The 144,179-nt window shown below is 47.0% G+C and overlaps 2 protein-coding genes across 6 annotated transcripts; one reads left to right on the top strand and one right to left on the bottom strand.

Annotated features, from left to right (window-relative positions):
• Nucleotides 1-5,653: 5,653 nt before the first annotated feature.
• On the top strand, nt 5,654-13,712 carry LOC142583334 (uncharacterized). Of its 4 annotated transcripts, XM_075693757.1 has the most exons (4): nt 5,662-5,797; nt 6,269-6,346; nt 8,949-9,194; nt 9,970-13,712. In XM_075693757.1, the coding sequence occupies exons 2-4, from the start codon at nt 6,335-6,337 to the stop codon at nt 11,389-11,391; spliced, it is 1,680 nt and encodes a 559-aa protein (XP_075549872.1). In that variant the 5' UTR covers nt 5,662-5,797; nt 6,269-6,334; the 3' UTR covers nt 11,392-13,712. The 4 variants fall into 4 exon arrangements, with proteins under 4 accessions (XP_075549873.1, XP_075549871.1, XP_075549870.1 ...); XM_075693758.1 differs by lacking the exon at nt 6,269-6,346 and having other exon boundaries at nt 5,654-5,797; nt 8,949-9,107; nt 9,982-13,712; XM_075693756.1 differs by lacking the exon at nt 6,269-6,346 and having other exon boundaries at nt 5,654-5,797; nt 9,982-13,712.
• A 55,203-nt stretch (nt 13,713-68,915) lies between these two features.
• Nucleotides 68,916-132,511, bottom strand: LOC142583333 (uncharacterized). Of its 2 annotated transcripts, none has more exons than XM_075693752.1 (8): nt 132,446-132,511; nt 131,480-131,515; nt 125,447-125,743; nt 124,521-124,854; nt 108,099-108,430; nt 103,862-104,278; nt 87,144-87,596; nt 68,916-75,530 (listed from the first exon to the last, which is right to left on the bottom strand). In XM_075693752.1, the coding sequence occupies exons 2-8, from the start codon at nt 131,489-131,491 to the stop codon at nt 75,243-75,245; spliced, it is 2,133 nt and encodes a 710-aa protein (XP_075549867.1). In that variant the 5' UTR covers nt 131,492-131,515; nt 132,446-132,511; the 3' UTR covers nt 68,916-75,242. The 2 variants fall into 2 exon arrangements, with proteins under 2 accessions (XP_075549867.1, XP_075549868.1); XM_075693753.1 differs by lacking the exon at nt 132,446-132,511 and adding an exon at nt 132,090-132,419.
• Between the last annotated feature and the right edge of the window lie 11,668 nt (nt 132,512-144,179).

The following is a 144,179-nucleotide window of genomic DNA, read 5'->3' as shown; positions in this document are numbered from 1 at the left end:
CTGCTGACGTATGTAAAGCCTCTAATTCCGATTCTTGCTGTGCACATTCCTACGGGGTCGACTAAGTGTCCCCCCGCTGTACGTATTGGAGATCCGGTCCAATGGGTCAATACCTTTTTCAATTTTCTGGCGAGTACACTGCTAATAACTGAATAGTCCGCACCAGTGTCTATCAACGCAGTCACTTCGAAGTGGTCGATTATGACGCGCAACTCGAAAGTATCGGTGTCATCACTGCACTTGTCCGTCGTTTCGTCACTGCCGTCGTCTTGTCGGATTGGCGATGGAGGGCCTTCGGTGTTCCGGGCGTCAGCGGCCTTGCCTCCACAGGTCGCTGGCTCTAGTTTTGCTGTCGCGGACTTTGGGAGCGACGCCTCGGTGAAATGGAAGCGGGACGCGGACTGGGCGACCTATAACGCACAGGCGCTGCTGATCGAGGTTCATGTTGCTGGGGATTCCGAACAGTTTGGCGCGTAGATAAAAATGCCTCAATCTCATAAGGGCGTTCACCATTTCGAGGGCAAGGCGCATTCACAGAGAAGCCACGCAGTCCTACTCGGCGATATTGGCATTCCCGGTATAGGTGACCACCCTCTACACAGTGGTAGCAGAGGGGACGCCGGTCTGCAGTGCGCCATACATCGCTTTTACGTGGGCTTCCTTCTGGCATGGGCTGCACATTGCGAGGAAGTACCTGGGGTATTGTGGCCGTTCGTCCAAAGTCGGCGCGTCCTAGGTCCTGACGTAAAGCTTGGGCGTACGATATCCGCGGCTGACGCTCTGGCTGTGCGTGGGGCCGTACCTGAGGCTCTGGCTCACGAATCACTTGCCGGACTTCACGTATGACATCAGCAAGTGAGGACACCGTAGGAGGGCTTTGGGCCAGCTGCAGTTTCTGCAGCTCTTCCCTTACGACGGACCTCACCATTTCGCGTAGGATGTCCATGTTGTTGGGGGGGGGGGGGGGCTCCTGACCCAACGTCAAATGATGCGACGCATACATCTCTGTTGTACTGCCGTGCACGCTGCTGCAGCGTCTTCTCCATCGTCGCCACCTCTGATCGAAATTCGGCTACAGAGCGGGGCGGATTACGAACCAGGCCGGCAAAGAGTTCCTGTTTCACACCGCGCATTAGGTGCCGCAATTTCTTGTCCTCAGCCATGTTTGGGTCGGCTCGGCGGAAGAGGTGGGTCATATCCTCAATGTACATGGTCACACTTTCGTTGTTCCGCTGGTTCCTCGCCTGAAGAGCGGCTTCTGCCCTCTCTCTGCGGTCCGTGCTCGGGTACGTAGCAAGCAGCTCTCGTCGGAAGTCTTTCCACGATGATAACGACGCTTCGTGGTTTTGAAACCACGTGCGTGCAGATTCTTCCAGCGCGAAGTACACATACCGGAGTTCCTTCGTCTCGTCCCAACCGTTACACCTGGCGACGCGCTCGAAGTTTTCGAGCCAGTCCTCGGCATCCTCGAATGTGTCTCCGTGGAAGGATTCTGGCGTCCGGGGTGAGTCAACGACGACGTGAGAAGGGGTTATTTGAGTAGCCATCGCACTGGTACCTCGGCTGGCTGCCCTTGGTGAATCGGCGAGAGGGCCAAACTCGGGGGCCTCACCTCGTAGGCGGCGACTCGTGCGTTGGTGCACAGGCGGTAATTCCGTTGGCTCCAAACTCGGGGACCCGGGCTACCTTCCCTGGCGTGTGTGGGGCTTGGAATCATACCGAGCACCTCCACCAGTTATGTAACCAACAGTTACAACAGCCGTTTCTACGAAAACTGATTTATGCTGGGCGAACCTGTGCCCGTCAACAAAAACCGACTGAGCACTCAACCACAACAACAAAAGCGTCCCTCGAGAGCTTCGCTCCTTCGAACGTCGTTCTCCTCTTTGTCGCCTCCTGTCGCGTACCAATCGTCCGATTCTCGCGCACGAGCTGCCGGCCTGTCAGCACCGGCCGAGCGTTGCCTTGCGGTGCTTTGCTTCACGCTCGCGGTGTAGCGGCTACGCAGTTGGGATATGTCGGTCGTATTTTAGAGCGCAGCTCTTTGGCGTCCGTTCCTGGGTTTCGCGTCGTCGTCGGCGTTGTCGTCGGCCTCGTAACCAGCTCCGCCCCCCTTTCATCCCCCCAGCGCTAGCAGCGACCGACTGATACCGCTGGATGCCGCTGACGCCGCTAGAGAGTCAAGGTAACGTGACTGCATAGAACACCGTCGCCGCCATGCAGAAAGAGGAGGAAAGGGTCCCCCCCCCCTGTTCTTGTCTGGCGGATAGGGTGCTCTTCAGTTGCCGACGCGCCGGTTATTTCACGTAGGCCCCGGCACGTCGACGAATACGTGACCACCTTCCCACGGCTAGACCTGGTTCTTAGCGCTGCGGAAGCGAGGGTATCATATTGTTTGTGTCGGCATCGGCGGCGTTGTCCCTGAAACCAACTCCGCAGCTGGGGTTGACTCACTATCGGCGTCATCGGCATCAGTCAGTCGCTGCTATCTCTTCCCTCCTTCCTTTATCGTGTTGTCCGCTTGCTGCGCGCGCTTCTGCCCCCATCGTTTGCCGCTGGGTGTACACGCCGCCCCCCTCCGGCCCCCTCTTCCTGCGAGTCTCCGGTTGTCAAAGCGCCGGCTCGAACTTAATTCCTTTCTTCGCTCCTCCTCCAATGCAACCCCTGTGCGGTGGCAATCAGAGAGCCAGATCGGTGGCGGCGGATCTGTATATGTGCACCGCCCGAGCCGAAATTGCCGCTGCCGTTCGCCCTGTGCGGTGGCAATCAGAGAGCCAGATCGGTGGCGGCGGATCTGTATATGTGCACCGCCCGAGCCGAAATTGCCGCTGCCGTTCGCCACTGCGAAATTATCTGCCAGTTCTTTCTGAGCCATGAGCGAGACGACCGATGGAAGTCCTCCGTCTGCTGCTGCTGCTGCTGCTGCTGCTGCTGCTAAACGAGCTGCCAGAGCAGAGGCCCAGCGCCGTCGCCGTCAGAATCCAGAGGTGCGTGCCGCCAAAGCAGAAGCTTACCTAGTGGAGTCTTTGTTAAATGAATACGTGTGAAAAATAAAAAAAAAATTCTGTGATAGCGCATACATGTGTTGCTCGATTTCTTTGCCTCAATCTATCGAAAAGGTGAAACAGCTTATTCGCTGCGCTCAAATTTCGCATTAGGAAGTAACGTAATCGTCGGTAATTTTTTCTTCTCTCAATGCTGGCGGCAATATATATATATATATATATATATATATATAGCTCAGAAAGCGTGACTTTACATATGCCACCAAATCGAGCAGCTGCTTCACCATCCTCTCACTGTAGGCGACGTTCCTGCTTTTGAGCTACTCCTGTATTTTTTCCTTCTTCCAGACCGTCGTCGGAAATGTCTCTTCTCGCTGGGTATGGTACGGTATATTGCCCAAGCAATTACCGCTACCAGGTGATAACATATATATATATATATATATATATATATATATATATATATATATATATATATATATATATATATATCGTAGACAACGCCGCTGAAAGGGCGGTTGTATTGTGCTCCGGATCCCGCCGACACTGAGAGTTTTTTCTTATTGAGCTCGTGTGGGCGAAGGTAAAAAATGGAATGCTGCGGACAACTTCAAGCTGTCCACGGTCTCTGAAGTCTCAAGGGAAAAAATCAACCACCTAACGGCGGAAGACTGGAGGAAGAACATTGATGGACTGGAGCAAATTTAGTTCAGACTTCACACGTGTGGAAGTGACTACATCCAACCCATGGTCATCGAACTGGGTGAAGATGACACTGAAGAAGGCGATTCCGACTGCGAGCTGTCCGGCATTGAGCCACTCGACGAAGCATAACGGGTTCTTGTTAAAGAAAGAACAGCCCTTATTAGGGCTACCAAAACTTTGGCGGTGGGTTCGCAGAAGCCAACTATTCATTTCATGACCCCTCAAGTAAATAAGCAGTTCATTTGATGGCAGTTTTTTTAATGAAAGCTCAATTTTGAAAACGCAGCGTCCCGCACAGATCATACTCAATTTAAGTAATGGCATGGTTATATGCTGGCAAATCGAATGAAAACACAATTATTAACCCTGAATAACTATGTGGGACCCAAGATGCTCATTCGGGCAGCCGCTCTCTAGCTTGACAGGCCCTATGGTGAAAAAGCAGTAGTCAACGCGAAATTGACAGTCACTGTTAGCAGCCTGCACGCCAAAGCACATTCATGCGATTGCGGTGTTTATTTTGGTTATCTGGCTCGGGCAAGTAATGTGAATAACAGAACAATGATAAAACATCAATAGCTTAGTGAGGCCCAAATGCTGTCAAGTTGGGGGTGCGGCCCTTACCCGGATTTATACGGCAAGAATTTTCCTTCGTGTAATTGTGTCATACTTCGCTATCCCTAATACTGCTCCGCCTTTCTGGTGAAACTGCAGCTCTTCTTTTTTCTTTCCTGTGTGTCCGAGTATATATAAGTCCTGCGGCGGGCATGACTGCTATTGAACCTGATTTCGAGCAAATCCGGCTTAGCGCCATTTCGATTACTGTGCGAATTGTATATATATTTAAGACTTATGCATGCAAGTGGCGATGTTTCCAACCCTACTAAATGTTGTACATCATTAGAAGAGTTTTTTTTTTTCCTTTTTTTCACGAGTCGTTAGCACTGCCTACTGGAAAGATAAGCAATACTGAGAGACATATCATTCCCGTGCATTTCCCACGCCGTTGATAAAGTACTCTGTCGAAGGAGTCACTGAAGTCAGCAGGGTTTCTTTTTCAGGTTCAAAAAATCACGCAAAGCAATTCGAAGCGAAGGGACCATACAGCAACATATTATTTCTCTAGGCATAGGCTATCCATACACCATTAGAAATGATTTTTAGTTGGCTACCTCTTTTCTTCAAAAAATATAATACACTTTGTCCTGTGTATATATTTAAATATATTGTGTTGTGCATGATGCTTACAGTGAAAATTTTTAAAAGATGTGTAAGGTAAATAATACGGATGAGGTAGCCGCCGGTTAACGCGCTTGTCCTCCTATTGTCGGGATTTGCAGAAATAAAGCGAAAGTATGAATTAAAAGATGTGCACGTCCGCACCGACAATGATGCAGTAAGCTTTTAGCCACAATAAAATTTTAAGTGAAAAGGTAGAGGCAACTCAAAAGAAAGCTCAAATGATGTGGGTAACATAACTCTGAGAAAGACACCTTAAAACGGGGAAGGGTGTAGCCCCCCTCCCGAATAAATCTTGGACTACGGGGGGCGGGGCTCCAGCGCTTCACCCCCCCCCCCCCCCCCCCGTAGTCGGCGCCTATGTGAACGATGCTTACAGCATTGCATTTCGCCTTACAAAACCAACTTCCCGGCGACGCGCCTAACGGTAAATTGAAATTTAACCGCGAAACACCAAGGACAAAACAGTAGAAGGGCCAGTACAAGTGCTTGTGGTGTATATTCTACTACTGTGCCCTTGTTTCGCGCCGCCTTTGATTTATTATGGAACCGTACCTACTCAGCCAAGTGGCAACCTCATCTCATGGTTTTGTATTTACCGCGTTTTACTAGTTCGCCTAAGGGCCGCCTGGCGCCGCACCGGGCGCGTCAACCGCCGCGCCAACAAGTGGTGGCGGAACGCAGTCGTATTAGAAAGAATAAAATAATAATGAAATAAAGGATGCACATGAGCAGGGGGAAGGCCTGTCAGCTCTCGCATATCGGCCTCGCTTTTATGTCGGGCGTCCTGGACATGTGACACGAGAAGCATCGACATGCTACATCTCGTCTGCCGTGTCTTTGACATTGTGAGTGCTATCGAAGTTTGCACACATGTGCGATAGGCGTGATATTCCGCCGAAAGTAACTGCCTGTTCCGAACTGTCAGTGGCCGCTCTCTGCATGCGTTCTAGCACCAGAACGTAAACGGCGCTACGCTGGGAGATACCGCATCGAATATGCGCCATACCCATATTGACGCTATTTCAACGGAACAGTGTAGAAAATACAGCTCACAGAGGTGTTGATCGGACTTGCAATGCAATGCTCGTAACCAGCGTTTGTGACGGTCGGCGTGATCACGATAAATCGCAGTTTATAAAATGTGTGCTGGCGTCGTCGATTTCTACTGCGTTGTCGCATTGTCTATTACTTCCTCCATTTAAGGGGATGACTTGCTTGCCGCCGGCTGCTTAATCGAATAATTCACTTCGGCGCTTTTCGACTGGGAGCTCATTTGAGATCTTGTCGTACGAACAGGCCTTGTGCTTTTATTTCAGCCATAGTGCACCTCGATTACCTTTCAAGGAAAACCTTGTCAGCCAGCGCCTACGCTCTCGGACATCATGCCCACAAAGGTGCGTTGATGAATGTTGTTGAATGTAGAACGACGTTCCGCGCGCCGCGTTCGAGTATCGAGACTTGCAGTAGTCGCTGCACGTCGGCTAGATGTTGCAGGCCGTAAGAAAATATTCGTATGTGCTATGTGCTACACATGAATTACCGCGTGAATTACCACCTGAACTACCCGTTTCGCTGAGATAGCTGCTTTATGCAGCATGCGAATGGTCGCATGTGTTCAGTTAGATGTTCGTTTCAACTCTCCCTGTCGCGGTTGGCCGAGAAAGTTTGTTGAATACCTGATTCACAATACATTGTTGACATTGTGCATGTCATAGACAAATTACCGGTTCAATAGTTTTCCAAATAATTTTACAAGCTGAATGCTAGTAACATTATTTGGAAAATTAAGGGAAAATATGCATAAGCTATGAAATTGAGCATCTGAGGAATGTTTCTATAGTCAAGGCTGTTCTGTATGCTGCACCTCCCTGACTGCCTAGCTACCTCCAAGATAGCTCACAAGACCAACTACAAACTTGTGAACATAGCATCTTTATGCAGCTTACGAATGGTCACATTTGTAAGTTAGGTGTCGCTTTCAACTTTGCCTGTCTCGTTAGCTGGGTGGATGCCTGATTTCCCCTTTATTAACACCTAATTATTTTGTAATAAAATAATTTGATATATCTAGTGCTGCCTCTGTGTACTTTATGCTAACATGGTATGTGCAAATATTGGAGAACTCTGGATAAACCAATCGAATTTAATTCTGTTTCACTTGCTGCTCAAATTGAACAGCTAATATTGGAAACACTGAATATTTGTCAAATAGTTTTAGAATAATTAGCACCAATATGAAAGCATTAGAAAAGCAAAAACATGAGGGATTGATTGTTCTCATTTCCATCCTTGGACTACCTGAATAGAAAGCATAGCCCGTGATTTTATACCACTGTGGGTCCAATTTTTATTTTAGTGCGATGTTCATGCCGACTGCTTGTGTCACACCGATGCTCATGTCGTATCATAATATGATTAGGGGCTTGGTTTATCTGTCGCATTTTATCGCAAGGCATTCTGTTGACCACACTCTCGGCTGTGCTCTGGCACTCTCGCCTTGCTCTAAGAGCTGCAATTTTTAAAACATTTTGTTAATATTTGCTTTTATTTAAGAGATGGTGACAAAATGGTGCGTTGAATACTATAGTCTCTGCCATATAAGAGCTTATTTTTCAGTGCACAGCCACACAGCACCTCACATACTCTGTACACTCACTGCTGTATCGGAAGTTATTTCAAAGCATAGCTTTCTGATCCGCTTTCATTGTTGATTGTAATTGTATTTCAAGCAAAAATGTTGCAGAACTCTTGCACTAAATCGAAACCAGTTGTCTTACAGACAAGCGTTTGACTGATATATATGTTTGATTTAGCATCATCACTATTTGATTCCTATTGATTTGCTTTCAAACTTACCAATCTTGCAACCCTAGGTAATGGTCCCATTCTTGTAATTAATCTTTGGCCTCAGAGGCATCGCCTGGTTTTTACAGGTCAGAGATGACTGCCTAAAAGAGTAAAGTTGTTGCACTTGTGGTTTATTTAACTGCAGGGTCATAGCTCTGTTGGCAGGTGCTGAAAACATAAGCAACGAGCAGTGAGTAAACAAAATTAGAAATAGAATTTAGGTTTATTATTGTGTATTGTGATGTAATGCCTAAGAATTTGCCAGTAGCATTTTGTGAGCTCACTGACGGGTAGAGTACACAGGGTGTTCTGATAATATTCTGATGCCTCCGAGACGAGCTCTATTTACTTCATGAATGTCATTCTCACAATGTTCAGGCAATCATTGGCATACTGTGGGGGCACTCTTGTGCTCCTTTACTCACTGTAAATATAGCTGTGTTTCCTGAATAACCTACAAATATTAATTTGATGTATTAGTTACGTGCATAACTTCATTGCCTGCAGGCATTATTTATTTTTTTACTATACCCTCAGAGCCGTACACATTAGGGAGGAGAGTGGTTACAGCAAACACAAATGCATAATTGAAAATGCAAGCTAGAAAAATCAAGTACAGAGGCTTATGATTATACAGTTTCAGCTAGGGCTTCACAATGTAGTCAGGAAGTGGCTACAAAAATGCACAATGTATACACAAGTGGAGTTAGTTACAAATGTAGAGTGCATAGACATCTGATTGCACAGTATTAGCAGTAGCTGCTTGAATGAAAAGTGGTTCCTTTGAATGTATTAGCAAAAAGGACTGAACCAAAAAGGAATAAGCCTTAGTTTGACATAACCAAAGGCCAACCATGGATCAGTGATTGATTCAAGGAAATGTGTTAAAATTCAGCAGTACATTCATTGTGCAGTGTGGAATGATACTATGGCTTGGGAAAAGTAGTTAAACCTGTAAAATATGAAGCACACTGAATTATTGTGAACAAGTTTTAATGAGCTAACTACTCCTTCCTCAGTGGAATCCCATTAACTGCTTGTATTTAATTTTGGACATGCTAGTGTCTTATAGCAAAGCAGTTCTTTAGGATGAAAGAGAGGTTAAAGCTTTGTCACTACTGATTTGTGTGTCACTTTGTTTTAATTCAGGGTGATCATCCATGCAATGGAAAGGAGGACAAATGTAAATCGAACACTGTGAAGTCTGAACAAATGCCCAGTTCTACAAGCCCTAAACACTGCAAAACGGCCTCGGCACCATTATTGTGCCCTGTCTGCAACAAAGCTTTCGGTCGAAAATATCACCTGGTGAGGCACCTGCAAAATGCAGTTTGTTCTGTAGAACAGAAGCTTTCTTTACCATGTCCTACATGTGGCAAAGTATTTTCCTCGAAGGTAAGCATTTTTTTCTGCATTGGTAATAAATATTGATTATAAGTGAGGGCTGGTCCTAAGACTGTGTAAAAATATCTTGTGCATAAACAGGCAAACATGCAACAAAAATTACACAGCACAAGCACTACTATCAACTGAAGATTTATTTCAGGAAACATTGGGTTGTATGTATAAAAAGTTGTGCATGCATTAACATGCGAAGAATACCTATACAGCAATAAAACCAACACATCTGGTACGTTTGTCAAAACAGGGCTAGATCACAAACTGATACAGGATGTGAAATGGGTGGCAATTATCCCGCTCTAAAATCTAAGCTTGCTTACATGCATTCACTTAGTGCGAATTCGTGTAAGCGTAGGCATCTACTAACGTTTTTCAGTATATAACCCATGTTTTCTTGAATGAACCTTCAGTTCATAGCAGCAGTTGTGCTCTCTTTTCTTCCCTGCATTTGCCTATTCATGTGCTCAATCTTTCTTCATGAATCAATCTCAGTTCACTCTTCCTACTAATACAGTATGCAGTGGATGTTTCAACAAAAAGATAAGCCTGAGTCAGAATTCGTAAATTTTAAGGTGCATCTTGAAAAACACTGCCACAGTGCGGTACTAGAACATTGCAAAGAAGAAATGTTCTAATAGTCCAAGAACAAATGTCTACTGCTAGTTCTTTACGACTTTGTTTTGTTTACCACAGAAGTTTACCTTCTTTTCATAGCTCGTACATTTTCATGAGAGTGCCACTTTTCTAGACTAATAGTGTTGACATGTAGACTCACTTTCAGGCGAAACTCGACTACCACATTACTGTCCATGGCACAACATCAGAAAGTTGCAAAACGTCTCCCCTCAAGCAGTTTGAGTGCCACCAGTGTGGTCGTTTCCTGTGGTCACAGTCTCAGCTGAAGATTCACCAACGAACCCACACCGGGGAGCGACCGTTCACCTGCACCGAGTGTTCCAAGGCGTTTGTCTCCCTGGGTGCTCTGAACAAGCACAAGCTTTCTCACTCGGAGGAAAAGCCCTTCGTATGCCCCCACTGCCCGGCCAGATTTTCCTTAAAAGGAACGCTCAACAGGCACATTCCCACGCACACAGGCATTCGTGCTCACAAGTGTCCCCACTGCCCCAAGGATTTCATCCAGGCTGTGGCACTCCAAGCCCACCTTGTTACTCACACAGGCAGCAACGGTTTTCCCTGCCGCATATGCGGCCACATGTTCTCCCGCAAGGCCCGCATGAAAGAGCACGTGCTGTGCGTTCACGAGGGCCTGCGCAAGTTTAAATGCGACTTATGCGCCAAGTTGTTCTCTCGCAAAGATGATCTCACCACTCACCAGGAGCACAGGCATGGCCTTATCAGCAAGCCTCTAGGCGGTCTTAACCCGGCATGGAGCAGCTTAACACTCATGACGATGGACTCTGGCAGTTTGTCACCTCCCGGGGCTTTCGTTCAAGATGCATTCTTAAAAGACTCTGTGATAACTCATCAGTCAGCGCCAGATATATCACCTGGCTCCTATAGTGCGGCTGCTCATGTGGAGACAAAAAAGCTTAAGCATGATGTTGTAGGTGACAAACCTACCACGCATGATCCATTCCACCAAACTCACACTAATGACGGCCATCTACACGGTAAAACATCATATGTTAAGCCATCAGGTATGAATAAAAATTGTGAGAATAGTAATCCTGTTGCTCTTCTAGATAAAATTTTCCATAACGATGGTCTAAGAGAAGCCCTCCACTCTCAAGAGCAATGCAATAATGCTTGCACTGTAGGCAACCGAAGCATGGATATGAAACATTCATGTACATCTAACGTTTCTGCAAGTTCTAATCGAAACAATGTTTACCTTAAAAGTGAGCACTCATTACAGGAGTCGGAGGAAAATTGCGATACCCTTAAAAACCGCATAGAGGAGTTTCTCTGCTTCCTCATTGAAAAACCAATACTCAAGAGGCTTGGGTGGCCCAGTGCACATTTAAGTGACTTGTTGGAGGCTGTGATCCGTCACTGTGGCTGCAGCCCATCCGAGTCTGAGTTTGACTCTCTTGCCGATAAGCTTAGAGAAAACTGCAAGGTACTGTTTACCAAAGTACTTGAAGACGATGTTGCTGGGAAGCTTCTTGATGACGATGAGTCTGTAGATGTTGTACTTGATAAGGTCCTAGAGCTAGCCAGGCTGAGCTAATGTGTATGTCTGACAATGCTTTGTAATGTGGTTGATATCTTTTTTGACACCCCAAAAAACATAGAAGACTAGGATAGTGGCAACAAATGGTGAAATTAAGGAGCCCTTTGATTATGGTTGCTTTTCTTTCATTAAACAATTAGGAACCTTACAGGGGAGAGTGTTTGCCACAAAAGAGCATAAATAATCACTAGGAGGCAAGTTTCCTTCTTTTGAGTGTTAATTTTGATGTCACTTTCTCATTGTGCATAGTATGCAACAGGCAAGACCACTGTGGCCGTGTTGATAGTTCGAATTGCAGTTAATCTGTTATCGATACTACGTTGCTAATAGAGGAGTTGTATGAATGTCAAGGATATGATTACTGAATGTAATTGGTGTGGAAGATATGTACAAAGCTTGATGGGAATATGTCAGAAGAGCATTGAAAAGATAGTCAATTCAGGATTTATTTGTTTGTTGCAGTTCAGTTTTCTGAACCTGTTTTTGGCGTGGAAATCGTTTTTGGTGCTGACCTTTTTTTTATGATTTTCTACGTGTTTGTGGTAGACATACAGGCGTGCACTTCCACATTTAGTGAATGGAGCTTTAAGCAACAACAGTATTGTGGGGTTTCAGTTTAGTAGCATTCCCTTCACATTCCTTGTCTACTTCTAATTGTGTGAAAGATTGAGTACCCTGAGACCTGATATTGGGTCACTGAAGTGCACAGATCCTTTGTGAAGATCACTGCTTATAGCATGCCTATAGCATTTCAATGCTGTGGCTCAGTTAATGCAGTACTTATAATTATTTGAATCTAGATACGGGCATCTGTAACTTACTTTGATACGTAGATCATGTATAAGCTGGGGCTCTGGGAGTGTATTTGGCAGTGCGGGGGGCAAGAGCTGGGATTCGTTCTGCCTACACGAACTTTTTTGTCACTGCGAAACAAGGGCCTAATTTACTATAGTAGAGGGTAGCCAACCCTTAGGACTATGGGGGCGATGCCCCCTTGCAGTAAAACCTGTCTGCCCCTCCCCCCACCTATCCTGACCCTGTTTCTGGAGCCCTTGTGTTCAGATCCTCACCAGAACATTAACTGGATCTCGACTTGGTATATTGCTCAAAAAATGTCCTGTCCTGTGCTCTTACCAGGAGTTCATTCCAAGTGCATCTCAAACACTTTGACGTGTGCATAGCTACCATTCTAACGCAGGCTATTTACAAGGCTGTGTTATGCTCATTCCTTTTTTTTTTCATTCTGTGAACATCTGTCATGCAAAAGAAGTCCAGGTCATGAACATGCATTGCCTTTGTCTGAAATTCCAGTAGTCGTTCTGCCATGTGCAAAGTGTCATAACTTAAAAACTTTCAGGGAAATGTCAGTGCTGTAACTTCGTCAATCGTAGAACCCTTCTTTTGAAGTGTATGAAGGGGCATCGAACACATGTATGTGTAAATGGCCTATCTGTGCAAGAATCTTGCTGATGTTTCTGGTAGGTTTTTATTTTTCAGTGGTTTATTTCATGTACTATGTTCTAATTCATGTAATCCAATGGCCAATAATATTTCACCTGAAAACTAATTCTCATGCCAGCTTTATCAAGTGTTTAGCTAGCAATATGAGAATTTAATGTTTCTTGAATGTGAACTACCTCACTTGTGTGCGTCTAATAGGCCGGGTGTGGTAACATGGTTTACATGTGGCCAGAATTAGTCAAGATGTAAAAGGAGGTGTGAAGAGCTATCTTTAACTAGGTTCATTCGCTGTAATTCAGTGAAAGCATTCCTATCACTATTGAAAGTTTGTGAAAAGCAGATGAGCTAAAATTTTGAAGAAAAAAAGAAATAACTTCTTTGTTGGCATTTGTGTGCAGTGGAATCCAGGAGACATAACCAGATAATATGAATAGTAGGGGAAACTACTCAATTTTTCTTGTGTTGATGGTTACTTAAAACATAATTGATGAATGAAAATTGCACCATCATGATGAAAGTTATACCATCATGGTATTGCACTCAGGCATCCTCTATGTTTACTTGGCATTATTTGTGCCATTTATTGTGAGAAAAATAGTATGTCTGTCAAAAAGCTGTGAAGCATTGAGTGTGCCATTATAGCCCCTTTGTAATTTGCATGTGCATTATGTATTCAGAGATGCAAATTCAATGCATTTAATATGAAGGCTTGTTGTTTGACCCGGTAAGACCCGGTAATAATTGTGGCATTACTTTATTGAGAGTATGTTGAGATGAGCTTTGTGCATAATTTCTGTGATATGGATGATCAAATTGTAATTCTCGAAATAAACCATTTTCTCCCATTGACCTAAAAATTTGTCTTTTCCTTTTAATTGTTTATGACAGCAACCTAAATGCTTGAATTCGATTATGCTATTCTAGCAGGTTTAGGCTGCTAAGCAGAAGATATCCATTGGGATTCTACCATGCAGTATTAGTAATAGGCCATGGTAAACCAATGACGAGTCTAGCACGAGCAAGCAAAGCAATCAGCAGCGGCCACAATCAGTTTTGTTACTGGCCAGGGGTGTTTTGGTTGTGAAGGAGGATTACACCTTCAAGTACGACACTCGACTGCATTATAGGGCTGCTTGTTGGGGACACTTGTGTTGCACAACGTGACACAGTCTGAAGCAATATAATTGTTTATTTGTATGACACAGTGACCAGCGTCACCTTTGGTGGTCACCTAATTTTCAGATGTGATTTTTATTGCGAAGCAATACTACTTTAGGTCGCACTTCAGCCCGTTCCGTGGCGAGGCGGTGGTAGGCACGATTGACCTTTAGCGTGACCTCGCTGCGTGACGTCACACCAGCTGTGTAAAAACGGGGCCCCATCTCACGCCGTCGCGAGGCGAGGCGGTAGCCACCAACGGCGGCCTAACTCCCGCTCCTCTCACCAGGGGCGCTACGGTCGGTGTGACGTCACAGCAGCTGTGTAAAAACGGGGCCCCATTAGGGTGGCTAGAATGGGGAGGTGTGAAGACCGGCCTCCGGAAGCTGGCCCCAAAACGCGTTCCTGCCACGTGACGGCGCTGCCGGCCGGGGCGCCGTTTCGGGCGCCGTAGTTTCTCGGGGCGTCTGCATACCTCCGGGCGGGAAAATGATTTGGTAGCGCTTAGCTTTTGCGTTTGAATGCGTTAAAATCTGACCAGACTTTTTTCTCTACATTTAGATGCTGAGAGAATTTAATGATGTTTCGCTGCTCTCATTCCACATGGAAACAGCGAGCACCGACTACGCAGCCGACACAGCAACGCTTTTTGCGACCACCTCTTGCCGAGATTAGCGCGCGTATGCCTTACCGAAAATGTAGTTCATAGGAATTGCCGCGCAAGGCCAGCGCATTGGAATAACCTTGAATGTGTCGCCCGCACATAAGTCACATATTTGGGATTGTAACATTACTTTAAATGGAAGAAGTTCATGCAATATATCAGCATTGTTGTGAAGAAATTCTAGACAGTACAAAGCGCTTGCGACTTAATACGTGTTTATTGGAAATAACAATTATTGCATAACATCACATTTTTACAAAACGCAGGGCTTAACCTTCTTGGCTTTGTTGTGGATGACACACTGATTTAAGCTTTTGAGGAAATGTGAATGCGTACGTGTTATACAATAAAACCTAGGCACTGATCCTGTTAGATCAGCGGAATGCCTCCTGCAGCCAATCTGTGGCACATTGGCTGCTAGAAGCAAGAAATTCTTGACAACTTTTGCGTGCAGTCGCGTAGTGCTAAATGCACGAGTGAACCTGTCGTCGAGTGTCTGAATGAGTTTGTATAGACATGCTGAGGGATACAGAAGCCCCCTCCCCCCCCCCCCCCCCGGGACGCGGTCCCGTATGACAACAGCAGAAGTCGGTCGAGAATACAAAGCTTGGACCATCTGCCGAAAACCCACACTAAAACCAGCCTCTTCCAGAACACGGAAAAGGAACCTATGGCTAATGATGTCGAAAGCCTTCTCCTGATCGAAGGAGCTAAGAATACCGGGAAGTTTCCTGGTATTTCCCTCCAGGAGAAGGTCCCTCACTGCTAAACCGTGAAGCTGAGTAGAGCGCCCCTGGACACTACATGCCTAGTATGGACCCAAAACAGTGCTGAGCACGGGTGTGAGTCGCGTACACGGGCACTTTGCTATGAGCTTATAATCGCAGTTCAAAAGCGTGATTGGACGCCACGCTCTCAGATCGGAGCTCTTCGACTCGTCCTTACAAAAGAGAGAGATTAGCCCCTCTCGTTGAGGCGCTGACAAAGTCCCTTCACCGAGTAGCCTGTTCACCAGTGATGTGAACGGCTTCACTAACAGTGTCCAAAATTTAACATAAAATTCGACTGTCACACCATCGGATCCTGGACTGCGATTACGCTTCGTAGGCTTCAAGGCCGAAAATAGCTCGTCCTCATCTATGACTGAGTCGCACACTTGTGGCGGCTCAGCTGGTGAAGCAAACGGACAGCTGGAGAGGCAACTGGAGAGGCACACAAGGTCATGTAAAACTGCCTCGCCAGTGCAAGAACTCCATCTAGTGAGTCGACTATGCTACCATCACTTGGATCTATTAGGGAAAAGAGAGTTGTGTCCTTCCTTGAATGATGCTTACGTAGGACGTTTCCGCTGCACCACGCTTCCATTTCCCACAGCTCTGCTCAGGCTGTGTCCCTCAAGCCGTCCCAGCGTCACTGCAGGAGAATCCGAAGTTTCTTTCGGAGTGAAGCCAGAGCCGAAGCAACACCAGGCCCGCCGGACATTGGCCTCGAGAGCAGGAGGATCGCGTCGGAGACGATTTTAATCTCCCCACGCTCCTCGTGCGCTCGAAGCTTGCCCCAAGACCTGAAGCACTCACGCACTCTGACCTTCACGTCATCCCATTCTGTGCCACTTATATTCGCTGCGTTGTGAAGCGATCGAAATTTAGGAAACGCGAGAAAAATACAGCTGCACTATACCTACCACGAGAGTTGCTTTGCACTGCACCGTGGCCTACAAGACTGACAAGCTAACGACGCCCCCGCGCTAGCCACCCTAGCCGCGCCCCCGACGGAAGCGCCAAATTTTACCCAAGTGGGAGGAACGCGTAGCGGGCCCTCCCTAGGCAATGGCGGCGGCGCCGCGGTCTTCACACCTCCCAGTTCTAGCCACCCTAGCCCCATCTCACGCCGTCGCGAGGCGAGGCGGTAGTAAAGTGTACTAGACCGTTGGCTTTAGCGGTAGCCACCAACGGCGGCCTAACTCCCGCTCCTCTCACCAGGGGCGCTACGGTCACTATTGCTTCGCAATCACCAGGTTTAACCAAGCTAAGCCACCGACGTTTTTTTTTATATATGTTTTGCTTTGCCTGGGTGCACAGACGTATTGTTAAAATTAATGGGCACTTTGCACCAGCCAGGCTTGCACTGCGACTCATCACTTCAGTGTGGCTGTTTCCATCTGCTGAGGCTGTGCAGAATGATAATCCACTCTTGGCGACACATTCTCGTTTTATCACTCATATGAGCTGACGGAGCTAGGGATTTAGCTGCTGCTTAAAGGTTGCACTAAAGAATGCAGTCCGATCGTTATTCATGGAGCTGTGAGAAACATGGGTATGTATAACAAGAATGCTCAAACTTTCACATTCGAGCACAACCATGCAGGGCAGGCTCAGTTCGTAGTCTTCTAGGATGTAGAAAGTACTTGCGTGAGGCAAATGTCAAGGCAAGGCTCACGAACGTGGGAGTGTGTGACAGAGATGCCCATTAAGATGCAAATGATCTGAGGCATATCCTAGGTAGACTGACCATGTTAATTCAAACTTACGTGTACATTCAAAATATGTGAAGGCGCCACCATTTGCCTTCCTTGAAGTGGAGTAGAGCACCTAGAACACTCTATAGTGCATGACCAGGGTCAGCTTTAAAGGGAGAAATGGGGAACGAACCCCTAATATTTCCTCCTGTCTCCCTGCCTCAGCATAAATGTCCCAGTGCCGCCCCTACGCACGATGGCCTCGCGTCGGAATGCACCTGGCAAAATGCGGTGCACATAATAGTTTTCTGCAGTAATTTTTAAAGGGAACAGGTCGATCCACCACCATGGGAATGATGGTTAGTGCGTGTTTTTGTGCAGTAGCATAGCCAGAGGGGAGCACACCGGCCATGTACCCCAGCCCCCTCCAAAATAAAAATTTCTGACCATGCCACTGGATTTGTCTGATCGTGCTTGTGGCCTTGTTATGCTCATCTTGCTTAATCGGCCTAAATTTCAAAGCAATATTTGTGCATCTCTGAATGCAGAGGGCAATTACGTAATCGGAACTAATTGCAGCGGTTCTCCCTGACCAGGTGGCAAAGTCTCGACGTGCTGGCTCACCCACGAGGAAAAAAGTCCGGCGTTCTTTTTTAAAAACCATAATATTTTAAAATGGTGTCAATAGTTATAGATAGCCAATAGACGAGGTACCGAAACGGAAACGGGTAGCTGCTTCGTGTGAAAGCTGCGATGAGTCGATGACGTCAGATCCTACAATACCGTAGTGTAAACATGTACTACACGTGGTGCTCGCCAATAAAGCGAAGCTGACGATGTCTTCTGACGACATAGGGAGCTTTTCCAGCTCTTTCGAACTAGACAGCGGCGATTTCAGCGACGATATGAGCGCTGAAGGATCGCCGTTCGCGTTTCATCCGCCGCCGCCGCACGAGGCAGCAGATGATGTGCTCCGAGCTCAAAGCATGGTACTGCGGCAAGACGAAGAGAAGCACCAGTTATCCCGCCTGTCAAAACGATGATTGTCGGCCGTTGCTCGTAGAAAATGCGCCAGCTTCGTCGTTTTTGGGCGAGTTGGCGGTGTAGCCTCTCACGTCACAAACACAGGGTGGCCACTAAAACGTCATGCATTCGTGGGTATGAGTAGGGTACACGCGACCAATCTTTAAAATCTATTTTCAGTGAAACTAAATGACTTGCAGTCATATCGTTTGGCACAGATAATCAGAGTGCAATAGAAAACATACACTCCAACCTCGTTATAACGAAGTTGAAGGAAAGCCGAAATTACTTTGTTATATCCATTAGTTCGCTATAGCGACTATTGGCCTTTAGTGTGTACCCAACGGGGTGCACAGTTGTCAACAAGGAAATAAGACGGCTCAGTGGCTACCGCTACGCGTCCACGCATGCGCTGAAATATGAATAAGACAAAGGAATCTTCCGCGTGTGCAACACGCGACTATATCACCTGACGCGACAGCCTTTAGATATCAGCCTTCTGTTCCATTGTGATGGCATGGTGATGGTCTTTCGCGTCCTCTTTCCACTTTGCTCGTCGCGATCAAGTAGCACGTGGCGCACAACGTTGCGATGAGCCGGTGTTTGGATCGCACCGCTGGTACGATCTGTTGGGAACTCGGCGCTGACGCCCGTGGTTGTACCTGGGTCGCAAGCCCCAAGGGTAGCGTTGGCCTGGCGGCCTGGGGTACAACTGGAAGCATCCGAAGGTCCCGGCAAAGCATGAGTCGACTGGTAACAACGAAACAACTTGTTTATTTTAACATCGCAAAGAGTTGGCGGTCAGGTTTGACCGAAGTAGAGAGACGGGAGAGCACTTCACTCAACAGAAGAAATCGGAGCCCTCCTTTTGGCGTCCGGGGGCAGCTGTTTTTATACTCTCGCAGTTGAGGGCAAGAAGGAACCCCTCAAAAGACGAGCACGTGAATGTACAATGGGCTAATGGTGACGCACACTGTCGTAGCGCTGCCGTAGCACCATGTCGAGCACAATCTCGTAGCACCCTGTCGTAGCGCTGCCGGTCGGGCACAATGACTGTAATGAGAGGATGATCCCTGCTTTCGCATCGCCTGGTTCGGGCACAATGACTGGAATGAGAGGGTGATCCTTTGCGGTCGCATCGCCGCAGTCGCGCCTGGAAACACCTGCCGATGAGCGTTGCGGCGACGACGATCGGGCCAAAATGTCTGCCGCCCCGCCGCAGTCGCGCCGGCAAAACCACGTGTCGCAGGCGAAACGCAACAGACCGCCCCGCCGGGGGAAGGAGATCCCGATGGACAGGGGACTGCATCCGCTGTCCGGAGGGATGTCGCTCGATGATGCTCATAACCGAAGTCGGGCGTCCCTCGACGTTTCTTGAGCGCAGCGCACAGAGAAGGCCTCGTTCTCTCGTTCAGGTTCGCACGGGACACTGCAAAGTGACTTCGGGAGAGTTCACATTTTTGTTCTCGTTCCCGGCAAGCGTTAGAACTACGCTGAAACTCAACCGCTCAGTCAGCAAGCACGGCACAACCCTCACTAAGCCCTGCCAGGCTCTTTCCCCTTTTTATACCACTGCCTAGTTCCTTACAGTAGTCTAGCATCACTCAGAACGCGTCCACAAATTGAAAAATTGCACTAGAAAGCATATCATCACTTTGAAACACTAAACAAAAGCAATATGTTAAAAAAAATCCTGCCTCAGGAAGAAAAACATCAGTAACAAACAATTTTGAGGCTGATTCCTACGTTAGGGGCTTCGACTTAAGCCATCGGCGTTACCGTTGAGACTCCCCTTTTTGTAACGCACCTCAAAGGAATATTGTTGTAAAGCGAGGCTCCAGCGCAGGAGGCGGCCATTTTTGGGAGAGATGGTCTGCAGCCATTGGAGAGGGCAGTGATCCGTCTCAATGATAAACCGCGAGCCGGCTAGATAGCATGACAATTTCTGAACGGCCCACACGAGACACGCACACTCTTTCTCGGTGGCGCTATACGCCTGCTCACGACTGGACAGCTTACGACTAGCATACAGGACGGGGTGTTCTACTTCTCCATTTTCCCGTTGGCACAGTACAACGCCCATGCCTCGCTCACTAGCATCGCACTGAACAACGAACCCTTTTGTATAGTCTGGCGATCGTAGCACAGGCTGGTTTGTTCGGGCACTCTTTAGGGCGCTAAAAGCTCTTTCCTTTGTCTCGTCCCAGACGACTGTTTGAGGCTCTGTTTTTCTTAGAGCATCCGTCAGGGGAGCCGCGATATCAGAGTACCTAGGGATGTACCTCTGATAGTAGCCGGCGACACCCAAGAACGACCGAATATCGGTCTTGGTGCGCGGTTGCGGAAAGTCTCGCACAGCGGCCACTTTTATTTCAGAGGGGCGGCGACGACCCTGACCAATCACGTGACCGAGGTAGACAACCTCGGCCTGTGCTAACTGGCACTTAGGAGCCTTGACTGTCAAGCCCGCTTCGCGCAGGCGGGTTAGCACTGCCCGCAAGTGTGCCATATGCTCAGACCAGGATGCGGAGAATATCGCTACGTCGTCTAGATACGGTAAAGCGAATTCTTGCTGTCCCCGCAACACTTTATCCATGAGACTTGAAAAACAGTATGGCGCGTTCTTCAAACCAAAACTCAACACTTTAGGACGGAATGTTCCCATTGGTGAAATGAACGCCGCATACCTACTAGCCTCTTCTGTAAGTGGAACCTGCCAATAACCCCTGACAAGATCTAGGGTGGAAATAAACTGAGCGCTACTAACTTTCTCAAGGCGCTCCTCGATGTTAGGGATCGGATAAATTTGATCCTTAGTGATGGAATTAAGCCTGCGGTAGTCGACGCAAGGACGAGGTTCCTTGCCCGGTACCTCAACTAAAATCAAAGGGGAGGTATAATCACTCTCACCTGCCTCAATAACACCGAGCTGTAGCATTTTCTTTACCTCAGCCTCCATAATATCGCTCTGGCGGGGTGACACCCGATAGGCCTTGGATCGTACTGGCTCTGTGGAGGTAAGTTCTATATCATGAGTAAGTACAGAAGTCCTACCAGGCCTCTCAGAGAACAGACCTTGAAACTCTTGTAATAGCTGGTGTAGTTCGGTTTTCTGCTCGGGCGACAGCGGTGCTTTACTGATAAGGTCACTAATGACTTGACCGGTGTCTTCCCTGTTCGTCACTGAGCCTAGTCCCGGAAGCTCGACCGGAAGCTCTTCAGGAACGTTTACCATCATGCACACCACTGCTTCCCTTTGTCTATAAGGTTTGAGCAGATTACAGTGGTAAACTTGCTGTGCTTTCCGCTTTCCTGGCAGACTTACCACGTAGTTAACGTCCGACAGTTTCTGAACAATTCGTGCTGGGCCCTCCCACTGCACGTTGTTGCGTTTCGCCTGCGACACGTGGTTTTGCCGGCGCGACTGCGGCGGGGCGGCAGACATTTTGGCCCGATCGTCGTCGCCGCAACGCTCATCGGCAGGTGTTTCCAGGCGCGACTGCGGCGATGCGACCGCAAAGGATCACCCTCGCATTCCAGTCATTGTGCCAGAACCAGGCGCTGCGAAAGCAGGGATCATCCTCTCATTACAGTCATTGTGCCCGACCGGCAGCGCTACAACAGGGTGCTACGAGATCGTGCTCGACATGGTGCTACGGCATCGCTACAATAGGGTGCTACGAGATCGTGCTCGACATGGTGCTACGGCATCGCTACAACAGGGTGCTACGAGATCGTGCTCGACATGGTGCTACGGCAGCGCTCCGACAGTGTGCGTCACCATTAGCCCATTGTACATTCACGTGCTCGTCTTTTGAGGGGTTCCTTCTTGCCCTCAACTGCGAGAGTATAAAAACAGCTGCCCCCGGACGCCAAAAGGAGGGCTCCGATTTCTTCTGTTGAGTGAAGTGCTCTCCCGTCTCTCTACTTCGGTCAAACCTGACCGCCAACTCTTTGCGATGTTAAAATAAACAAGTTGTTTCGTTGTTACCAGTCGACTCATGCTTTGCCGGGACCTTCGGATGCTTCCAGTTGTACCCCAGGCCGCCAGGCCAACGCTACCCTTGGGGCTTGCGACCCAGGTACAACCACGGGCGTCAGCGCCGAGTTCCCAACAGATCGTACCAGCGGTGCGATCCAAACAACTGTCTGCCAGCGGTGAGATCGCGACAACGGAGGCCAGCAGCGAAGAGATGCAGTTGACTGTATGCTGAGCAGCTCAACGACGATCCGGGAGCAGTGCAACGAGCCCTGTGTGACGACTGGTTGCCTGCAGCGGAACGACTGCGCGGAACTCTTGACTGCGAGGTTTGGTGAGTGCGGGACTTTCTTCTTCTGAGCTTTGCCAGGCTTTTGTTAGTGTCAGAAACAGAGCTGGTAATTGTGGTTGTCGTTGCTGCCGGGTTAGTTTGCGGCAAGACAATAATAGGCAGTAGAGAAAGCAGCATTCAGAGCAGCCATGGATTTGAAGTCGTTGCGCAAACCGAAATTGCTGGAGCTTGCAAGAGAGTTGGGTCTGGATGTCTCGGACAAACTCAGAAAACCAGAACTGCTAAAGGCTATTCTTGAGTTAGAGGCTGAGGATGACGAGCTGTCGGAATGCCTTGAGACCATTGAGGAGAGGGAGACTGCAAAAAGACAGGAGAGCGAACTTAAAGAACAAAAAGAGCGAGAGCAACAAGAGAAAAATGGCTGTGGCTTAGCTAAGGTTAAGCCCAGGATGCGAAGCATACTAGCCCTTATTTTAGTTGTTGAACCACTGTTTAGCCTGGTGAACTGCTGTTGCTTGGCTATATTTGGTTCGGCTAGACGAAGAAACAACTCATGCGTTACTCTGCTTCGCCTTCAAGAGTGGAACGCGACAGCGTTGCCGTCGACCCGCCAAGGGGTGTAAGACAATGGGCTACGGCGCAGCGACTACGCGCTCCGCATTGGACGCGGTGAGCGTCGAGCAACGCAGCGTTCGGCGTGGCAACGAAATGGGCGCCTGAGCAAGCGACGCACGCCTGAGCCTTAGAAACAGCTCGTTTCTAAGGCAACACCGCATTCACTAGAGGCGCTTTTGTACCGCTTTGAAGCATCGTACTCGTGGCTCAGTGGTAGCGTCTCCGTCTCACACTCCGGAGACCCTGGTTCGATTCCCACCCAGCCCATCTTGCAAGAGTTGAGCCAAAGCCACCTAGAAACAAGCGCAGCTGCTTATATACCGCCGCGACGCCGCGAGCGACGGCGCGAGTTGGAGCCCCGTTTTTCCTCTGTCGTGACGTCACGGTGTCACGTGGTCAGCCTTGAAGGCGACGCCGCGAGCGACGGCGCGAGCTGGAGCCCCGTTTCTCCTCTGTCGTGACGTCACGGTGTCACGTGGTATTGAAGGCGACACCGCCGCGCCTGAGGAGCTGGGTTGAGCTCTAGTAATATGCTTCGCATAAAAAAGAAGAGCGCGACCGTCAACACGCGTTGGAAATGAAGCGTCTCGAGATTGAGATGGAACGCGCTCGTAATGGAAGTCAGGCACACGGTGCAGGAGAACGAGTATTGTTCAAAATGACTGACCTGATGCGGCCGTTTAAGCTTGGAGAGGACATTGGTTTGTTCCTGGTTAACTTTGAGCGAACGTGCGAGAAGCAGGGGTTCTCTCGGGAAACGTGGCCACAGCGCTTGCTCACTTTGTTACCCGGCGAGGCGGCCGACGTAGTCGCTCGCTTGGATAGAGAGGAAGCAGAGGATTTCGACAAAGTAAAATCGAGTCTGCTAAAAAAGTACCGGCTGTCTGCGGAGGCGTTCCGTCGGAAGTTTCGGGAAAATGAGAAAGGCAGAAGTGAGTCATATACAGAGTTTGCGTATAGGCTTATGTCGAACATGCAGGAGTGGCTCAAAGAAGAGAAAGCGTTTGGTGACCACGATAAAGTTCTGCAGTGTTTCGGGCTAGAACAGTTTTATAGTCGGTTACCGGAGAACGTGCGATACTGGGTCTTGGATAGGCCAGACGTTTGTACGGTGGCTAAAGCCGCTGAGCTAGCCGAAGAGTTTGTGACGCGTCGGGCTCGCGGAGCTAAGGACGGTCAAAAGGGTGAATTTGGCTCGAAGTTTGAGAGGCCGAAGTTCACACCCATGAGAGCAAAGGGGAACACGCGTAGTGCGGATGCGAGTGGAAGCAGTGCGACCGAACCTAAGGAGACGGCGGCAGCCGAAGCCGAACGCAGAAAGCGGTTCGAGATGAGGCGAGCGCGCTTGTGTTATACGTGCCAGAAGCCGGGTCACTTTTCGGCGCAGTGTCCGGAAACAACACCAAAAGTTGTGTTTTTTTCAATAGGCAGCACTGACGAGAACATGAAGCTTCTCGAGCCTTACATGCGAGACCTCCTCGTGAACGGGAAAGAGTGCCGAGTGCTTCGCGATTCCGCAGCTACGATGGATGTAGTTCACCCGTCTTACGTAGAACCCCATATGTTCACGGGCGAGTGCGCATGGATCAAGCAAGCCGTGGAAACTCATAGCGTGTGTCTGCCGGTAGCAAAAGTGCTTATTGAAGGACCTTTCGGAGCGCTTGAGACGGAGGCGGCAGTGTCATCTATGCTGCCCCCCCAGTACCCGTACCTATTTTCAAACAGGTCCGATCACCTCCTGCGCGAGAAGGGGCTTTTGTTTGGTGAAGCTAGTGTTCAGGCCTTAACCAGATCGAAGGTTCGGGAGCTCGCTGCAAAGGCGGTAGTTGCGGGGCCGACGTTATCAAACAACGAAAAAGGGTCAGAGGCGCAGCAAGCTGATATTCCGAGCACGCCCGAACTGAATAAACTTGAGTCTGTAACGTTAAAGGCGCCAGATACTGGAGAGGAAACGCCCGACGCGGGAAAGTTAGAAGAGCTATCTACTGATTTGCTCATCGCGCCTACGTCAGACGGACTTGATAGGTTGCTAAAAGTCAGCCGGACGGCTTTGATAGCCGAGCAAAAAAAGGATGGCAGCCTGGAAAACGTGCGCTGCAATGTCAAAGAAGGTATCGCCAGGAAAACTGCGCGTTTTGTGGAAAGAGGTGGAGTCCTGTACCGGAAGTATCTAGACCGCAGAGGAGTGGAGTTCGATCAGCTGATCGTTCCTCAATGCTATCGTCAGGATCTGTTGCGCTTGTCGCATGGGGGTTCGTGGTCCGGACACCTAGGAGTTAAGAAAACTAAGGACCGTCTCTTGCAAGAGTACTATTGGCCAGGGTGTTTTCGGGACGCAGACCATTTCGTGAGGACATGTGACACTTGTCAGCGGGTGGGCAAACCAGGGGACAAATCGAGGGCGCCGTTGAAATTGGTACCTATCATTACGGAGCCTTTTAGACGGCTCGTTATTGATACTGTGGGACCTCTGCCGGTAACAGCCACGGGGTACAGACACATTTTGACTGTGATCTGCCCAGCGACAAAGTTCCCTGAAGCAGTGCCGCTTAAAGAACTCAGCTCAGTTGAGATAGTTAATGCACTACTGTCCATATTTGCGCGAGTTGGTTTCCCTGCGGAAATCCAATCAGATCAGGGCACAGTGTTTACTAGCGCTTTGACGACAACTTTTCTCGAAAGGTGTGGGGTAAAGCTGTTACACAGCTCAGTGTACCACCCACAGTCGAATGCCGTTGAGAAGCTCCACTCCGTCATGAAGCGCGTGTTGAGAGCGTTGTGTTTTGAACATCGAACTGACTGGGAGCTGTGTCTGCCTGGGGTGATGTTTGCTTTAAGGACCGCGCCGAATGCAGCTACGGGGTTTTCGCCAGCTGAACTGGTGTACGGTCGCTCGCTTCGATCTCCGCTTCGCATGCTTCGAGAATCGTGGGAAGGTAGGGGCGACGACCCAGTCGTGGTGGAGTACGTACTTAAGCTCCTCGAACGCTTAAGAAGGGCACAGGAGTTGTCAGGTGAAGCAATGACAAAGGCCCAGCAGAGGGCCAAGGTTTATTATGATCGGACAGCCAGGGCCCGTCGTTTTGAGGTGGGCGATGAGGTCATGATATTGCGCACATCGCTAAACAACAAACTAGACGTGCAGTGGGAGGGCCCAGCACGAATTGTTCAGAAACTGTCGGACGTTAACTACGTGGTAAGTCTGCCAGGAAAGCGGAAAGCACAGCAAGTTTACCACTGTAATCTGCTCAAACCTTATAGACAAAGGGAAGCAGTGGTGTGCATGATGGTAAACGTTCCTGAAGAGCTTCCGGTCGAGCTTCCGGGACTAGGCTCAGTGACGAACAGGGAAGACACCGGTCAAGTCATTAGTGACCTTATCAGTAAAGCACCGCTGTCGCCCGAGCAGAAAACCGAACTACACCAGCTATTACAAGAGTTTCAAGGTCTGTTCTCTGAGAGGCCTGGTAGGACTTCTGTACTTACTCATGATATAGAACTTACCTCCCCAGAGCCAGTACGATCCAAGGCGTACCGGGTGTCACCCCGCCAGAGCGATATTATGGAGGCTGAGGTAAAGAAAATGCTACAGCTCGGTGTTATTGAGGCAGGTGAGAGTGATTATACCTCCCCTTTGATTTTAGTTGAGGTACCGGGCAAGGAACCTCGTCCTTGCGTCGACTACCGCAGGCTTAATTCCATCACTAAGGATCAAATTTATCCGATCCCTAACATCGAGGAGCGCCTTGAGAAAGTTAGTAGCGCTCAGTTTATTTCCACCCTAGATCTTGTCAGGGGTTATTGGCAGGTTCCACTTACAGAAGAGGCTAGTAGGTATGCGGCGTTCATTTCACCAATGGGAACATTCCGTCCTAAAGTGTTGAGTTTTGGTTTGAAGAACGCGCCATACTGTTTTTCAAGTCTCATGGATAAAGTGTTGCGGGGACAGCAAGAATTCGCTTTACCGTATCTAGACGACGTAGCGATATTCTCCGCATCCTGGTCTGAGCATATGGCACACTTGCGGGCAGTGCTAACCCGCCTGCGCGAAGCAGGCTTGACAGTAAAGGCTCCTAAGTGCCAGTTAGCACAGGCCGAGGTTGTCTACCTCGGTCACGTGATTGGTCAGGGTCGTCGCCGCCCCTCTGAAATAAAAGTGGCCGCTGTGCGAGACTTTCCGCAACTGCGCTCCAAGACCGATATTCGGTCGTTCTTGGGTGTCGCCGGCTACTATCAGAGGTACATCCCTAGGTACTCTGATATCGCGGCTCCCCTGACGGATGCTCTAAGAAAGACAGAGCCTCAAACAGTCGTCTGGGACGAGACAAAGGAAAGAGCTTTTAGCGCCCTAAAGAGTGCCCTAACAAGCCAGCCTGTGCTACGATCGCCAGACTATACAAAAGGGTTCATTGTTCAGTGCGATGCTAGTGAGCGAGGCATGGGCGTTGTACTGTGCCAACGGGAAAATGGAGAAGTAGAACACCCCGTCCTGTATGCTAGTCGTAAGCTGTCCAGTCGTGAGCAGGCGTATAGCGCCACCGAGAAAGAGTGTGCGTGTCTCGTGTGGGCCGTTCAGAAATTGTCATGCTATCTAGCCGGCTCGAGGTTTATCATTGAGACGGATCACTGCCCTCTCCAATGGCTGCAGACCATCTCTCCCAAAAATGGCCGCCTCCTGCGCTGGAGCCTCGCTTTACAACAATATTCCTTTGAGGTGCGTTACAAAAAGGGGAGTCTCAACGGTAACGCCGATGGCTTAAGTCGAAGCCCCTAACGTAGGAATCAGCCTCAAAATTGTTTGTTACTGATGTTTTTCTTCCTGAGACAGGATTTTTTTTAACATATTGCTTTTGTTTAGTGTTTCAAAGTGATGATATGCTTTCTAGTGCAATTTTTCAATTTGTGGACGCGTTCTGAGTGATGCTAGACTACTGTAAGGAACTAGGCAGTGGTATAAAAAGGGGAAAGAGCCTGGCAGGGCTTAGTGAGGGTTGTGCCGTGCTTGCTGACTGAGCGGTTGAGTTTCAGCGTAGTTCTAACGCTTGCCGGGAACGAGAACAAAAATGTGAACTCTCCCGAAGTCACTTTGCAGTGTCCCGTGCGAACCTGAACGAGAGAACGAGGCCTTCTCTGTGCGCTGCGCTCAAGAAACGTCGAGGGACGCCCGACTTCGGTTATGAGCATCATCGAGCGACATCCCTCCGGACAGCGGATGCAGTCCCCTATCCATCGGGATCTCCTTCCCCCGGCGGGGCGGTCTGTTGCGTTTCGCCTGCGACACGTGGTTTTGCCGGCGCGACTGCGGCGGGGCGGCAGACATTTTGGCCCGATCGTCGTCGCCGCAACGCTCATCGGCAGGTGTTTCCAGGCGCGACTGCGGCGATGCGACCGCAAAGGATCACCCTCGCATTCCAGTCATTGTGCCAGAACCAGGCGCTGCGAAAGCAGGGATCATCCTCTCATTACAGTCATTGTGCCCGACCGACAGCGCTACAACAGGGTGCTACGAGATCGTGCTCGACATGGTGCTACGGCATCGCTACAACAGGGTGCTACGAGATCGTGCTCGACATGGTGCTACGGCATCGCTACAACAGGGTGCTACGAGATCGTGCTCGACATGGTGCTACGGCAGCGCTCCGACAGTGTGCGTCACCATTAGCCCATTGTACATTCACGTGCTCGTCTTTTGAGGGGTTCCTTCTTGCCCTCAACTGCGAGAGTATAAAAACAGCTGCCCCCGGACGCCAAAAGGAGGGCTCCGATTTCTTCTGTTGAGTGAAGTGCTCTCCCGTCTCTCTACTTCGGTCAAACCTGACCGCCAACTCTTTGCGATGTTAAAATAAACAAGTTGTTTTGTTGTTACCAGTCGACTCATGCTTTGCCGGGACCTTCGGATGCTTCCAGTTGTACCCCAGGCCGCCAGGCCAACGCTACCCTTGGGGCTTGCGACCCAGGTACAACCACGGGCGTCAGCGCCGAGTTCCCAACAGATCGTACCAGCGGTGCGATCCAAACAACGTCTAGTTTGTTGTTTAGCGATGTGCGCAATATCATGACCTCATCGCCAACCTCAAAACGACGGGCCCTGGCTGTCCGATCATAATAAACCTTGGCCCTCTGCTGGGCCTTTGTCATTGCTTCACCTGACAACTCCTGTGCCCTTCTTAAGCGTTCGAGGAGCTTAAGCACGTACTCCACCACGACTGGGTCGTCGCCCCTACCTTCCCACGATTCTCGAAGCATGCGAAGCGGAGATCGAAGCGAGCGACCGTACACCAGTTCAGCTGGCGAAAACCCCGTAGCCGCATGCGGCGCGGTCCTTAAAGCAAACATCACCCCAGGCAGACACAGCTCCCAGTCAGTTCGATGTTCAAAACACAACGCTCTCAACACGCGCTTCATGACGGAGTGGAGCTTCTCAACGGAATTCGACTGTGGGTGGTACACTGAGCTGTGTAACAGCTTTACCCCACACCTTTCGAGAAAAGTTGTCGTCAAAGCGCTAGTAAACACTGTGCCCTGATCTGATTGGATTTCCGCAGGGAAACCAACTCGCGCAAATATGGACAGTAGTGCATTAACTATCTCAACTGAGCTGAGTTCTTTAAGCGGCACTGCTTCAGGGAACTTTGTCGCTGGGCAGATCACAGTCAAAATGTGTCTGTACCCCGTGGCTGTTACCGGCAGAGGTCCCACAGTATCAATAACGAGCCGTCTAAAAGGCTCCGTAATGATAGGTACCAATTTCAACGGCGCCCTCGATTTGTCCCCTGGTTTGCCCACCCGCTGACAAGTGTCACATGTCCTCACGAAATGGTCTGCGTCCCGAAAACACCCTGGCCAATAGTACTCTTGCAAGAGACGGTCCTTAGTTTTCTTAACTCCAAGGTGTCCGGACCATGAACCCCCGTGTGACAAGCGCAACAGATCCTGACGATAGCATTGAGGCACGATCAGCTGATCGAACTCCACTCCTCTGCGGTCTAGATACTTCCGGTACAGGACTCCACCTCTTTCCACAAAACGCGCAGTTTTCCTGGCGATACCTTCTTTGACATTGCAGCGCACGTTTTCCAGGCTGCCATCCTTTTTTTGCTCGGCTATCAAAGCCGTCCGGCTGACTTTTAGCAACCTATCAAGTCCGTCTGACGTAGGCGCGATGAGCAAATCAGTAGATAGCTCTTCTAACTTTCCCGCGTCGGGCGTTTCCTCTCCAGTATCTGGCGCCTTTAACGTTACAGACTCAAGTTTATTCAGTTCGGGCGTGCTCGGAATATCAGCTTGCTGCGCCTCTGACCCTTTTTCGTTGTTTGATAACGTCGGCCCCGCAACTACCGCCTTTGCAGCGAGCTCCCGAACCTTCGATCTGGTTAAGGCCTGAACACTAGCTTCACCAAACAAAAGCCCCTTCTCGCGCAGGAGGTGATCGGACCTGTTTGAAAATAGGTACGGGTACTGGGGGGGCAGCATAGATGACACTGCCGCCTCCGTCTCAAGCGCTCCGAAAGGTCCTTCAATAAGCACTTTTGCTACCGGCAGACACACGCTATGAGCTTCCACGGCTTGCTTGATCCATGCGCACTCGCCCGTGAACATATGGGGTTCTACGTAAGACGGGTGAACTACATCCATCGTAGCTGCGGAATCGCGAAGCACTCGGCACTCTTTCCCGTTCACGAGGAGGTCTCGCATGTAAGGCTCGAGAAGCTTCATGTTCTCGTCAGTGCTGCCTATTGAAAAAAACACAACTTTTGGTGTTGTTTCCGGACACTGCGCCGAAAAGTGACCCGGCTTCTGGCACGTATAACACAAGCGCGCTCGCCTCATCTCGAACCGCTTTCTGCGTTTGGCTGCCGCCGTCTCTTTACGTTTGGTCGGACTGCTTTCGCTCGCATCCGCACTACGCGTGTTCCCCTTTGCTCTCATGGGTGTGAACTTCGGCCTCTCAAACTTCGAGCCAAATTCACCCTTTTGACCGTCCTTAGCTCCGCGAGCCCGACGCGTCACAAACTCCTCGGCTAGCTCAGCGGCTTTAGCCACCGTACAAACGTCTGGCCTATCCAAGACCCAGTATCGCACGTTCTCCGGTAACCGACTATAAAACTGTTCTAGCCCGAAACACTGCAGAACTTTATCGTGGTCACCAAACGCTTTCTCTTCTTTGAGCCACTCCTGCATGTTCGACATAAGCCTATACGCAAACTCTGTATATGACTCACTTCTGCCTTTCTCATTTTCCCGAAACTTCCGACGGAACGCCTCCGCAGACAGCCGGTACTTTTTTAGCAGACTCGATTTTACTTTGTCGAAATCCTCTGCTTCCTCTCTATCCAAGCGAGCGACTACGTCGGCCGCCTCGCCGGGTAACAAAGTGAGCAAGCGCTGTGGCCACGTTTCCCGAGAGAACCCCTGCTTCTCGCACGTTCGCTCAAAGTTAACCAGGAACAAACCAATGTCCTCTCCAAGCTTAAACGGCCGCATCAGGTCAGTCATTTTGAACAATACTCGTTCTCCTGCACCGTGTGCCTGACTTCCATTACGAGCGCGTTCCATCTCTACCTCGAGACGCTTCATTTCCAAAGCGTGTTCGCGCTCTTCTTTTTTCTCTTGTTGCTCTCGCTCTTTCTGTTCTTTACGTTCACGCTCTTCTTTTTCTTTCTGTTCTTTAAGTTCACGCTCTTCTTTTTCTTTCTGTTCTTTAAGTTCACGCTCTTCTTTTTCTTTCTGTTCTTTAAGTTCGCTCTCCTGTCTCTCTTTTTGCTCTTTAAGTTCGCGCTCCTGTTTCTCTTTTTGCTCTTTAAGTTCGCGCTCCTGTCTTTTTGACCTCTCCTCAATAGTCTCAAGGCATTCCGACAGCTCGTCATCCTCAGCCTCTAACTCAAGAATAGCCTTTAGCAGTTCAGGTTTTCTTAGTTTGTCTGAGACATCCAGACCCAACTCTCTTGCAAGCTCCAACAATTTCGGTTTGCGCAACGACTTCAAATCCATGGCTGCTCTGAATGCTGCTTTCTCTACTGCTTACTATTGTCTTGCCGCAAACTAACCCGGCAGCAACGACAACCACAATTACCAGCTCTGTTTCTGACACTAACAAAAAGCCTGGCAAAGCTCAGAAGAAGAAAGTCCCGCACTCACCAAACCTCGCAGCCAAGAGTCCAGCGCAGTCGTTCCGCTGCAGGCAACCAGTCATCACACAGGGCTCGTTGCACTGCTCCCGGATCGTCGATGAGCTGCTCAGCATACAGTCAACTGCATCTCTTCGCTGCTGGCCTCCGTTGTCGCGATCTCACCGCTGGCAGACAGTTGTTTGGATCGCACCGCTGGTACGATCTGTTGGGAACTCGGCGCTGACGCCCGTGGTTGTACCTGGGTCGCAAGCCCCAAGGGTAGCGTTGGCCTGGCGGCCTGGGGTACAACTGGAAGCATCCGAAGGTCCCGGCAAAGCATGAGTCGACTGGTAACAACGAAACAACTTGTTTATTTTAACATCGCAAAGAGTTGGCGGTCAGGTTTGACCGAAGTAGAGAGACGGGAGAGCACTTCACTCAACAGAAGAAATCGGAGCCCTCCTTTTGGCGTCCGGGGGCAGCTGTTTTTATACTCTCGCAGTTGAGGGCAAGAAGGAACCCCTCAAAAGACGAGCACGTGAATGTACAATGGGCTAATGGTGGCGCACACTGTCGTAGCGCTGCCGTAGCACCATGTCGAGCACAATCTCGTAGCACCCTGTCGTAGCGCTGCCGGTCGGGCACAATGACTGTAATGAGAGGATGATCCCTGCTTTCGCATCGCCTGGTTCGGGCACAATGACTGGAATGAGAGGGTGATCCTTTGCGGTCGCATCGCCGCAGTCGCGCCTGGAAACACCTGCCGATGAGCGTTGCGGCGACGACGATCGGGCCAAAATGTCTGCCGCCCCGCCGCAGTCGCGCCGGCAAAACCACGTGTCGCAGGCGAAACGCAACACCGGCAAGCGCACGTCGCCGCGCCGGCTTGGCTCGCCGACTCGCGGCCTCTGAGATTGCGCCGATGCCAGTGCGATCTCGGAGGCCACGACTAGCTGCAAGCCCGCGCTGCAATGGGTGGGAGAAGGGAATACACTAACCTTTCGGCATGACCGCGCGTAGCATGGTGCGACTCGCGCAGGCTTGCTCGTGAACCCCGAGATTGCGCTGATGAGATCTCAGACGCTACGTCCAGCTGCGCCTGTGTGCGTGTCGTGCCGCGCATTGGACGTGAATGCACTGATGCCTGACGCCGTCGCGCGACTTTCGCACTGGCGCGCAGCCAGGCACGCGCAAGAGGGAGAGAGATCAGTGGAAAAGTGCGATAGTGAGCCTCTGCTTGTGCGCAGGCTCGCATCTACGCGTGGCTGTGAGAAACGGCAACACCGGCTGGGCCTTTTCGATTATCCGTCCCTGATGGTCCCGGACTGTCCGAGACGCTGCGTACGCAACGCTCATTGGCTGGAAACACCACCATGGACAGCCCGGGACAGTCACAACGGATAATCGAAGAGGCCCAGTGTTGCTTGACGACGTATTCGACGCAGGACGCGGGAGTTTTGAATCGCCGCGATGAACGAGTGCCGAACCCAGCTAAAAGCGATGTACTCGATGCGCAACGGTCAGGTATATATATTTTTTTGCTTTGGAGATGAATCTAGTTCGTTATATCCATCGGCATGACAATTTCACTTCGTTTAAACGAGGTTTTACTACATGGACCTCTATTAGGATTTCAAGGGAAATTTCGCTTCGTTAAATCTATTATTTCGTTGCCACCCATTTCGTTATAACGTGGTTCTAGGGTATAATTAAAATTTGATGGTCAGTGGACACCGAAAAATCGCCGGTGTTGACCTCTAAGTGTCTTCTATTCCGCTTGTCGACGCATGCGTCCGTTGTGCAATGGTTTCAGTAAGGCCTTATGGGCTAGAGATTCTGTGTTGAAAACATGCTGTCGCGCAATTTTGTTAATGTGTATTACTTAGCTCTTTGCTGGAAGTTATGAGTTTGCAAAGTCCCGAAGTCGCTTAGAGCCAGAAGGTCGAAGTTAAGGCAAATCCGTGGCTGAACCGCCCCGCTTGCACGCAGCTCCTGTAGGATGGACGGATCGATTGATGTTATGAGCGTCCCCTTTGGAACGGGGCGGTGGGTTGCGCCACCAAGCTGTTCCTATTATGCTGCCTAATGTCCTACCTAGGTTAAAAAGGGAAAAAAAAACACTATGAATTCCCACAACCAAATTTTCTGACCCCCTATTGCGAACTTTGCTTTTGTACGTCTCCGATTTATGTCGTTTCCCTACTTCCACCAATCTTCCAATCGCCTCTTAAGAATCTCTATTGCGGACATGTTTACTGTCCCCCTGCTCTCGCAGAACCAAAGGGCTTCGAGGAGTCTAGTGGTGCCTAAATCGACCGCTGAGCAGACGTCTTCACATTCTAATAAAACATGCTTTATCGTTTCCGTATAGCCTTAACGCAGCAGGCACATGCTTCTTCCTTCTTATATCTCGCTTTATAGGTACGTGTTCTAAGGCTTCCCGATCTCGCTTCGAAAAGTAATGAGCTTCCCTTTGAGGTATCGTAAATTGTTTCTTTTATGATTTCGTTTTTTTTTTCCTCTTGAGTAGTTACTCATGGCAGGTTTCTTTTCCGTTGCCGCCACCCATGAGATTATTTCAGCCTCTCTGTCTTTCCGCTTGACGTTCTTTGTTGCTGTGTTGCCCACCCTACAGGCCGCATACTTGCTGGTAAGCTTCCTAGTTCTATTCCTCCACTGTGAATCAATGTTTTTCCTGTACAGATACCTGAACACTCTCCCAGCCCATTCACTTTCTTCCACATTCCTCAGTCGTTCTTCATAATCAGTTTTACTGTGAGCTCCCCTCACTTCAAAACTAGTCCAGCCCACATCACCGTGCACAGTTTCATTTGTAATCTTCCCGTGAGTGCCTAATGCGAGGCGTCCCAGTGACCTTTGGTTCCAATCGAGTCCTGATTGTACCCCTGATATAAAGCAAACAACCGCATTTCCAAAAGTAAGTCCTGGAACCATTACACCTTTCCACATACCCCGGAGCACCTCGTACCTATTGTATCCCCATAGCGCTCTGTGGTTCATTATGGCTGCATTTCTCTTCCCCTTCACTGTTATTGTTTTTTCCTGTGTTTCCATATATCTATTGCCTTCGTTTATCCATATACCAATGTACTTATATTCTCTTACCCGAGGTACTTCCTCGCCCTGTATTGCCACTGTCTGTTCACTGTTTTTATTGACTACCATAACACCTAATTTTCTAAAACTAAATTTCAAACCTAAATTATTGCTTTCTTGTCCACAGATATTAGCCAACGTTGCAAATCACTTTGCTTGTCAGCTAGCAACACAATGTCTTCCGCGTAAAGTAAACTTGGAAGCTGCTGCTCTACTACTGTACCCGCCTGTTTGTATGAGAGATTAAACACGATATTACTTCCTTCTAGCGCCCTCTCAGTGCTCACCATGTACATCATAAACAGCAGTGGGGATAAAGGGCACCCCTGCCTCAGTCCCTTCTTGATATCAACTTTCTCTTCGCTCCTCATCGCTTCACATTCAACGAAAACGGTATTTTCCAGGCAAATCTCTTAATAGCTGTAGACAATCGTCACCTAAGCCTTCCCCTTCCAGAATATCCCATAACATGATGCGGTCTACGCTGTCGTACGCTCCTGTAAAGTCTAAGAAGGCCACATATAACGGTCTGCTTTCTACTTTTGATATTTCAATACACTAAGAACAAATAAGTTATCATCCAAACGCCTACCTATTATGAAGTCCTTTTGAAGTTCTCCTAAAATGCCATTATTCTCTGCCCGTGCTTGCAGCATTAATTTGAGTGCACCTGCATTACTAGCCTGTGTATTACCGATGAAATGGTCAACGGTCTATCCGAGTGAATTCTGTCTTTCTCCCCCTTACCTTTATAAATTAAATTCATTCTACTTTGTCGCCAACTGTCTGGTATTCGTCTGTCTTTTGAAGTTTCTTCCACCGTGTTGACCAGACCTTCCTCACTTCTTGGTCCTAGCTCATTATTCAGCCTAACGGGAACCTCGTCTACTAGCCCCGTGGCTGTGCACTTAGGAATTTTCTCTTCGGGTTTCTTCCAGTTGAAATTTACCAGAACCAGTTCCTTTTCCACCTAGTTCTCTTTCATGCTCTTTTTTTCTTCAAATACAACCTGGTCATTGCCTTGGAAAGATTCGGCTGTTATTTTTCGGATGTAATTTATTGCCGCTTCCTCTTCTAGTTTGTTTCCATCTTCGTTTAGGATATGTTGTATTGTTGTTGACTTCCTGCCTAATAATTTTATGTGGTTCCAAAATACTCCAGGTGCGGCCTTCTCTTTCTCGCGTATTTCTGACAACCAAGGTCCACTTTCACCTTTTATCTTTGCTTGCACCAGTATTTGGACCATAGATTTTTCTCCCGGTATATTTCCCATTTACTGGCTATTTCATCCTGCGACAACTGCGCCTTCTTTGCCTGCCTGTACTCTCGGGATGCTTTCTGTCGTTAAGCGATCGCTTCTCGTATCTCCCTATTCCACCAGCTTTACGGTTTCTTTTTTCCTTTTCAACGAACATGTTGTTTCTCTTTCCGTAGTCGTTATTAGACTTAGAAGCTCACTATATTCCCACTCTTGACCATTTGCCAAGTTCTTCCTCGACTCTAGTAACTATATTTGTTATTTGTTCAGCGTTCAAATTTGGACTGACCATTTTGCACTCCTTTCTCTCTTTACCAACTACATATCCCATATTCAAAATGATGGTTTTATGGTCACTCCCTTTGCTGTTGTACCCTTCCTCATCAATGACAATTTCTCTCAACTTATCGTGAATTCCTTCTGTCATCAGACAGTAATCAATGGTTGATTGCCGGTTTCCCAATTCCCACATGATCAGCCCTTCACACTTAGGCTCTGTATTCACGATAACGAGGTTATGTTGCTCACAAAGGTCTAGCATTGACTTCCCGTTGTTATCGGTATAGCCATCTAAATCCTGTATGTGTGCATTCATGTCACGTAATAGGATAATTTCAGCATCATTCCCGAAACCCTTAATATCAGCACTTATGTATTCCACTAACTCTTTATTCTTCTATGTGCCATTATTTCCGGCCCACAGGTACGTAACGCCCAGCCAAGTTTTTTTGCCACTCATTGTACCTGATAACCAAAGATGCTCTTGTCATTTTGAATTTACTCTTTTCCGTTTGGTTCCCTGATGGATGAGCATTCCGACTCCCCCTCCCTTTCTTTCCGATTTAGTTCTGTTGCACCCTTCCCAAACATAATTCTCAATCACTGGCGGCTCTTCCGAGACTCTAGGTGCGTTTCTGTAACCGCATACATCCCTATTTGTTCTCTATTTAACTGCTCCTCAATATCTGCCCACTTTTTCTTTCTTCTGCCGCCCTGCATATTTATGTAGCGTATTGCATGGCGAGTTCTCTTTCTGGCTTTCCTCCTTTTTCTGTTATTGACGGCGACGCTCTTCTGAGGTTCCCCTAGGGGACTCTCTTTACTACCTACTCTGGCCTTCTGAGCGCCCGCGGGCCCCCTAAAAAGCAACAGCGCGACCACCAAGTCGCCAGCCCACTTCTCGTGCCAGCCTGTAATTGAAGTGGATCCCGCCTCCTTTAAAACCACTACACCTTCTCACTTCCCTGTTTACTTCGACAACCTCGAAGCCTTTCTCTCGGCTCATTTTCCATATCGCCTCATTAGCAGCCACTACGGCTCTTTGTACGTGACTGTCGCATACAGGCACCTCCGGCACCGTGCACACCACGATATGCACCTGAGGGGACAGCTCGCGCAATCCGTCCACCCCCTTCGCCAAGCGCTGGGCTAGTCCTGTCCCTTTCCTGTTTAGGACGTCATTTAGCCCACCTGCTACTATGACAAGGTTGCGCACGTGGGCATTTTCCGCGAGTTTTGCTTTTGCTCGCTCCATGACAGAACCGAGTGTCCGACCTGGAAATGTCCCTACCGCCACTCTTTTATCGCCTTTCACCCTCTCGACAATTGCTTCTGAGCACCTACCCAGGTTTGAGTCGCCGGAGATAATCACTATTTCACTCTCTCCTACCTCCCCCTGCTTCCCTTTTTTTCCGCGTGATTCGGTCTCAAGGGGCATTGAGCCATACGCTTCTGCTTTTTCCGCGGCCTCGAGGTAGGTGCCACTCCTTCCAGCTAACATCTCACCACGTTGCACGCATTCCACGTACTTTGCTGGCACTCGCTCTCCTGTCACGTCGGAGCACTGCGTTCCATTGTACGACCATTCTCGTTCACAATGGCGGCCCTGTTCAGCTTTTCTTCGGCTGCTTCAAGTCTTTTTTTCCACTGCCTTCCGGGCATCGCGCTCCATATTTAGCTCATCAGACACTAGCGCCACAGTTCCCTCTAGTGACTATTGTACGAAACTCTATGGTGCACATGCTCGGAACTCGTGGAAAACAACATGCTCGATCACGATTGGATTGGTGCGGGCCCTTTATTTCCCCGCACTTGGCTGCACCCCCCATTTGCTATCTAGCGTGACCAGTGGACGCCGTGACCGTAAAATAAAGATGTCTGTATGTGCATTGTTCTCCGCCACCTCGGTAAGAACGCGAGCTGATGGAAAAACTCTAAGGCGCAGTAAGCGAGGTCCCGTAATGCAGGGTCCCTTCTCGCATTTCTTTTTTTTTTTCGTTCACGTCTTCCTGTAATCGGCACGGGAATCGTCAGTACCGGATAAGGCCACTCTCCTGTACATTGTCAAATTCCGTAATCTTTCTGTTTCGATTTCTTTCATGGAGATCGCGACTGCCTTCTGAGCCAGTCGCCGTTCACAAGCGACGTTGACAGTGACCGGAATACGGTGGCCTAGAACGAGGGTCTCGAAACTTTTTTTGGCCAGGGGCTGGATTGGCGACCAGCTGCGGTGTTGAGGACCGGACAATAAATAATTGAATATTGGTGAAAATAAATTGGTAAACATAAATGTACTGTGCGTAGGACTATAAATATTAGTGCCCAATTAGCCGGCATGCCTTCTTCAAATAACTTATTATTTTAATTAGCTGCGTTGACCTTCTGAAAAGGAGCATATAACTTTTTTTTTAGAATTACGATTTCGCTTTTACCACCAAGTCTCCGGGGGCACGTTGATTTGAAATAGCATTAAAACATCCGCGGTGGCATACACAAGCATGCTCACATTTCCCGGTGACACACATTTTTCTTGCTTTTTCGCAGCAATCCTGTGTGCACTACGCAGATATCTATCGGACGTTGAGGTTGTTTGGAAAGCTATATGTTATTAATGTTATATTCTGAATGCATGACTTTTGTTAACAGAATGTTCTTATTTTTTGCAGTGCTGTATTTATTTAGTTACTTACTATTTTGCAAGCACTTGATACTTTTCCAATGTGTTTAAAATTTTGCTGTAAATAGTTTTCAAGTTTTCTGTCTTATTAGTTGTATTTTGTTTTATTAGTAAACTGCTACTTCTGCAGCTGTAGTGAAATAGAGGCCTTAGTCAGGAGAATTACGCCCTCCTTTTGCCTTACCTTGCGGGCAAACTTTGTATTTGTTTTGCCCAAATAAATAAATAAATATAAATAAAAGCGCCACCGTTCTTAGAAAGGGCCCTTTGTTCTGCTGGTGTGTCGGTATCCCAACTCCGGTATTTATACGAATTAGTGGTGACTTTTGTGCATAGTCTCTGCGTTTCAGTAGTGTTGAATAGTAGGCCAGTTGGCGTAGCATTTCCGAGAATAAAATGACCCAATACAAAGCAAAGAGGGCGCTCGTGTCGTTTCGTCTTGCTCTCAGTCCTGTGTAAGGCGCTACTATATCCTCGACAATGTTTACGTTTTAAGAGCTGCCAGAAAAGACGACTCGTGAACGTTAGAGTATAGGCTTACTTTTAATAAAAATGAGCCTTAGAAATGTGATGCGACTACGCTTATGAAAAGCCTTCCCGTCGTTTTCTCTGTACTCTGTGAACCGTACGCTGCCTTAATCACTATATATTGCGGTATGCTATTTATGAACACTGTGGTTAGTGCCGTGTTGGATACCTTATTACATGAAAAAAGGTGTTATTTCAAAATATGTTTCCAGGTGCGCACAAACATTAGGATGGCACCCTAAGGCAAAGAAAAGGATTTTACGCGGTTCAACCGATTAGCTTGGTTTAAAACTTAACTGCGACTGAGCCACTCAAAGTTACTCGATATATATATATATATATATATATATATATATATATATATATATATATATATATTCTGTTTTTGTTGTTTGCCTTGATCGACGATAATTAGCGGTGATGTTGACGGCGAATGTTTAGTTTCTTCAGCGTTTGGTCGAACGCGAGAGTGATGAGTTGATGTCAAACGTTACCTTGCGTGCACCACTGCTGTTTGTCTGTGTACATAGTACACAGAACACGCAGGTACATGGGTTTGCTTGAGGCGTTGTGGTGCGCCATACTTCACAACCCCTGAGACGGTCGAGCATGTTCATTGCCTCACGCGGCACATCGCATCGTGGCAGAAGTGTTAGACTTTAATTGAATTATGGGGCTGTACATGCCAAAAACCACAACCGGATTATGAGGCATGGCGTATAGTGGCGTACTCCGGATTAATTTTGACTTTAACGTGTCCCTTAATATAAGTGTTTAGAAGAACTTTTTGCTGGGTGAGCTGTTGAATGGCTATGTTCTAGGAAGAGTTGCGCCTAAGAAAGAACAAAGGAAAAAACGAGGTAGACGAAAAGAGCGCTCTTTTCGTCTACCTCGTTTTTTCCTTTGTTCTTTCTTAGGCGCAACTCTTCCTAAAACAAAATCTAAGTGCACGAGCGTTTTTTTCAACATGGACAACACATCAAGCATAATTAAATACCTTCTAGAGAGCGTGCGAATCGGACAGTATTTGCAGAGTAGAGGATATGAATGGAAATGGCACACACGGCTATGACAGTGTGTGATAGCACCGAAATAAAGCACGAATCACAATATGCGCGTCGTCGGAAAGAAAGTTTACGTAATTACGAAGGCTTTAAATTTTATACTATGTACCATGGCGGCCGCCGACTACAACACACTGTCAGAATGGCGCCAATCTGAACGGATGCAAATAAAAAAAATATGTCGATAAAAATTCTTAGCAAGAAATTTCGGGAGGGAAGAAAATATTCGCATTGTTGCATCAGAAGAATCACGTATTTGCGATAATAACTTATGCGCAAATGGAAAAACGTGACGACAACGTCATGCATGCCGCACAGGGCAATAAGCACAATGTATTATTTTTGAAGGCGTGAGAATTTCCTCCCGTTGCCAAGACGTAGGAAGGGGGCTAATGTGAATGACTGACCTGATGCTGTGTAAGCGGTGGACCTCTGCAATAAGCAGAGATCTCGGGCGTTCGTCAGATGAATAATCCGTGTATCTTGCCTTTTTTTCATTCTGTAGAACCTTTGTGTACAAGAACGGGCAGTGCCAAGTAACTACAAGTACCCGCGACAATATCGTTTTAAGAGGAAGCTTTAGCTCGGGGGCGTCTTTCTAAATAAAAACGAAGAGATCGTCCTTCTCGGCAACCACTGCACTAAATTTGATGAAGTTTGGTGCATTTAAAATAGTAAGTTAAAATCTAGTTTCTACAGGAAGCGAAATTTCGATTTAGGGAGCCAATGTATTTTTTAAAATAAAAATTGTTGAAAAAATTTCCCATGACGTGACTATCACGCTTACAACTCTCCAATTATAAGGAATAAAAAATCATATCACAATTATTTTACAAGACCTTTGTAGACACTGTAACAAAGTCACGTAAGGTATAAATTAACATATCAAGTTTGTCTGCTTTAGAAGCTCTAACAGATGCAGCTTACAGAAGTGGTATATATACATGCATATATCTGTTTTGGTGCAGAATTATGGATTTGAAAACTTCGTGTTACTGTTTGTTTTTTAACATACCGATTCTAGGCAATTTACCTCATGAATTGCAGGCCCTCAATCAAAATTTTGTTTCCTACAATCACTAGAATTTAACGTTATCTCTCAAATGTAACAACAAATTGGTTCAGAGTTCCTTTAAAAAACGCGCTTCTGCGTTTTACATGCATTTGAATAGGCGGAACTAGAGTTAGCCCCGAGTTAAAGCCTCCTCTTAAGTTCAGGAACAGTTCAGAGCCAAGTAATTTAGAGAACGTGATTAGAGTTTCTTCTTTGTACTTGTATTTGAAGACGATGTTTGCCTGCAATTCAGTGACTTCCAACTTAAAAGAACCTGGCATTTCATCTACATCGCAGCTAAATGGACTTTGGAACATTTGTAGTTCCTTCTTCCTGGCATCGAGGCCAGAGAATAGCTCGCAAAATTGTCACAAGAATACTTTGCAGATGGCGGAGGATTCTTGTCGCAAAGAGAGAAGGAAATACCGTGTCCGCCCTAGTCCTTGAAGAGCAGCAGACGAGCTCACACTTTCATTTTCTTTTTCCACTGCTTCTCGAAAAACTTCACTTTTGCCCTGAAGTCCCTTTTTTCATGTATCGATCATGAATGAAGTAGGTGTGCCTCTCCTTGCTGATTCACGCTGAGCTTATTCATGTGGTCAGTTCAGCGGACGCAAAAGGCAAATTTTGAGAGCTACTCACAGTACAGTAGGTTGGAGCGATCCTTCAGTGCAAAGAACGATTTATTTGTTCCCTAAGGCGAAGAAACGATACGAAGCTCATCCATCAAACCTTCATGCGATACGTGTACGTGTATGAAAGAATAGCTTAGGCTGGGGCTAACTAGTTGTACATATTGTTAGCTTACGCTTGTCCAGTGTCTCTCTGTGCGTCCTTGCGTCTCGTTTCACAGCGAGCCGCGATCATAAAATATGTATTCGAACTCAGATTCTATCACCTTTAGAAATGTACGGATCTGGTAGTGATTGAGCCGATGCGACTTCGCAACATTAGCAGCTGAAACAACAGGTTTCAGAACAAAGGGCATGGCCGCGTATTTCCCGCAGAGGCCCTCTTAGACAATCACGTAGTGCAGAAACGTTGACTCTGGGCAGCGTTTATTATATGCGCTACGAATCTGTTTTTTTAACTCAATTGTGACAGATTTTAGTTTGCCCCACCACAGACTGTACACGTACACGGTCTTTTCCGATCCTTTAAGGACGCCTTCCTGTGCATTGTATTGTACCATGCATGTGTTCAATGGACAGAAGCTTGCCGCTTGATGTGCGCTGAAGAAAGGAGCTTTACATTTCGTACGGCTATTTACATGCTGTAGTTGCCCGGGGGAAGAGCTGGCGAATGCTTCCTGGACTCCGCACGCCTGCGTGAATTCGATGGAGGCTTCGGCGCGCGTTCTGACGTGGCGGCTTGGGCCCGCCCGCAATCCTCGCGCAATGGTCGTATACAAGGTATATACTTATCCGTCGATGCTGCATATAATGAAGTGGCATCGTGGCGTAATTTAGTAACTGCACGGAAGCCGCCTCACTGGAACAAGCGCATTAGTTAGCGCTAGGTCTTGTGGAGAAGCTCCGCTCGCAGGTGGGAGCCTTTGCTGAAAATAACGTCGTCGCCATGTGAACCGCCATCGACCGCAGGCCAATCAGGGGCCCCCCGCGGGCCGCATTAATTGTGGAGACCCCTGGCCTAAAATACTCTTCACAGGAATAACAGCTCTTATTTATTGGCGCAACGTGAACCTTCGCAAGTATGGTGGCTCGCCGTTAACAATATATATGCGGCTCGAGGCAGTTTGCATGCATGTATTCGCGGGCTTCTTTCACGCTTCTTCGCAGGTCATCCTTCTTCACAGAGTGGAAGGGCGCTGAGTTTTTTTACGTTTCATATAATTGTACATCAATTTACAAGTCCGAATAAATAAAAATGAACGTTTCTGTGTAATTATAAAGCTAAAACAGCTCTTTACGTACTGTTTTATTAGGAAATTAATCATTGTGACACATGCAACGGCGCTAGCCAGGCACGTCTTTAAGTTTCAAACATCACTTACAGCGCGTACATAGGCAGGGATCAAAAGAACGACAAAAAGAAGCGCTGTAAGTGATGTTTGAAAAAAATAGAACACCAACTATCCCGCACCCAAACCCTGCGTACTTAAGGTGTCAAGCGGAAGAGACTGCCATTGCTTTGGGCATCATGAATCCCTCCGTGCAAACTATCATAAGCGACTCCAAAAGGGCAATAGTCAACTTTTCGAGAGGCAGCATAGGCGTATGTGCAGCGCGAGTCCTACGGGACTTTAATAATGAAAACACTGTTGAACTCGTATGGGTCCCTGCCCATTCGGGGAATCAAGGGAATGAGGAGGCGCACTGGGTAGCCCGAGGTCTAATCAACCGGGAGATGTGCCCCTCAGACTCGGATCCCATGGATGAGGCACCGACGACATACCAGGAAATAACAAACTATTACAAGCAAAAAAGGCGAATTTACCCGCCTCCAAACGCAAGCCTCACGCGAGCGCAAGCCTCGATCCTGCGTCGAATCCAAACTAAATCGTTCCCCAACCCACATTGGCTATCCATAATTACCAACGGGCAATGGAACCCAATATGTCAAAATTGCACAAATCAAACATTGGCTACCCAAAATCACATTCTTTGGGGGTGCGAGGGCTTACCCCCTCCCAGGTCGCTCCTGCCAGCTCCCTCACAACAGACGTGGGAAGAGCTGCTCAGAACGCCGGAAGAAAAAGTACAAAAAGCCCTCGTTGCCTGGGCCGAAAGGGTCGCTCCTCGTGAGGGGCCATTCTAGGACTCGGGCCTGCCAGGTCATAACTGAGCAGAGTGTCAATAAAGTTGTTACCACCACCACCTAAGGTGTCCTGGCTCTCCGCGAACGATGCCAATTCGAAGTCACCATATGCCAGCCTTCCCATTCATACAACTAGGGTGCCTGAATGGTTTCTCCCTTGCCGCCGCCGGAGGAAGCATTCAGTAACCCTCCATACAAGAGCGGAGCAGCGCCAGATTTTCCAGTGAGAAACGATATGCATGGCGCTAAAGCGGCAGCAGGTGTTCCCTTTTGGCCCGCTCTGCTCCCTCGAGGCGCGCTCGTGAAACAACTGACGCATCGCATCGCAAGCTTTCTAGCGCACCGTCGCATCCATGTGAACGGGGCTAATGCGCCAGGAAAACGCGTCACATTAATGAGCCATACAGGGGTGGATTGAGACGAGCAAGTCGACATTCGCATTGCATGTAAGCGCGTTCGCATCGTATTAGGAATTCTGGGAATTGATATTTGCTACGGATCTGCTGCACTCGCCGAGCTGATGCGCGGCTCTGCTTTCGATGTGCGACACCGTGTGCCGCCGCCATCGCACCAGGGCTGATGCGCTACATGGAAACTTTGGCGCTTCACTCGTGATGCGCTACTATCGCATTCTGTTGCATTCATGTAAACGCGGTTAATGGAACTTTAGCAGGAGCCGTTTCGCTGCTTCAGACTAAAGACGCCGGTTTTTTTTTTTTTCGCTCTATGGGCCATTTGACGCTTTCGCATCAAAAGAACTACCGAACAACTCCCGGAACGCGCCCAGGTAAGAAACGTTTCATTGGCCATGCTAAGCCCTCCTAAGCATATTGAATTGTTTCAATATATATTCAGTGCAAGACACCAAGTCACCCGCGACTAGCGTTCACGTGCAGCGCGGCGACAGAGCCAGCACTCAAATATTGCAGCGTTTGTCGGAGGTCATCGAACTGCCCGACGGGCAGCGGAACGCCTCGGGAAATGCGCCCTGGTATCGAAGCGCCGCGTTCCACGAGACACCGGACTCTGGCGGTGCCTCGTCCCTCGAAGTCTCTTTCTCGCAGGACTGGAGCGTGAGGTAGACGAAAAACATTTGCGAGGCGCTGATGTTCTGCCGCGGACCCAGGTGAAAGCTCGTGGCTCTTCCTCGAGGTGTCAGCGTCCTCACGAAATGGCCGTACGCGAAGCGCAGTGCCATGGCTTCGCGCATCCGCCTCGGCCCGTGGTCCCTGCCGAAGCAGCGCTGCGCCTCGGCGATCTTTGCCACGGTCGCCTGGGTGAGCCAATGCTCCTCCGGGTCTGTCGAATTGGCTTCCGCGAAGAGCATGTCAAGCAGGCAGTGGCTGATGCGGACGCCGGCGCGTGACAGTTGGAAGTTGTAGACATTGTTATCGAACAGGAGAGTCAGGTTAAAGAGAAGCGCGGGGATATAGATGCTTCTGGGCCCGCGCTCGTACCAGCAGTTTGTGGTGAAGATGGAGCGGGCCCAGCGTTCGTCGGTGCGGCGTGTCAACGACGATACGAAGCTGTACTCGTGGACTGCGGCGTACGACTGCAGGGGCCTCTCGCTGGAAATGGGAGGGATCCTCTGCGCGTATTCGCCGACGAGAGTCCTGTTGAAGATCCAAGCCGGGGCCAGGGTCTCGAAGCGAGTCGCGGAGACGATCTTTCGAATGGCCCCTCTCGCAGCACCGTCGAGGTACGGAGTGGTGCTCACGCTGCTCAGAAATTCCGCCACGATGTCCTTCACGAGTCCCGCGAACTGCTCCACGGGGCCCTGCGCCGTGAACTTTTCGAGGGAGACCCGATGAAAGAGCGGCGGCATCGCCTTCTCGGCGACGCGCAAGCACAGCTTCCAGCGCAGGTCGGCTTGCCGCCACTTTCCGTATATCAGGGTAGCATGGGCGTCGGCAAGGTCGGACTGCGGGATGAATGGAGCCACTTGGACCATTAGCCGGACGCCGAGGAAGTTCATCACTGTGTGAAGATCAGTCTCCTGCACGAGTGCCACGAGCTTCGCCAGGAATTCGGGCGACCGGCTCAAGACCTCGCAGCCGGGCGCACTGCAGGCAACCCCGGAGACGCCGTCGAACAGCTCGGCCAGGAACACCTGGAGTGCCGAGGCATTGACGAGCGCTTCGATTCTGGCGTCGCTGTTGCTGAACTGCAAGGAAAGCTTCTCGACTTCGCTCGCGAATTTGATGACATTCAGCGTGTGCACAGGCGGAATGAACTCTTTGCGCAGCGCCTTGAAGGCTGCAAAGACGACCGACGTGTAGAGGCGGATGGCGTCGTTGATGTCAACGCCGTCGATCGCGGTGAACAGCTCTGGCGTTCCGACGGAGATCACATCCTTCGTCGTGACGCTTGGGTGGCAAGCTACGGCCACACCGATCAGCGTGGCCGCGCCAGTTTTCCTCAGAAGCCTGGCTGCGATCTTCCAGACGGAAACGCTGCTTCGGACGGGCGGCGTCAGCGGGAAGCCGTCGAGGTACAATTCGGACATGAATTCTAGAAGGTCGTCCCAACCGGAGTCCTCAATAAGCTTGGCGTTGACGCATTTGTTATAGAGATCTTGCAGAGGCCCGATGGCAGCGTGAGAGCCGAGCGGCTCGTCTTCGAAGAGCGAGCGTATCTGGCCCTCCAAGCTGCTGGCATAGTCATCGTCTGCGGAAACGCGAAGGTCTGTGGCGGGAAACTGATTCCTCCAGCGGCTGCAGACGAACATGTAGAAGTTCTCGCACGGGTCGAAATTCCAGTTGAGCAGTTCGTTCAAGTAGACAGTATCTCGTAGGCAGTTCAGCGAACTGCATGTTTCCGGCATCTTCTCGTCAAATGCCCGCGGCTTCGTTTTCGGTGCCAAGTACAACAGTGCCACCATAAACGCGGCAGCGACCAATATTAGTGAGAGGGGATATAGACAGAGTTCTTGACGAATCGCCAGGGGCGAGCCACCGCCAACCTGGCGAACGTGAGGTGTGCTGTCTTGTCGCGTAACGTTCACGATGTCTGCCACGGCACTTTGTTCGAGAGGCACTTGAGTATCGCCAACTGCTTCGTCGTTCCGGTATTTGGGGCTTTCGCAAAAGGTATTATCTGACTGCATCATCTCTGCGTCCTTCTCCACCAACTCGACAAGCTCTGCGCTGAGTTGGTTCACTAACGTAAGCAAACTGGTAGAGCGCGCCCACTTTTCAGGGTCGTGTGGCTCTGGTGCAATACATACTGAAGATTTGGCGTCGGACTGTGGTCGGGACATTAGGTGAGAATCCATGCTGCCGGCGTCGCCGATGGAGGTCGAACATTCCGAAGCTGAGTGCTTCGAAGGTGCAAATTTAGCTAAGTCTGCGCTGATGTTAACTGGCTCCGCGGGCGCCCTGGACGTCTCAGCAGCCCGTTGGTCATCTTTCGTCTCGTCACCACTGCTTAAAGGAGGTCGAGGATCATGGCAGCCATCTGGACTGTTACGACTAGCAGAAGTCCTTCGAGAACGGTTGTCTGCCGGTTTTTCGAGGACGGAGTGGTGCTTATCGGGCTCGTGATGGCTGTCGCCGCTATTCTCAGACGACGGGGAAAACTCCGATTTTGACTCGCTGCTGCGGATGCTGCGAGGTTCCCGCGCCGTCACCTTTGACGGCCTCCGAGAGCAACCTTGTCCCTTAGCGACGGTGCAGTGGCCAGATTTCACTGTGCCTTCGGCGTTTTCGCTGTCCTCCTTGGACGACTCCTCGTGATCGCCGCCGCTCCTCTGAGACGAGTGGTGCCGCGCCGGCTTTGACTCGTCGTTACGGATGACGCGAGGTTTCCGCGCCGACGTCTTCCGCGCATTGCGCGATGCGTCCTGTGCGTCGGCTAACGTGCCGTGACCAGATTTCTCTCTGTGTTTGACAGCGTCACGGTCGCCTTTGGGCGGCTTCTCATCAGACGAGCTAGCATGGCCTTGGGTAGTTTTTGGCATTGAACTTGGAAAACTTGTCTGGGAGCGGTCCTCTTGCATTCCACGTGCTCCTGCGATCTTAGTTCCCGTTGCCGCGGACGACTTCGATGTGCGACGCGATGTAGCTCGAGCTTTAGCAGAGGTACTCTTACGGGGCTTCGCTCGGCGTTCAGAGTCTGCGCTTTCGCTGTCATCGCTGGGCGATTCTTCGTTGATCGAACGTCTCGTACCCTTTGTTGTCGAAGACCTCAAAGAAGCAGCACGGGAACGAGCTTCTCTGACGCCTTTGTGGGCCACCGAGCGGCGCGGCGAACGAGCGTTGTCTTCCGGATTGTCGCTGTCGTCGTTTGAAGAGTCCGTGTGGTTAGCCGATGAACGGGAAGACTTGTGGCGATAGTGCTTGGATTTGATGGTCTGCGTCGGTTTACCTGGGCCAGCATCACTTCCACCGAAGCTTGCATTGGTACTTTTATTGGACGATTCGACGTGGCGCCGTGGGAGACTACGAGGTGACTCTTCCTTGTCGGAATCCGATGGCTCGGCGTCTGAAGGTTCCCACATCTGTGCCTCGAGCGCCACTGGATTGAAAGCCTCTGCGCTGTAATACGTTGGCCACAGCGGAGGGTGAAACATGTGGCGGTAGTCCTTGTGACATCTATCTATCTCACCTTTTTCATGAGGGCACTCCATCTGGTAAGGCTGCCACCCTGGATAATTCGCAAACGAAGGTACTGCATCGGCTCGAGCGCCTGCAATTCTTTCGTTACCGGCTTGTTTCGACTTGGAATGTCCAGTGTGGGAGGCAGTTCCGGTCTTCGTGTTAAGCGCCCGCTCGGTCGAACGCTTCAGCTCCGGTTTCTTCTGGTTCTCGGCAGCAACCCTGCGCGCAGGTTGCATCCTGGCGCGCCTGAGGAGTTCGTCCTCGTAGAAGGTCACCTCCGGCGACTTGCCCCGTCTGAGTTTTCCGGCGAGCGTTGGCTGCATCGGCGGTGTCGGAATGGGTTCCCGGCGCGGTCCTGCAGCCGCCGACGCCGCGGCGGTCTCTCGGCGGAACTCGGTGCGAGGATCCATGGCCAGCGTGCGTGTTGCTCAAAAGGGGTTTGCCCGGTGGGCTTGACGTGCACTGGACGGTACAGCTGCACCGACGCTGGGTTGCGGCAGCAGGGCCCGTGGAGCGCGCGGGGAACGGCACCAGCGAATTGTGACCTCGCGCATTTACGGCAGCAGAGTAGAGGAAGACGAAGATGGACCTCAACAGCCGGACGCGCATGCTCTCTGCATTTTTTTAATCACTCACCGATACTGTTCACCCACACTGTTCAAACGATCAATTTGGCTGTGATATCGTTCTTTTAAAATCCTCGTAGTTGGTAGGAGCCGTTTGTCTTCAAGAACAAGAGCGTGCCCATTGAGGATCGTTGTTCAAGCGTATTCATTTTGACAGAGATATCCGCTCCACTATACTATTGTCATCGCTGGTTGACGGGTTGGTGTGGTTGGCGGTGAAAATGTATGTTTGAATTATACAAGATATAAACCAAGAGTAATTTTTTTAAAAAATCTGCTAGAGGGAGCTCTGTCGTTACAGATCTAAAAAGGAAGAAGAAGCATGTGGTTGCTGTGGCAAAGCTAGCGCAACGACGGAGCACGTTCTTTCAGAATGTGAAGATGTCTGCTCAGCGGTCGATTTAGGCACCTCTGGCCTCATTGAAGCCCTTGGGTTCAGCGAGAGCAGGGGGAAAGTAAACATATGTCCGTAGTAGAGATCAGTAATAGGCGACTGCAAGATTGGTGGCAAAGTAGGGAAACGACAAACAACGGAGGCGTACAAAAAAACAAAGTTTCACATAGGGGTTCCGAAAGTTTGATTATGGGAATACTTGGGGTACTTTCTTTTATTCTTTAACATAGGTAGGGCGTTAGGCAATAACAAGAGCTTGGTGACGCTACCCACCGCCTAGTTCCAAAGGGGACGCTCACGGCATCGATCCATCTATCCAACCATCCACCCTACTGGAGCCATAAGCACGGCTGTTTAGCCAACGCTCGAATAAAGGGTATGGAGGAATGAAATTAGAGGTATATAGTTCGGTTTGGCATGGTTTGGAGCCTATGGGTATGGCCCAACCCACTACGGGGTTTCGACCATGAATCGGGCGGTAAAAGGATAAAAAAAAGGGAGAAAACCTAAATGGAATTTTGTAAATTAAGAATGAGATATTAATGAATACTAATCGTTAATACCGATTGTAAGGCTGTAATATATTGAAGTTATTTTTTGTTTTTATGGAGAAGAAAAGAAGCACTGTCAAAATTAACATAACAATCTCTGCTTCTTTTCCAAAATTAAGCATGGCATCACATACGTTTACGTTGCAGTGTGCTATAGTGGCCACGCCCCAGGAGATAGTAGAGAGCTATAGCTGAGCAGGTTTCCGACCCCGCGGGCGAGCGGAGACGGGCAGTGGGGCACCACACGAAAAGCGATCCCTCGCTCCGCCGAGCGGAGCGCTTTGCTGCGCCACCAGTCGAACACGGTGGGAGTTAGCGTGAAAAGACCAGTAGGCTCACTTCAAATTGTCGCCAAACGGTCTCGTTGCCGAAACCTCTCGCCGGATGGAGAGGTCAGCTTCAGTGGTGAAACACCTCCGAGGCTTTCTCGCCTGCGGGCGAGCCAGCGCCGCGTTTGAACACGACGCCGACGACACATGTTCGTTGGTCGCGATGTTTGTTTCGCAAGAAGGAAGGAAGGAAATCAACTTTATCCAAGGTCCTGCAGGCCACGAGAGCTTTGGGGCTCTCATGGAGTGGGCGTCTCCCGCGACGGAACCGGGAGGCTGCGTTTCCTGGCGGCGTCGTGGACCTGCTGGACGGCCCAGAGTTGGGGAGCGAGTTCTTCGCTCCGGATTGCTTCTTCAAACTTGCGCTTGTCCGGTTCGAAGTTTACGTGAGCTTGCGATCACGGCCAGAGTAAATGATAGACGTTAAGGGACGTACTGCAATTGGTGCAACAAGACTTGTCGTAGAGCTCAGGCATGTCGTGGTGTAGCGGACCAGCGTTTCGCAAGAACGCTGGTCCGCTGTGCACGCTCCGAAGATACCAGCGAGCGACCCGCTGCGTCGAAACACTGGCCGCACCAGCGTTCCGCGCATGCGCAGTGGCGTCTCCGCCAGCCCGTTGGGCCCCCTGACCCGTAAACTCCCTCAGCTATAACTGTCTAGTATCACAAGAAGCGTAATGACCAATCCAAGTTGGAGAAAGGAACCTTCCAGAAGTCGTTTTTCTTGCACGTCGAACCTACGACAGTCTGTAAAGAAACGGTCCATAGTTTCCGGTTCATTGTAATTTATGACATTTAGTGGAAGGATCCAAACCAGACCTGGGGGAATACAAATCAAGGATTGGTATTCGGCAATGCGTTTTCGTAAATCAAACTTCAAATTTTCTTCTTAAACACCATCTGCTGTGCCAAGGGATTCTAAGATGCTGAAAATCGTTGTTATGCAATAGGCATGATTTGGCAAACTCCTCTTGACCGCATTTTCTTAAAAACCTCGCTCCGGTGATGCGATGTGCACCGAAGGTCGTAGGATCCTCAGTACCGGCGCCTTTAAGAGATGCCGCCGCTAGTCCGTCTGCTGACTCGTTGAATGTTACTCCCATGTGCCCTGGGGCCTAATTTCCACACTTAATCGATGAGGCTTAAACCGAGCGAACATTGATTGTTCACGTCCACGCCAGCTAAAACGTTTTCTCTCGCACTATTATAAAGCAGTTTCATGCTGGGGGATAGATGAGTAAAATTCTCGCAGAACGGTGGATGAATTTTGCATTGACATGGATTTGTCTAAACTTTGTCTTTGTGCCTTCAAGTTGAAGCGACCTTGTGATATTTTTTTGCAGTGTCGTTGAGCGGAAATTACTTTGATGCATCGTGACTTGTGCAACCACGCATGTTCTTTGCGCCTTCTGCCGTCGTGACGTCACTATACCAGATGGCTAAAACTGTCACTGCTTGATTAAACAATGTTCGCTCTTGTACGCTTGTGTCAGAACTTGTCAATTTTGCCATATATGATCAATTCGCAAATTCATCAATTGATCACACTGATTTCCTTCCTTTGTAGACATCAGTGATTGATCATATATCAAAACACTGCGTTATAAATGCAACTATTCTCGACAGTTGTGCGCGTGCGCAGAGTACGTCTTTATTGCCTTTTGTGCACAGAAAAATAGGATTAATTCAAAATTAAGGCAAATAGCGGCAGGAGAAGCTTGTAATATGAAGCCGCAAGAATGGCTGAAATCGCAAGCACGACCACAACACAGGTCCACGCACTACACCCGTCATTACAAGATGGTACAACCGCGGTCCTTGCATAACTGGAAGACTGAAGCGCCAGGGTTCCCTCTAGTAATTCTGCTATTCTTTTTCAACAGCGCGGAGCACAAAGACGAGACGCAGTGCACTTACACAGCGCTGTTATGCGCACTCGATTCGCCCTTCGCGCTGTTGAAAAAGAATGTTACACCAACTTGCCCAAGCTTCTACAGTGTCTATAATTCTAGTAGAAACTCCATGCCTCGATGCATGCACAACATGCCCGTCACTTTCACTGGCAGAGGAAAATAATAACAATAATTTGTAATGCGCGACGAGTAAAAACATAAACGTATATGGTTACGGATGTAGAATGGATCTATTTGCAGTGAAAAGGGTAGAAAAGACATGGGATTGTCCGGAACAGCCGATTACCAAAACTTTGTGCCGCTTCTTCTTCCTCTTCTACGCTCCTCCGTGGCGGCGTTGCATTTTCCTCCGGGGCAGACGAAGCTCACCGAGCGAGTCAGAGTGCGCGTTGTTGGTACGGTTTCAATCGTGCGACGTGCGCAACTTGCGTCTCGCGTGAACGGCGGTTATCAGCCGCCACTTTAGCGATGACATAGGTAACTTCACTCAAGCATGCGAACGACGAACGGGCCCGAATACTTGGAACGAAGCTTTCGGCAAAGTCGCATTTTCCGAACCGGTGTCCACAGCCACACGAAGACACCGGTGACGAACCTGACGGGCGAGTGCTGTGCGTCGCAGCGAACGCTAGCGTGAACATGGGACGATAGGCTTCTGAAGTCTACGTGCTCCTTCGGCACGACGGGATATCTGCGCGACAGAAGCATCTTCGTTAGTTGAAAAAGGAAGTATGGTGACGAGAAAACTTTGAGGATGGCGAGCGTAGAGGAGAAAGAAAGGTGCGTATCCTGTGACTTCGATCATATGTTTGGCTGTGTTGAAGGCATATGCGATGAACAGTAATGGGGTATCCCAGTTCTTATGACCCGCTGAGACATACATTGAAGGCTTGTTGACGAGGGTATACGACTGGCGCGCTCGGTTAGACCGTTGGTTTGAGGATGGTAGGGCGTGGAATGGCGATGTTGATTTCCACAAAGGCGTAGCAACTCCTCCACGACGTCAGCGGTGAACTGCCGTACGCGATCAGTTATCACCACACGAGGAGCTCCGTGGTGGAGAATAAACGAATGTATGTAGAAGAAACCCCGAAATATCGGATGCTGTAGCTTTTTTGTTTCAGTATAACGTGTTAAATAATCCACGCACGCGCTAATCTATCGGCAGCCGGAGGAAGACTTGGGGAAGGGACAGAGTAAATCCATACCCAAAAGGTGAAGTCGGCGGTCTAACTGGTTGCGGAGTTTCTGCAGGAGCCGTAATCGGTTGTTTGTGGCGTTGCTAGGCATCGCAGCTTAGTTGTTTTCCACGATTGAGCCCAATAGAAACGTCGTCGGAGGCGGTGCAGCGTTCGAGCGAATCTAAGGTGGCCGGACCTAAGGTCTGCACATCATATTGACCGCAAATAAAGACGGGGACAGCGGAAGAGAACACAAAAACAACACGGGCAGTAACTTTCAACTGGTTTATTCACGGCAGCTCGTGGGCATATATAGACAAATAGAACATGCGCAGAACGCAGCAAACAAGAACACTCATCAGCCTAACGGGGCAACCAGTTCATTTGATCAAAAAAAATCTATTTCCGATTGAAACAACCTAAGTGCCACTAACACAAACTTGGCCTTTCTTTTTATGTGATATGCCTCCATCAGTTTGCGTGCAGCATGGTCCTGGCTTCTCCTCAGAATTTTTATCTCCTTAAAAAGTGGTGCACAGGGTCAGGCATTGCAGTGCGCGGGCAAGTGCGCCAATTCATCTTTCGTTAACTTTTGTTCGTGTTCCCTGGCTCAATCAGTCGGGCACCGTCCTGTCTGCCCTATGTAGGACTTGCCACACGCCAGGGGGATTTCTTACACAACTCATACATTGCATTTTGCATACGGATCGGTATGGTTCTTGCCACAGCCTTGCCTTCCTTTAGGATCACGGGAGGTGCGAGGGCAGAGCCGCGCCAGCTTAAAAGGGGCTGAAAAGACAAGGGGGACTCCAAACCTGCCTGCCACCTTCCTTAGGTTGTGAGTGACTCTGTGAATATGCGGTAGCACTTCAGGTCTTACTGCCATAGTAGTCGTCCTCACCCTTGCTTTGCTCCTAGATCCTTTTACCTTCTGCAGGAGGGTTTCCACCACTGTCGCTACCGCCGAGTCAGGGAACCCGGCCGTCTTAAGACGGGAAATCTGAATGTCAAAGGCTAGCTGCATCTTGTGCACACACGACTTGCGGAGAGCCGATTCTAACCAGAGCATCGCTATTCCTCGTGTAACAATCTTTGACTGGGAGGAGTCATATGCTGACTGGGAGGAGTCATATGCGATGCTCTGTTTGCATATGCCCACACCATTTGCATCAGTATGCAGTTCTGTGAATTCCTCCGGATCGAAATGGCGGAGAAGTGGCCCAGAGGTGAGCAAAAAATTCAGTTGCTCGAAAGCAGACTCGTACTGAGCGGGCCATATGTATGGAGTGTCCTTGCCAAGCAGGTCAGTCAGTGGACAAGCTAGCTGAGCGAAATATATGATAAACCTGCGAAAATAAGAGGAAAGCCCCAGGAAACTACTTTGGTGCTCCACTGTCTTCGGCTGCCTAATGTTGCGAACAGCTGAAATCTTTCGCGGTCCGGCCGTATACCGCCCTTTTCGACGAGATGTCCAGGCTTGACGCTCACCGAAATGACACTTAGAGTTCCCAATGGGGCCAGCCGGTTGGATAACAACGTCGAGGCGCTGGTTGCGCTTGTGGAAAGTTAGGCCGAAAATGATCGCATCTTCTAAATAACACATGCAAATCTCCCATTTGAGACCGCGGAAGATGGAGTCCATAAATGGTTCGAAGGTTCCTGGGGCACTACATAAGCCAAACGGCATGGCGTTAAACTCATAGAGTTTATGAGAACAAAGAAAAACTGCGCAAAAAAGAACAAGACAGAAAAGGAACCGCACGACACAGGCGCAGACTAACAACTGGTTTAATGCTCCAACGCCACTTTCCCATCAACAACAGAACGCATGCGCACCAACCGCAAAGACCAATGCCGCTATCATGTAGTCAAGCCTAGAAACGCCAACTCCTTGCGGTACAAATGTATGGAAGCCTCACTAACACATTTATCCGGCCCTAATCTCGCGATTTCTAAAGCTTCAATTACTTCACGCTCTTTCTTATCACTTGCGCGTCCGACAATCTTAGTCCTGCCGAAAAGTGGAGCACAAACTTTGCCGTCATGCCTGCAGGTCTTGCAATGCTTAGGAAGATGCTGTCCTCTAGAACCATCTATTGAATTGGCATGTTCTAATAATCTAATATTAATGCAGCGGCCTGTTTGTCCAACGTACACGTTGCCACAACTCAGCGGAATCTCATAGATGACATTCGCTCTACAAGGCACAAACTTGTTCCTGTGGTTAGTGCTGCACTCGATTTTCTTTTTCCTATCAGGTCTAGCTAAATTGCACAGACTGTACAGCTTACAAGGTGCTGAAAAGAGAACCTGTATGCCGAATTTACCAGCGACCCTCTTCTATGATAGCGGCATTGGTCTTTGCGGTTGGTGCGCATGCGTTCTGTTGTTGGTGGGAAAGTGGCGTTGGAGCATTAAACCAGTTGTTAGTCTGCGCCTGTGTAGTGTGGTTCTTTCTCTGTCTTGTTCTTTTTTGCGCAGTTTTTCTTTGTTCTCATAATGTCATACCAACTAGCCCTTCACCGTACGCTTCTAGACTTCATCTCTTCTACTTGGGGCTCTTTTCTGTGTTCCCTTTCCTACGAAGATCAGAGCGCTGCGTGCACTAGCCTCATCGCTGCAAAAACTTGCGAGGCGAGGTGGTTAGGATTCTGCTTGCGCAAGAATATGTGCCCGCCGGAGGTGTTGGGAATCTTCGGGATCCTTGGCTGTTCCGAGGGGCACTGGAAAAGAATTGCAAGGATTCTGAGAAGTGAATGCTGGAGACACGTCCGCCTGTCGCAAGACTGGCTACGGTGTCTGTGCTTCAGCTTGAAGGGAACGGGCCCTGCAGGCTTCCGGGCTCTCAAGGGTTACCAGGCCCTGGCCCAGTCATGTGCCGAGTTCTTTTGGAACACGCTGCGGCGTAGTTTACCCAAGGCCCCCAGAAAGCAGGTTGGTGTTGTTCCGGTGTTATACCTTGGAGGGGTGGTCGTTCCACAAGAAGTTGAGAGTATCTTCAGCAGGGAACCGAAGTTCAGCCTGGAAGTCCCTCTGTGCAAGCACGAGGCTTTGGCGACGGCGCATAGGATTGCTGACAAAGTTCAAGGCGAAGAGAAAGAACGTTGTCATTTAGAATGCGTTGATGCGATCCGCAATACTTTCAAAGGCACGAAGAAAGGAAATTCCATGGTGAGATTGGTGGCAAGCTTTTTTAGGAACTCTGATCTCGCTTTGATGACGGCCGATAAGGAAGGAGGCTTTGTGGTTTTACCCCACAAGCTTTTTAGTGATAAGGCCATGTCCGCTGTCTTAAAGAACTTTAGGATTGTAGATCTGAAACCGTCTAAAGTGAAGGCAAAGGTGGTTGCACTATTAAGGGATCTGAAACTCGATCGGCTAAAAAGTGAAGAGGCGAAAAACAAGCTCACTGTGCTCTCAGTGTTCTTCAGTGCCAAGAGCCACAAAATGGAGTGCCCTTTCAGAGCCATCGTTACGGAAACTGGTTCCTGGCAAGCTGCGGTCAGTCAGTACCTTCTGCGCCATCTGGGAAGTCTGGCACCTGACGATCCGTACAAGGTCAGCAGCTCAGACTTTATGGCGCAAGTACTAGGGGATAACCTTTCTGCTGTTAACTCGGGCTTCTCGGTTGACATTGAAGAGCTGTTCTATTCCCTTCCCCACGAAGACCTGTTCTGCGCAGTCCGGAACTGTATTGCACGATCTGGTGCTGTGTCTTTCCAGAATGCGTGTGGTATTTCTGTGGAAGGTTTTCTAGAGTTGCTTAAGGCATATCTTTCTTCAGCCATTGTGAGTTTTCAGGATAAATTTTATGTGCAAAAACGCGGCATTTGTATCGGGTCGTGTGTAGCCCCTGTTTTGTCTGAGATTCTTTTAGCTGAACTTGACCGCTCGCTAGTGCGGGAACTTTCTGACGACCGTGTGTTCGTGTGTTCCGATACGTCGATGATTTTTTAATTCTTTTAAATTTAGACCACAACGATAACTTGACACAGGTGGCATCGGAGGTTTTAGCATCCTTTAAGTCTGCTTTTGCCAGTTTTAATTTTACTATTGAACTTCCCGAAAACGCTTGCTTGCAATTCTTAGACTTAAAATTATTTTTTAACGATCCTGACCACCTCTGCTGGGCGTACATGCCTAGGCCGACAAAAGCACTTCTACCCTTCAACTCGAGCCATTCGAAGCTGGTCAAGAGGGGGATTGCGTCAACGTGCCTCAGGGTTTCGTTAGTGAAGTCCTGTCCACACAAGGTTCAGTCTAGTTTTGATGCCCAGGCTGATCGCCTTCGGTCGGCCGGTTTTCTTTTGGCCCTTCTTCGGGCGGTTGCCGAGTCCCTGTTGAAGTCCTTCCGACCAAGTTCAAAGCCTCGCTGGGCGGATCCACAGGAGAGGAGGAAGTATGAAGTTATGCACTATGTCCACAGGGCCTCGCACGGCCTGAAGAGGGTCGTGGGTAAATTCGGCATACAGGCTCTCTTTTCGGCACCTTGTAAGCTGTCCAGTCTGTGCAATTTAGCTAGACCTGATAGAAAAAAGAAAATTGAGTGCAGCACTAACCACAGGAACAAGTTTGTGCCTTGTAGAGCGAATGTCATCTCTGAGATTCCGCTGAGTTGTGGCAACGTGTACGTTGGACAAACAGGCCGCTGCATTAATATTAGATTATTAGAACATGCCAATTCACTAGATGATTCTAGAGGACAGCATCTTCATAAGCATTGCGAGACCTGCAGGCATGACGGCAAAGTTTGTACTCCACTTTTCGGCAGGACTAAGATTGTCGGACGCGCAAGTGATAAGAAAGAGCGTGAAGTAATCGAAGCTTTAGAAATCGCGAGATTAGGGCCGGATAAATGTGTTAGTGAGGCTTCCATACATTTGTACCGCAAGGAGGTGGCGTTTCTAGGCTTGACTACATGATAGCGGCATTGGTCTCTGCGGTTGGTGCGCATGCGTTCTGTTGTTGGTGGGGAAGTGGCGTTGGAGCATTAAACCAGTTGTTAGTCTGCGCCTGTGTCGTGTGGTTCTTTCTCTGTCTTGTACTTTTGTGCGCAGTTTTTCTTTGTTCTCATAATGTCATACCAACTAGCCCTTCACCGTACGCTTCTAGACTTCATAGAGTTTGTCAGGCGTAACAAAAGCGGTCTTTTCCCTGTCAGACGGGTGCATCGGTATCTGCCAGCACCCGGACCAAAGGTCAACCGACGAAAAGTACGAGACGGAGTGAAGGCAGTCAACAGCATCGTCAATGCGTGGTAAGGGATACACGTCTTTCTTTGTGACGGCATTCAGGCGGCGGTAGTCGACAAAAAATCCCCACCGTGAGTTGTCTTTCTTTTCACTAGCATAACAGGAGCTGCCCAAGGACTGTAAGACTCCTGAATAACGCTTTTCTGCAGCATGTGCGATGCTCTCACCAAGTGAGCTACCACGGTGCCGTTTTCCCATCCACTGTCTTGGGCATTTAAATTTATCTACTAGAAATAAGCTACTAGAACGTGCGATGCAGTTACCAATTTAAGAGCCTCGCATGGGTAATGTGAAGACGTGGGTTTATATCCCGGCCACCTGCGGCCACTTGTTTCTTCGTCCACTTTCATTTCCATTTATTTATAATTTCTTTAATTTAATGAACTAAAAGTTTTCCCTTATATTGTCTCTGGCTTCTTATATGATTAATGAAAATCGGGCCTCTCGGTTAACCCTCTTTCTTCTCGTTCATTACATAAGGAGGGTCTCGAATCCGGCGACACTGATGCCTTGAGGTATAGGATGTGTGGGTTTATTGACCAGTCAATTGCCTTCATCCAAAAAGATCACGTGCTCGTGACGCCTGCTACATAAAGGGTGTTCCACATCCACCGCCAAGGTTTGCGAGTGGTGGCGCTGGCCAAAACTCCCAGGGTTAATTCTAGTAAGAAAACATCAATACCCAAAAAGTGAATCGGAAACGGCGCCGCGGTATCTCAATTGGTCATTCCCGCCTGCGGCAAGTAGTTTTTTCATCCACTTGGATTTCCATTAATTTATCATTCCTTTAATTCAATTAGCAAGTACAAGTAATTTTCCCTATGTTATCCCTGTTGTCTGTTTGTTGGCTTCTTACGATATATATGTATAAAATTGAAACGTTGATACACTTCTTAAAAAAGAACTTTTTATTGTGTTCCCGTCCCGACTTGGGCGTCGCCTACGGTTTCTGCCGGAGGAGTTCCCCGCGTGGGATCTCCAACGGCTTGAATCTCCTCAGGACTTCAATAAAGTTCTTGACTGACTGATTGTGTAGACGTTTAGGCCAGAAGCCCACCTTTCTCAAGATTGAAAACAAAGTGCTCAGAGTCTGTTTTTACAGTTACAGAGTTGTTTTGAGTATTGAGAATGGTTGGTCGGTCGGCCTAAGACCGAAACGTGGACGCAATAAATAGTTTTTTTAATAAGTGCATCAACTTTAGAATTACAACCTTGAGACAACCATAGATACGTCTAACTGCCCCGACGAAGAGAGTTCCACTCTTGAAAATGTTGGCATAATGAATTTCAACTTTTCGTTTACGGCAACGACTCCATTTATTCCATTTATTTATAATTTCTTTAATTTAATGAACTAAAAGTTTTCTCCTATAATGTACCTAACTTCTTATATGATTAATGAAAATCGGGCCCCTCGGTTAACCCTCTTTATTCTCGTTCATTACATAAGGAGGGTCTCGAATGCGGCGACACTGATGCCTTGAGGTATAGGATGTGTGGGTTTATTGACCAGTTAATTGCCTTCATCCAAAAAGATCACGTACTCGTGACGCCTGCTACATAAAGGGTGTTCCACATCCACCGCCAAGGTCGGCGTGGCCGCCATGAACGCCACGCCGGGCACGCCGTAACGGCGGCCTGAAGAAAGAGGCACAGAGACGCAGACGAAGACCGAGGCAGAGAGAGAGAGAGTTTATTGTAGTGCGCACGCCTTAAATAGGCTGGGCATCGATACGCAAGCGCCCCCTGAGCAGTCTCGAAGGTCACGTGTTTGGCCGACTTTTCAAGACAAAGCGAAAGGAACGACTTCACGGAGAGTTGGCTCGCTAAGGCTGGCTGCATGACGTAGTGCTCCCTTTTTATTGAAGACTTAGCTGACTTCGCATGGGTTTGGCGTATGTAGGATATGGGGATCTTGTAACCACTTCTAGAAAAAAAAGGTCTTTTCGCACCTCCAGAGCGTCGTAGCGAGTCGCAAGAGGTTTTGAAATGTAGCTCTCAACGAGACAAGAAACGAAAATTCATTGCAGAGTAGGTAAAATGGACGGTGCGAGCCTAATTAGCGCCAATACGTAAAAATAACCGCATTGCAATTTACCCTTGTAAAGGGTGCACCACCGAATATAAAGACATGTTGAGGCAAACCCGCCGTACGACACATTTTTGGAAATTGAGCGAGTTAGTTTGGAATAAGCAGGGCTCACGCGAGACAATGATGTCTGGAAAGAGGCTTCGGCGGCACCCACAAGAAGCGAGAATTACTCGCAAAATATGTAAAGCTAATGTATGGGCGTAATTTCTTCTGCATCAGTAAATTACTTTCCTACGACGTGAAGAACACCGCTCTTACCACGATAAGACGCTTGGTAAGCGAGAAAAAGCACAAGAACGAAAGACGGGTGGCGACGCTTCCTTGATGTTCCCGCACCTGGTCGCTGTGACGTCATGGATTTTGAGGCATTTGCTAGGGCCTTCTTAAATATATGTCGGTACAGGTTAACTACATTGTGTTCTAAAGGACCCAAATATTAAACATGGCAAGTTTCGGAAACCTTTACTCAGCCAACCCGGCCCAAATGCGAAAACATAGTTTGGATAGTGTGACGTCATGGTTTCGGCACGAAATTCAAATACTGATACTTCGACCTTCATTTTCTCGTCTAATATTCAAGCTATTATTTTGAAATGACTGCCTGCAGGGTTCTCAAACAATGCTTTATTTGTCTAAACTGATTTATAGTTTTGCTTTGGTCTCCCTTTACCGATGATCTCGAGAGACGCGAAGCGCGTTCGGTCGCAGACAAGACGAAGCGAAATGGGACGTCTCTCCAGCGCTACACTCAATGCCCTCTGTGGCGAGGCAATGGCAGCGTTCTGCCTTCCGGTCTGCCAAGAGCGTTGCATACTCACGCGCACGCTACAATCACACTCTAGCCTACCTGCTGTGTGTGCGCCCTGGTCTGAGCAGTTGGCGTCAAGCTAACGTTCCCTATTTCACTGCGCCGACTAAAACGCCGACCGTTTCGCTTCCGGCTCACCTCGTGCGTCATCAGGATTCAGCGACACTGGTAATTACGGCACTGGTGTCGCTCATCACGCTCGTGTCGCGACAAGCATGGCAGCTGGCGGAGCGCCGTTCCTTCGGGCAAGCAGCAGCAGCTTCGCCGTGACAACACGTCGCACCCGCGTGCGGCTTAGATGTTAAAACACCGTCCGAAAAGTTCGAGTGATGCACTAAATAATGCCGCCGCTGTCGGGGCTTCGCCCGAACTGTCAAATTTTGACGGGAAGAATGCTTGGCGAATTTCAACAATGGTTCAACTAACGGGTTTCTTTGTCTCCAACGACTATCTGCCGACCGCTTTCGTGGGCCGTTCCAGAAGATAGTGCAGTCAAAAATGTGTGGGCCGATCCCGAAGGTGGGGCAGCCCAAAATGATGGACGCGTTCCCGCGCGTATGCGCCTCTGAATGTGTGCGCTCCCTTCTGGGGCCAATTTGCGCGTCAACTTTCACGCCAACTTAAGTATGTGCCACCGAACATATTATTACAGCCAAGCTGCCTGTGGCTTGATCTTGAACAAAAAAAGAACGAATCGTGTGGCCCGATCCTGGCGACAGTGCAGAAAGGGTCCAAGCTCAGTGGCACGTATCCTTGTGGGCTCGGGGACCTGAACGCGCCCTTCATTTTATTATGACGATGCGTGTCGAAACGTCAGCGTATATATATAACGTAACAAAAAGTTAAATATAAAATAAAGAATGAGAAAGACGAAACAAACAACGAAGTTATGTGTTTGTGCCCTTATTCAACGAATGCAGCACAAACACCATATAGAGCTGAATATATCTATTGAGCAATACAGCTTCGCTGGTCTTCCACCTTCACCTAGTGGAGGGGTTCTCAATTTATTCCAAAAGTGTGGGACATTTGTGCTTCAATGCATAAAATATCCGTATGCTAAAGAAAGTATGTGGAACAACAGTGCATTCTTACCGCTTATCTCCAAACTGGTGTTATTCTGTAAATCAATTTCAAGCGGATATGCCTTGCGAGCTCAGCCGCTGCATTTCGTAAATTGCCACACGTGCCGTAAAGTAAATATAATTTGCGATTTTTTTTTAGATAATTCAAACTGTGTTTCGATTTCGCGTGGATGAAACGTCCGCCTCTCTGTATAACCTAGTTCAAGGACTACAATTGTGTAACAGGCGACCCCTAAATATCCTGCAAAACTTGACCGTGACCACACTCGGCCGTGGATGCGCATCGCTGTCTCCGCGGTTGAGCGCGCATGCGGCTCGCGCGCCTTGCGTTCAAGGTCATTCAAGGTCAAGGTTCGAAGCCGAGATGGCTGTTGTGATGTGCGCTGTCTCACCGCGCGCTTAGTGTTGAAGTGAGCGACAACACGAGGCGCTCACTGCTCGCATCCGTCGCGCCTTGTTATCACGGGAGCATTGCGAAAACGAGTACTCGAAATCATCGAGCGAGACCTGTTCACATTTGTCTGTGCACGAGTGACAGCATGCCTGTTTAGTTATTAAGCGAAAGATTGTTATATACGGCCGATAAAACTGCGAACCTTACTTCGTGTCGATAACCGAATACTTTGATATTCCGTTTAGAGTAAAGCCGGGATTGGTATTCTGCACACGCATTTACCAATCATGTCCCTTCCTGCCATGGCCCCCCTGGGCTCGTTGCATCTCTTGGTACGTTTGGATGTAATTGGATGTAAAAAGCGATCGTGCGAGGTTCGTGCCGGCCTCGCGCGCAGAACGAATCCGGGAACAAAAGGCGTTACAAGCGCGCTCGAATTGGCGAAAACCAATTTGCTCACGCATCTGAAGAGCCGCGGGTCATCGTGCACTTATTTCCGGCTATTCTCCTGCTTGCACCACACTTTACTACCTCGCATGACAAAGATATTCACACCTCAAGTGGAGGCGCGCCGGGAGCGCGAAAGATGTCTGCACAGTTCCGTTCGATCTGATGTACCCGCATGGCATCGTTTTGCACCACAATGACAGGGCCACGAATGCTTGCTTCAACAGTGACATGTTCACGTGCCTGTACCCAAACTTGAGACGTACAAGTGATGGAGGGCACCTAAAAAGAAAAAAGAGAACATGCCCTGCCTGTACACTGCAGGCGCTCAACCTTGGACAAAATTTGGGGACAATCGGGGTCTCACCACGAGTGCCGTTCATGCAGACACGGCACGTGACTTCATCAGCGGGATGTTCTTGTACTGTGGAAATGTGCGGATTCTCCCCCAACTGCACCCACCCCACTAAAGCGCTTACGGTATTCCTTCGAGGCCTCAGCGAGACCTTTGCAAATAAATTTTGTGTTAGTATGTTTGGCTTTTATCTCACTCCCTCTCCATTAGCCTTCACCATCTCACTTGGAGCAGCACGCCAGGCTTTCTGCTAGGCTAACCTCTTCAGGTGTCCACTAAGCTTTCTCTCTCTCTTCATGTAATGACTAGTTACCTAGCCCGTGCGAAAAAAAAAAGGTCTTCATTTAATTTCAAGCGTTACCTGGCAAGTGCATTGGATAAAGGCTGAACGATCGATTGTATATTTCTTGATATTAAGAAAGCTTTTGATGCTGTGAAGCGTGATTTCTTAATAGAAATACTGTCATGGTATGGTATTCAAACTACAGTAATGAATTGGATAAAAAATTATCTGCAGCTTAGACATTCGAGGGCTGTTATGAGAGGAGAGAAATTGGGTGAGGCTGACGTGACGTCAGGACTACCACAAGGGTCAGTGCTTGGCCCACTGCTCTTTCCGATTTATATGAATGGCATTCTTGATAATATTAACTCTTCCGTGAGCATGTTTGCAGATGATTGTGTATTGTACAGGGTTATTAATAATCTCAATGATTGTGCAACATTGCAAGGCAACATTGACAGGATCACACAGTAGTGTTCAGCATGGCCCCCCCTCCCCCCATATGAACCTTAACGCAAAAAAAAGACAGTGCACATGTGTTTCTCTAAAGAACAATTTAAGTCTAATTATAATATTAATGGTATACAACTGTTGACTGTCATAATTTAAATATCTGGAAGTGTATTTCACCGCTGATTTATCTTGGACACAGCACATTGATCACATTACTGCTAAAGCATCTCGGGTTCTAGGTTTTACGAGAAGAAATGCAAGACAATTTCCAATCAAAGCGAAGGCTCTACTCTTATCTTTCCAGTGTCTGATCAATACTTGAATATGCCAGCGCAGTTTGGGAACCTTGAACGTGGACGAACATAGACAAACTGGAAAGAGAACAGAGTAAGGCTGTGCGCTTTGCATTTTCAAATTACGCACGGAATTTTAGTGTGACAAAGGCTAAAAAGAAAATTGGGTGGGACATGCTGAAAAAATGTTTCATTCATAGATTAAAACTGTTCTATGCTTTTTATTCAAGAACAGGTATCGATAACATGAACTATTTACATATTCCCGACTACATGTCTATGAGAGTTTAGCACAAACTTTATGTAAAACTAATGTGTTTAGGGAGTCCTTTTCCCCAAGACAACTCGAGACAGGAATCGGTTACTTAGTGATATTGTGAAAATAACTTCAAATGATATGTTCATATAGTTGCTTCATGATTTAATATTATAGACATGAACATGTTTTGTTTTATCCTATGTTGCCTGTATTATGTATCTTTTTCTTCTTTTGTGGGCTTACCCCCCCCACTGTAATGACTATTGAATGCACCATGGGTACTCTGGTAAATAAACAAATAAATAAGCAACTAAACGCTAGCGTGTTCGGTGTTAAGCATGTCTGGAAAAAAAAAAAGAAAAAGTACAATTTCAATCTGTTAGCAGTGCGGCAGGTGCAACTGGGATAGTGTGCTGAGTGGCATTCAAGCACCCACAATCGCACTGAAGTCTGCATGGTAGTCCATGTGAATCTGCTCACAATGGCTTAAGGTTATGAATTACGATTGGGAAGAAATATTGCGGCAGTGCATACAATTTTGTTTACTTTCATGCTACGCAATGTGTAATCTCATGAAATGTGTGTGTTTATCCACCGAAAAGGTCACAACTTTATTGTCTGAAACTTTTATGTTAAAGGGACACTAAAGGCAAATACTGAGTCGACGTGGACTGTTTAAATACCATTGCAGAAACCTCACAACGCTTGTTTCATGCAAAGACTAAGTTTACGAGAAATTTGCATCTGAAGGGTCCGAATACTTTTTTTGAAATTCAAATCTCCCGCCACAAAACCCGAGTAGTGGTGATGTTGCATACGCCATCACCACCCTTTGCTGCCGTCGGTGAGTAAAACGGTACCAGTAAGACAGCGGTACCAAGCCAAGATTTGCCACTGCAACTATTTTTGGTTAAGTGGCGTAGAATCTTCGGGCATCCCACGACATCACATGGAAGTTGAATTCTCTGCTACTCAAAGTTCGTGCGAGTTTTTCGAGCCAGCAAAACCAGCGCAGCACTACGCAATAATGAAACTACTGGAACATGAAAGCTTGGGCGGTGCAGAGCTGAGCAAAAACGAAACCTTTCGACCGCCCAAATCGTTGCCAAGGGAAGTTTCAACAAGCTTTTTTTTTCTGAAAATGAGATAGAACTAGGCAAGTAGCATTTCGTTTCGTCTTGTAATACAAAGAAGGATGTTCTTTGCAAGGAGTAGTTGAGTACTAGCGACAAAATTTAACTGAGGAGTGCGTTCGTCATTGGACAAGTACTCCAATGTGCCGGGGGAGTCTCTAATCATGTCCTGCATTTACCTCAATTTCTTGATTATTAGGGCTCTGTTCATGACAATATTGACGGCTCACAGATTCCTGAGCACCAATCTATCACTTTAGCTTGACTTAACATTAGCCTTTAGTGTCCCTTTAATGTATGCATCTTGCGTCCTGTAATCTAAACCTCTCAAATGATGACAGGACACCACTTTGTTGACTGATGTCTAAGTCGGTGAAGAGCTGCCATTACGATAGGGTTGCCGAGCATGAGCCGAGCCATACTGCTAACAATTGTGCTGCACAAGGCCACGGTGTCCGAGAGGTAACGACATTGACCACTGCACGATATTGTAATTTTACGAATATCTCCAGTTCAGTCAACTACTCCAAGTCACACCTTCACCTCTCTTTTGTCTCACCCATGAAAAAGATCTACAATATCATTCAAGTGGTCCTTACCATGCTCCAACTCAGTGGGATACGAATGCGGAGCCGTGTTGAGATTGGAGCAAGAACGAGCCTGTCCCAGCCGAGTGTTTAACCGCTCCCAGAGCACTCAGAGGAGCCAAGTATAAAATCTCAGTTTCACTCCCAGCTCTAAGGTTAAAACGTTTCCAAGCATTGAGCTGGAGCATTGCGTTTTGAATGAACCAGATGAATGTCTTCTGAGCGCTTGATTTTGACCAGCCAAATGTAAACTGCACTGCGAGAGGGCTCTAGATTGCTCGAAGGCAACCAGTCACATGTGCTCTTAAAGTGCACTTTGAAGTTGCACTACAGTGTAAAAAATGCCCCCTCATCAGGTCCCATAGGAAATTTCGGTTACACAATGTGAGTTGTAAAGTGCTGTCGAGGGAGCGTCCTAGTGGAATACACATTCAAAGTGGTTCACTATTAGAGAAGATAGAAATTAAAATGTTGCGCTACCATCCTGTCAAGAGGCCAGCTTCGCTGCCATGAGCACTCTCTCCCTTTCCCTCGATTAGCGTCCACAAGTCACCAGGGCAAGCAACATTCGTTCCCAGCCTGCTCCCACACCCGAGCCGAGGAGTCACGAGACTTGCCTCCATTTTCTTTTCCTGCTATGTGGTGCATTTCCAGCAGTGCTTTTGTGTGTTCTGCACAAGATTATTTACCGTTGTCATGTGCCATAACTGATAACGTTACAGGTGTTCAACGTGACACTGTCACCAGGCTGGGAAGCAAGGCTCTCTCAAGGTAGTACAGGATGCCATTTCAATTTTTTTGCTGTTTTCACAATGTGTATTGGAGTGACCAATCGCAGAAAAATGTTGGTACGCAATCTACCCACCACACTTGTCTATCTGCAACGCTCAAACAGGGTGAGGGATCCATCAAGCTCAATTTCGGTTCCCTCGGTCACTACTGCTTTGTGCAGTAAAATACAAAATCAAGAAAAGATACTTGCAGCCCTTTTATGTGTCAGTTAAACCAAGGGGCCACACCAGGACAGGTACAGTAATTTGCTCTTCATATATTTCCATACAGCAAAAAATGAATGATGTGCACAGAAAAAAAAATTGCTCCTGTTTGCAATTAATGTAAAACTGGTACAAGGGTAGGAAAAAAAGAGGAAAAAGCAATGTGAGAAGCACACACAATGACAGGACCGATAAAGACAATGAAATATGAAAAAGCTTGTGCAAGCATTACTGCTTGGAAATCAGTATTAAAACAGACACACGAAATCCATCGTATCTTGTAGTAAGGCACAAAATGACTTCTTGACACCATTTCTGATCAACTATATACATCATAACTTTTCATCGGACAATGCAGAACTGCTCGCAACGCTCGGTGAACAAGTCCACAAGAAAGTGAGAGAGAGAGAAAAAAGTGCAGAATTAAATCATGAAAATGCAAAGGAAAATGATGGTTTGATTCTCTCCTCTGTTATGACATGAATCTAGCTGTGTGCACGAGCAGACAAGGGCACTGTGGAACAATTTGCAAGGCACTTGTTCTAAGGTCTTGGTAGAACGAAGAACGCGTAGCCAACTAACCCTCTAGGAAATATCATAGACGCTCTAAGATCTATTCTGAGTGCATTAGCACCATTCAGATGACGGCTTAGGGCAGAAGGTTACTATTGTTGCTGTCTAAAACATTCAAAGGGCACTGAAAGGGCTAATGGTGGAATGTAAAATTTGCCGGCGCTTCGCTGTTGTTGGGGAGTGCAACAACACACAGATGACAACTGACCACCCCAAGCTGCTCATGACTAACAGTTTATGAGGAAGCCCCAAGCATCAAGCCAAACTACAAATTTCACCATTCAAGTATGGCAGAATCTTGGTAAATGAAAACTACTTACACAGAATTGCTGGTTAAACGGAGCGACATGCTCTTAATTGGTTGGCTTCATATTTAAACAATTTAAAAACACTTTCCATAAACGGAACCAAAATGTATACAACTCTCTATAAACGGAACCACAGAACCAGTATCTAAATGACTTTTGTTCCAAGGAGAACCAGGATGTGAAATGTTTTTGCAACGTCTGTCTTCTGAGAAGAAAGTGAAATTTTGCATAAAATTTTGAATGCCATACACCTTGTCATTTTCCTATTTTTTTTTTAGCTAGCTGCTACATTCGCTTCTAATACTCAACATTTCTGACAACAGCATAAAGAGGGCACATGACAAAAGGCTTCACATCTATCTCGGTAAACGGAACTCATGTTTATCAGAACACATCTCTTCGGTACCTGGAGGTGCCGTTTAACAAGTTTCTACTGGATTCAATGGGAAACCCAGAAAGTATGTGAACCCTTAAATGGTCTCAATAATCAACTTTGTCGCATATGATTGAGGAACTTAAGCTCCAGTGACTGATTAGAGCTAAACTGTTATTTGCACCATTGATTATTTAATGGATGAAGACCTGAAATGCCGAGTCCACAACTGTGTGGCCTCACAACAATGCATATAGCAATTTTCCATACCGTACCTGCTACAGCATCAACGTCGGGCAGCTAACACATTCTGCATGGCTTTAGACTTCACTGTATCCCATAATTCGAAGTTTTCCTGAAAATGCTTATTGACAGACACAAGTGCATGCACACAGTAGTGTAAAATGATGTCATCTGCTCTAAGCACCATCAGCTGCTGTTGACAGAGCTGTGGTACCAGCATGTATTGCGGTTACAGAACTTTAAGAACCTGCCGTTTCATTCAAAACTAATATTTCCCAAATTTTTGTGGCATACTGCATACGTTTATAGTCACTGGAATTAGACTTCATTTCCCAATGAAAGTATTTATTTCATTTCTTTCACAATTCAGTGTGAAAGTCATAGTTAGACCTGAGCCGAAGCTTCCTCTTACACTGCAGACAGAAAATAAGGCACGGTCTGACTTCTTAATGCTTTTGTGTGATGCTTTATATAAGGCTATGTGTGGCAACACTGGACAAATGCATAGGCTGGTGCATCCCCTGAAGAGACCCACTGATATTCCGTTACGTAAAGACTGATGGACAGTGTCAGTTGGAGCCATCTAGGGGTTGACTGTACAAGATGGGCAAAAGCCATCATAACATTTTTTTTAGCTAAAAATACCGATGCGCATCTCGTGCTGCCCGACAACAATGTAGTGTATATAAAATCTTTAACAATGATCAACACAACTAACTGCTAATCACAAGTCTGTCGCATCAGATGAAAGGTGCTGTCGACTGCCTTTCAGAAGCTGATAAAAACACGAGACAGTAATGGGAAAAATGAAAAACAACTAAAGATTAGCAATATGGATACAACAGAAACCTGCTGCTCAAATGGTACAAAGCAAGTATGTACTTTTCCTCGCCCTGAAATCAATATTCATATTGTTAATCTGCTCAAGAAAACTCTCGTATGAACAGCGCTCCCAGTCTGCAGCGGTTAGTTTCAGCAGAGGATGTTAACTGTGAAGCACCACTCCATACTTATCAGTGATTAGATGATAATCACATGTCATTTCAACACTGTAAAACAAAGTATGTTACAGAAGTCTCAACAATTAGGATATGAGCCAAAACCTACAGCACCTGTTTTAGAGCTTAACCTGCTAGGAGCTGCTGACAACTTAATTACCTCATACTCTGTTTGCTGTCAGCAATTGCAGAACACAGGCTGCGAAAGTTTGCCCACCATTCCGAGCCAAATCGTCTTACAGTATTGTCCTCTTAAAGGGCCTCTCACCAGGTGTGGCCATATTGAGCTGACAAGGGCGTAGCATACATTGTGCGACAACAATCGTGTCTGCACAGTATTACATTGCTACATCTGAAATTCTGAAGTTTAAATCCAAATGCTGTTTCCCTCTTCACTCGCGGCTGCCACGCTCCAAGCCGGACAGTGACGTAATCGTGCCCCTGCACCTACATAATCGTGTCTGCAGTGTGATGTCGCTTGTGGCGGCATGTGACTTCGAGAATTATTGAAGACAACATCTATTATCTGTGCAATCTGTTGCTTGAATTGACGAATGGAAGTTTAGAGAAATAATAAAAGATGCAAACGAAATGTCTGAGTCTTTTTTGTTTTACTTCGCACAGAAGCGAGAGAGATGTACTTCTGCTTCGTCTGCTTGTTCCCATGGTCGTGTGGTTACGCACGCAGGTACTGAAACTATGCTATTTTCTACCGTGTTCCTGTGCTTGATCATGCTCTGCGATCTGCTTGTTCTGCCTCAGTATTCGTGTTGCACTGAATTATACTGCTAGTCACGTGTCCTTGTGCACAGCGCACAAAATCGTGCGCTGCGCGAACAAGACAACAGCTCGCGCGAGGCGCATTCAGCAGAAACGCGTAGGTCAGGAAAAGCGAGGAGAAAAAAATAAAGGCGGGGCCTGAATACGGGTCCGGTATGGGACAACGCAAGGAAGGAATGCAGCGAAGGCTAGACGGGGCGAGTGGAGAGAGTGTCTTGCTTGGCAGTGGAGCCTGCCTGCTGAAATCATGGTTTCGCGGCACTGAAATATTTCTATCTTGGCTATTAATGAGCCGATGTGAAAAATTTTTTTCGGCAGAACGCTCCCTAGAGGACACGTAATAACTTCCAGCATAATATAACCAAAATTTGATATGGCGCCTGGTGAGGGGCTCTTTAAGCAGACCACCTAGTCAAAATTGCTCAACTAAACACAGCTGGTATCTGACATGAAGGCCTGTGCATTACATTTTTACACACACACACAACTTTCTAATGTCACACCAGCCACACTTTTTTAGATATTCCAGAAATATTAGTTTTCATGGCTCATTTCTTAAACTACAAGTGGATCATACCGTATGACAGGTATGAGATGCAAAGGCAATAATGGCTGCATGCTGCACCAATCATAAGAGTGCGATAAAACAGTGAAAGCCTCACGAATCTTTAAATACAATCTAACAAGTAACTTTAATCTTGAACTTCCCATATGAGTAAACACTGCCGCTTGTGTGCAAGACTTCATTAGTGTTCAAGTGCTCACAGCAACTTAAATTTCGCGCGAGAACCTGCAGGTGAATATTTCATCAACAGATGTATGTGGTAGGCGTAGCACTGGCAACTTTTCCGCTTCAAAGTTGAAAAAAGAATGTTGAAGCTACTTAGGTCAAATAATGGCCTGTGCAGGTTTCTATGTTCTTGTTGCACTAACCTCCAATATGAAGAGCAGACCTTGTGTAAAGCTAAATCAGTAAATTAGTGACGCTATTGTAAGACTCCATTAAACAACTACACTTTGAACCAGAAATTGGTAGCATACATAATACAAAAATTTTGCTTGTTTTATGTTAAGTGTTTACGCACTAGTAGTAGTTGACAATTGGTTCACTTAGGTTCACTTGTTCGCTGCTCTGAGTCATGGCTGTGCAATGCTCAGCTTCCAGTCTTCAAGCAGTGCTTTGCCCAAGAAATAAGCAGGCCTGCTTTTCCTTGAGCACGTGACATTTGGCTAGACTGAAAGCGAAGAGTAAGCGATATGCTTGCAGTCATCAAGGACAAAAGCTGTCTATAACATTACCAGCAATCTTAAATCTCCAAATTTTTGTTAGCTTCCACTACTAGCTGTGACCCTACCCCAGTTTCAATGTTAGCCATTACCAAAAGGAAAAGATGCCGTTAATCTCTCGACTTCAAGGAAAGACAAGTGCTATGCACTGCAACCCCCCCCCTTCCTGCATTTAAGAAGGAATGCTAAAATGCACTCTACTACAATTGTGGCATGGAAACAATGAATGACTTCCTTTTACAACTTTCACTACCCCGTATGTAAAAAAAAAAAGTCTGAATGAGGAAAAAGATGACAAACACTAAGCACCGTAACAGTAAGGCACAAGTTTGGGCATCTTAATTTCACTAACATGGGCACATCTAGCACTTTCTTCTTGGAGTAATATTCTATGTCTCAATGGCTGGCACATCACATTATCTGCCAAGTAGGGCTTTCCCTACACTGCCGACAAAGAAACCATCACATAGAGCCCTCATACTATGTGGGCTGATGTTCTCACACTTAATGTTGTGCAAAAGTTGCCTTACAACAAAACTGCTACAAACACTTAAAACGCACAAAGAGTGCATCATGTAACTTGCGCTCCTCTTGCAAAGTGGCCAGAAAACCGACAGACTTGGAGATGCCTTGCTTTCGCCAGTAACCCTCTCCTACAACTTCTGCTACAGGAGTGGGAATGTGCCACAAGAGTCAAAAACATCAAATGGGAGAGAATGCAGTTAAGGTTTTTTTGTACGATTTGGGCTACCAGGCCGGTGTAGATTGTGCGTGCCCATGATTGTGACAATCTTCATGTTGGTAGACTGGATTCTCCCTCCCCCTGGAATACACAAACGCACCTACAGGACTCACGACAAAACCCAGCACATTTCCAACTGCCTGCTGCTCTGTTCATGCCCAGCTAAGCATGGGCATTGTGCAATGCAGTGAAAAAGAATGATACAGAGTGAAGACAAAGAATACATGGTGTGCAAAGCACAGGAGAGGTTAAGTGAGGGTGCAAAGAAGCAAATGTGCTTTGTGGCACCGTAGTGTGTGCTATGAGCTTTCTGTTCAACTTGACATCAACGTTTACCTTCTGCTGACGGCTTTCTTGTGACTTCATGACCTTATGGGCACTCACCAAGTTAGTTATGCCAGCAGCCAGAAACTGCCACTTTCCAGTTCAGGAAAAAAAAAAAAAAAAGACTAATGCCAGGCCCAACCTGTTTCCAAGCATTGCTCCTGTTCTTTATCTGTCTTTTTCTTTTTTCTTGCTTCAAAAACTATTGTCATTTACTGAGCCAACAAACAGGCATAATATGTGTTTACGACTAGAGCGAATGCAGTCCGCAGCACTGACAACACTGGTCATGCGTATTTATGTGAAAGCAGGAAAAGCTGTTCTGTTTAGCTACAAGTGCACAGTCCCTTGAAAATCTTCGGAACCATGAAATGTGTTTGCAACAATGCGTAACAAGACCGCTGACATTATGCTTTTCCAAGTTCCAAGGGCTTTCACTACCAAGGGCGTACTTAACTGACTGCTAATGTCTGCAGTAGGAGTTAGCTAAATAGTTAAAGTTGCACAGCACTAACATATTGTGGTCCCTTTTGTTATGACAGCACGTAGAAATCAAACAAGCTCAGCCCGCACAACCCATGTGAGTGCCATCCTATTACAATTAGAAAACAATCTGTTTGCTTCTCTGCACCCTCAGTTAGTCGAAACGAGATGGGGGGAAAGACGACAATGAGAAGCTAGGACTTTGCGAGACGCAACACGTGTAGAATGACCTCGTCGACAGTCTGGTTATTGAGCAGAGTCTTGACAGCATTGTCGTCGATGACCACTGTGAAGAGCAGCTTGGAGTTCTCACGCAGCCGGTCCATGTAGTTGTAGTCGTCGGGACTAGCCGGGCTGTGGCCGCAGCGACGGATGACCGCTTCGAGCAGTTCGTCCACGGGCTTGTCCGGGTATCCAAAGCCCTTCAACGTTGGCTCGTCAACTAGCAGGCCCAGCAGCTCGCGGATGCTCTCGCAAAGAGCCTGCGGAAAAAATAAATAAAACAAGAGCATAAGCAGGGCTACACATGGTAAATGAGCAGAAAGGATGGGAGAACTCTCGGTTCCTTGGCAGTTTTGACGACTTGAGATAGTATACGAGGGTTTGCTGGCTAACGTTTTCAGGGCCAATCTCGTACACAAAAGCCCAAGATAGTGGCTGGAGTGATAGCGCCGTGGTAGCTTAACAGGTAGACTACCACACGTGTAATGAAGTAACGTGGGTTTTGTCGAATAAATGATCTTTTTGTAGACTTTCGTTTTCCTTTGCTCTATTATTTACAGATTTCAAATAAACCTAAACATTATCTTCCCCTATGCTCTCTAGATTTATTGTCATTTTGTTTGAACATTGTAAACGAGTGACAGAGAGTGCTTTATTCAAACGCAGAGAGCTTTGCCAGTTTAGCAGTATTAGCTTCGACCGCTTGGACTGTTTGCATTTATTGTCGAGAAAGTATGTCTCGCTTCATTGATACACGAAAATTGCAACCGTATTCCGCTGGCTGTTGAAGATAGAGGAACAGCGCTAAAGGAACCTTAAGTAGACAATTCACGAACACTGGCCTCTTTCCTATATCTCAAAATCTGAATTTGTGCAAGGTAAGTGTGTGCCAAGCTGTTCCCTCTGTATGATGTCGAAGAACGGCAATCAAAATTTAAAAAAGAAAGGGGAGTATTCATCTACAAGTTACTCTGCAAGGGCGGAGGAAAAGACAGCCGATAAGACGGAAATAAAGAAAACAACAAAAAAATAACCTCATTGCCCTTCCACTCTGTGAAGAAGGATGACCAGCGAAGCTGCATATGCAGGCCCCTTAATGACGAACTGCACCTCCGCCGTGGGTCGACCCGGCATTGCACTATCTTCGGGATCGGCCCACGTATGGGGAGTGCTTAATGCCTGTTTCACCTCTGCCGCATGTCGACCCGGCATTGCACTATCTGCGGGATCGGCCCACGTATGGGGAGTGCTTAATGCCTGTTTCACCTCTGCCGCATGTCGACCCGGCATTGCACTATCTGCGGGATCGGCCCACGTATGGGGAGTGCTTAATGCCTGTTTCACCTCTGCCGCATGTCGACCCGGCATTGCACTATCTGCGGGATCGGCCCACGTATGGGGAGTGCTTAATGCCTGTTTCACCTCTGCCGCATGTCGACCCGGCATTGCACTATCTGCGGGATCGGCCCACGTATGGGGAGTGCTTAATGCCTGTTTCACCTCTGCCGCATGTCGACCCGGCATTGCACTATCTGCGGGATCGGCCCACGTATGGGGAGTGCTTAATGCCTGTTTCACCTCTGCCGCATGTCGACCCGGCATTGCACTATCTTCGGGATCGGCCCACGTATGGGGAGTGCTTAATGCCTGTTTCACCTCTGCCGCATGTCGACCCGGCATTGCACTATCTGCGGGATCGGCCCACGTATGGGGAGTGCTTAATGCCTGTTTCACCTCTGCCGCATGTCGACCCGGCATTGCACTATCTGCGGGATCGGCCCACGTATGGGGAGTGCTTAATGCCTGTTTCACCTCTGCCGCATGTCGACCCGGCATTGCACTATCTGCGGGATCGGCCCACGTATGGGGAGTGCTTAATGCCTGTTTCACCTCTGCCGCATGTCGACCCGGCATTGCACTATCTGCGGGATCGGCCCACGTATGGGGAGTGCTTAATGCCTGTTTCACCTCTGCCGCATGTCGACCCGGCATTGCACTATCTGCGGGATCGGCCCACGTATGGGGAGTGCTTAATGCCTGTTTCACCTCTGCTGCATGTCGACCCGGCATTGCACTATCTTCGGGATCGGCCCACGTATGGGGAGTGCTTAATGCCTGTTTCACCTCTGCCGCATGTCGACCCGGCATTGCACTATCTGCGGGATCGGCCCACGTATGGGGAGTGCTTAATGCCTGTTTCACCTCTGCCGCATGTCGACCCGGCATTGCACCATCTTCGGGATCGGCCCACGTATGGGGAGTGCTTAATGCCTGTGTCACCTCCGCTGCGCTTCAACCCGGCATTGTACTATCTTTGGGATCGGTCCACGTATGGGGAGTGCTTAATGCCTGTTTCACCTCCGCCGCCTGTCGACCCGGCATTGCACTATATTTGGGATTGGCCTGTGTATGGGGAGTGCTTAATGCCTGTGTCACCTCCGCCGTGGGCCGGCCTGGCATTGCACTACCTTCGGGATCGGCCCACGTATGGGGAGTTTTTTGCTCAACGAAAAAATTTCCTTGGAGGGTAGAGGTATATAGCTTCGCTGTTAAAAAGTGGGAGCCAGCCGACAGCATAATATTTTTAATATCACTTTTGGCATTTGGAGTGATGAACTTTTGCCATCACTTTTGTCACCTTCAGTTTGTCTTGACATCGTGGTTTCACTACACACTTCTGTAGAATGTAGGAGTCCAAATTAGAGCTAGTTTTGAAATGGAGCCAAATGAATCAAAGTAGGCACACAAGAAATTGAGGGCTGAATGTTATATTAATGGAGAGTGCCGAGGACCTGATCTGCGCTTGTCTGGCCGCCTGAGGGTCAAAGGGCCCTGACAAGAGCGTTGACATATTCCTCTGGTACTGTCAACATCCAATTTTTCAGACTCCCTAAGGGCTGCAAAAGCCTCAGAAAAAAATGGATACATGCGTTTCACTGCCCCCAAGAGCTCAAACAGCTGCAGGCATGTCCAAAATAGCTCTGAAGGTCTGCCGGTACACTTCGTACGGGTGCCCGTACGGTGACAGGAGACGGCGGGTGCACACGCACATAATTAAGAAGAATCTCTAGCTCGGGGGCTCCTATCTAAATACATGGGAAAGGAGAAATCGTTTTTCTCGGCAACCAGCGCACCAAATTTGATGACGTTTGTAGCATTTAAATGCATGAGTTAAAATCTAGTGACTGTTAGTTGCGAATATTTTATTTGGGCTGTCAAACTTTTAATAAATATTGGAGAAAATCACAAATTTTCAGAAAACGAAACTATGAAGGTCACTCGGTAACTTGACAATGAAAAACAATATTGCACTTCAGTAAATTGCACCTAATAGTACATCTAAAGTAGACAAAATATGTTATACATGACTTTCAGATAAACCACTAATACGCGAGTACAACCTTTGCAAAGCCCTTATAGTAAGAAATTCACCCAAGATATAAATTGACATATCAAATTTGTCCGCTTTGAATGCTCTAATGGCCACAGTTTACAGACCTGCGATATTTGTTCCTGGTGCAGAGCTATGGATTTGGTATACTTCGTTCTTGTACATTTTTTTTTAAAACTTACCAATTTGTGAAAATTCCATTTAAAGAAAGTTTAGGCCCTAAATCGAAATGCCACTTCCAACAGCCACTAGAATTTAAATTTCTCATTCAAGATCAACAAATGTCATTAAAATAGGCCCAGTGGTTATGTCCGAAAAGTGTTTCTGCGTTTTACATGTATCTGAATAGGTGGCATCGGAGTTGGGCCTGAGCTAAAGCTTCCTCTTAAGGAGTACATACTGTGTCCCACCCTTTGCATGTATCACTGCGCAACACTGCTATACTGGAGCGAAGCTGACGTTCGGGTATTGGCATTATGGAACGCATCGTGCTTTCCAAGCTTTGAAGCCATTGGCGAGGATTACAAAGGCGGAGTCAGCTCCATTGCTGACAGTGGCGAATTCTTTCAATGAAAAACACGGCACAAAACAGGAAGACGCTTTGCAGCGAGCGTCGAAGCAGTTAGGCCTAGCATTGCCATGCTGGTGGCTACGGTTACCAACAGATCTGTGCGCGAGAGCGCCTGTTCGAGGAGGCAAGATAATAAATATGGCGGCGGTGGTGGCGGCTTTGGTCCCGGCAAGAAAGTACAGAAAATTGGACGGCGAAGGGTCTTTGCACCTGAAACGTAAGACATTCTTATACATTGGTTCTATGGGGTAAGTGGCAGTATTGCGAAGGCATCCAAATTATTGGGCGTCTGAAAAAATTGGTTGTTGACTGTACATGGCCTTTCCTTCACTGCAAGTTCTACAGTGTAGCAGAATGTGTTTGACCGCTCCTACGGAATCGCAGTTGCTGCAACGGAGACTCATGGTTTAATCGAGGCATTGATGTTTGGGCGATATAACATTGCATATTACGAAGCTCAACTAAAATGAACTATATGAAGTTTGATTGCAAGTCAGTTTCAATTCAACATACCACACGTGGAGGAGCTTGGGAAATGTCATGAGTGAAATAAAAGCATACAATGAAAAAGTGTTCCTTATTTAACTTTGCAGAATACTGTTAGGTTACGGCAGATCAGTTCTGCAGAGGTCAGCAAAATTCATAACAGGAAGAAATTGTCGTCCACCCGACTGTGGCATGAAGCTACGAAGGAAACTTGTACAGGTTTCGCAGAAACCATCACTAAATTGCGTGCTGCACGTGTCAACTAAATGTAGCCAAGAAGAAAATAACAGAGGGCTTTCCATGAACTAACATTTATTACCTTAGTCTTCGAACAAGGTGCTAATGCATAAGTTGTGAAAATGTTGAGAAATGAATGATAACAACGTATATAACAGTTCGTTCCTTTTTTCCAACAAAGGAGGGGAAAAAGAAAATGTGACAACTCGTCCCCGCACCAGTGATGTAAGTGGTCACAGAGGTAAACATTGTCATCAATGCATTGTGTATATTAGGATCGTGCAAACCTAGACAACGGTCTTGCCAGGGTCTTTCAACGGTTTGGAAAGCAAACTGTTACAAGATCACGCTACTTCACGTGTGATAGGGACCGAGGATGCGCGCCAAAAAACTGCTGATGCGGCGAGAATAACATGCAGCTGCTCGTTCCCAGTGGCCCTATTTGACGAGGTTTGCATAAATTTTGATACAATCTTCGGTGCGCAGAAGAGTTGTCATGGTCACAGCATTTTTTTAAATTTTAATTTCCATAAAACTTTATTTCACGGGCTTTCTTTCTTGTTACAAAAATGTCTTCAGAAATTTAAACTAAACTCTGGGACAAAACCACGATACGATTATGAGGCACGCCATAGTGGGGGACTCCGGTTTAATTTTGACCATCCCAGGTCCTTTAACGTGCACCCAATGCAAGGTACATAGGTGTTTTTGCATTTTGCCTCCATCGAAATGCCCCTGCCACCAGGACTTGATCCCACAAACTCGGGCTTAGCTGTGCAACACCAAAGCCACTACGCACCACCACAGCGGGTTCTTTACAAATCGTAGGTTGTTCCAGATGCTAGTGTCGGTTGTTTGTAAACGTCATCCACGACTTTTTCATTGGCATCGTATCGATTAGGTGAATTTATAAATTTAGCTACTTAAACGTACTTGTACACAATGAACCCGAAATATTCACATTAGTCACCATAAACGCCCACCAAGGTAGAGTGAACACCGTTCACGTAGTGACCTCGGGTAACTTTTAATTCTTGATGACCTACAGTTAAGATAGCAGAATACAGTAGAACAAATGTAAAGTGCCATACTGGCACGCTTGTTCGCATTTCACACTGCTTGCCAAGAAAAAGCTCCAACATATTTTTCAAAACAATAAAAGGATGAAAACGTTTACTGGCTTTCCGTTGTGCATCAGCGTTTAATATTTTGAATAAGCTCAATTTTTTTCAGGCTTATTCACGGTTCCGCCACAGGCACCATAAAGCCAGTGTAAAACGGCAATTGAGCTTTTGTTTGCAATACAAAAGTGCATAAAAGCTTTTGGACTCAATCTGCACAAGTCACATTGTAAACATCATTGCTGCGAACGTAATTTCGGAGGTTTGCAGTTTCTCTGAACGTTTAATTGTGACCACAATTTGGCCGCTAAGGTTGACTAAATATGAAACTTTACATCTTTGGCTTGGTTTCTGTAGCGGCAAGAGCCTGATATTGTGTGCTAGGGCTGGGCAGAAAATAGTGTAGCCTGGGCGCAAATTGAGTGACGATAGCGGCTGCCATTGGATATTTGTGACCATGAAGTTTCATGAAAGCAAATAGGTTGTTTGTCGGCCCCGTGCCATACTATAAACTCGGTAAGCGGATGTGGTGCATGTGTGAAATAGATTTGCAATGTCACACCGTTCGCCCATTACTCGACGCAGGTGTAGAAATAGGGCGCAAGATCGAGTGCAAAAATGTGCAACGAAACTGATGAGCTACATACACGCTGAACAGACTGTACGACCCATATTCATTCACTGTGGCTTTCCTTCCCGACTGCCCCCATGAAATGAGCGTCAGCTGAACTCACGTTTAGCTGGTCCGCATATATGCAAACACGTAACACTTTTATAAAATATTTGTAATGCACTGTATAGCATAAAACAGCTTTAATTTCCTTGTAGCCTAGTTACAATTATGAAACCAAACACACTCCAAAAATGCAAATGCTGGAACGAATTGCTTAGGCTTGGATTGCAGGGCTAAGTGCTAACCAGTGTATGCGTATGGCTGTGTGGTTGCCACTGGACATGCACATCCTGCTAAATTTGGCAACTTCATTCGAAATCAGTGTTTTGCTGTTGGTTGGTGCAGCTCAATGATTTGGTGGGATTGGCATAGCACTTCCATCCCTATCCACTGCCATCCTGCACTGCACAATCGTCGAGGGATTTTTCCTGACTCCAAAAATTCAGACTTGATCCATATTCGGGACTTCATAAATACACTGTCAGGGTTCCCATAGAGCTAATGCATCTTTACAACCAATTTTTTTTTTTAGAAATTTAGGCCGCAAAGTTTGATTTGCCTGACTAAATTGCTTGTTTTGAGCCATGCTACTTGATCTTGGGAGCAGCCACCTTGATTTCATGGCTGGCTTGGCCAGGCTTGACTTCCGGTGGCCCGCTCTATAGCCTGCTAGATTGGAAGGAACTCGCTTTCAATAGAAAGCATGCGACACTGCCTGGTATCATAGGCCGTGCCCACTTCCTTGTGGCTGACAAAACGCTTTTTTGTGGTCAGCACTATTGTCATACAGTCGACTCCCGATAATTCGAAGCCGCTTAATAGGAATTTTCGGTTAATTAGAAGTGAAGTGCTGGTCCCGTCAGTTTTGCATGTAATCCTATGGAAGAAATCGCTCGATAATTCGAAGTTCTCATCCAGTAATATTGTTTAATTGGAAGTTAATTTTCAGCCGGGATCCTCGAGGTGACCGTCATTCTTTGGTAGAATGTGCAGTTTTTCAAGTGCTGCAACAGCTCCGTGCTCCGCGTTGGTGTCATCGCCACCGCAGCCGCCCGCAACGCCATCCATCTTGGAGCGGCGCGATTATTCATTGCTACGGCTGCCGTGGCCTCCGCTATCAACTCCGGCGGGAGGCGAAGCGGCTCCCAACGGAAGCCACGCGCGGCTGCCGCACGTGGCCGGAGCTGATCGTGGAGGCCACGCAGGTGCCATAGGTGCACGCAGCGCTGCATACTGGCAGTGGCGAGATTGTGTGAGATTAGTCTTGCAGCGTGCGCAGCATATGTCGAGGCGTGTGTTCGTCGAGCGCCTTTGTGCAGGTAGCTCGTTGGCTGGATTGTACCACGGGTGATCCTATGCTTCCGAATTGACTGTACCTAGTTGCACAGTTTATAGCCATGGCAAACCGTGGCTCTTATCGCACGCTCGACCTGGCAACGAAAGTCGAGGTTTTGATGGAAGTTGAGAAGGGAGGTGCCGCCAAACAAGACATAGCGCGGAAGTACGGGATCAAGCTGAACACGCTCTCAAACTACATCAAGAACAAGCGCACAATAATGGATGCATTTGAGAATGACAAGTTCGAGATTTCTCGGAAGCAAATGCACACCGGCGTTTACCCAGAGTTGGAGAAGGCTCTGCTGGTTTGGATTAGGGAGGCCAGGAGCAAATAAATTCGTCTCAGCGGAGACATCGTTGCGATGAAAGCCTGGACGCTTGCAGCAACGTTGGGGATTGATGACTTCGTTTCGTCAGATGGATGGCTGACGCGCTTTAAAGATCGCCATGACCTGGTCTTCAAGAGCGTGTGTGGTGAAAAGGCGTCCGTTAACCAGGAAACATGCGCCACGTAGAAGGACGGAAAGCTGCGTGAATATCTCGCCGAATGCAGACCGGAAGACATCTTCAATGCAGATGAGACTGCACTCTTCTATCGGCTTCTACCAGAGAAGACCCTGACATTCAAGGACGATGACTGTGCTGGGGGCAAATGCAGCAAGGAGAGAGTGTCGGTGCTGATCGCGGCAAACATGACTGGCACGGAACGATGTCGCTTACTTGTGATCGGGAAAGCCGCGAAACCGAGATGTTTTAAAGGCGTGAAGACGCTGCCTGTGGACTATGAGGCGAACAAGAAAGCATGGATGACAGCCGAAATCTTCAAGAGCTGGATAAGCAAATTGGACCGCAAGTTTGCTTCTTCGAACCGCAAGGTGTTGTTCCTGGTCGATCACTGCAGTGCTCACGTGAATGTGCCAGCCTTGAGTGCAATACGCCTCGCATTTTTGCCTGCAAACACAACAGCTGTTTTGCAGCCTTTGGACCAAGGCATCATCAAAAATGTTAAAGTCCTGTACAGGCGGCACCTCCTCGAGCGCATGATTTTGTGTATGGATAACTCTGCAAAATACGAGGTGAGCCTGCTCAGTGCCATCCACATGTTAGCGCGAGCATGGGATCGTGTGAAGCAAGAAACAATCGCAAACTGCTTCAGGGCTTGCGGTTTTGTGGCAGCTTCTTCGGAGGATGCCTCTGAAATTTCAGCGGAGGAAGCGTCAACAAGCGAGCTTGACGGCACTGATTTTGGCGATGCTCTCGGGGACGTCAATTTTGAAGATTACGTAGCCGTAGACAAGGCGGTCGAAACGTGCGGTGCGCTGACGGATAGCGATATTGTAGAGATTATTCGGCCCCAGGAATCGACCCAGGAAAGCGACGATGACGTTGAAGGCGAGCCACACCCTAAGGCTGCCGATGTAGCTGCGGGCCTTGCTCTCGCGGAGCGCTTCTTTGCCGCTGAAGCTAACGCGGAAGAAGCGTTCCGCCACGTCTACAGCCTGCAAAACTTGCTTTCAGCAGCGCGATTCGGCAAGAAGAAGCAGAGCAAGATGACCGACTATTTTTCTTAGAGAAAATATTCAATTTCGCCACAAATAAAGTGCTGTTTTTGTGTTTTGTGCTTAAATGGAAGTTTGTTTAATTCGAAGTTTTTTGCGGTCCCCGTGAACTTCGTATTAATGGGAGTCGACTGTACTCGCTTAAAGGGATGCTAAAGGGAAATACTAAGTCAAACTAAAATGATATATCAGTGCTCAAGAATCTCCAAGGCGTCAATATTATCGCGAACAGGACCTTAATAATCGAGAAATCGAGGCAAATGCAGGACACGATTAGAGACTCCCCCGGGACATTTAAGCACTTGTTCGATGATGGAAGCACTGCTCAGTTAAATTCTGCCGCTACTATACTCATTGCAAAATACACCCTCGAATTGTATTATAAGATGAAATAAAATGCTACTTGTCCCGTTTCACTTCATGTTTAGAAAAAAGAACTCATTGAAATTACCACTGACAACGACGCGGGCGGTTGACAGGTTTCGTTTTCGCTTGACTCCGCGCTGCCCACGCTTTCGCGTTTCACTGCTTTGCTGATCGCGTAGTGCTGCGCTGGTTTTGCTGGCTCGCGAAACTCGCACAAACTGCAAGTAGCAGAGAATTCAACTTCAATGTGATGTCGCGGGATGTCCGAACGGTCCACGGCACTTGACCAAAAAGAAGCTGCAGCGGCGAATCTGCCGATCTGTCTTGGGTCGGTGACGCCTTCTGTCGGGTGCCGTTTTACTCACTGACGGCAGAAAGGGTCGGTGGTGGCGTATGCAACGTCACCACTCCCCCGGTTGGGTGGCGGGAGATTTGAATTTCAAAAAAGGTATTCCGACCCTTCAGATACAATTGCGACAAGCACTGCGAGGTTTCTGGAATGGTATTTAAACAGTTTACGCCGACTTAGTATTTGCCTTTAGTGTCCTTTTAATGCGGGATAATTTTTTTTTTAAGTTTCAGTTTCTTTTTACATGTGCTATGTCTATAGAGCAAACGCGCCTCGAAGACATTGCATCTTCGTGTGTGTTTGTGCAGCTTTGCACTTGTGTGATTGGCACCACCTTGTGCGTCTTCACGAGAGCCAAGTGGTGTGAAGAAATGTGGCTCGTTTCTTCTATCTCCATGGCGGTCTCCGGCAATAGAGATTGCCAACGCAGTGACGCTCTTGTCAGAATATATATGAAGATGACATCACTGTTGCACAAATCCAAGCAAGTCTGATCACCTCCATGCGTAGGATGAAGTAGGCCATTATTAAAGATCTTTTTAAGCTGCTCTAAGTCTAATAAGTTTTATTTTTTGAGTGAGCGAGTTTTTCGGACTGTTCGATTTTTTGTGTTACTTTTCGGACCCCGAGGACCGGAAAATCGGTCACCTACTGTAGTATACTAGAGATAATCTTGTAAAGAGACCACCGTTCCCTCTACAGCTGCCGACCAATAATTTGGACACGACAGGGAGCGCAAAAAAGCTCAAATAATCAAGAGTCTGAAATACCAGATTTGCCTAAATATAAGTGACCCGAAAAAGGCGTGCCATATTTTTGGATTGCCACTTTCAGACATACTTTTAATTTCATGTGACTAGCGCGAAACGTGTTGGCACCAGCAAGCAACGACATTTTTGGCAAAATGGCTCGCATGCTATGTTTCATGTGACTGGCGCAAAACGCAATGACATGTGTGAACGACGCCAAGCCTGACATAGTACCAAGCACGCTATCTTGTCACAGTGCTGCTGCCTGTCACGTGAAAATGAAAGTATCTTTGAAAGTGATCATCGAATACAGCCCAAATTTGACAACATGTAGCTGCGCGCACAGGCACTTGCCTTTGGCATAGACATTCCATGGCAATGATTTTCTAGCAATCTCTTTCACGCTATTTCTTTTTACGCTTTTCACACTTCGTCAGTGATCAGAGGACGCCCCACACGAATTATAAACAGTATCAGCCGGCCATGAACGGTGGATAATAAGAGTGACATATCATTGAGCGGAAGGCATCACTACAAAACTGAGGCCCATATCTCAGCCACTGTCACGATGTCGCTACAGAGAGATGAAAGTACAGTCAATGCATGCACCGAGTTCTCATTGGGGACTACAAGATTGACTAGGCTTTGCAAGTTTCGGTATCGCAGAGTCCTTGGCGACATGGCCGACAACCACGCAGGCGACATCTCAAAATGAAAATATAGGTAATTCTAACAACATGGTGGCCAAATTAGCACACGGTTGTGCAGTCGGAGTCCGAATTATTGCACAACGTGCTGTAACGTGTCAAATTTCGGTCATCCTTAATGCCTGTGAGGCTAGTGGCGGTGCCACGAGCTGGCCGAATGATCAGTTGGCGACTATAGTAACTTGTATGAGGATTTCTAGTGACATCTATGGCCACTGTCACTTAGCCTTCTGGTGAGTGTGTGACTCTCTGCAAAGTGAATAATCCAGAACAGTGATTGAAATATGGACGAAAAGTCCAATCAAAGCGAGGGCACACACTCGCACCTGTTCCGACAGGATCCGGGCCACAGTGCCTGCCTGGGCGCCCAGCTTGATGCCGCTATCCGTGTTGGCCGTGCCTCCCGGAGTGGCGACGGGGGTCGGGGCGAAGCGGTCATCCTCCTCGTCGAGCAAGATGCGGTCGAGCAGGTCACGGTGGCGCTTGCGCATGTGTCGCATGAGGCAATCCTTGCGAATGAAGGCGCGGCCGCACTCGTGGCACGACCGGGGCTCTTCCTTGGTGTGGGTCACCATGTGGATCTTGAGCGAGGGCTTGATGGCAAAGCGCTTGTGGCACGTCGGGCACTGGAACGGCTTCTCACCCGTGTGCAGGACTGAGTGACGGTTCAGGTCCTCACGCCGCGTGAAACCCTTGCCACAGTCCTCGCAGACGTGCGGCTTTTCCTTTAGGTGCAGGTACTTCATGTGCAGGTCTAGCCGAGCCTTGCGGTTGAAAACCTGCGCGTAAAGTAGGAAAATGTGGCCATGAGCATACACACTGTGTTTGCGCGCATCCGCAAGCGTACGAGCATGCGAATGAGGCTAGCAGCGATGACGACGTAGAGTGAGCTCGGCTCTCCTCATTTTTTGTTCAGCTTAGAATCGGGGTCGGCATAGATTTGACTAAATACAGTATGTTCTATACCACAGCAATCAACAACATTCTAGTTGTACCGAATGCCTACACCAATTATGGGTCATTTTCCTTTTCATATGATGCAGACGAGTTGTGCAAGACATTACTGACAGACCAAACAGTGCAACAATAATTTGTCGGTTACATAACTAACCTTCACTCTTTCATGCTTGCATTACTCAATAAATGAAGAAGCAATTGATTTATATGGTCGCAAACATTCACTTTTCTTTCGTTCACATACTCAATGTCTTTGTATATAAAACTATCTACTCTAGGGACCCTTTTTACGACTCCTACGCGAGCTATGGGATACCACCTTTATACATACTTGTAACTTGACTGAATTTCCTTTTCCTTGGCGCCTATTCTGCTGCTCTGGTCCTCTGCTATACCCTTTATGTGACCTGCCCAACTAGCACACTTACTTCTCTGTGATCCACTGCTTCTCTATAATCCATCTCGTCTTCCCGTAACATCACATCCACCATTCACATTTCACTGCTGACTGTTGGGTCTTAATAGGGATTTTTAGCATGTCTGGTATTCCTGGAAGCACAGGCCGTTCGGGCGAATTGCCAAGTGAGCGACCTAGGGAGCCTAGATGCAAGCACTGTTTTCATGTGGTGACAACACCAAAATTTTGACCGTCATTTACTGCCGAATTTGGTGAGTAGCCATTTTGTTTCCTAATCTCACTAGAAGTTGCGATGCATTCCTGCTCTTTTTTGTCATGCTCCGATGTACTCATGTTGGCACGCAATCTATTAAATTTCGTTAATTTAGCTTTACACCAATGCGCACACGAGACCTGCATGCATCTTTAATGTACTAAACGCCTTTTTCTTTTATTTTGAAACATCAAACATCTTTTTTCTATTGCATGTCGTGCGACACGTATAAAGCAACAAGATATACGGCAGGGTGACGTATTCGTGGCAGTATTATCTCACGCCATGAACATGAGCTGCATTAAGCATTGTCGTTACCTTTCACTTGTGCGTAATATAAAAAGGGTGTTTTTCAAAGTGTTTTTAATGAACACTGTGCTTACTAGCCTGTTTAAACAAAATGTAGATGTGCCATGTACTGCACTCAGACAAGCTGTATGTCTCTGGCTGCTGAAGCCAAAGTATAGTAAAAAAAAATTAATTAGTTTCACGTCACCAAGGGTTGTGGAGAACGCGGCCTGTTGGCTGGTCCTTCGCCATTTTGTCTCCCACAACTTATAGCTTGTTGGAAAGTTTAACCCGCCAATATAGCTATCGGTGGCAATTACGTTCAGAAAGGCTGGCACTACCATAAAACAGAGCTTGCATGTAGGCTCCCCAAGGCGACTGAGTGGTGACCCTACCTGGCGGCTCAGAGATCGACGAGACAAACACAGAACTCTTATTGCAGTCACCAAGTGTATTCTACTTTGCTGCTGGTGTAAATTTTCATCAGCAGTGTAATTGTGGACAAGTTGAGTTTTTATATGTTCTACTTCACCAGCAGCGAAGTAGGACGCACTTAGCAACTGCAATAATGCCTCTGTGTTTGTCTGGTTGGGCTCTGTGCCATCAGGTGAAGTCACCACTCCCACCGCTCATGTTTATGGCTCCACTCAGCCAGCAATCTGCCCAAATTACAGTAGAACCTCGCTGTTACGTTCCTCACTGCTGCGTTTTCCCGGCTGCTACGTCGTTTTCGTCCGGTCCCGGCATAGCTTCCATAGGATCCAATGTATAAGGAACCCCGCTGTTATGTAATAGCTGTGAAAACGTTCCCGCATGATACGTCGCAACTTAGCATCCCGAACCCGCCTGGACTAAAGCAGGCAACATGCTCCAACCGCCATTTTGGCTTTCGATGAATTTTGGCTGGCCTTGGCTGGGCTTGGCTATGGAACATCTTGAAGGGGCAGCGCGAAAAAACGACGACAGAAGGCAGGAACACACAGGACAGCGCTGAACTCACAACTAACTTTATTCGAAGGCATACATACACTTAAGTACGCAACCCATAGCCACGTGCTCTCCCATCCATGGCGTCATATCAGTGCGCAGGCAAAAAAACAAAAACACGCGAAACCATTTAATCTAATACTACGTTATGGAGCTGCTTACACAGCGCGACCCTTTTTTTCTGATATAGAAGGCCTCAATAATCTCCCTCGTAGTCTAATTTTTGTGCGTGAAAAGTATTGTGGTGTCTTTATATATTGGAGTGCACCCATGCTGAGAGCAATGCCGCGCGACATGCGAGTAGGCATTACCCGTTAGTGAGCCGCCTATGTTCAGACAATCTAATATTGAGGCAACGACCTGTTTGACCGATATATGCGTGACCGCAGGAAAATGGAACTCGCCATTTTTTTTCCGCACTTTCGAAATCGTGTTTTCACAAGACGTCTAAGAGTTTCTTAACACAACTGGAGCGTTTGAGAGCGGCAGGTTTTCGAGAGGATGCTATCCGCATGACAGTACAGAAACTGGTTAAACGTGTGAAATTAGGAGCACCCTCAAGAATAAATAATCCAGAGCCTGCTGACAAGAAGAAAAAACTGGTTGTAATTCCATATGTGCATAAACTATCCCATAATCTCAGGAATGTAGCAGGCAGATTTGATATAAAGGTTGTTTTTTCTGCCCCTAACAAGTTGATCAAAATTTGTGGTAAGATCGATAGGAAATTGGCCCAGGCTGCCTCCACTCATGCTGGGAAAGGCTGTACTGTTAAGCATTTGTCCCCGTTTGTGCGCTGTAGAATGGGAGTTGTGTACGAACTTCCATTTTCCTGCGGTCACGCATATATCGGTCAAACAGGTCGTTGCCTCAATATTAGATTGTCTGAACATAGGCGCTCACTAACGGGTAATGCCTACTCGCATGTTGCGCGGCATTGCTCTGAGCATGGGTGCACTCCAATATATAAAGACACCACAATACTTTTCACGCACAAAAATCAGACTACGAGGGAGATTATTGAGGCCTTCTATATCAGAAAAAAAGGGTCGCGCTGTGTAAGCATGCCATCGATAAATTTGCATGATAGTGAATTTGAATTTTTAAGCAGCTCCATAACGTAGTATTAGATTAAATGGTTTCGCGTGTTTTTGTTTTTTTGCCTGCGCACTGATATGACGCCATGGATGGGAGAGCACGTGGCTATGGGTTGTGTACTTAAGTGTATGTATGCCTTCGAATAAAGTTAGTTGTGAGTTCAGCGCTGTCCTGTGTGTTCCTGCCTTCTGTCGTCGTTTTTTCGCGCTGCCCCTTCAAGATGTTCAACCAGTACCAACTCGCCCAAATGTCGATCCTTGGCTATGGAACTGGCTTCAAGAAACCGCACGCCAGTTCGAGAGGCCGCCACTAGGTGGCCATTCGTGAAAAATGCTCTCACTATCATCACTGTGATTACGGTCACCGCATGGTTGTTGGACGGGTTGACTCACGGAGGAAGGAAACCCTTCCTCCGGGGAAACCTATGAGAGGCCCTGACGTCACTCTTTGTGAAGCTAAAGTGAAGCCGGACGTTGGCGTTGCTCATGGCGTTTCTCCACCTATCGGGCCAGCTCTCCTCCCTTGTTTACATTTCTTGCGAAACCACGCCGCGCTGCGCACAACCGGGCTGCTCGGACGCGCGCGCTCCGCAGCAATACTAAACAATCATTAACATGTTAGCATGATTACACCTAAGAGGGCAAAATTTCCCGTGGATATTCCTTCATCCGTTGCCATTGCTGTGGCGCGGTGACGAGGAGGAGCACGAGCCGCATGATGCCGGGGAGTTGCCAAATCCTAGCTTTGGAGAAGCCGTCATGGCTCTGGACTTCCTCCGCAGGTACGTCGCACCTCACAGCGACGCTGACAGCAATGCGGCCTTCCGGGCTATTGAGAAACGTGTGGCGAGTTCTAGCGAGCGAAAGAAACGGCAAGCCACCATTCTGGACTTTTTAAAGTCCTAAGCGCACTCTGTGGAAATAAATTATCTATAGTTGAAGCTGCACTTTTTTCATTCATTTTCGGAGCTTTCCTCACTGTTGCGTTTTCCCGGTTGTTACGTTTTTTTCCCCGGTACGGTGAAAAACGTATGAACAGGGTTCCACTGTACCTGCATTTGTCAGAATTCGAGAAATGCTAAACCTCTCTGTGCTTCTGGAAGCCCCATCTGAAGTTCGGCATTGCTTAGGTTTCTTCAACTAACCAGAGGAAACGGTAATACATTCGAACCCGACTATATCGAACCTGTTTACATTGAATTATTTTATTTATCGAACAATTTCTGAACACATATGAGCATATATACAGCAAAAATTACGTTTACATTGAACAAATATAGCAGCGACTCGCGATATATAGAACGTTAAGCAGTGGAAAAGTGCCCCCAAAAGTTGGCTTTCCCTCTTGGTGGCGGGGAAACCTGGCGGCCTGGCTCCATCCAACCGCTCTCCCCACTGTGACTGCGCTGCCTCGGGTGAGCCGTCGACACCCCCCTGCAAAAAATGATCCTGCCCCCGCAGTGTTGCCATGATGAAGTGGCAGAATTTGCCTTTCATTGAGAAGCTTGAAATCATAAATCGTATCCAACGCTGTGAGAAATCGGATGTCAGCGCAGTGTGCAAGATTCCAAAGAGCACTCTTAGCACGATCTTGAAGAATAAGAGAGAGATTAGGAGTAAAGCGGCCAAACTTGCGACCCGGTGCCTCTGGTGCCCGACGCATATGCACGGCCACGTACAAGTGGCTCATCTGAAATTGCTTCAGACGTGCCGGCTTCCACGTGCTCAGTGATGACTGTAAATTCTGATGAATGCGACGAAGCCATTGCCGGTGTGCCAAAGTTTGGAGTGAGCTGTCAAATTTCCAGAAGCTGTTGACGAATCAATGGTGGACGAGTTTGTGAGTGCAGATCGTGGTGTTGCGACCACAGGAGAGCCCGAAAACGAAGACTACATTGCCGACATCGTACCAAGCACAAGTGAAAGTGGGCACAATGAGGAAAGCAATGACCATCCTTTGCCCATGTCCTCTGAGGTGATTGGCGCACTCACACTAGTACGGTGCTTCTGTGCAAATGCGGAAGGTTGCGGCCTCAGCTGCTTCGACTCCTTAGACAACGTGGAGAAGTGCGTGCGTTGCAGGCAGCAAAATTGCCAATACAGGACTATTCCATGGAAAACTAAGCTAGTTTCATCAATAAACTGATTTTATAAATGGTACGTGCTTTTATGACATCCAATTCTTTAGCAGGCTTATATCGAATTATGGTCTATATCGAACTGATAGGCACTTTTTGCGAGTTCGATATAGCCGGGTTTGACTGTACTTGAAACTACCACTTGAAAACTACTATATCTAAAATTAACATGTACCGAACTTAATGTTCTAAACATCCTTTCAAAAGAGCTCACTATATCTGAATGGAAATTAAATGGCATATTTATGCCATCATTACACATTATACCGTCTTGTGCTTTGTTTGTGAATGGTGATTTACTGAATTAGTACAGTATTTTAAGTTTCTTGAGCTAAGCTGAAAGACGGTGCTTGGGTGGAGCTACCTCCAGCAAGTCTGTGGTTGCCATATTTTTTACATCAAGCGCTCGTGGTTCAGTCTGAGAAGTCGAACAAGACATTGTACAGCGTCTAAAGTTTTGGTCGCTGTCCTACATTATTTTTGTGGAGTTGATGGCAACGCTGGAGCAATTTCAAATACTGCACTAACTCTAATCTAACACGCACTTTTTCCCCGATAAAACGGGTCCAATAATTGCATGCCGTTAGGATCGAGTACGACCTAAAATCTACGCTACCATATTGCCATCAGCATTTCAAAATGGCTGCCTCGTACGCGCTTTGAGCCTAGCTGCCATAGCTTTCTCCTTCTGCTGTCGTACGTGTGCTTGGATTAGTCTACCATTCGTCTTCCTGTCTTCTGCGTTTGCTCCATCAGTGTGGAAGTGCCGATTGTGAAGACATGCCGAGTTGATCATGATGCCACATTAAAAAAGAAAGTGATCATCATGTGTGTGGAGACCAACAGAAATCGGGCAGCAACACGGGAGTTGAGTTCCCGAAACTTGTATGCGAGACTGGCGGAAACAGAAGGAGAGGCTTACTCTGGCAGCTGCTGCGTGTGGCGCAGCCACGTGGACCCTATTTTCAAAGCGATCTACGATGGGGACAGAGCCTACGCATCGAGGCACACCGAGGGCCAATAGCTTCGTGTGCGCTGTGTTCTTGTCACTTCGTGTTGAAGCAAGAGGCAGCACCAAGGTCAATTCATTCGCTCCCGCTACCGCACTGCCTTACTACAATGCTCTGATAGTGAGTTTTTTGCAGTCATCGAGCGAGACATGTTCATGTTTGCTTATGTGCGTGACACCATGCTAGTTAGTTTAGTAAGTGAGCGAATGTTTACAAGTTTATATGGTCAATAAAACTACTATCCTTATTTCGTAAAGCTGTCTACTAATTTGATATCGCAATCGATGCTGCACCTTTTGGATGAAACTGTGACCTTTATTAATCGCAACTTTAGTGCACTGGGAGTAATGCATGTTTTTTGAAACAAGAGAAAGTTATATTTCTGTATAAAAGCATGATGTGCGCAGTACTGTAAAGGACTTTTTTGTTTTTGGTCATGGAAAATGGGTACACGTTACAATCGAGGGGAGCACATTAGAATCGAGTAAATGTGGCAATCGACCAGGACTGAAAATTTAGTCCGCTATTTCTGTTTTTTCTTTTCCCCTTCCAGTGTTACTTTGTCTGCTTCATGGAAAGACCACAGATACTTGGACAAAAACCTTTAAGCCTTTGCAAATTTAAACAGATACAAATATCCCAGTCGCAAGCTTTGATTATCAGTTCTCAGATACGTGCAGCTGCTTGTTCTACAATGTCTTGCATGTGTGCAGCCTTTAAAAAATGTTTTTGTGGTTGCAGTGTGATACCGCTTACAGTGTAGATATTCGAGGCTCTGGCGACTTGCACTATGAGTGGTCTATGCTGTAATGACAATCCTGCCAAAGCAGCACATTCATGCTGCCTGTAACCCAGGGGAGTTGTGCAGATGGCTCTCACAGCTGGCAGTACTTCCCGCATGGTCTCTGGAAGTTAAGTTTGCTGCTGATAAGGCAATATATTTTGCTTCAGCTTTAAACTACTTTATTTTTTCTTTACCCTAATGTAGAGGAAAGTAGCATTAAGCAGCAAAATAGATAAGCAAGCTAGTTAGCCGACATTCATCGTGTGTATGCGGTCTTTTCATTGCACTAATAAAGTGTATATGACAAATACAGCGTAATTTCAAGGTTTTTTACGAGGCCAGACATCGTCATTGCAGGGTGCATTTGCAATGGCAGTAGGTGCAACAATCTCAGAGGCAAATGCACGTGACTTAGGTTATGGGGTGTTTGCACTCTACCATGGTGGAGTGTAGGTAATGGGAGAGGCATAGGATAGGAATAAACCTTCCAGCTCACATGGCAGGTGTTTATACCTTTAAAACAGTGCAAACAAAGAGCAACACCAAGAAGACACACGTACCATTTAGCTCAATTCAACTTATTTCTAAGGTGTCTATAGCCAAGTCAAGTTTTGGGAGTCAAGGCTCCTGTTCAAGAAAGCGGGATTATTAGCAACCCTCACTCCATCCTCTGAAAAATAGTGCCCTTGCTCACACAGCCAATATCACCAAATGTGGGGAAAAAAAGAAAGATAGTGCACAGCACGAACTGGCCGTATTAATAGCAGATTAGATGATGAATTTGGACGACCTCTTGCACAAAGTGCCCCCTCAACAACACCCCACAATATGTGGAAGCATGAGACCAACAAGAAAGGCTGAAAAAAAAAAGAAAAAGTTATATTCTGTGGTCAAACATGCTAAAAGCCCGATATGATTATGAGGCACGCCATATAGGGGGACAATGAATTTATTCTCACCACATGGAATTCTTTATAGCGCACCTAAATTTAAGTACTTGAGTATTATTGCATTTCGCCTCAACTGAAATGCACCCGCCACGACCAACATCAAACACTATGGAAGGCTGAGTTGCCTTAACAGACATGACTATGACTTGCAGCTCAGTAACAGAAAGCTTCTCCCCTCAAGAGGGTGCGAGAAGTTCCATGGCAACGATGCACATGGCAAAGCTGAAAGTGCGAACGTGAATATTGTTACGTAGGAATACACCGACGAAAAGCTATATACAAGTATATTTATAAGGCAATACGCCGCACTTGGCCAAGAGGCAACAGCCCGCGCTATCCTTTAATCGTTGTCGTCTTCTCGCTGCTCGCCTCTTCGTCATTGGAAATACTGTTCCGTAGCACTACCCCGGCGGCAAAAGCACCGAAAAGGCCGGACTCGGAAGCAGTGTAGTAGGCCTTAAGCCTACTGACGTGCACAACATCACTAGATGCCAGAGTAGAGGACGAGGTTGAACGCACAAGAGCAATTTCGTACGTCACAGGTGTCACCTGGCGGAGCATGCGGCAGGGCCCTGTATATCGCGAAAGGAGCTTCTCTGCAAGTCCAACGTGATGAGAGGGCGACCACAGGAGCATGAGTGACCAAGCGAAAACTGTACGTCACTGTGGCGGGCGTTGTACTGACGCTGCTGAGTGGTTTGCGAGGCTGTCAGTTGAGCATGGGCAAGCTGGCGTGCATGGTCGGCGAAGGCGATAGCGTCTCGCACATACTCACTTGAGATCGCAGCAGCAGAAAGTGCCGTGTCAAGGGGCAAGGTCGGTTCGCGACCGTACAGTAGATAAAATGGAGAAAGTCCGGCGGTGTCGTGCTGGGAAGAATTATATGCAAATGTGACGTAAGGAAGGGCAACGTCCCAGTCGTGGTAGTCCTTGGAAACGTACTTGGACAGCATATCAGTAAGAGTTAGTCAGCTTGTGTTGAATGGAGCAGGAACGCACAATGTCGGCGATAACTTTCGTGAGGAAGTTACGACCACGGTCAGTAAGCAGCTGTAGCGGGGCGCCATGAAGCAAGATAATGTCACGCAAGGGAAAGTCTGCGACGTCAGTGGCGCAACTGGTAGGGACAGCCCGCATGATAGCGAATCGGGTGGTGTAATCTGTTGCGACGGCTACCCATTTGTTCCCGGAGGATGACGTGGGAAAGGGACTGAGGAGGTCTAATCCAATACGAAAGAATGGTTCCACAGGGATGGTGGTCGGCTGGAGATGACCGACAGGTAGCACCTGAGGTGTTTTCCGATGCTGGCAGGGATCACAGGCAGCAACATAGCGTCGGACGGAGCGAGCGAGACCATGCCAATAGAAGCGGCAGCGGACACGGTCGTACGTGCGGGTTAGCCCAAGAGGACCTGCAGTGCGTGCGTCATGCATCTCAAAGAGCACAGTCTGTCGTAGATGTTTTGGCACGACAAGAAGATCAGATCCGTCAGGGAGGATGTTTCTTCGGTACAAAATGCCGCCCTGGAGGACATATTGACACAATGATGTGGGGCTCCCGCACCGCGGGACGGCGCGCGTGTGAGCTGCACGTTCTTCTTCTGGCCCGCCATTAAAGAGAAGCGTCTGTTTTGTAAGACTTCAACCTAAGGTAAATTTCCCTGGTGGAGGTGCTGGGTAACTCAGATTGCTGAGACGATGCGATTTCTAATGTGGCAATGTCAGTAACGTCAATGATTTCGCAAAGAAATGCGACTGTCCTTCCTCGCGGTACATGCCGATATTCGTTGCTAAAATTTGTTAGCAAGACGACTGAACATTTGTTGCGCACCTGAAGAAGCCCTCTGGCTATGCAGATGTGGCTCTCAAGAAGCAGGTGGATGTTCGCCTCAGCAATTCCTTCGGCGTCGTCCTCCATGTCGCATCATACAAGGGTAAGCACGCTGCTCTTGGGTGGCAACGCGACGTGATCATCAGCTACGCGAAGCGCGTTGTCACGGTCGTTGTCATTGCTGTTTGCTATGGCTTACGTAGTAGCGAAGCTGACTCTAGACTTTTGCAAGTCGATGATGGCACCGTTCACCTGAATGAAATCCATGCCGAGTATAAGGTCTTTTGAACATTCAGGAAGAATGACGAAGTCGCCGATGTACATAAAGCCCCGAATGTTGACTCGTGCCATGCACCGGCCCATTGGAGTTATGAGGTGCCCTCCTGCAGTACAAGTCTGAGTTTCGGTCCATTGCGTCGAAACTTTGTTCAGTACACGCGCAAGATTCTGACTCATAACAGATGTGTCCGCACCCGTGTTGATTAACGCCGTGACTTTGTGGTCATCTATGGTAACCGTTACGTCGCAAGATACTGACACCGAACTACACTGTTTTCTCTGTGTCTCAATTACATCATATCGCGGTCGTTGTAGTGGAGGATCTTCAGCATTCGCAACGTCAGCGACCTCACCTCTGCAGGTCGCTGAACTCAGTTTTTCCGTGAGGCACGGCTTGGTGAACGACGCCTTGTTGCACTTGGCGTGAAGACGGGGCTGGAGACCTGTTTCGGGCGGGTGACGGTGACCAATGGACACGGAATCGTGGGGCGAACGAGATTCTGGTGTCCGCGAGGTAAGCTTCAATTTCCAGGGGGCGTTCACCATTGTGCAGGCACGGCACAGTCAGTGAAAACCCACGGAGGCTAGCTCGGCGGTAAGGACACGCCCTGTAGAGGTGATCGGCTTCACTGCAATGGAAACACAAGGGCCTCCGGTCTGCAGTGCGCCATACGTCACTCTTACGAGGTGGTCGTGTTTCAGCCATGAATGGCGTGCGGCAAGGCCTGAAGTGGCCAGTTGTTTGTTCAACGGCGCGCACACCGTGAAAGTCCGGGACGTCGCGCACATCGTAAAAAGTCGGGGACAACGAACTTCGCGCAGCTTCCGCATACGACATACGAGGCCGTGGCTGCCGTGCCTCCTGCTTTGGTGTCTCGCGTCGCTCTGGGACTTGGACTGCCTGCCTGATTTCCTCCCGGACGACCTCAGCCAGAGCGAGTTGCGGTACCGATACCGGAGCCACTTGAAGCGTTTGAAGCTCTTCTCACACAACAAGCCTAATGAGCTCCAGCAAAGCGTCTGTATTGTCCAAAAGCACAGCGAGAGGGTCACGCGATAGGCTCGATACGTCGCAGTTGTACTGCCTTGTTCGCTGCTGCAGTGCCTTTTCCATTGATATGGCTTCCGTGAGAAGCTCTGCAACGGTCTTTGGTGGGTTGCGTATTAGGCCAGCGAATAACTCTTGCTTGACACCGCGGATCAAGTTCCTGAGCTTCTTTTTTTCCGGCATGGATGGATCTGCGCGTCGCAAAAGTCGGCACATATCTTCGACAAACATTGCGACGCTTTCGTTTGGCCGCTGTACTCTCGCCTGAAGTGCAGATTCAGTTCGCTCCTTGCGATCGAGGCTGGCGTACGTGCTGATTAGCTGCCGTCGGAATTCGTTCCATGTTGATAAAGCTGCCTCACGGTTCTCAAACCAGGCCCGCGCATAGTCCTCAAGGGCAAAGTAGGCGTTGCGTAGCTTGCGCTCTGGACTCTAGCCGTTGAATTCTGCGACACGCTCAAAGTGATCAAGCCAGTCCTCTACATCCTCGAAGGTGTCCCCATGGAAGGTTGTGGGGATTCGCGGATGGTTGAGGATGACCTCGGTCGGCGCAGTCGAGGAAGAAGATGGAAACGATGTATTCATCCTTCTGACTTGATTGGGCAGAGGCTCGTGCTGAGGTGGCAGTCCTTGAAGTCGACGGCTAATCCGTACATGAACTGGAGTCAGCTCGACCGGACTTCGTACTGGGCTTGTAGGCGGTGTTCGATCTGGGAGTGGTAGCATGTACTCAGCACCTCAACCAGAAAAATGTAACGTAGATATAAGACGGGAGTCTTACAAAACAGACGCTTCTCTTTAATAGTGGGCCAGAAGAAGAACGTGCAGCTCACGTGCTTCATCGTCTTTCATGGCGCCAACCTATGCGCGCGCCGTCCCGCGGTGCGGGAGCCCCACATCATTGTGTCAATATCGGCGAAAGAACGTGTTGGTAGGTGTAGAGCACAGACGCTTGATGAGTGCGCGCAGCGATAGGCCTCGGTACTGCTCATCGGCGATTTTAGCAAAGGCAGACACAGAGATAATGCTGTTGGCGGGACTACTGTTGGCGTCGTCAGGCTCGTCTACCGGGTAGCGAGACAGGCAGTCAGCGTCCTTGTGTAGTCTGCCTGATTTGTAGGTGACAGTATACGAATATTCTTGGAGGCGTAAGGCCCAGCGACCAAGTCTTCCTGTAGGATCTTTCAGTAAGCATAACCAGCAATGCGCGTGATGCTCTGTGACTACGGAAAATGGTTGGCCACATATGTATGGGCGGAACTTCGCAACCGTCCAAACTAGGGCCGGACACTCACGCTCAGCGAATAGTTGCGCTCCGAGGGTGAGAGGAGCCTGCTGGAGTAAGCGATAACATGGTCGGTGCCGCGCTGGCGTTGTGCCAGTACTGCGACCCAGCACCTCCACCAGATATGTTACGTAGGAAGACGCAGACAAAAAGCTATATACAAGTATATTTACAAGGGAATACGCCGCACTTGGCCAAGAGGCAACAGCCCGCGCTATCCTCTAATCGTTGTCGTCGTCTTCTCACTGCTCGCCTCTTCGTCATTGCAAGTACTGTTCCATAGAAATACAGTGGAACCCCGTTCATACGTTTTTCACCGGACCGGGGAAAAAAAACGTAACAGCCGGGAAAACGCAACAGTGAGGAAAGCTCCGAAAATGAATGAAAAAAAGGGCAGCTTCAACTATAGACAATTTATTTGCACAGAGTGCGCTTAGGACTTAAAAAAGTCTAGAATGATGGCTTGCCGTTTCTTTCGCTCGCTAGAAATCGCCACACGTTTCTCAATAGCCTGGAAGGCCGCATTGCTGTCAGCGTCGCTGTGAGGTGCGACGTACCTGCGGAGGAGGTCTAGAGCCGCGACGGCTTCTCCAAAGCTAGGATTTGGCCACTCCCCGGCATCATGCGGCTCGTGCTCCTCGTCGTCACCGCGCCACGGCAATGGCAACGGACAAAGGAATATCCGCGGGAAATTTTGCCCTCTTTGGCGTAATCATGCTAACCTGCTAACGATTGTTTAGTATTGCTGCGGAGCGCGCGCGTCCGAGCAGCCCGGTTGCGCGCGGCGCGCCGTGGGAGAAATGTAAACAAGAGAGGAGAGCTGGCCCGATAGGCGGAGCAACGCCACGAGCAACGCCAACTTCCGGTTTCACTTTTGCTTCACAAAGAGTGACGCGAGGGCCTCTCCCGAGTTTCCTTCCTCCGTGAGTCGACCCGTCCAACAACAACAACTATGCGGTGACCCTAATCACAGTGATGATAGTGAGAGCATTTTTCACGAATGGCCACTTAGTGGCGGCCTCTCGAACTGGCGTGCGGCTTCTTGCAGCCAGTTCCATAGCCAAGCCCGGCCAAGCCCAGCCAAAACTTGTCAAAAGCCAAAATGGCGGCTGGAGCGCGTTGCCTACTTCAGCCCAGGCGGGCTCGGAGTGCTAAGTTGCGACGTATCATGCGGGAACGTTTTCACAGCTACGACGTAACAGCGGGGTTCCTTATACATTGGATCCTATGGAAGCTATGCCGGGACCGCATAAAAACGACGTAGCAGCCGGGAAAACGCAGCAGTGAGGAACATAACAGCGGGGTTCTACTGTATGTAGGACTGAGAAGGAGACAGAGACAGGATCCTCTGGTGCATGTGCAATGTGCTACACTTTTGGAGAGAACGCTGCAATAAGCAACTCACTAGCTGCGGGTACTGGCTGAAGCTATTGCTACCTTCGGTCGACAACACTCGTGATGTTATCAGTGCACTCGTGTGGTGCCGCGTGTTCGTCTGGGTGCCACGGCTGTTGGTGGAGCACATTCGGCTGGGGCGAGCACCACATACGTTCGCACCACATCGCAGAGATCGGCGGTGAAGCGCGATATGATCCTGTCGTGCAGAGCACGCCTGCAGACGATCTCTGTGTGTCCTGCACAAAAGCGCTTTTGCTGCTAGAATCCAGTAGCTCATTGGTCAACGAAGACGACGAAATTGATTATCGCCGCTACCCTAGAGTACCGACGAGAGCGAATGTCAAAGGTTACCAAGGTTTCGGCATTCTAAGTACCATATTTACTCGCATTATGATCGCGCTTTCTTGTAAAAAAAATTGACGCAAATTTAGGGGTACAATCATTACGCTGGTTAAATTGCCCGCGAAAAGAAAACCAGAATTTTTTCATCCCACATTTGCTGCGAGATGACAACCGGTCAAGTGGCTGCCGCTGAACAGTGCGGGACACCAAAAGAAAAATGTCGGCCGGCGGAGCAAGCCGAAAGCAATTTTTTTTCTTCTCGTGAGTACATTACGCGCATTGAAGCAGTTTCTTCTGTATCAGTAATGAATAATGTCGTAAATATTGGCAAGTTTGCAGCAATAATGTAGCCATGTCCAGTTTGAGGGGACAGAAACGGAGGCGGGCATGCTTTGGTGCCAGTGACATAGAAACACATGGCGGGCATGCTGCGGAAACTGTGGCCGTTTGTCTTCACTACTATCCTAATATGGCACGTTTCCATTAAGGGTGGGTGAATATCGTAGCTGTGTCACAAGCATCAGCGTATGAATAGAGTACACTGCTAACGTATCAGTGTGAACATGGCCACTATCGTTGTCGCTCGCGATTTGTTGCGTGCCCACAAGTGCAGACGAGAACAATCGAAAGGCCTTTTTTGTTGTTGTTGTTGTTGATCAGAACCATTAGGAAGCCTACAAATAATAAAGCCAAGGTAAATTTGGTTGTAGCTTTTTTTTCATGGAAGTGCGGAAAGTGATGAAAGGAATGAAATGGAGCATCTGCTTAAGAATGTTTGGTGCGAGCAGACCGCTTGGTATGTCTTCAAGAGTCGTTCGTGTGGCATTCGACAGAGGGTAAGCGTGATCATCATTAGCTAGACTTGGCACACGACATATCTCTGTGACAAGTTTGGGGTGCGATCATTACGTGAGTGCGATCATTATGCGAGTAAATATGGTAGTTGAGGAGGCATGAAGCTTTTGATACTGCAACTTTTGTATTTACGTTGTTTCTTTTTAGTCTTGAAGGCAGTTTTGGCTTAGTCGGAGTACATGCAATGTGCTGCCAATGCAGTTTGCAGCCTGAAATATTGCCGTACCTTAAGAATCATTCATCATTACGCATTATAAACATTTTTCATCAATAAACAACTTGACCTTGTTCACGTTGCTGAAAATCAGGGCAAGTTTAATTCCAACTGGCCTCAGCTAAGCTGTCGTCTGCCGAGTTTCGAATTCCGCATGTCTTTCGCAGAGGGTGCTACAGTCGCAAACTCGCGTTTGGTGGCTCATACATTCGCCTGGCAGGTAGTAAAATGCGAAACTCGGTCGGTGTTCGATGTATATTCTGCTGCACTGGCACAGTGCCAGGGTGGCTCAGCCGAAGCCACCATATGTCTATGCACTGCGGCATAGGAAGGTGCCAGCAAACACTGAACACAAGTGGCTTGCTACAGGTCAACTTACCACAGAAGAATTCGCACGCACTCTGCACTGATGTGTTCCTTTTCAACAGTGGACTACTAACACATCTTGAAAAAAGTACAAAACAGAAAGAAAAGCAGTTTTATTTATATGTTCACAAATGTAGTGGTTGCCATAGGGCACCAGGGAACAGATTGTCCTAGAATGCACACAACGCTGTGCTTTGATCGGAGGGAAGCCACTATCAGTCTTGGCACAATACGATCTGGCGTCCGTGCAGTCCGAAAGGCCCTACTCTTGCGCAACAGGCTAGCACTCTAATTTACTATAACAGTTTCATGGGGCGACAGAGACAAGGCAGCCTGTCTGTTCAAGAACTCACAACTCTCTTTAACTGGGTATACATATCCATCAAACGCACTGTGCCCGTTCCCATAGGATATGGGGACCATGGAACAGTGGGGCATTCGCTACTGCACCTACGACCTGTCACCGACTATGGTACACGAGACACCGACCAATGCACTCACCGGCAAAAGGTGAAACAACACGTGCACTGGCAAAGCTCCTCACCTTGTCACAGACGGTGCACTTGAAGCCGTTCATGCCCGTGTGATGGAACAGGTGCGCCTTGAGTCCGCCACCCTGGATGAACTCCTTGCCGCAGTATGGACACTTGTGCGGCCGGATTCCCGTGTGGATGCGCGTGTGGCGGTTGAGCGTCCCCTTGAGTGAAAATCGCATGCCGCACTCGGCGCAGGCATACGGCTTCTCTCCCGTGTGGATGCGTCGGTGCTTGTTGAGCGCCGTGACCGACGGGAAACCCTTGTTGCAGAAGTCGCAGGGGAATGGCCGCTCGCCGGTGTGCACGCGGATGTGGATCTTGAGCAGCGAGATGCCGTGGAAGGTCTTGCCACAGTGGTCGCACTTGTACTTCTTCCGCCGTGTCACCTCACCGGCATGTGCCCGCAGATGCTCCCGAAGGTTGTCCTGGGAGAAGGCATACGTGTTTCAAGCCTGTTTCTCGCTCGGCAATTTTCTTGCACAGCGGTTTCAGAGCCACATCAACGGCACGTGCAGACTTCACCTTTGAGCTTTGGATGCACTAACTGCACCAACTACAGTTTTGATATTTGCGAGCACCTAGTGGAAGAGTCAGTTTGTGGTTTATTCAGTAGACTATGTTATTATTGTAGCCTTATTAACTACCGCTATCCTTGAGAAGAAAAGTGTGCTAACATTGCATTCGACCAGTACCAAGACACGGGGTAGAAAGTTGGAATTTAACAAAAAGCTTGAGAAGAAGTTAAGACCACACAAAGAGCAATGGCACAAATAATGTTAAGAGACCGGTAGCAATGTAGATTAGAGAGCAAACACGGGTAGATGATACTCTAGCTAACATTAAAAGGAAGAAATGGATGTGGGCTGGTGATGTAATAAGTAGGACAGATAACTGGTAGTCTGTTAGAGCTACAGAATGGGTGCCAAGGAAAGGGAAGTACAGCCGAGGATGGCAGAGAATCAGCTGGTGTGATGAAACTAAGAAATTTGCTGGCATAACTCTGAATCAGCTAGAGCGAGACCGGGGTAATTGAAAATCATTGGGAGAAGCCTTCATGCTGGAGCGGATGTAAAAATATGCTGATGATGATTAAGTACACATTGGTTGAAAGCAAGGCATAACAAATTAGGAACAGTTCCCGTAAAACCTCACAATTTGTGTAACAAGCTGTGTTCTTGCTAATTCCCAATTCATGCCACACAAGTGATTTAAACAGCAGAGTTCTACACTTCAAAACATTGAAAAGTCGCACGCACAGACTGACACAACAGCAATGTTGCATGTGCAAAAGAACAAGCAAAACTGCACCATGTGAAACGTGCTTAACTGCTATCACTGTGCGAAGACAAGACAAAGAACAAACACAGCCTTGCAATTTCTCTATGTGCACTGCTTTGTCACAATGACCATTAATCAACATACCAGCAGCTAATTTAGCATTAAAAGCAAAGATTGCTTGAGCTAGACGCCAGACAACTAAGTTTATAAAGAGAGGCATCATATAATGTCAAGAAGAAAGATGGGAGGAATTCACACAAAGCCTGGCTAACAATCGAGTTTGCAAACTGGGCATGGTGTTGTTGCTGAATAGACCAGAAATATTATGGGTTGTTATCACTGCAAGTCAGACAGTTGGACAAAAAAGAGTGTGCCTGACTAACTCTCCACACATCCTAAGGTATTGACGAGTAGCTTTGATTGCACATTTCCAGCCGCATTTTCACTTTTGTGCAACCTGGCTTTCAGTGTGCTGTCATGCACATTCAGTCAAAATTTCAGGGGCGTCCTCGCTAGATCGGCAGTCATTCAGCCCATTTGCATTGCCCTATGTCATGCACTTACAAAGCAGCCTTGCCACTAACATATATATGTATTCGATTCTGTAGCATTTTGTGATGAATTGTTTGAGCCTATTTTTTCTTTCCCGCTTGTTTGCCTTACATTGTATAATGATGAGCAAAATGAGAACTAGGTGAAAGCAGGAGCAAACGTTTCGACAAGTGGACTTGTCTTCTTCAAGGCGACATATGCTTTCATCGCCACAGTATATATAGGTGGGGTTCTTCTAAAGGGGAGAGGGCGTAAGGCAGGTGGGTGAGGCAACGAGCGAAGGTGTGTTAGCAGCGAGGGTGTAGGGTTGAGAATAAAGTTCTGTGAAGAAAAATTCGCCCCGGAAAGTCGGTGGTCCCGGGTTCAAGTCCTGAACCAGGACAAATTTTTCTTCAACTGTGAGGCTTTTCTTTCGAGGAACCTGTATGTGTTTCTTTTGTAGCAATTGCTACGACTGGGTGGATGTCTCACTTTCCCCTAATTACTTCTCTCCACCTTGCGGGTTTCCACAGAACTATTACGTCAAACTCTTGCATTTGCTTCGAGTTGTTGACAAATTCAACTTCGCCCTGCCAAGTGCTCGCCGCTTGGTTACCTCAGATGACAGAGCAGCTGCCAGGGAAAGGCGGTGGTCCTGGGTTTGAGTCCCGGACCAGGACGAATTTTTCTGCAATTGCGAGGTTTCTCTTTCGAGGAATCCGTATGGGTTTCCATTGTAACAACTACTATGACTGGGTGGATGTCTCATTTTTCCCTTAATTACTTCTCTCCCCCTTGTGGGTTTCCGCACAACTATTACGTCAAACTGTGCTTTTTTATGTCGTAAAATTCGTTTGACCTGTACAATTACTTTTGCTCATAAACGTATGTTTTTCTTTGCCTACTACCACAAGTTGCATTTTTATGCTTGCACTTGCTTTAACAGCTTTTTTTTTTTTACTCATTGTCCCTTCCAGGATCCTGCAATGCATATTAAATAAGTTATGTAACTATATTGACGGCCACTTGTTACGACGCAATGTGCTGGTTGCCTGCCCTGTCAAAGCACTTGACAAGGGCGACACCGGAAATCAAAAGCAATTGAAAGGGACTGAGTGACTTGTGATGTTTTACTCCCCGAAACAACACTGGGCCTACGAGAGATGCCATAGTGAAAGGACTCCAGATGAATTTAATAATACAAAATAAACTGCAGCGCGACGACCAAGCAAGTGGGCATACTGCGCAATTTAAGAACATAGAGCAAGAGCATGATCTAAAAGCACTTAAAATAAAACAAAAATGCTTGCAATAAATTTTGCAGGACATTAACACAGCAGAAAATAAATTAAACAAAATACTACTTTCAACTATTTTAACTATGCATCAGGGTGAATACTGAACCGATTTCAGTATAGTCAAAAGAAATTTTGGTCTAGCAGTGGCTCTCCCTTTATCTAAAAAGGGAATGTTATTGCTAGTCATGAGCTCAGTTGGCGAATTGTCGCATTGATAGGAGTAGAAGAATTATGACCACCTGAGGCTCTTTAACGTGCACCTAAATATAAGCACACATTGTTTTGTATCCTGCCCTCGTCAAAATGCCATTGCTGCACAGAGGGGCCACACCCACAACCTGGCAATGGGCAGCAGAACACCACGGCCAGTGAGGCACCGCAGCTCGTCTGACGTAAAGCGCACCTGCAGACAAGCTTCGTTCATCGCGTCTAACAAGCATCAACAAGCGTCAACATAAAAGAATATGCCTCAAAGCTACTTATAATGCTATGCCATTATGCTATGCTTTTTGGTGTTCTTTAATAAAACTACCTAAAAGTACCCCTTCGGTGCTGTGCATTCATGGGAATGCGAGGATGTAAAGGGCTTTGGATTGGCTTGTTTTTTGGGGCGCCAGGACACCCCAGAGATATGCCTGGTGATCCGTCTCAATGGCTCGCTCTCCGAGCTTACGACGGTCAGTACAGTGACTTCTTTGCTACATAATTGTGTGTAAGCATTTATTAGTAAAACACAAGCACCAGCTCTAGAGTTATGTTGTATGTGCAGCTTCACTGACAGGTTACCAAGTCCGGTTGCCAAGTCCTGCGATCACCATGCATCCAGTTGCAGTGAAACGTTTCCGTGTTCTTATAATTTCTACATCATATGTGAGCAAACATTATTGCAATGTGTACCACGAGAGAATGAAGACTTGCCACTAAGACATGACTTTAAGAAATTGTTATTTACACCTAACAGGAGCCATGTTCCAGAACAAGGCACTTGTCAATCGAAGACAAGCCAAAGTATCCACATCCTGACTCTCCCAGAATGTCACAACCCCCCCTTAGGAAACGTGCATTGACCAGTGGAACCACATTTCTGCAGTGGCCAAGACAACAGTGCATGCAGTCAGCTCTGCCACGCCCTACTCACCTTGCGGGAGTAGACCTTTCCGCACACTTCGCAGGGGTGAGAGGGCGGGGGCTTGCCCGAGCAGACGGTCATTTGGAGGTGGCGCTGCAAGTAGTACTTTTTGGTGAATTGCTTGCCACAGACAGGGCAGTCCAGGTCCTTCTCAATGGTGTCGTCCGGAGGCGACCCCCGCTTTCGACGCTTCAGCTGCTGCAGACGTTGTTCGGCTTTGGCAGCCTTGATGACATCTGTTACTGCTTGGATGTTCTTCACTGGGCCATCCTCGCCCACTTCTGCTTCATTTTCCTTCTCAGGGGAGCCACCGTTGACTTGAGCAGACTCTTCATTTTCCCCTTCCTAGAAGTCACCAACCACACAGAAGGACTATGTCAGGCTCTCCATGAATTCACCCATATGTGGATCTCTCCCCTGGCACTACACCATACAAAACCTAACGCACAACTGCCTTGTCACGCGCTTTCACATTGTAGCTCATACTGAGCACGATAGTAACACTCCCACTGAAGCATTGCTAAAGAGCACACAAGAATGTTGTGTATTTTCACTCCATTCATGCTACAGGTAGTTTTTTCAACAATTGCGTTAGCTTTTTTGGCATGCATATTGGAGTTGAAGAGTGTGTGTGTGCCCAAATATATTGTGGCACCAATGTCTATCATATGAAGGAAGAAAAAACAACTAAATTAAGAATAAATGCTTGTCTCAGCTTCTACACTACTTACATATCACACTAGTATATAGATATGAACTCACCCATCACAATTTAACTACTGGTATAACACAGTAGTTTACTTTTTCTTAACTTGCATTTGTGGAGGGTATAACATTCCCCCCCCCCCACCCCCACTTAACTTGATTTATGGCAACACGGTGGCCACAAGTATTCAAACAGATCAGCAACCAATAATAATAATAAAAAAATAATGTCTAGAGAGACTATGGAGCAGATGAATATGTCTAACATTTATGAAAACAAGCATGATGTCCCATAAATGAGCTGTAGCATTTTAAAACTGCCCAAGACACTAGAGAAAGAAACTGAATAAGGAGAGATACCCTATGTTGGACCAGGTGACCTCACACATTAATGTGCATGCCTTATTCGACCTCAAATGCATTATATCAATGGAAGAAACTTTCACTACCAATTACATCTTTGCACTCATAGAGGAGCTATGACACAGTAGACAGACATATTGGAGCTTGACACGAGAGTGAAACGCATAGGGGCCTGAAATGTTTCGCAACTCTACGCATTTTAATTAACCACAAATCGATTGACTCAGATCACAACCTGCAATATCGTCCTACCAGGACTGTCACGACAACACTCAGTGTGCAACGTCACAAATTGCATCTCTCTGGAGTGTTTCCAATGCACATGCTAACAGGTCACAATGAGCTGCTGGTGCAATATTGAACTACCTTTGCAGCAGCTACAGTGACGACTCGAGGAGGCACAGTCATATTTAATGCTCATCACACTACGTATAGATAACGCCAGTCGACACCTAACAGAGTCATTAGAAAGGTTTAGTTTAGTGTGTTTAGTATAATAGTGGGTATGAAATTGACATGTGCTGAATGTTAAATGACTCGTAGCGTTTAGTGTACGCACGCTACTTCTCACATTTAATGTTACCATCTTTGCATGGTTTACATAAAACATGGCAGTGGTTCCTGCCACTCACTTTCAACTAAATTTGGCTTTACTTTTGTGGAATTCACTTCGTTTGTTGCAAATGACTAGGTAAACAGCTTTAGCTTAATCTAAGAACCTCAGACAGAGTATTATGGATAACCTTGCAGAGCTTTCGAGATCGCTTCTTGTTTTGAATGCATCAAGGCCTAACGAGAGAAACTGCCTGAATAGTGGGGCCACCTATCAGCAAAGTTGGGAGATAGGCACATTGGCGTATGGCCTCCGAGTTTGGGAGACCTTGGAGGCCACGGTTGACAGCTTGTACTGCTTGTACCGATTTAGCCACAGATCGGCAGACATGGAAAATACACTGTACAACGTGCTCCTGGTGTCATTGTGCTGCTTCTCACACTCTTTGGACACACGCACAAAGCTTGGGGAATAGATAGAGTCACTTAGGTGCACTATGTATGTGAAATTCAAAGCGTAATCGAATAGTGTTCTGCACGTAAACTACACTATCACGCTACGCTAAAACTCGCATTCCGCATTTGGGAAACAGTAATGGCATTTCCCTTAACCCCAATATTATGCTAATGTTAAATTAAAACTGCCTATTGAGAGGCAGTCACAAGGTAATGATTACACTACACCGACAATGTTGCCTCTAAAGAACCTCTAAAGTACCTCTAAAGAAGTACTGAAAGAAGTAGTTTTATTTAGCATTATGAGCTAAGTTAGTTGCCAACTCTGTATCACATTAAGGTGCTGGAATTCCTTGAATGCGCAACAAATATTTAATACTTTATTGCTTTTTGATACGACCATTTCAAGATCAGTGCAAGAACCAGTGCAGCTTCGTTGTGTAGGGTGTGCCAACAACTTAACGAGACACTCTTGTTAGTACTAGGGGTGCCCTGCTACATTATGAAAACTGGAGGTGCCATATCTACTCACATAATAGCACTTCCTTTAGCGGAGAATTGATCCAAAGTTGGGGGTGCATTAATTAAATGGGGAAATTTTTAAGAGGAACGGCTCAAGGTGTTAAAGAGGAAAATGAGACATGTGGCGACTTTAAATTGCGGTTCCTATGCCAGCCACCTTTAAGTTCAAACAAAATATTACCACCCGGTAACATTCACCTCTGTATTAAGAACGCAAGTTCTACACTAGCAGGGCTTGCAAAGGCCACTTATTTGCAGGCAGTAGCTGAACCTGGAGTTGCTAAATCAGTAAATAATGTTATTCTGGGCCGACCTATTCAAGGGCAATGTCAACATTAATGTTACATATTGCTTCTGTATAGGTGGCTGTGTTGCCACTGAGAACACTGATGTCTGCCTTCAGCTTGAAACCAGCCACTTAGCTTCCTTATGGCCCTATGGCGAAGTGACACGAAGATAAATGATGCTGGCATTAGCTATCCATGTGAAACTTAGAAACTTAGAAAATTGCAGAAACTTTGCCACTAGCGGCTTAAGTTGGACTGGATTGCTAGTCCACACATCGGCTGCCACGTGCTATTGTTATCACCAGCTGGAACAAGCAGACACCAGTCACTGCAGCAATTTGTGAGGGTGCAATGATTGCTCATGAAAAAAAAAAATTTTTTTTTTTTTGATGGCCAATGCAAGCATTATGTGCAAGCATTATGTGAGTACAAGAATTGAGCGAGTAAATATTGTCGTATCACAAACGACTCATGCAAGCTGTCATGTCAAAGCTGTGATGTCAGCTTTGTGTGGTGACAACACCTCCTGCAGTGGTCACAAGCACCACAATGACTGTCGCCAGAAGATGGGCATGCACTGCATCAACCATTCTTTCTTCTTTCACTCTGTACACAGCGGCTGTGAACTCACGAGAGCTGCCAGACTATTAGGGCGTCCACTAGCAAGTGAAGAAAATTACATTTGAAGAACATTTAGTGGGCCATTAGTGACTCAAATGTGACGGAGTTATCATATCGGAAGAGCATGGTGATGCAAATATTTTCACAATGAAAATACAATGTCATGGCCCTTCTAAGCGAGTTTTTGTGGTCTAGAAATAGTAAGTGCTGAAAAATGGTGTTTCCTTCGAATACAGAAAGAAAACAACGCATTACTGTCTGCTCTGCCATTTGCTTCGCCTAGTAACCATTCCCCGATATTCACTTGCAGTTGTCTACTCCCTCAATGCTCCCTTTCTCTGTTGCTCTCTGTACCCACTGGGAATCATGTTATCTACTCACCATTAGGTTCTCTTTAAAAGCCCAGTATCACTTTAACGAACATAACGAACTTGCACTTTCATCAAGGCAATGCTATCATCAACACTTGAGCCCCGTAATATTCCTACAGAGCAGCGACAAGCCCAAATTGTACCTGAAAGGCTGCATGCCCTATCCTTCAGCTTTTAAAAAGAACCTGCCACTTGTTCTTCCTTAGTCTTGCAGAACACTAAACACGAGGGCTCTTTGGCAGACTTCTCTTAGACATGCTTTCTAAGCAGTATCTCCGGAAAAAGTAGGAGCAAAGATGTATCATCAGTAATGGGCTGGTGGCACCAATCAGTGGCAGGGAACAATACCAATGAGCCAATAATATGGCCTCGGAGATGGCCAACACGATGAAAGGCCATGCCACACAATTTCTGGATCAGGCAAATACAAAAGCACAATGCAAGAATGGACAGAGTGCGGCTGGAATTGTTCCATGTATATGTCATGGCACACAAATTTGAGGGCAGTTGGAATGATGGGAAGATAGGAGAGGCTGTGAGGCTGCGGTATCATTCGATTGCAGACAACCTTGATAATACAAGCTACATTAAAAACTTTTGGTTCGAATGAGATTTCGGAGGAGGTATGCTTCAATACTAGATGCATTCCACAACTTTTGTTAAGGCTGTTGGAGGGTCTATTAAAAAACATTTGTTGGTGTCCTGAAGGCATTGGCCTCTTTCTAGACCCAAGAAAAGAAAGTGCTGGTGGGGGCCAGAGCGCAGTTTAACAAGAGAAATGTCTGTTGTTGTAGCAATCGCAGTAGCAGCCCACTACATAACAAATATTGTTGTCAAGGTCACAACCTAGTCCTCAATAAATACATAAGTTCTTGCTGTAAAACCGCGCCCACTTCCAGAATTTTTTTATTGCAAAGTGGTACCACCACTGTGCTCAGTTGTTGGTGCTGCCGGCAGCCATACATATACGAATAAACTGAAAATGTTTGCAAAGTTAAATAAGAGAGAGGGAGAAGGAAGAAATAAGGGTAGTATTTTGTACATGGTTTGCAAGATAACTATTGTATTGTATTGGGTTTTATGGTGCATAAGCAACTCAGGCTATCATGCGCCAAACACATGGTATAATTTATTCAAAATTGGGTATCCTCAGCGAAGGTCCTTGTACGGACAAGGACTCTGAGGAGCCCAATAAATCAAATGGAGACCTCAGCCTTCTTCTCAGGGCTGAGAAAGTGGGTGAGGTGCATCATAAGATGCATGAAAAAACTGGGTAAGAATTTTTAGAACTAGCAGTTCTGTGATGTATTATATTTTGTTTAGGATCGCTGCATCTTTCAAAAAACTAAAAACAGATGAAGTTCCTACAAGTAGGTTATCTCCTAAAAGTAGACTGGGATAGAAGGGAATGCATTCATTGTAAAATACAGTAAAATATTTTTTCCTTAGCCGTTCGAGTTGTGTGCACGAGAATAAAATGTGATTTGCAGTGAGTTCATCTCCACATTTCTCACATAAGGGTTTGTATTGTTTTGTCAGTAGAAGGTTATGTCTTAGGTGTGTGTGTCCGATGCGCAGGCGGCATAAAATTACTTCTATAAAACGTTCCTGATGCCTGCATGATCTCCATTCAACCAGAATAGGTTTTACTAAATGTAGTCTGTTATTTTCTTCGCTATTCCATGTACACTGCCATTTTTCCTAAAGCTTATTTTTTACTAACTTCATGCAATCTGCATAGGGTATATTTACAGTACTGACATCCTTATGGCAGGCTTGAGCAGCGCACGTGTCAGCTCTCTCGTTGCCTCTAATTCTATGATGGCTTGGTATCCAACAGAGCTTAATTTCGTGTCCTTGTGTTTGAGCAGTTATTATGTTATGGATTATATTTCCTATTAAATGCTCCCTTACGTTTCTGGCTTTCAGTGCTGTGATTGCACTCAGCGAGTCCGTGTAGATAATGCTGTTTTGAATGTTCATCTCGACTATTTTTGATACAGCCACCGAAATGGCATAACATTCTGCTGAGAAAATTGACGCGCACTGAGGCAACCTGACTACCTTTTCCCATTTATCTTGTACTACAGCACTTCCGACGTAAAGTGATGTTTTAGAACCGTCAGTATAAAATGCTGTGTATTCTTCGTACTTTTCGTCTAGCGCCGAAAATTCTTGTATTATATGTTCACGTGGAGTTTGCTTTTTATGAAATTGTGTCAGTGTGTAGTCACCTACACGGGGAAAGGTGTGCCAAGGTGGCAGTGGTTCGGGTCTCTGGGCAACATCAGGCAGTGCGTCTAGAATACCTAATTCCTGGCAAATTTCTTCAAATCAGAGAATAAGGGGTCTCGTCGCATTCGATTTGTTGTTAAAAAGCTGCTTAGACGGACACTTCGTAACTATGGAGTAGCAGAGATGTTTTGGTAGTGAACGGGTTTTTAGGACATATGCACATGTGAGCATGGCTCTTCTATCTGCGAGGGCTGGTTCGTTACATCGGACATATAGACTGTTTATGGTTGATGTCCTGTATGCCCCACTTGCAAGGCGCATACCTGAGTTACGTACTGGATGTAATTGCTTCAGGTAAGACGGTTGAGCTGAGTTGTATACTATGCACCCATAATCGAGGCAAGAGTGATGCAGTTCAAGTTGTTCTTTGGATAACACGCTTTCTGCTGTGCTAGAAAATGGAGGCCTTAAAAAATTGGTACTTGGTCAACTTAAAGAAAATTGTGCTTCTGTCCCAACAAAGAAGAACATTTAATAAAAATCTATTCAACCAACTTGAGCGTGTGAACTAAATATGACAAATGGTATAAATATACTAAATAAACACAGCTAATAGCTCGACACAAGCAAAATGGATGCATTTTCTCTTACAGTGTAATTATACGAATAAACTGGGCCACGACTGAAAAATTATTTTAGAAATAATAACCACTGCCACTCAGGACAGTGACTTTCTAAGATCAGCTTCCAAATGTTCTCACTGTACAGAAAACTTGAGAAAACAGTTTCAGCTGAGCAAGGTAAACTAAAAAAAATCTAGACTATTTTCAAATTATTAAGCACAAGATTTTTCCTTTGCAATTTTATGATGATATATGAAAACAGGGAACATAAGAAAGAATCACAAACGGAAGTGCAGAAAAGAAAAAAAGATGAAATGACTGAATAGAGTACACAGGACAAACAATCCACACACAATAATTTTAGGTTCACAAAGTAGGTACTGTAGAGAGGGATAAATTAGTTTGCTTCAGCAAGGAAAAGCAAGCCAAACCAAGTTTAGCAGTAGTCACTGTGGCAGTGCTAGGCACACAAAGTGGTAAAATTCATGGCAGCTGCTGACCTTGCCCGTAAATGTTAAAAACCGATTACAGGCGCTAAAATTTGGCTCAGAGTGCCAAAACTTGAAGGCAACTGCTAAAATTTGATGTAGAGTGCTAAATTTGATGGTGAATGCCAAACTGACAAGTGCTAAATTTTGATAGCTATCACTAAAACATAACAGTGCAAAAACTTGAAGAAAACTGGTAGTAGCTCAGAGCAGAATGCTAAACTTGATGGCAAATGTAGAAAAATCAAAGGCAACTGCTAAAATTTGACAGCAAGCGCTGAAAATTGATGGAGCGTGTCAAAAATTGTCAGCAAGTGCTAAAACTTGAGAGTGCCAAAACCCAACCGCACATGCTAAAACTTGACTGACTACGCTAAAACCCAAAGGAGAGTGCTAGAACAAGCACACTAAACAATGAAGAGTCTAGAGACATAAACTTATCAATTATGCAGCATAAACTGGAACCTCAAGTAAAGTTGGCGAAATTCCACATAATCTCAGCTAGGTTAGTCCGAGATACTTCTTGGTGGCATGCTGCTTGCAAGGCAACATAAAGTATTCAGAATTGACAATATACTGGACAATGAGCACTAAGTGAATTGAATATTATGCTGACAACTATAAATGAAATTACTGCCCTGTCAACACACACCTTGCAGAATTCCGGCACCAGGCACTGGTATTACACTTACATGACTAATCATGAACAGTTGGCCAAATAATGTGTTGAGTAAAGCAGAAAGGATCTTAAATATCCTATGAGCGAAGATGGTGCGTTGTAGATATCACTAATACGAAGGAAATAAGTGCATAAAATAATGTTAATGCTCAGACCATTCTTTCTTTCATCCTTGATGCACTTATAGTGAGGCTTGGATTGAAAAAGCAAGTTCCTAAGATGCATTTGCAGGCAAGGACAATTTCTTGCAAGTGCCACTACATTTTCACCTGGCCATCCTTTTGCTATACCTAGGATGAAAGACACTAAGTGGTAATAAACCAATCCATGTCAATGGAAAATTAGTGCTTTGAGCACCTAAATGTTAAGTTTAAGGTTATTACGCTGTTACCATACCACGACCAATGCAATCGCCACTGCTGCATGCAGCAGCGGTATTGCATCATAATTGTAATGTTGTACATGACCTCGTAACAAATTAGCTTCATGGTAGAAAATTAATGCTGGAATTCATTTCAACATTATGTTATGTGCCAACGCTTGAGAGATAGTAGAACCAGTAATGTACAGTACTGTAAGAAGCATAAGCCTATGTGAAAGATGGTGCAAAGGCCAGGAATTTGCAGAGCAGACAGAGGACACCACATAGACATGACACATGAGGAGAAATGAAGGGAAAAAAAACTCGTGCTTAAAGAATTGGCCATCGAAGCATGTGCAACAGTATGCTCTATGTGTTCGTGTACTTGGTGCTTCGAGAAATTCATCTTCAGGACAATGAGCACAAAATGCGTCTGAGCACCCTTTCTGGTGCCACTGAGGTCACTTGGAACAGAGCAGCATGGAGAATGTCAGGTTGACTGTGAGAAGTACACGATGCATCAAACAAACCTCCTGGCACAGCATGCAGGCAGAAACCCAAAAAGATACGGGGGTGTGCAAATTCACGTGGTTTACGTACAACCTGTCAGTTACAGTATCTGTGCCATTGCATGCAGCGGTCAATGAAAAACTAACAAAGCAAGGCTTAAAAAGAGATTTAAGGAAAAAAAAAGATATGTTTACGGTGAGACATACCACATTTTGCTCAGGCCCTCCGTGCGGCCGAGTGGTTCCTGGCACAGTGCGTGCGCGAGTTCGCCAGCTCCCTGTCCCGCCATTCTTCGCACCGCAACAAAGTTCTCCCACAATCTGAGCTGATGTGTCTGTCACTGAGAAATGTTGCGGGCACTACACAAGCAGCTTGACAGTCCGCCCTCTCGAGGGTGCACGAGAACTTATGCCTCGGCACTGCAAGCGCTTGAATTTATCAAGCAGTACGCGGCATTTCCTATAGAGTCCAGAGGCAGCAACACTCACTGGCCCCTTGCACGGCTTGCGACGTTGACAAGTCGTCTGCTACACGAAGTAGGTCCATCCCCGAATGTTTTGACAACTAATCTTGCACGAACATGACACAGGTGTCGTGACAAATTCGAGCACACATGGCAAATCTCCCGACCCGCTGCATTACAGAGCCCAATTTGGCAACAGTGAATATTCGGTTCTCGAATCGAACTGACACCATATCTCCTGCGCTCGCGCTCTTTCACCCTGTGGCAGGTAGCCTGGCAAATTTGCACACCCCCGTTCCTTCCCCCTCTCCCCCCACCCAGAAAAACAAGAAAAACTGAGTGTTGGAAAAAGTGTGAGTTGATGTCAAGCAACAGGATGGCGTTGCACAGTGATGCGTGGCAAGATTTGCTGAACTACGTGATGCATTTCGATTCGTGAATCGAATTTCACATGTTGAGAAGGGGAAAAAAAGAACACATGCTTCAACACCAATGACAAAAGATCCAAGGCACATACGAGTCCCTTCACATTTCAAGCTATCAGTGTAGGCTAGAGAAGAGCAGGCACACGCGAGTTAGTAGCTCAGGCATCGGTTAGTTCCAAGAACAGGATGCATACAATTTTTCATGCTCAGAAACAACAAAATTTCAAGGCAATGAACATGAACGTGCATGGCACATGAGCTTTCAAAGTTAACTTTGGTAAACACCAATATGAATTCAAGCTGAGTTTCTAGAAAGCAAAATCTAAATAGATAAACATTCAAGGCCGAAATACAAAGTGTAAACTGCCACCACAACAACTGGATACACAACTTCATTCAAATATCGTCAATGTCTCCTGCTTAACAGGCGAAGGAGTTGTTGAAATGGCAGTGATATGTGACATGACTGTAATAAGTACACTGCAGCCGTGATACAAAAATAACTTATGTTCACTAAATGTTATGTAGGCAAGCTACATATTATGTTTAGGAACAGAAACCAGTGACATTTAGGATGATGCCACTAATTGCACTGTGTTTAAAAAATTGCTATCGGCATTCATTGCCTTCTGTTGTTAAAGTTATGATGCTGTTAGTATTAACCACCACAAACAGCACAGTAAAAGCGTGCATAATTTTTTTTTAATAATATGGGACAACATGACAATATTGCAGGTGTCTGCTTCACCACTACCACAATAGTGATTAAATAGTATTGCTCATCCTCCAAAAGACATGTCATCATCCTTTCATGCTCAGTGGCAGGTAGTAACTATGTTGTGTGGAACTAAAGCCTTTTTTCTAGTTTCTCGTAATGCCCAAGTGACATTAGGAATGACTAGTCTTTTTCTTTTACATCTCACAATAACTAGTTCAAGTAGTAATGGCACTAAACATCCACTGACTAGACGGGCTGACTGGTTCAGAAATTAGTTAATGTATCAGAACTAATTCATATGTGCTGGGTGCCCAATTTGTCTGTTAGAGTGCATATTTTCTTAAGGAGGCACTAAATGCAAACAATGGTCAATCTAGACTGTAGGATTACAGTTCTAGAAATGCCGCAACATTTGTTTTATGAGTGACATGGTCGCAGAGAAAGTCACGACTGAATGCGGTTGCACAATTCCACGACTCAAATCGCCCGAGACGAATGGGATCGCTACACAGCTGCCTTGGCAATCTTTGCTAGCACCTGCTACGAGTCAGATGCTCATGTACAGAGGGCACCACATTCCTGTAAAATAAGCCGAGATGCACTTGCATGTTGAATTGCCATGTAATTAACTTTCTTTGTTGGCTATCTCTGAGGCCATGCTCTACCAGGTTCTCCCACCTGCTTTTAGTCACATGTTCACACAGAGACGGCGCCACACTTCAGTAACTATGTCATTATTTACATACAAAGGGCATGCCACTGGATGTCATCATCATCATCAGCATCATCATCATCAAGATACCATTACAGCAATGTGAACAGGTAGCACCAGCGAGTTAAAATCCAGTTAAATTTTCTAACTTGCATGTCTTTTCATGACGAAACGCGAAGTAATTGCTTTGTTCAAGCACACCAATTGTTAAGTTTACCAATTACAAGTGGGAAATGTCAAGGGAGTCGACACCAGTGGCAATGTCAACCCTAACCTACATTTACATAATTTTACCACATAAGCTCTGCTCTTGGCGACAATGACAGTTTAAACACATTGCAGCACTCATCCGCAACTGCAACACTCTTGAAGTTCCCAAGCCAAGCCCCAAGGGAACACCGGTATAGACGATTCGTTGCCACAGTTCAAAATAATGCACGGTGCTAATAAAGCAATAAACCTAAAGAAGGAGTATGCTGACATAGTTTTCTACAAGTACCCTGCCAAACACGAATAGGGAAAAGGCGTTACCCTCATCTACATAAGTGCAGATGCACAAACAAAAAGCTACATCAACACACAAGCATGCGCATATATATATATATTAACTTTTGTACTATACACAACGTAGGCATTCAGACTCAACAATAAACTACAGCCACTTACAAGCAGCTCTTACTGCCAGCCAATGCGTGCTATAGCTGTTGCCTAACACAACGTGCTTAGAAAAATCCTTACAACACACAGAGGAGCAGAACAGCAGATGGTGGATGTGCGATGAAGGCAGCACATGTATGATGTGAAGTATGAAGTACAGCATACAGACATATCCTGATTTCAGTACAAATAAATAAATGTCCTCATTAATAAATGGCACGCCTCGTACCCAGGACATTCCGATCATCACGTCACACAAAGAGAACGGAGGGATGGATTGTTAGGAAGGATGGATGAGCGACTCATCTACGGGGTTTATTGTTTATAGAACAACACAGTGGAACCTCAATAAGCGGAAATCGCTTAAATGGAACTGCCTCTTGGTCCTCATGGTTGGTCGGTTTTGTATTCATGCAATTGTATTCAGCTTTGTCTCTCAGTAAATGGAACTGATGAACGGAACCTATTTCCCTGGTCCCTCGAGGTTCCGTTTGAAGAGAGTCTACTGTACTTGGGGTATGATGGATGCTATAGTGGAAGGCTACACAACAATTCTGACCACCCAAGCAGGGGCACAGCTAGAGGGGGTCCGGTTGAACGAACACCTGCCGAAATTTTTTTTACTATGTGTTAAAAATAACATGAAAGCTTTGAGGCCTATAAGTAACTAAAACTGTTTGTTTACTGCAATTTTTTTTGTAGCTGTACAAGTGGGGCCTGACATTCGCCCAGAAAAATGTTTGGCTATGCGACTGTACCTAGGGTTCATTAAGATGTATGCAATGCTCGAATGCCAGGCAAGTGATTTCGTATTTCACCCTTGTGAGTGTGCAGCTACAGAAGTCGGGAATCGAGCCTGCAACCTTCTGCTAGACTCTTAGCTTGTAAGTGACTGTAGTTATCTTGCACACAGTGTTGCATAATGCAATATCACAGGTTTTGGTCAAATGTACAGCACAAGATGAAAAGACCTAGCAATGAATACGACATGTGCCGAGTGGAACCTGCCGTTAAATATCGAATTACAAAGCACCCCACATTAAATGGCGTGCTAGGACACGCCGTAGCACTAAGATTCTCAGAAGTATCCCGCTGCGTCTTTCGTCAAGCACACTGCCTACTGATGCTATGCAATTTTAAGTGAAAAACTAATATACTATAAAAATGCAGTAACTATGACAATAGAAGGTAATGTTTCACAGTCACAACTCATTTACTCAGTGCAGTTTAAGCCAATTTATAACAATCCACATATAGCTACTGGCTGCACTGAACAAAGTTGCATTATGGCGCAAACGTGCATAAAAGTTTTTTTACTGCTGATGTCAAGGCGCGTCTTCACATTCAGTGACGAGCCCTGAACGAAATCGGAGGCTTAGAGTGCTCTGCCAATACACTCACAAAACGAGCTGTGCAATTGTAAGGGCACGACAGCAGGACGCAAAGTCATGCACTCGTTGACGTGACTGTGCATTTATGGCAGTTCGCTGAGGCCGCAAAGTGCATGACCATGGGTGCTTTTCTTTTTTTCGTTTGTTTTGCAGTCCTTCAGCATTGGGTAGAAAAGGTGTTTGCATTGGCTTTGGCTCACCTGGTGGTAACACCCGTCCTTGTTGGCCATGAGAGCTGGACAATGGTTATAATGAAGCAATGGTTATAACAAAATAATTTCAGGATGTTATTTCCCCATGAGCTGCTCGACTTCCTACCAGCTGCCCTATCTTTGCTTTTCACATACTTTGAGACTGAAAGTCTAGACACTATAACCTGTCCACACAAAAATCAATTGTCTGTATTATTTGGTTCATTATAAGCGAGTCTGACTGCGTGTGTAAATGAGTTCCGACTGCGTAAACATCTCACGATTAGCTATTCTTCTATTCCATACAGCAGTTGATCAAAAACCTGGCTTGAAAAAAAAAAAGAAAAAAAGCCACAGTCATGTTTGGGTGCTCAGGATTAGAAGAAAGCATTCTGTAACAACTGTGTTATATAATCTTTTTTTTAACAGGAACAAACCAACTGCAACAACAGTATATTAACGGTCATCTATCCAGAGTGGCAAGTTTGTCTTTTGCCATTTCAATTCAACCACGTTCTAGGCTAAAGTCAGCTAAGAAAAAACTTTCACACAAGATAAATGTCTAGCACTCTGCCTTGCACACAATGAAATCATAAAAAGAACAGTAAAACAAAAAGAAAATGCTCAAGTACTCTAGCCAAACAAGGACAGTAAACATAAAACAAGCGTATTATAAGCCAGCCATGTGTCTTCAACCGCACAAAATACTAATTATGGAACAATGATATGTATGCATGGCACAATACACGGTGCGGTCGACAAAAATGACTACCGCGAGGGGAACAAAAAAAAGTGATAAATGAGGATAAGCCTCAGGATGGCAACAGCAACTTGAGTGCTTACCCTACAAAATGTCTCGCACACTATAACCTTCGAATGATCACACACCAACTGGCATAAGAACTCTACAAAATAATACTGTCAATGGCTCCCATTTACAGACAGTTTACCTGAGCCCCGTGCATTGATGAAGTTGTTAGTTACATAGAAAAGAGATACACTGCTCCAGATGTCCAGCAATATGCAGTCGGCCATAAAAGTTTACAGGGCGTTGGTTCTACGAGAAACGTGAACCTCTCCTAAAGCATGGCCGTTCTAATCAAATTGATCAGTGGATCACTATGTCAGTTGCAAGAGCTAATAGCAGACTGAAACTGATTTTGGGACTGTGTGCCCAGGCCTTGCAGTAATTCAGATATTTCGCAAGTCCTGCAAATATTTTTCTCCCCGTCGCTTGTTGCGTGATCCTTACCTTTTGTTTTTTAAGTTTCTTTGTTAACCTCCGAGTTTCTGCCCTATGTGTTGGTATCAGCAGAATGCAATGATTGAACACTTATCTCTTCAAGGATGGCGGTAAGCTGCCGGGCATGACTTGGCGATGCCTATTGTACGTGCTCCAACCAATTTTTTTAATATAATGTAGGGTCTGATAAAAATTCACTAGGTCAGATGTTGTTAAGAAATTATTGCAATTGATGATTAAGTGACACTGTTAATGAAAACAGTTTCTTACAAAAATGAATAAACATAACTCGGACACTACTGTCGATGAGAGCTGCAAGTTTGCTGGTTTAGCCGGTACGGTTAGTATGTGGATTTTGCCTTAACTTCTTTCTTGTGGCCTCATACGGTTTTGCAACTTTGCAAATTGGTCATTTTCTTCACAATATTACGTTACAGATGTAACAAATAGCTCTGATTATGCACAGGCACTTATTGCAGTGTTGCGTTTACAAAACTATGAGGACTTCGAAATTTACAAAGGAAGTGTGATAAATCAAATCCATGTGTCAACTATCAATTACACGGCAGCTAAACAATTCCAGCATTTGTGTGCCCTCCAGTAGTTTCTGTAGAAACTCTACAAATTAAGAAATGTTTGAAGCACTTACAATTTTCTTGGTCCCTACGCTGGACAAAGGCAGTCAGAAAAATTATGTCCAGATATGGAGTTAACACCTATATTTGGTCAGTGAGTGCAATAATTTCTTCATAAAAAACACGGACTAAACAATGGTATTGAACTTTAAATGAAAAAATCTGTCACCAGAATGCCGAAGACTAGACCCGTCAAGGGGGAGGTGGGTCCTAGACCAAACATTTTTTATATCTTTATTCTTTGAGGTATAGTGCTTGACATATATGCAATGCTATGTGCTTATTTCGAATATAAGGCCCATTTTTGTTTACCTCATTCGGTTAAAACTGTATGCAAGCTTCCTTTAAATATATTCTGCAAAAATTTGCAAAATATGTGTTCCTTAGATATTGCTAAATAGGGTATCAATGGCTTCTACACAATTCAAGGAATGCAATAAGACCAACCTTATTTCTCTGCCTTACCAAGAACACAAGTTGCGAGGTATTGAATTTGAGGCTCGAAAAAGTGTTTTTCTGTTAACTAACTTCTAGAAAACTTCTAGACTTCTAGAAGTCTAGAAAACCTTGTTCTAGGTATGAACGAGAAGAGAGGGGGATAGCCGAGGGTCTCCTTATGATATTGTTCTAGGTATGACAGAGCAATAAGGTTGGTCTTATTGCATTCCTTGTATCATACAGAAGCCACTCATACTTTATTCAGCAATACCTAATGAACACATATTTTGCAATTCCTTGTGGAATATAATTAAAGGAAGCTTGCATAAAGCTTGAACCAAATTAGATAAACGAAAAGAGATCTTATTTTCAAAATAAGCACATAACATTACATACATGCACAACTTTTCAGTGCTATACTTCGAAGAGTAAAGATTTAAAAAACCTTTTGGTCAAAGACCCACCTCAGCCCTTAAAGATAGAGGAACTTTACTAGTGACCTGCAAAGCTGCAGCCAAAAGGGTTTTGCTTCACGGGGAATGTGACACCTCAATAGCAGGTGCCATCCCGAGGCCTCACCTTAGATGCCGATGATACAACATTAGTCAGAATGCAATAAAAAAACAAAAAAACGAAAGGAGGCCAATAGCACCACTACTCAAACACGTTGAGTGGTGCGAATTTGCCCGCTGTGAACGAAAAGAGGCCATCAAAGGCCGAGGGATCGTCGTGCTGACTCCACCCATAGAGTTCCTCCTGCCAAGAGCGCGGAGAGCGGCTGCCACTTGCCTTGTCGTCCTCGTCGCCGCTCTCGTCACTGTGCTCGTTGTCGCGCGTGCAGTGCTTGCAGCGTGGACCGTCCCGCTTGGGGTCGTAGCTGAGCCCACAGCGCTGGCAGATGAGCTGCGGCTTGTTGCCCGAGGCCAGCTTGCTGGCGAGCCTGCTGGCGAGCCTGCCCTTGGGGTGGTCCGGACTGCTCTCGACTTCGTCCTCGAGATCAGCCTTGACCTGGATCCCTCTGCCGCTTGCCACTTTACCCAGCGGCACGTCGGAGTCGGAATCAGAGTCCATAACGTCGTCCAATGGAAGTCCGCCTGATGCATCGTCATCATCGTCTTTCTACAAAGCAAATATGATGGTTTCTTTTACACATGGTAAGCAGACGATAGATATATAATACTAGGGACTCGCAGTAATTATCTCTACTGATTGATTGTTTGATTCACGGGGGTTTAACGTCACAAAGCAACATTATAGTTATATGCTGTAGTGAAGGGCTCTGGATGATCTTGACCACATATTGGTTTCTCTAACATGCACCTGTACCTACTGGCTCATCAGCATATCACCTAATCTAAATCTGGACGAGAATCTATCCTGTGGTCGTACCCGATAGTCTGTTTTAGCTGTATCCATTAAAAGGGCAACTTGCTGCAGGAAAAATTATAGGCAGACCAAACCAGGTGAGAAGAGTGGTCTGTTACATCTGAAAGAATGTTGTACGTGGAACTGTTGTAACAGGCGTGCGTGGACTGTACAACTACATTATAACCAATATAGTAAAGGTGAAATTTGGCTGCAGTTGTCCTTCAATTGAGGACAGTTTACACACATGACAACTGAAACAAAAACTTGTGGTCGCAAGGATAAGAAAGAAAAGAAAGAAAGAAAGGAATGCGCTTCAAGTGCACAGCCGTGAAACCACACTCACGGCAGCATCCAGCTTGCAGGGCCAGCGCTGGTGCACCTTGAGACCTCGCTCGGTGGAGAATGTCCGTAAACAGCGGTCACACTCGGGACCACCAGTGCCATTCTTCTGGGGAGTGGCGGCAGCAACCGGCAACACGGGCGAGGATTTCTTGGCACTGCCCTCTGTTGCCAACTTCTTCTTGCCCGATCCAGGCGGCCTTCCCCGGCCTCGCTTGACAGGAGTTGCTGCCTTTGCAGGAGTGGTGCTCACGGCTTTGGCCTTTGCAGCAGCAATGGCCTTGGGGGGCCGGCCCTTCCGCTAGACAATGAACAGCCAATGAGTGCCCAGATATCCCATCACTGCTTCCCGCACGGACAAACAACAAAGATACTGAGGCCTTGGTAGCACTCCAGAACAGACACAGAGTGAAAGAATCCTTTCCACTGAATACAACATGTCTAAACTGTCCCTTTCCAAGGAGCTGCACTAAATTTTCAGTCCTTTAGCAAGAAAACTGTCACTAGCTGAGAAGATGAAGGTAAAACTTTCCTTTCTTGAATTTTGCAATGAAAACTTCAGTGCCATTACTTCAATGTGAGGACGGATTTCTAAATATTTTTTTTCACACTTATGCCGAGCTGGCACTGAAAAGCTTTCTAAAAAGCAATTAGGTTCCTTTAGAATGCAGTGTGATCCATGTTTATAACTAAATAATTAACCACACCTAAAACATGCAATGACCTGGTATGCAAGCTGCAAGTTTACATACTAGAATGTGGTGTCATTGCCCATTTTCTGTTTTTGAGTGCTTCCTGGCTTTTAGAGCTGCTTTCACATTCAGGGTTTTAGGTATTGTAGAAGGCATCATCATCATCATCAGCAACAGGCACACACACTGGACTTTTTTCTGGGGGAGTGGGGGGAGATTGGGGGAGCAACCCAAGGTAACTTTTCTATGCAAATAAAGGGGGGGAGAGTACTTTTACTAGTACAAATATGAATAATGCCCACCACTGACCATAAAGATGCGTAAACCTGCAAAAGAGAATTGAAATAATGTGTATCTCACAGGCGTACCTGTGAGATGCACCTTTCCTTAGAATTAGAAATATCTAATTTTTGCAAAAAGTTCCCAGGACTGACTCTTAGTAAGGAAGTTCCTGTTAAAAAGCACATGCACGTCATTGCTTTGACCTGCACTTCACACTCCTGCTGGATGTATGCTGCTCCATCCAAGAAATGCCTTCTGCCCTACAGGAAGCACACACATTTGTTTTCTCCAGCGTACCATGCTGTTTCATGATCGCACTTTGTGACCCACACCAGGAGTCGGTGGGAGGTATGGAAAAAGCACACTACGCCCCCTTCCGACCACCTATGCAACACTGCAACATGCATTTTTACTAGACTTGTCAGAAGGTGCCCACTTGTCAGAAGGTGCCCATCTTTACATAAGCAGGAACACCCTCTCACGAAAATAAAAAGGCATCTCCAGGGAAAGATTGCATGCCTGTCCTGCGAGTGATACTGTCACCCAGTCGACCACGTGAGACAAGATGTCAGCCTGCTTGTAACTATTATGGAGTTGACTTCCCTCTACAAGTGTTTACTGCTTATCCTACAGCTCTTAGTAATAAATGCTGGAGCCTACACGGCTGTGTTGTCTTATTTGTTTGAGCCCACTGAAGCTACGATTTACCTCAATTGGAGACACGACAGGAAGCAAATGAGTGGCTAGAACTGGAGCGTGCCTTCAACCCTCGCCACATGCCGAGCGTAAACCATAGCCCTTCAGCTTGAACCATTCTAAGCTGGTGAAACGCACTCTTTCATTCGCCACCATGAAGAATGCGCTTGTCTCAACAGTGCTGAGCATCCATGAATACTTTGTTTAGCGCAAAACAAAGTATTCATGGATTCGCACCAACTAGCCCGCCAACGCATTGTGCTGAGTGCTGAGCATGTGCTTCACCACTTGCTTGTCCTGCCTTTCGTGCAATTCCCTTCAAAGATTATGTCGCGGGTGCCTCCTCTCTTCTTGCTACACAGCCCAAATCCAGAGGCAGTTTCGCAAGCTGTTGTGTTCCCCAAAAATCCGCGAGTGGTTCACATTGTTGCTGGGAATGGCGACTGAAGAGAGGACGTGATTTCATGTTTTGGTAGCTCAGAGAATAACAGTGTTAATGCTTTTATTTAAATCTGCAGCTGCTTATGTGAAGTGCACAAGGGTAATATTTTGCAGGCACAATCATTACTACGTAACCTATTCTTCACTGGCACAAATAAGTCTAAACAAGACAAAAATAAAAGTAAAAGCAAGTTTCGGGCTGTTGAGTGTTCATTAGAACATTCACGCAATGAGCAGTTTTCTTCTAGGGATAGTACAACCACAGCATTAGCTATTGCACTACTATAAACTGGTGCAACTATCGACTTAGAAAATAGGTACTTAAAGCATTGCGTTTGCAAAACACCTGGAAGTTGTGACACCTGCGCTTTGTGAAACACATGTGCATTTCTGCGTGAGAGCATGTGCCAATACAGAGCAAGAAAGTTGTACTTACTCTCATTAGTACAAAAGGCTCTGCCACTAAGCTATCCGGTGAAGATGCATGGTAAAGCTCAGGACACGACATAAGATTTATATCTCCAGGAGAGGATACTGACAACACTCTTTCATGCTGCCCAGACTAGTGATCGCAGTATCACATTTCACACTATCACATTTTTCATGAGCGCATTTCCCAGAGACGCGAGCAACGTAAGTGATGAGCATTCAGCTTGGCTGCAAGAAGCCCAGTGGACCCACTGTCATGCTTCACTCGGCTGACTCGGTAGCAGAGAAAGGGCAGTGTTCTGCCCACCATGGTTCTAGCTTCCGCTGCTGTCTGGAACAATGTATGTGTTCACTGGCAGTTATACCACATGACTGCGTACAATTTGTATGAAAAAGACTCCAAAACAGTGCACATTTCCCATAGAAAAGCATCGCCGCCTCTCGCAGACCCACGATCAGAGTCATCTTGTGGCGTTATTTAGAACAAGAGAACATTATCGGCACCTCCTGCAAGGCATGCCTGTCCACACTTAAAGAGTATCTTACACCAGGGTTCAAACACAGCAAAGCTACTGTAGATCATTTTTTTTTTAAATGAACACAACAGTACGTATCTTTACATGTTTGTATCAGGTGACTGTGCCAAGTCATACGGGCATACACACACACACACACACACACACACACACACACACACACACACACACACACACACACACACACACACACACACACACACACACACACACACACACACACAACCTACATTGTTGCTTCGGTTACCTGCGTCGAGGTTGTTCAAATGTTTCTTTGACACTGGTAACAAGCACTAACAGCCATAACAAAGAATTTCAGTATAAGCATGTCTCTTTTAATCTAATGGCACAATTAAAACACAGCTTGGTTCTACGACTGATATTGTAAGCAGTAACATGGTAAAAGCAATCCCAAAGGGAAAGCAAAGAGTGATTTCAAAGTAATGGGAAGTGCAAATAAAAATAAAGGCCACCACAAGTGCTACTGTGGTGTCCTGTCTTCTGTGTTTTGTTTGTGTTACACTGGCTTCCTCAGGTATCAATCAACTTGCCCGAGAACAAATCAATGTAAATATATCAATATTTGCAAACAATGCTGCTACACTATGGTGAAGTAGAACACATCAAATAAATTGTACCACATTTAATACATCGTAAAAAGCTAGAGTGGATAAAAGTGATTGAGCGCCATCGGACCAGAACCCTCTCCAGGTCAGTGAGCATGCATTGCAGTTGGTCCCCTGAGTTACTAAGCAAGGCAATATCAACGGCGAATAGCAAGTTACTAAGGTATTCTCCATTAACTCTTATCCCCAATTCTTCCCAATCAAGGTCTCTGAATACCTCCTGTAAACACGCTGTGAATAGCATCGGATAGCATAGGGAGAGGCAAAGTCGAAGGGTGGGTCTAAAAATTAATCTGCAGAAAACTAAATTAATGTTTAACAGTCTCGGAAGAGAACAGCAGTTTACGATAGGTAGTGAGGCACTGGAAGTGGTAAGGGACTACATCTACTTAGGACAGGTAGTGACTGCGGATCCGGATCATGAGACTGAAATAATCAGAAGAATAAGAATGGGCTGGGGTGCGTTTGGCAGGCATTCTCAGATCATGAACAGCAGGTTGCCATTATCCCTCAAGAGAAAAGTTTATAACAGCTGTGTCTTGCCAGTACTCACGTACGGGGCAGAAACCTGGAGGCTTACGAAAAGGGTTCTACTTAAATTGAGGACGACGCAACGAGCTATGGAAAGAAGAATGGTAGGTGTAACGTTAAGGGATAAGAGAAAAGCAGATTGGGTGAAGGAACAAACGCGAGTTAATGATATCTTAGTTGAAATCAAGAAAAAGAAATGGGCATGGGCAGGACACGTAATGAGGAGGGAAGATAACCGATGGTCATTAAGAGTTACGGAATGGATTCCAAGGGAAGGGAAGCGTAGCAGAGGGCGGCAGAATGTTAGGTGAGCGGATGAGATTAAGAAGTTTGCAGGGACAACATGGCCAAAATTAGTACATGACCGGGGTAGTTGGAGAAGTATGGGAGAGGCCTTTGCCCTGCAGTGGGCATAACCAGGCTGATGATGATGGACCAGAACCTTGATGCTGCTGTTAACAGGCGAAGCTGCTTCCCGACCAAGCTATGCATAAGGTCATCACAGCAATAAGGTAAACAGAGATGCACCAAAGGTGGGGACAGCTATCACTATAGTCCCGCTATCATTATCCTCTTAAAGATTTTTCCAGCACCTCTGCCTCATAAGGAAGGACAAAAAACATACTCCCCCCCCCCCTTTGTTGAAATAGTATGCTGAATAATATCAAACACAGAAATATAACTGCAGTACTGAAAAAAAAATGTAATTAAATTAAAGCAATTATAGAATGTCTGCCACTATCTACCCTTTGACAAAAAAAAAAAAATGGAGCCCTGCTTCCTATGGATGCAACAAGTGGCGCAGAAAGTGGCAAAATATTTATGACAAGTTAAGGTCGTCATAAGTGGAAAAGTAACGAATGCTCATGACAATCTCAGGTTGTCAAGATCCCTGAAGGGGTTAACAGATGCACTGAAGTTTCTGCTCCTTTAGCCCTTTTTTTGTTCCTGTGGCTGACTGTGACTGTTTGTTAATGTCCTTGTACGTTATGATTAGCTTCAATGATCACCATGCAGAAGTTGTCTACACTATTGCGATGTTATGCACTTCATCCAACTCTGGGAAACCAAAAGCGAACCAGCTTGTGAAAAGAAAAATGTCACAACCTCAGGGTGTGCCGTGGAAGTCTATTTTATGCTCTATGATTAACGACTGCATTTAGATTTTTTTCTAAGCAAAAGACCAAGATCTGAAACCGAAACACTTGCTTCTGTCACACACGTTTTCCCAAACTATTACATTCACTAAGTAAGCTGCTATATGCTTAGTTGTGTGCAATCCCTGATCACTGTGACAGTACAGCATATTAAGGATTTCAGACAAGCTACTAAAAAGAGAGAAGGAGAGGGGGATTGAAAGCTACCTAATTGTGGAACACTTGCCTAATGTAGAGTAGTGATTCATCACATTAACTGAACAATGAAGCCAAGAGCCACGTAGGCCAAGCAACCGTGTTGCACATTAAGAGAAGCAGTGCAGGTGCGAACTACATTGGGAGAGTTGCGAAACTCGGAAGACGGTCGCCTCCTTTATTCTCCACGCGGTCTTACCAACTATAGCATCAAGAAATGCTGCCCACAATGGAGATATACGGTGACGCATTTGACACTAAAATGTTTCAAGCTTTTTCTTTTCTTTTTCCTTTCCCTCCAGAGAGTTAGAATTCCACGACACACGTATGTCAACCTAGCCGCTCAGGCACATGTGAAAATAGTGAGAATGCGACAAAAAAGACGATATGTGCAGAAAAGAAAGTACAAAAATTAATTAACGAAAAGTAACGAACAAAAGTGGCTGCGTTACCTTTTTATCCATGGCTAATAAAAAAGTGGCTCGGTTCTACAAAGAAAACAAAAGAAAGTAAAGCGTGTAAGCAAGACATAACTCAAGATTTACAAGGAATAAACAGCAACGGTACGCAATAATAAGTGTCCGAAAGAAAGCAATCGAGCAATGTAATAACAAAGCGATACAGAGGGGCAAACACCGCGTTAAGACGGCACGGTACAAGCTGCAGCTCGTTAGAAAAAGTATCGCCCGAAGGTTCTGTGAAATCAATTGCGGACATCCAGAATCGGCACCAATTCTGATTAGAATACAGGTCGAGCGTTAATAAGCATTGGCTAACGCGTCGCTGAAACCGCCTAGACGGGGAAAATTTGTTTCCTAAACTGGCGCGACCCGGGCTTGCAAACATTGGCGAGATACGCGAGCCGGCGCAAATACAGCTACAACAATCGGACCGAAATGCACGGTTTCTTCATCGAAATCGAATTTCAAGAGCGGCAAATCACAACCGAACAAGCTCTCAACGATGATAAAAAAACACTCGTCCGCCATCACCGAACTGTGGCTGCTGGGATAGGCATTCCACCATATCACCAAAGCCGTAGGGAGAAGCAGCGATGTTTACCGGTCGCTTTCGACGGCGCTTCCACGGCTTCGTCAGTGCAAAACAACGAGGCGCCGTTCGCGCAGCTTTGGACTCGAGTTCTACAGTCGTCGACAAATACGAATAGATCGCGCGCACACGACGCAAAGTGCTAAATTAAAGCATCTCTCCCGCGCCCGCCTAACCGTGTTTCCTGGGAAGCTTCGAAGCCAACGGACAATGCGCCCTGTGACCTAGCCCCGCTAACGCGAACGAGAGCGTGCAAAGCCTAAACATTTGACCCGCTGCTCGCGGCAAACCAACGATCGTTATCCGACGAATGTCGCGAAATTACGGCGCTAATGTGAAATTTCGAAAACAGTGGCGTCCAAACTTACCCTATATACGAGTCCTAACGCGATAATGACACAACAAATAAAACAAGGAATAATAAAAAAAAAGTTAACTTTATAGCGTGACCTCTAGCGCCGCCACGCATCTAGTCGAGGCCCCCTTCGGCAAAACAAATTTCCTTTTCTTACTTCTAATTTTACAATTTTATTCCTAAAAAAATATAAGTTTCTAATTTAACTCGGTCAGAATTATTTTTGAAGCCAAATTATTTACAAACGTACTTTTGAGTTGCACGTCAATGCCACCATAGCCACGTTTTGCCGTTTTGCTTGCTGGGTTGTAAGCAACCATGGCGACCATCTGGCTTCCTAGAGGAAAATCCCTGCGTTGCTTTCGCGGCCGTGTCAATTTTCTGGGTGTTTCTGTCGCCGTGCGACTGTTTGGACCGTAACGTCCGAATCACAAAATTGTCCGATGGTTTTAAGAATATGTTGAGCGAACAACTTAGGACTCCTGATGTGCCTAGCAGTCGTTAACGAACACCGCAGTTAAATGTGTCGCGAAATGTTCGTTCGCTTGGTCGCTTTCTCAAGAGAATCAGAAAATTCTTCCTTCTTAATTTTTGGCCCCGCAATTATTGCCGCAATTCTTCTAATAGTCGGATTCATTCACTTGAAACTTCAGCTGGTGGTGACGCTGCAAGAGACGAGCGATGCGTTTGAAAATGGAAGATTAATCGGAATATCAGTTCGCTCTGGATTCGCGTCCGCCTCCATCCCGCAGCAGTAACATTTTATTCGTTTCTGTATGAGCTTCAGTACGGTAGGGCAGGCAGCGTACTAAACGGCGGTATGGTGGAAACCTCGTCACAAAAACCGGATTTCGGGTCACTGTTGCCGTGGTCTACCGGCAGCGGATGGTTGCGAGTGGGTCTTACTTTTGCGCCAGTGCCATGTCAAATGACAGACATCTGAAGTGTACATCGGAACACTTACGCCCTGACAGCTTCTTAATTTGAAATTTGCGTGGAAAGCCGACCCAGACTAGAATAGAGCGGATAACCGGCGCAGGTTAGAGTCTGCTGCCGTCCCCTGCTCGGTTTGTTTTCCTGTAGAAGGAAGCTCGCTGCAGGGAAGTGACATTGCGAGGAAAGCTGACAGCTCGACGCACGCAACAGTCGGTCACGCTTGGACGCGTTCCCTCGTGCCTCTTACGCGGCTAGTGGTCGCCCGCATGGACCGCTGCGCTCGTGAGATTCAGAGGGGCCGTTGTTCGCTTCGGCGTGGGCCACCTTTCAGCGCATCAGTACTGTTAGGTGGTGGCGTAGAATGCAAGGCATGCGCTTGGCTACTTGCGCGATGAAATGATTCGCTGCAGTGGTTACCGTCGATTGTGACAGCTTAAATATTTTATTCGGCTCATTTTACCGCAGCTCAAGAACCAATCCGCGTCACTTCCAGCAGCTTAGCATTACACTCTACGTCACCCCTCTTTTTACCCTATATACTTTTTTAGTTGACGCACACACGGCTTTCGTTCGATACATGCTTGCACCTCGCGTTGATTCAGGTGTGTTTACGTTGGCGTTAGCGGCATTTGTTTAGCTTTCTTGTCAGCATCATTAGGTCAGTCCCCAAATGCTTGCCCAAGAAGTGCGCGCGCACATTACAGCATTCAAGGAAGAGAAACCGCGGCATGGCCGCGGTCTAGTGGCAGCGCGGCTTCCGAGATCGCGCGCGCTGTCACAGATCATCATATCGCCAGCACGACCTCCTTACTGAACTCCACCAGACCTCCACAGATGTCCCTTGCCCTGCACGCCTGGTCTAGTGGTCTACAGTTTTGCCGCTAGGGACAGAACGTACGGACAGAGTGGCGCTAGTTATAACCTTATCATGCGAAGCCAACAAACACACCAAGGAACACATGCGAAATTACTTGCACTTGATAATTGATTTAAAGAAATAATAAATTAATGGCAATAAAAGTGGATTTGCACGCGTAATGCGAAGACGTGGGATCGTTCGCCGCCTGCGGCCAGTTGTTTTTTCATCCACTTTCATTGCCGTTAACTTATAATTTCTTTAATTCAATTAGCAAGTACAAGTTATTTCCTGTGTGTTTTCATTGGTGTCTTTGTTCGTTGGCTTCTCGTGGTATGATTAATAAAAATCTGGCCCTTCGGTTAACACCCTTTCTGCTAGTTATAGCCTGTTCTTCACAGGATCTACTGTTCATGAAGTAGAAGCTTTAGCAAATCTACACCTCTCTAAACTTTCAGGTTGGCTAGCAAAAAATAAACTAAAACTAAAAACACAAAAAACTAAATTTGCTATGTTCAAGCCTATTAACAAGCACATCCGCGGTAATGTAATAATTTATTATAATGACCAACGCATCGAACAAGTAAAAACACAGAAATTCCTGGGAGTCTGGTTCCGTGAACACCTGCCATGGACACCACACGTGAAACATCTCTTAACTTATCTGGCTCGCTCTGTAGGATGTCTCAGTAGAATCGCTTCCCTTCTCCCTTCGTGGTTAACTAAATCACTCTACTATACGTTATTATACTCGAAACTACTATACGGAATGCTGGTGTGGGGAACAACTAAAACAAATTATGATAGGTTAAAAATCCTGCAGAAGCGCGTGCTTCGTATCCTGGATAAATATAAAGGTCATACCAAGGACCTAGCCTCTGAACCACTTTTTCTCAAACATGAAATCCTATCCGCAAAAAAAGTATATAATCTAAAGTTAATAATATTTGGGGTTTTACGTGCCAAAACCACTTTCTGATTATGAGGCACGCCGTAGTGGAGGACTCCGGAAATTTTGACCACCTGGGGTTCTTTAACGTGCACCTAAATCTAAGCACACGGGTGTTTTCGCATTTCGCCCCCATCGAAATGCGGCCGCCGTGGCCGGGATTCGATCCCGCGACCTCGTGCTCAGCAGCCCAACACCATAGCCACTGAGCAACCACGGCGGGTCTAATCTAAAGTTGATGCAACACATACATAAACACAAATTACAGGATGCCTTCCCAAGCACTGTATCCACGAAATATGGGTTCAGAAGCTCTAGCCGAAAAACTAAAAAAAATACACACGAACTATGGCAAACGGGCCATTTAATATAAAGCAGTGCAATTATTAAACCTCCATGAATCGTATATTGACCTTACATTACAAGCCAAGAAGCTCAAGCGCAATTATAGATCATTCCTTCTGACTACTAACCTCATAGTCGATCCATAAATGTTGTCAAATTATGTTTTGTATATTTTGAGATGAATTTCTTTGTTGTTTTTTTTTTTGCTGGAAATCGCGAAAATTTAAACAAAATTATTAGATTCCATTTCACTGTATCTTTTTTTAAATGTATAATGTATTATAGAGCGTGTGGCATATACATGTATAAACAAATACGTATGTGATCCGATGTAGAGAAGCAGATGCATTGTACTTAATGAAGTGTATATTGAGTCATGTAATCTGCTGTAGACTGTTTTGTTGATCAGGTGGCCATGACCTCGTCAGGCTTTCTCGCCTTTAGTCTTTGCCTCCCGCAGGGAAATCTTGTATTCTTCCTGCAAAATAAACATGTTTGATTCGATTTGATTTGCTGTCGTCTGCTTGCGCGATCTGTTCCAACGCTCATGCTGCCATTTCGGCAGGCACACAGAGCTTGTATTGGTGGTGGATGAATAAATTCACAAATATAAAACGCAAACAAAATTTGCGAATGGTTTGCGTTAGAATAGTGAAATCAGAGGAGGAGTACAGCGGTACAAGAAAGGTAAACAACGAGCACAAGTGGCAGCTGCAATGCGAGACGGCATACATTTCACTTTCCTAGCCTCTGTAAGAGATTGAAAAAAATTGTTTCGGAAGATTCATAGGATAAACTAGCTTTTATGAGTTCATTACAGATAGCTTAATGTCAGAGATGACATTAGGGTTTACTGCTGTATTCCGTAATGAAAGGCAGAGGGTCTGGTAAAAGTATTCACAAATAATTCCTGCGCGCGATGTGTGCAAGAAACTGACCGAGTCTGTTTCAAGTAAAGGTGAGCATAGCCTTTTAAAAATGTTGTTTGATGCCTAGGAGAGCTGAAAGCTTGCAAAAGCGATCCCGGTGTTTTAAAACGTGCTACACTGCAGGCCTTGTATCACGGAACTTTTTTCAAATTGCAAAGCTAGCTTTTCTGCGTAGTACGGCGGCAGCATAACGGTGGTGCGACAGATATGTACGCAGTGAACTTGTATGCGTAATTAGCTTTCTGAACTCACGACACATTTACGACCATCAATTAAGAGTTAAATTAAATGAGCGGTAATGGTTCTGTCGTCGATCGTTACGGTGGTAACCCAGTTTCTAAAAAAGCGCAGAAGCGATCTTTACAATGTATACAATGAAACTGTTGTGAAATTTGTGAACTCCATAAACAATGTGACTTAATGCGCAAGAACTGTGCGGTTTGCTACTGCGTCAAAAAGACAATAGGAGCGACTATTTAACGCTGGTTTAGAGAGCAGCGGATTGCATGCACTGGCGTTTTTCAGGTACGGGCAGTAAACTTTTGGAGCCAAGCGACCGATCAAAGCCTGCCTTGTGACATCATTGTCACTGTGTTAGCGAAAACCAGCAAAAACCATCAACTATGCAAGCAGCTCTTCACAATAGAACCACGGCCGCTCAATGGAACGTTGAGCGGCCGTGACAGAACACTCGACGTTCTAAATACAATGCCGCCCCCAGTCAACGTTCCGTGACGTACTTCAGTTTTCCAGCTCCCACTGGCCGACGTGGCCGCAGCGGCTGTCCCGGGAACTACAGGCGCTGCAGTCGCGTCTTCCTTCACGCGCCACGCGTCGTCTGCTCCTGTTGCGATGCGTCGTTTGCACCAACTGGCCTGTACAGCATCACGTTCATTTGAAGCTTCAGGCATTATTCTTCATCGTATTGCCCATACTTATGTTTCTGTAGTCGCTTGAGGGTTGTGTTTGGAGGCTTGCTCGGAACAAAGTTGCCTCTGCAACACATAACGCTCACAAGCTTTTCCAAGTACTGCACTACACTGTTTGTGGTGCACATATGATCTTGTATGTCGCTGTTCTACTTTGGCTTGATGTTATGCACACCGGGCCGTGCTTAATTGTCAAGCCGTCTGCTTCTCTAAGGATGATTTCAATTATGATTTTGAAGGTAGTATAGCCGCTCGAAATAGCATTTTGTGGATTTTGTTGCAGCTTTTCAAGCAGAAAATTAGGTGCGATACTCTTCAATGACAATACTTTCCATAATTCAAAAGATTCAACCTAAGAACTGGTTGCTGAATTCACGTAAAATGATTCCCATACCGCTGCTGCATAGCGTCATCTTCAATAAATTAAATCTTTCAGAGTACAGAAGGCAAGATCACGGCCGCGAGCTTCTCGAACACAGTAGTGCATATTTCGAAGGCAAGCGCAACACCATTTCATGTACAATTGGTTTGCCACCTGCATGAAGTGCATCCCTGCAAGCTTCCGCCGTAGTGCCTTCCAACACTCGATCGAGCTGCTTCTGTTGGTGAACTTCGCTTTTGCATCACATTTATTGGCTTCGAGATGTGTTCGCGAAGACCGGGAATAACTATAAGTCGTGGCGACGTGCCGTGAACAAGCGTCCATGTTTCCAGTGAGGAATCAATATGGATTTGTTCTCAAGAATTAAAATATAGATCGTCGTCCTCAACATGACATTCACATACGTCGGACTTATCTGTGGGGCATTCTTTCTTTCGGTGCAGCATGTGTTTCCATATAAAGACTCTCTGCCGTCGTCACGGTGCGAAAAAAAAAATTTGGAGGACGCTTAAGCTTCGCCTTCAAGAGTGGAATGCGATAACGTTATCTCATCCCGTTCGCACCTGCTTCTAATAGGCGCCAGACCCGTTCATTAAAACTAGCTCTCATTTTGACTACTTTGGAATGCTTGGACTGAAAGTTTAACAACGGCTTCGAAGATCTTGTGGAGTACTGCCAACAAACGTGATTTTGTTCGAAAACCAAGGAAATGTCCAGAAACTGAATTACGAGTCGCTGAGGAAATTCCCTGGTAAACTTTAATCCTCCTACTGGAACTCCAGACCTGCCCAGATATCCGGCTTCTATGGGAGCCGCTTGCGCCCACTTTCGTTCAACCGTTGGCCGTTGGTGTCGCTTTTATAACCTGTTCGTCTGCCACTCTACGGTTGACTGGTGGTTGTGATGATTGATTGATTGATTGAAAACTTTATTATTCCATCGAACTGGGGTACCCGTCTCTTACTCTACAGGCAGGTAGAGGGGGAGGGCGAAGCAGTCACCGCGCTTTGAGGATGGTGAGTCTTCACGGCTTCAACGGCCAGGCGGATTGCTCGGCGCTGGTAGTCTTCAGCCTCGCTCTAGAGCAAGGCTGTGTTGTCATGAACTGCTTGCCTAGTTGATGATTTTTACGTGCACAGTGACAGTGACGTCACAAGGCTTTGGTCAGTCACTCGGTTGCAAAAGTTGACTGCCCGAGCCTGCAAAAATGTCGGTGCGTGTAGTCCGCTACTCTCTATAATGTAGCGTTACATAGCCGCTCCTATAGCCTTTTTTAGACAGTGCAAACCGCACAGATCTTGCACATTATTATAAGTCCCATTGTTTATAGAGTTATAGAGTACACAAGAGTTTCCTGGTATATACGTTCTAAACTTCACTTCTGCGCCCTTTAGAAGCTGGAAACATCCGTTACGTTCGACAGCAGAACAATTACCACTAATTTTAAAGGGACACTAAAGGTTACTATTAAGTCAACGTGGACTGTTGAAATACCATCCCAGAAACCTCGAAACGCTTGTTTCGTGCCAAGGAGAGACTTATTTTAAGAGAAAATGCGTTCTGAAGCGTCCGCGTACCTCTAGCGCAGTTCAAATCGCCCGCCCTCCGATCGAGGAGAACTGACATCATGGTCTCATAGTGACGTTGCGCCATCGGCGAGTAGAACGGCGTCCGCAGACGGCGCTACGGCTTTTCTGCGCAAAACGCGAACGCGCGGCCAGAAACAGAGCCAAGACAGAGCCGACAGCAGAGCGAAAGCGGGAGTATGGTGGCTAGCGGAAGGAGAAACGAATTACGTCCCACGTTACGTCCCACGGCACACGGAGAGTCCGTTTTCGTTAAACTATAGGCTGCAGCGAGCTCGCAGCGTGGTCGGCGTGGTCTATGAGAAGCGACGAGCCTTTTCGCACTCGCAACAGGGCATAAAAATGTGCGAATCGACGCAAAACTCGGCCTAGAAACGTGCTTCGCCACAGCCAGGGCTCAATACGACCCAAGCTGGCACGACCCAGATGTCGTTTCCCGCACCGCCACCAGGCGCCGCTACTATACCTCACACTCCAGCGCAAGACGCCCATAAGCTGGTACTTCATTCTATGACGCTAACTTCGACGCTCGTCGCAATGGACCCTGACACCGACAGATTGGCTCGCGATGGTGGGCTCAACTTCAGCGATTTGAGCACCGACGAGCGCGACCTGCTTCTGAGGGCTCGCACTGCCGGCGTCGTTGCGTACTACGACGGCGGCCTCGACACCGGCTCTCCGGAGCGGGAAAGCAACGAGGGCTTCCCACGACATCACATGGACGTGGCATTCTCGCTGCTTGTTCCAAATGAAAGTTTCGCGAGCAGAACCCTCACAGCACGACGCGATAACGAAACTACTGAAACTCCAAAGCGTGCGCGGCGCAGAGTCGAGCGAAAACGAAACCTTTCGAACACCCATATTACTGAAGGGTAACGTCAAAATGTTATTTTTTTCTAGAATCGAATAGACGTAGACAAGTAGCATTTTTTCCGGCTTATAATCGAATGAAATGATATTTTTAATACGAGTAGTTGAGTATTAGTAACACAAATTATGAGGAGACCTTTCGTCATCGGGCTAGTACCGGAATGTCGCTGGGGGGTCTCAAATCGTGTCATGCATTTACCTCAATTTCTCGGTTACTAAAGCTCTGTTCGCGATTATATTGACGCCTTAGACGTTCTAGAACATTGCTCTACCACTTTAACTTGAGTTTCTGGTAACCTTTAGTGTCCCTTTAACTCTTAAAAGTTGTCCGTGAATGCGTCGTGAGTTCAAAAAAAAAATTGGAGGACGCTTAAGCTTCGCCTTCAAGAGTGGAACGCGACAGCGTTCCCGTCGACCCGCCAAGGGGTGTAAGACAATCCGCTACGGTGCAGCGATCACTTACGAGGCGCCCCGCATCGGACGCGGTGAGCGTCGAACAACGCTGTGTTCGGCGCGGTAACGAAGCGTGCCCCTGAGCAAACGAAACGAACCAAAGAACTCGGTGTCTCGGAGGGGGAAACGATCTACGCCAGCCGAACGTCGTGATCGGCACGGGCAGAGAGATAGATAGATAGTAATCTAAAGAAAGGAACGGCGCTTGATTCTGCAACCCGTGTGGGAGAACGGCGAAGCGTCGTCAGGGGAGAGGGAGTCGGGGCAGCGACGCGCCTGGCACCGGTCCGCGCACAGCCCCAATGCTAAAGCCCCTTAATCTCCCAAAGTAGCGCCATTCACTTCCCTCCTCCTCCGCTCGGCGCGGCCTCGACGGTGGCGCCGCCGGTGGTGGGCCTGCCGTAGCAGACGACGGCTAACACGCAACGGGAAGAAATCCGCGGAAAAGATTGTTCGAGCCCTGCGGAGCAGTTTTTTCGATACAGATGTTACTTCGTCAGTCGGTAACTGGCCTTAAAAATGCAGTGTTGGAATTGTGGAAGAAATGGAGAAAAGGACTATTATTCAAGGCTTATTTAAGGCGTAAAGTGCGCGCACGTTGAAAGTTCGTGTTGCTGAAACACGACGCAAGCACGCGGCGTGCTCACACACGCGCGTAATTACCGAAGTTTCAGGTTTTGACAGCGTAAAAGTATGTGTACGTGGTTTCGTAGGTTCATTTACGTACCTGCAGGATACTTTTGTTCGGCCGGCGCGTGAGAGATTCCGACTGTCTGCGGTCAGCGATGCCTGGCAACAGGGCCGCTTTTTTCATTGCGGGGTGCTTTGGTAATCGTGACGATAGATTGTTTTTTTTTTACAAGTACTTCTCCAGGAGGGCACACGTAACGGCTAACGGAGGCCTCTGAAGAGCACGTGACATTACAATAAAGCAGGCGGCGCAGGGAGTGTTCGCATACAAAAATCGGCTGTCCGCATAGCCTATCATATACTCCCTTGGCATGCACAGGCTTTGGCGAGCCCCATCCAGCCCTGGTTCTAGCTTTGGTGCTCCCGTTGCAGCTTTGGTGCCCTGGAGGCGCCGTCAATAGTACGAAATAATGACACGTTAAAATATATTGAAGAAATAAAATCGCGCTGAGGCGCCAACTTCTAAAGCAGCGCTACCGCGCCCGCGCGAGAATTATGAAACACCAACGAGGAAATTACCGGCCCACGTACGACTCTACGATCAAAGTCCACGTTAAACATCCCCTGGCGACCTAGCTAAAGTTATCCGGAGCCATGCACTACGACCTTCATCAGAGCTTTAGTCGCTTCGGGACATTAAAAACGTTAATCACCACAAACCAAATCAATACATGCGGGCGTACATTCGAAGCTAAAAGACTGCATCGTAAGTCATATTGAGCCTTGCAAAAGCGTCGAGAATGCGTGCATTTCACCGCAAGACGAAACTACATGAAACAAAGAGAGCACATTCGAAAAAAAAAAAAAACTCAAACAACGCACTAAAAACCGCACAGAGCATGAACACACACTTTTTCGAAGCGGAAGGCGTGAACTAGGCTCGCAATAAGAGGTTGTGAGTAGCCGTGGCCCTTACTTCACTAAGCCGTGCGTTCTTTGCCACTTCCTCGAAGTCAGCCCGCCTGATCCTGCGAATCCACACTTCTTTTTGCGTTGCGCCCGCCGGACGGCAAAGCAAAAAGCTTTTTGCCCTCGCTGTGTCTGTTGCGGCAACCGGAGGCGCAGCAGCATGCCATCTCAATTAAGTTCTCGGCCCTACACATTGTATTACGCTAAAGCACTCCGTCAGTCCGCCTGCCGTACTTTCGTCGCGCAGGCCCAACAATGGAGGTCGGAGCGCGCTGGAAAGAAAAAATATACAAAAGCGCGGCGCCTGTTCCGCTCTGGAAAGAAAAAAATCTACAAAAGCGCGGCGCCTCCTTCCACGTGACACAGATTGGCCAATGGGGGAGCGGAGGAGGCTGGGGAGACAGGAGGCGTGGAGGAGGAAGCGTCAGGGTGAGCGGGGTGGCGGAAAGATCTAAGAATGGCGCTACTTTTGAAAAATTGAGGGGCTTTACCCAATGCGCGCGTGGCGCGCCATCTGTCGGGGCAGTGCCGTACATTGAGAGGAGGGGGTCTTCTGTGTTTGCCGCAAGATGGCTCTGCGTGTGCGGTAAGCACAGAAGAAATGTTGCGGAAACGTACTTCGCTACTCGTGTAAATGCGACTTCTGTAAGTTACATGCTCATAATTACCGATATACACCGCAGTATAACTTTCTACGGCACGTTTCTAAGGCAACACCGCATTCACTAGAAGCGCTTTTGTACTGCTTTCAAGCATCGAACTCGTGGAATTGGTCTATGTTTTCCAGAGCCACAATTTGCAACATATTTTTAGTGAGCAAATGCGAGCGGTCGCATTTTGCCTCGGCTCCTGCATTTTTCCTATTTGTGCCTACCCAATCGCTTCAAGAGCCTGATTTCCTGCCTGGACCTATGTGAGTGTTATCGGCACTTCTTGACAGTTCCTTTAGCAACTCCGACGTCCCTTACGCGAGCCGCAGCCCTTTTTAGGGCTCTCGGCTGACTGTCTCGCTGCTGGGCCTAGCTCCGCCTAGCATGGGCGCAGGGACGGAGCGCGATGGCGCGCGCACCTGGCGCGAGATCCACAATAACCTCTCGAAACAGCGTCAGCATCCTTCGCCACCAGCATACCCCACAGTGGCTCATAGGACTCAATCAAGAGCAGAACCGAAGCCCCCGCCGCTGCCGCGCAGCGATTATAAAATCATCCTAAGAGTTCGTGGGGGCCTCAACTGCGCTGGAATCCATGCATGCATCCTCAGACAAGTCATCCTCAAGGCTGCCGGGCTCCCCATCACCGACCGCACCAGTTCTGACCAAATTCGTGTCAACACCATCAACAATACCGTTCTAATCAGCACACCAGACATGGGACGTGCAGATCTCTACCACAACATCCAGAGTCTGCAATTCAATGGTAACCCTTACGAAGTCGCCACCCATGTGGCCGATCCCATCGATACCTGCAGAGGATGCATTCACTTGCCCCCAGATTACTCGGAAGATGACATCGCCTCAACCCTCCGCAGATGCAACCCAACATTGATTATTGGGGGTGCACGACGCCTGGGCAATACTGAAACCATCATGGTCATATTCCAAGGCGAAATCATCCCTTTCTACGTCAACTACGACGGCTGTTCACTTCGATGCCGCCCCTTCAGACAGAAGGTAGAAGCCTGCACCCGATGCCGCGGGATTGGTCATCGCCAGGACGTCTGCACTAATGCCACGGACACACTCTGCCCCAAGTGTGGAATGAAAGACGCACCCATGGACCACGAATGTGACCCGATATGTGTTGTGTGCAACGGAAACCATCAAACCGGCTCCTCACTGTGCAAACAAAGGTTCAAACCGCGCCGTAAACGTCCCAGGCACAAACAAGACACTTCAACCACCAACCGAACTCCC

The sequence above is a fragment of the Dermacentor variabilis genome, chromosome 5 (assembly GCF_050947875.1).
Source record: "Dermacentor variabilis isolate Ectoservices chromosome 5, ASM5094787v1, whole genome shotgun sequence".
NCBI lineage: Eukaryota > Metazoa > Arthropoda > Arachnida > Ixodida > Ixodidae > Dermacentor > Dermacentor variabilis.
The sequence above is the reverse complement of the archived record's forward strand: the minus strand, read 5'-3'. Positions and strand labels throughout refer to the sequence as shown.

What these genes read in the sequence shown, in the direction of transcription:
- LOC142583334 (XM_075693755.1), top strand. Translation starts at nt 5,765, where the DNA reads ATGCTACATCTCGTCTGCCGTGTCTTTGACATT. An exon ending in TCTGCCGTGTCTTTGACATT is followed by an intron (nt 5,798 to 8,948) that starts GTGAGTGCTATC and finishes GTTTTAATTCAG; the next exon opens with GGTGATCATCCATGCAATGG. An exon ending in GCAAAGTATTTTCCTCGAAG is followed by an intron (nt 9,195 to 9,969) that starts GTAAGCATTTTT and finishes GTTGACATGTAG; the next exon opens with ACTCACTTTCAGGCGAAACT.
- LOC142583333 (XM_075693752.1), bottom strand. An exon ending in GAAAGGTCTACTCCCGCAAG is followed by an intron (nt 104,279 to 108,098) that starts GTGAGTAGGGCG and finishes GCCTTCTCCCAG; the next exon opens with GACAACCTTCGGGAGCATCT. An exon ending in AGTGCACCGTCTGTGACAAG is followed by an intron (nt 87,597 to 103,861) that starts GTGAGGAGCTTT and finishes CTTTACGCGCAG; the next exon opens with GTTTTCAACCGCAAGGCTCG.